Here is a 132,859-nt window from a genome sequence, read left to right on the forward strand (position 1 = left end):
ATGTATAAAATCCAAGTTTACGTAATCCGTTCCAACATGCAGTTGGAACTGCACGAATGCTTTTTGTGGTGTTAATGTAGCATTAATGAAGCAGGGGATTTCCGTTCCCAGCATGCTTTGCGTTGAACTGGATGAAGACATAATTTTTTTTATGCATTTTTGAGCAAGATGAGAATAGGAATATATTTGTTAATGTTTAATGTTCTGTTATATTGGTCTTAAAAAAATAGTTTTTGTTGTGCTGAAGTTTTGGGGGTTATCACTGTGGTGAAGAATGGGGCTTGTGCTTAGCATGAGGATAGACTTCCCTTTTAAGTGATACTTGATTCAAATGTTGTAGAGTTCTATAAGCGGTTGTTAATACATTGACAGCGAGTGCAACGTTACACTTGCTCACCTGGCATATACTAAATATATACTCAAATAAATTAAGTAGGGCCTACTTAAGAAATTGTATTAAATATACCTTAGTTAAATGAGTTTGACAAACCTTAAGAAGCTGAGTTAAATCTACTATAGAACATTAATTTGATCTAATTGAAATAAATTATGTTGACTCGTGCAACTGACTTAATCTGAATGTTAGACATTAAATTATTTATATCAATTGTAGAAAGTTGCTACAAGTAAGGGTAATAACATTTCTGAGTGTTCTCTTATGCATGAGAGACATTATTAACTCATATACAGTATAAAAGTGAATCTCACAAACCTGTCAAAATATGACTAGGTCAATGAAATTATAATTTCTGGGGGGAAAAAATTGCCTAATTGCCATGAAAATATTGTGAAATGAAAAAATTGTCTTCAAAAATAGACTTCCTTTTCTTTATGCAAAATTTCTTCGTGAGATTCACCGATAATGTGTAATTTCATGCAAACCGAAGTTATAAAAGCTATAAGACAGACACAGTTACACATATTCACTGAAAACAGTAACCAATAAACAGAGTCTGGATGTGTTTCTAAGGTCACAGGAGTTCACTGATCTACTGCTACGTCTTCCCTACGTCCTTTCTCTCCTGAACTTGTTTGTGTGTTATCTCTCCTGACAGGACAAACACGCTCTTAACTCAGGCATTTTTTTCTGTTCTCCACTGTGTTTTATTACACATGTGCAAGGTTCAAAGATCATTTTGTCCATGCGTCGTGGTGGTGGGCCTACTAGTATAAAACAGAATGTAGGCGGTGGAGCACTATCACTCTTGACTAGATTGTCAACAACGAGACAAACTGCCTTAGAGCGCATCTAAAATGAATAGTGTGATGGATACACTGCATGGGTTTGGGGTGAGTAGCACCCAATACCTGCAAACCCATTACAAAGATGCTCAGGGGTGGTTCCTTTTTATCTCCTTTGCTGCAGACCTGAGAAATACCTTCTTCATCTTCTTTCCCATCTGGTTCCATTTAAAAGAATCAGTTGGCATCAAGCTTATCTGGGTGGCTGTGATTGGAGATTGGCTCAATCTGGTCTTCAAATGGTAAGCACAGGGACTAATACACCATAGGGATTTCACTATAAATAGAATTTAAAAGGTGTACCTGAAAAACTGACTGTTGATTTGTGCATTGAAGGATCTTGTTTGGAGAACGTCCATACTGGTGGGTCCATGAGACTTCCTACTACACAAACAGCTCTGCTCCACACATCGAGCAGTACCCCATGACCTGTGAGACTGGCCCAGGTGCGTCTTTCTCACTATAGTAGTATCGGATCACACTGTAGTAGACTTCAGAATTTTCTCATTATACATCAAATACCACTTTCATCACTTAGTCGTGTCTTCATGCAGGTAGCCCATCTGGTCATGCAATGGGTGCTGCTGGTGTCTACTATGCCTTGGTCACCTCCATCCTGGCCATAATGCTGAACAAGGAGAAGAAAACGTCATCCAAGAGCCTGTAAGTCAACTTTTAATCACATTTTAATTAAGCTACTGAATGCTTCCACAATAGCATGATCAATTAAATTGGGGTCCAAATGTCAAAATCATATTATCATAAAATCATATTATCACCATAACAATTTGCGTGAAAGGTTGAATTGGAAGACTTATATTTTTGATATTTGGTAAATTGACCATTTGCATATTGACATTGTATTATGGAGTTCAAATACTGTCAAAATTTTGCTTATTCGATTAGAGGCTTAGTAACAGTGCGGAAACGTATATATTTCTTATTTGTTAGATTAAAACATTTCTATGTTTTACATTTTCAAAATCCCCAAACTTTCTATTTGATTTTCTATCTAGTGGCGCGCTCAACCGCGCTTTTAATTTAGTTTGAATCTGTGTTACAGGGAGGCAATTTCAATGGAAGTGAATGGGGGCCAATCTGTAAATGTTAAAATACTGTTACAAAATTATAGCCACAAGATGTAAACATTATGGAAGGTAACATGGTTTTAGTGTGATAAAATTACTTACTAACCTTTTCTGTGTAAAGTTATATCCACTTTTACAACTTTGTTGTCATGACGCATACAAATGATGATTGAACCAACTTTACAGCTCAAATAATACACATGTTTTAACAGCAGAATAAATGTAAGTGCTTTTAGAAAGCTTCCAATTTCTGCCTTTAAACCCTCCAAATATTGACCACAATTCACTTCCAAAGTAATTGCCTCATTTTAACCTCGATTTTTTTTTCTTTAAGAAAAGAATGAGTTGAAATAATTTTTCGTGGTAATCAACATTATGCCACACATGCTGTCGATTAAGCCAAACTTATACTGAACCCTGAATATTCCTTTAAGAACATTTGTTTCAAAACAGATAAGTAATTTTAAAGTCAGTTATGAGAAAACTGCCATGCCTCTTCTGCAAAACAATCAATTTATGAAATCCTTTTTAATGAAATGTTTTTTTGACCAGGTACTTGCGTGGTTCATTCTGGACTCTCTTCTGGATGGTCCAGGTCTGCGTATGTCTCTCCAGAGTTTTCATTGCTGCCCATTTCCCCCATCAAGTTATCACCGGTGTTATTACAGGTCAGCATTGTCCACCTTAAAATGTTTACATTCATGCAATTGGCAGATGCTTAATCCAATATGACTTACAGCGCATTTAAGACTTACATTTTATCGAGCTGTGTGTTCCCTGGAAATCAAACCCATAGTCTTTGCACTGAAAGCACAAGACTCGAACATACGAGCAACAGAAGCACAAAATAAATCTTGAAAGTTTTGAGTTTGTTGAGTTTTTGAAATTAAATGATTTTTTCTTGTTTTTTCAGGCATGATTGTTGCAGAGGCGTTCAACAGACAAACGTGGATCTACAAAGCTAGTCTGAAAAATTACTTCAACATCACGTTATTCCTTCTCTCTTTTGCGGTGGGCTTCTACGTGCTCCTTAAAGCTCTGGGTGTGGATCTCCTGTGGACCCTTGAGAAAGCCCAGAAATGGTGCGTCAATCCAGCCTGGGTCCATATGGACAGCACCCCCTTCGCCAGCCTGTTGAGAAACATGGGCACCCTCTTCGGTTTGGGACTCGGCCTTCACTCCCCACTGTACACTGAGAGAAAGAAGAGCAACAGTGCTAGAGTCAGGATCACCTGTATTGTCGCCTCTCTCTTCCTGCTGCATCTCTTTGATTCCATCAAGCCTCCAACACACATGGCTGCTCTCTTCTATCTGCTGTCTTTCTGCAAGAGTGCCACCGTTCCCCTCGCCACGGTCAGTATCATCCCTTACTGCGTGTCTGGAGCTCTCGGATTACACAGCAAGAAGCAAATTTAAGCTGGAAAAGAACTCTACAAGACTGTAAGACAACTACGCAACAATTTACAGTATTTGTTAAACTAGTTAATTTCCACAATCCATCCCATCAGTCAAATGAACAATGCCAAAATGATCAACTTTAGACTTTTTGAAATGTGTTTTATAACTAAAGGGATGCAGATAACTAGAGTTTAAATTAAGCACTGTTATATTGCATGTATTGTTAAGGATTGTGTGTTTTGTTAGAAAAAATATGTATTTGTACTTTTTGCTAAAGGTTGTATAACTTATATCTTTGTGCTTTTGGATCTACAAGAAAAGGTCTGGTCAAACTTAAGTGTTTTTGCTTAAGGTTAAGTTCTTTTTTGAGAACTAAAATAATATATTTATATATAGGTGGACAAATTATGTTCTCCCTAAGAATTATATATTTTTTTAGATGTATTTTCTTTAATATTATATTTTTGGAAAATGTTTAGGTCATTTTTAATAAAACACTGAAAATGTACTTTGTCCCGTCCTCCTTTCTGTCACACAATTCAACCCTCAGAGACCAAAGTATATTTTTATTTTTTGTCCATCTGTGAATGTGGTTTAGGAAGCCATTAACAAAAAAAAAAAAAAAAAAAAAAAAAATCTTGATTTTTAAAAATGTATATTTGTATTGTTTTGGGGTGATTGTGTGACTTTAGCAAGCGGTTAATTTTATATTTATTTTTCATCCCAACATTTTTGTTGTGATACTGTTCAGGGTATCAGTTACTGTTATGTGAATTATATAAATGGGTTTTGTTTAACTGCTGTAAACAAACATTGCATTTTTGATGGGTCTCTAAGGGTTAAACATCTTACAAAGACATTTCCAATGAACACACACACACACACACACACACACATATATATTATATATGTGTGAAGTAATGCACTTGGAAAAATATCAATGTCAATAATTTGTAATAAATAAAATACATAGAACAGAGACCAGTAAAACAAAACTAAAAGCAATCCCTGAGACCAATATAATGCAATTGGCCTAAAACTCTTGTTTTTTTAACTCTACCTTTGAAGAATACTCCACCCAAAATTGAAAATTCTTTCATTGTTTATTCACCCTCATATTATTCCAAACCTGTATGATTTCAGTTAATCTGTTTTGCAGCAGACTGATCTGACTGTGAAGTCAGAAATATTAGGTTGACTGTTCTTTAGCTAAAATTGGTCAGTTATTCCCAAATTGTGAAAAACTGCACCCTTTGACCAAAGCGTTAAGTGTTGTCAGGTGTATGGGCACGTGTAAGCTCCACTTTCCATGTGTAATATCCAGAGAGTGGTACTAAAAGAGAGTTGTGAAGCGAGTTGATTTCAGCTGTACAGGCTGTAATACAGTGAAGAGGACTGTATATTTATTCAACTCTACCCCCCAACCCAAATAACAGACCTAACAATCAATGGAGTAAAAATGTTGTATTAGAGGGAAAAATGCAACCTCCAAATCTTGCTTGTCAGTGTTTATATGAACGCAATTACATCCTGGTTTCAGTGCGGGATCTCAACCCAGGTCTCTCACGCTGCTGACTTGACAGGGCAAGGTAAACACTTGGGCCAATGCAAAAATGTCTGATAGGATGACACTCATCTGTGAGTCGGCATAATGAGGCCAATCTTAGGGTACCGGAACTCTCTGAAACAACATGCCGACTTCCATTTGTGCTCATGTTGTTTGCAGAATATCCGAGCCATTGTTTTCTGTTCAATGAAAGTGCACGTTTATTTGTACTGCAAAACACCCTTTTATTTGAGGCATAATAATTAAAAAAAGTAATCAGAGTTTGACAGGTTTCTAATTTTTGGTTGACCTATGCCTTTAACTGCTTAGACACAAAGTACAATCCACAGACATCACACACAATTTCCAATTTATTCAAGCATTTTTACAAATTTATTTTTAATATCTGGAGCTGAAGTTGAGCTGCTGTATTGATTTCTCATTCAGCTGCTGTATTGATTTCTCATTCATATAATTTCAAATACATTGATTGGGGGGGGGTATAATTTAATTTAATTCTGACCCAAAAAAAAAAAGATTATGTTAAACTCATACACATAGCAATAAACCAATTTATAACCTCTCGTAACGAATAGCCTTATGATTTATCTTTGTCCTTTCCAATTAATCTACATTACTTCTCTCATACACTTAATTAACTCTACAGAGTCCACCGTTCAAGTAATGTTATCTCTGATCATTGTAGTTATCAGGCTTCAAGCACTGTGGAGTGGAATCACAATTTAGTAATTGTCTGCTTAAGTCTGGATCATCACTCGACCATTTGCTCAGCAGTCTCACTGCACCTGTGTGTGTCAGTCAGCGTTGGAAGTGTCAGGTCAGTTCTTTACTCCTCTCCTGCGGTGAGATTGCAGCTGTGCTCCTGCAGTAACACCTCTGCTTCTGCTCTCTTCGCCAGACTGTTGGCTTTACCCTGGTAACGTCCTGACTTTCCAGCTCCTTTACCCTGCAGCAGCTCTGACACCCTAAAAATGAGGACAAAAACTATTTTTTGGACCATTTGTTTAAGAGTGCCACCTACTGAAAGTATCATGACACTACATAATGCTGCATAGGGTGGAGGAGGGGGGGGGGGGGGTCAATACCCTGAAGGGTTGCTTACAGTATAATTTTCTCTTAACAAGAAATGGACTTAGCAAATGTTTTCAAGACATACTAATCTCAGCAGAAGCAACAAACAAGACAGTAAAGGCAAACAGTGTGGCTGGATTGTTTGTACATGTTCCTGGATAAACATCTTTGTTAGTCCTGGAACAACATTGCATGGGAACTCAATAAATACTGTAAAAAAACATCAAAGGATGCACCTCTTGTAGATAGTTGAGAATGACCAGAGTGTGCAGAGCTGTAATCTTAACAAAGGGTGGCTAGTTGAAAGAAGATATAATATTAGTTTTGATTTGTTTATAGGGGATTGTCACGAAACATGTCAAGAAAACATCCTGCTCATATTTAACCCCAAATCAATAAAACAAGAGAGATTTAGAAAGTCTACATTTAGCACCATTACGTTTTTTGCATTGTGACATTAAACACTTAAGCACAGTTTCAGTTTCTCATTACTAACCTATAACATTTTACTTTTACTGTTTCCATTGTTTTCAATTATGATTCTTATTACAGTATTTTTATTTTTAAATGTATTAATGATTTTTAAAATTAAAATCAATTAAAATAAAATGCAGAAGCAAGAGAACTACTATGAAGTATAAATTATTTAAACTTTAAATGATATTGTAACAGGTTCGTTCGGTCATGTAAAGAAGAAATGGGAGCCGGGTGAACACTCCAACATCAAACTTTTATTAACAGAAAAGATCGCTTTTCAGCTATTAGCACCAACACAAATATTTTCTTTTCAGCACAAATGCACAGCTTCAAGCTCAGCCCTCTCTCGGCCTTGCACTCCACAGAAGCCAATCAGCCACGCCCCCATCACGACATACCCCATCGCCTGACTCAGGCCTGTGGACCACCTTGAACTTGAATGGCTGGAGAGCCAGATACCAAGCAAGGAAGCGTTGGCATCCTTCATGCGATGGAGCCAGGCGTGTTCCAAACAGAGGGTGAAAGCACATCCCAACAAGACAGTACTGGAGGGTGAGGACCACCCAATTGATTTTGCTGTACTTAGTCTCTCTCATAGAGAGCTTGCGACTAATATACAGCACAGGGCGTTCCTCCCCCTCCACATCTGGGACAGTTCCGCTCCCAACCCCCTGTCCGATGCGTCCGTCTGCAAAATAAAATGGAGAGAGAAGTCAGGAAAGTGCAATAAAGGCTCAAAGGCACAAACCTACTGTACGATAATAGCCAGCCAACCCCAGGAACTGTCTCACCTATTTTTTGGTCTTAGGTTTTGGGCAGGTGGGAATCCTTGCGGTCTTATCAATTTGGGGCTGCTCCTGTCCATGATCCAAGGGGAAGCCCAGAGACCATACTTCCACCTGTCAAAATGCACAATTCATTGGGTTTGCCTTGAGTCCCGCCCAACTCAAATACTTCAGGACAGCTCAGATCCTGCAGGTGCTGCTGCCAATCATTACTATAAACTGTCACCAGATAGGCAGCCTCCACGGAGTTCTCCCCATTTGAATTACTGCACGAGCGTCGAGCGTGCAATCTCAATCTCCTAAAACCATGGAGTGAAGCGCCCCACATGATCTTGGCAACGGTGGTTCCGGAGAGGGAGGAGCTCAGACCTGAGATCAACTTAAAAGCAAGCGATCGAGTCACCCCTGTCACTTGCGGAGACCACGTCTCACCCTCACAAGTCATGGAGGTTGCCAGGTTGCAAAGTGAATTCTCTGATGTGGTCTCTTCTCTTCCCAGTCTTACGAATCTCATAGAGCACCATATGGAAATGACCCAAGGGGTAGTGGTACGCAGTCTGATCCGTTTTAATCCACAAAAATGTGTACAGTTCGCATAGTGTGTGTGACATAAACATAGAGCCTTGATCAGTGAAGATTTCTTTCAGAATCCCCACTTGGGAGATGAGGTCCATACCAATTTGTTCGAAGGGGACCTCAATCAATGGAAGGGGTCACAATGGCGCTCTTGGGGTGGCTGGCAGATTCCCCAGCTGACATTCACGGCATGCAGGACACCATCTGCGAACATCCCCATGAATGCCCGGCCAATAAAAATGGGCCATTGGACGGTTCAGTGGCCTGCCATCAGCTTTTGATGAGCCACCTTGAATAGCATTTACCAACGGCTTTTCAGGATTAATAATTGGGTTGTATCTTCCTTTGTCTGAGCATCCTGTGTCACTCGATACAACTGATCCTTGATAACTGAAAAATACGGATATGCGAGTGCAATGTCTGGCTGGAGGCATTGACCTTCAATCACTTTCACTTCAACAAAGACGTGTCTAAGGGTCTCATATTGCAGTTGCTCCAGAGGGAAATCCCCTGCAGGGAATCCTCTAAGGGCTGGGAAATCACCCTGACACAGAGCTGAAATAGATGGCCTGGCTCTGCCTCCCCAGCCACTGAATTGCAAACCACACATGAGATACTTTGTTACAGGGCCCATTCCCACATATTTTCCACAATAAAGTGACAAATGCCAGAGAATTCAGACCCAAGATTAGGGGATGGTGAGGCGGGGACTAACCATAGCCTCGACACTATGCTTTTGTCCCCGAAATTGAATGATGACCGTCACTAGTGGGCAATCATGCACACACACCTTACCTTCAACCGCTGGCTTGTATCCAAAGCCTCGGATTGAACCAAGCTTTGGTGAATGGAGGTTTAATTACAACCTGAATCCAGAAAGGCTTGATATGTTCCCCCCTTTATACTCACAGGTATCTGGTATGCTCCTGCTCGATCGGGGGTGGACTGTGGTGTGTGGGGGACCCAGACCAATGTCTCCACTTCAATCGTGGGGCATCGGTTCTGGAACTGCCCAAGTTCCCCACAGCTCCAACAGACCGGCCACAACCGTGGCAGTGGATTAATCTGCTTGTGGGGGAGAGTAAAGAGGGTTAGGGGAATGGCCCATGGGACCGGGAAGAGAGAGAGAAGGGAGCTCTCCAAGCCCCTGGGTATGCTGCTAAATGGTCCTCCAGCAACGCAGGACGGTGGCACTGGACCCACTCCGCCATTCCCTTCGGCAGCTGAGACAAACTGACGTCATCAGTTTCGCCCTCCTCCTCAACCAGCAACCACTGCTGGAAGGCGTCGCGGAGCTGTTGTGCGAAAACAAATGGGCAGCCAACCTCGCTCAGCATCAGTGTGTGTAAATACTGGCAGTGCTATTCCAGGCTGCGGCCGACCCATTGCAGGATGGCTTTCTTCAAATCTTCAAGAAGTTGGCAACCGGGAGTTGTTAAGCCACGAGTTGGTCTTCCCCCTAAAGCAGCTTTAGCAAATGGACCACCCCATGCGAGCATGGCCACTGCAGGGCTCTGGCCGTGTGCTCGAATAGCTCCAGGAAGGCCTCCGAGTTGTCACATAGGGTCCTGCTGCTGGCTTGCGGCTGAAGCCCCCTCCTGTGGCAGCAAGCTCCGCAACACCCGCCGGTCCTCTGCTTGGGCCTGGAGGAGCACTTCAAAATGCTTCTACTGCTATTTCCGCAGCTCAATGAGGGCCTGGTGTTGTGCCTAGTGTATACTGAAGAGAGACTTAAAGACTTATTCCAGTGGCGAGGACGTCATGGCAGCATATCCCTCCTCTTCCCGGGCACCAGTGTAACAGGTTTGTTTGGTCATGTAAAGAGAACACGGGAGCAGGGTGAACACAGAAAATATTTATTTTCAGCACGCATGCACAGCTTCAAGCTCGGCTCTCTCTCTGCCTTGCTCTCCACAGATGTCGCTCAGCCACATTACCATAAATCTATAATTTCTTTCACATTGCGGTAATGAGAATATCAAAAGACCATCTTTTCTTCACACTGCGGTAATAAAAGCATCAAAATTACCATCTCTTTTCGCTATGCCGTAATGAGAATATCAAAATAACCATATTTGTTTGCACTGCGGTAATGAGAATTGCAGGGGAAAATGTGCAACACGGCCATGAAAATAATGTCACAACATAAAATAAAACCTTAGTAGCCCTAAAAATATAGTCTTTAGTTTTTATATGAAAACTATAATTATTTATTTGTTTCTTTTGATTTTGAAGTACTATAGGACCAGGACTTTGTTCTTTCTTTCTTTCTTTTAAGTTTCATGAGAATCACCCCAACACTTTTTAGTAAATACCTATAACACCTTTATTTTAACATGCACAAAACTGTAAAGAATGAGTAGGTGTGTCCAAACTGTATGTGTGAACATTTGTGAGAGATAATAATTAATGATGTACACAAATTAGAAAATTAAATTAACATATTTTTCACAGAAAATGTTGTAATATCCATTGAGAAGGCTGTCAGTAGATTTCAAAACTAAAAATGTCAAGGTACTCACCAATTCTGCTAACTGGAAAAGCGGGCACAGCTATAGGACAATGCTTATAATAAACTGATTACTTAACCTGACGGACTTATCGCTTTATTAATTAATGGCTAGGGTAAGGCCAATAATTGTTTGATAGGAATGTTGTTAAAGGACCAACGAAGTATGCTGATCAAGGAACATAAATCCCAATTTTCCACAATGCAAAAAAAAAAAAAAAAAAAAATCAGCATTCTTCTTACCGAGGTCCAAATTCAGTTACAAAATTCTCAGGGCCTGCAAGAAGGAACAGTCCTGCACCCTTCTCCTCACCCACTGTCAGGAAGATCACTGTGTCCTACAGAATCAAGGCATAAAGCACATAAAACAGCTTTATAATAATCTGGGATAGGAGAAAGTATTTTACCATTAAAAGTAAAAACTAAATCTCAGATATACTGTGATATAATTCACCTGAAATCCGATTTCATTTGCAATGATGTTCATGAACTCATTATCACCATCTTTGCTGTACAAAAAAAATTATCAAAAGACAAGACGCCAAAGTGTTTGACCATTACTTGCTAAAATACATATTTCTTCATTCATGAAATTAAACTTAAGGCTATAATGGCAGAATTTAGGCACACACTTGTGTAAGCTGAAGAATTTTCCTCTGTCCAGTTTGCTTTTGAAGTTCTGTGCAATCATAACAGCCATTTCCCTCAGGATACTAAGATTACACTGCCAGAGGAACACACAGGGTAATGATTTATTGCTGAAGTACTGTAAAAGAGTAATCCTTGTTTGCTGCTACTAAACAAGCAATATGTCTCTATAGTTGGTTTTAAAGTAGCTTACTTTCTGAAGTCGTTTTACCGTCTTCTGTAGTTTGTCCACTGCATCGACATGTTCATCTGCCCCTGTTCTGATAGACCACACAGTCAAATGTTAGTGCAAAACTACAGGAGAAACAGAGATATCACCTCACTCTAGAATTACGTGAACTACACTCACTTAAGAAGGGACGTCAGAGATTTTTCAATGTTGTAACTCTTCTCAGCATGCTTTAGCACCCTGTTGCCCACTAAGAAAATCAGGTTGGTTTTATTCTTTTTTCCTTTTTCAGTTCCCAGAATCTTAATAACCTATAAAGCATGTAAACACGGATATGTTTGAGTGAGTACACAGCAGAACAGCTCCGAATAATATTCCAAGATCACGGTCCACAGGTTAAATTGGAAGCTGAACTAAATTGTAGTTGCAAACTGGGACACGAGTACTGACCTGCAGGTGACTGAGGTTGGACACATGAGTCCCACAGCACATGTTGGCATCTACACCCTCAATGTCAATGATCCTGATGGGTCCAGCGTGATCGTCAGGAAGACCACGACTTCTCACCTGGTTACATGAATCAGAAAAGTTTGCTGGTCAACACTTTTTATCAGCTATTTTATTGGAAAGCTGGATATTTACTGATACACAAGTTTCACCTTTACAATTTCACTACATTGTTAACAATTGCATTAATTTATCAGTCAAGAAGGTAACATTAAATTGATGGGAAATTTGATTCCATCCGTCCGTCTGTTCATCTATCTATCTCTGTCTGTCTCTGTCTGTCTGTCTGTCATGGCACTTTGCTAGTCAGTTTATTAATGTTTTTGTTGAGTAAAGTATATCTCTTTTTATTAATTTAATAAATAACAACTATTTAATATAAAATAAATAAAAATAAACTAAAAATAGAAAATATGCATGCATTGGTGTGTATATATTCTAGTCTAATGATTGTATGAAAGGTGCACACACACCTTCTCTACAGCAGGATCATCAATGGACAGCAGGTGAACAGCGACTGGAACGTGTGCACGAATCTTCTCATTCACTGCTGCCTCTAAAGCCTCCATCTCTATAGGCTTCACTGTGGCTGTGTCCAGCTCTATACTGCTACGCTGACGGCCCAACTCCCTGTATCATTTCACAACCAGGCATGATGGATTAACCTTTCAAATTCAAATTGACTTGTAAATTGTTTAGGTAGAAGATAGAAAGGTACAGCAGATCCCATTCTGGACAGGTGCTCTTACCAAGAGGTAGTTTTGTATCCAAACATTGCATCAGCTAAAGCTGTGATCAAGTGTTGTCCTTCAAAAAAATTACAATAACACAATAAGCCAATGATAAAATCACTTTGAGCTAAAATATTATTTAAAGGAATATTTCAACCCAAAATGACAATTTTGTCATAATTTACTCTTTCAGCCTATTACAAAAAAAAAAAAAAAAAAAAAAAAGGGAGAAAGAAAACCTATCATATGGCTTCAAAAGACTTGCAAAAATCTTATGGGCTGCTTTTACTGACAGCACCTGCTCACTGTGTGCTTTCTTAGTTTGACGCTTAAAGAGAAGCTTGGACATTCTGTCTAAAATCTCTTTTTTTGTTTCACAGGATAAAACAACATATGGGTTTAGAATGGCTCCAGGGTGAGTAATTAATGACAAAATGATCTTTTTTTTGGTGAACTATTACTTAAATAAAAAGTACAACAGCACCTCACCTGAATGCTGCTGCATGTGGTCAAACCGTCGCTCCCAGTCCAGCTTGATGTGGACCTCCTGTCCCTCCTCTAGAGCAGAGCTGATGAAGTGCACTGCCTCAGGACCCTGTCTCATTACACGCAGCACAGAGACACCTCCGATCGTCCCATGATCATCAGGCTGGACGTGACACAAGACAGGTCAAACTCAGATCAAGTTTATACAATGAAGAACATATCCAACAACAATGCAAAACAAAATAGATTACAGTACAGAACAGATTTGTAGTATCAGATTAAAGTGGGTAAATTCACCTGTCCTCCTCCCTCTGGAAACAGAATGGTGTCTTTTAGTTTCACTTTAAAACCTTTCACTTTTTCTTTCTTCCCGTTGTTCTCTAATTTTAATTCCGCAGGTACGCAAGACACGACAGATGTGTCAAACTGTAAAAAGGTAGATTAGAAATAACATGAACATGATTTTAATCATTATCAAGGTTATAGCTTAAAGGAGTCATGACATGAGGAATAAAAATGTCCTTAATCTTTTGACATGTAAGAGGTCATTGCACTACAAAAACAAACTGTGAATTTCACAACTCAAATCTTCCTCCTCACTGCAAAAAGAGCATTTGTTTAAACCAATCTGCCAAAACGACTTGTTATCTACTTCCACACTGTGATGTCACAATGTGGTAGACATTAGCATCCGACCACCTCCTCCACAACAACATATCAATGCCCTCTTTATCTTTTTACTTCCGTAGCCCCGCCCAGTAGTGTGGAGCAGTGAGATGGCAAGGAGAGAGCAGGTCATTCAAGAGCAGAGAGCCAATCAGAACAGTGGGTGTTTACTGTCAAGTCTTAAAGGAGAAGCAGCACCAAAACTGAGTGTTTCTGACAGAGGGTCAGAATGAGGGTGGAATATTATCATGATTTACAAATATATGACAGTTTTTTGTGCTAGAAAACTTTACTAATATTATAAATGAACCTCAAGGAACATATCAGGATAATAAAAAAAAAAGGCATGTCATGACCCCTTTAAAATGTATATATAATGAATAAGTAATGGCTGTCAACCTTTTCTGACCCAGTAGACCACTAACTACATGAATACAAATTCATTTTAACAATACAAAATCATTTTAATTAATAACAGTAATGTTAGAAATGTTTAGAACATTTAAAATTATACAGATTTATTATATATATATATATATATATATCCAGTTGGAAACCGTGGGTATCTATTGCTGTAATATGTTTTCTTTATAATTTGTATAATGCAGTTCACTTTAAAATAAACAATTGTCCTGTGGAGTGACAAATACATTTTTAAAAGTACAAATACTTTGTGTTGTCTCTCAATTAAGAAAAAGCCATATAATAATTGTAAAACAAAATAATAATAATTATATAGTTTTATATGTATAGCATGCAACAGTGAAGAACAGCTAACAATAACAGTAAAACAAAATAGTAATTTTAATAACAATATACATAGTGTGTGTGTGTGTGTATATATATATATATATATATATATATATATATATATATATATATATATATACTGTATATATATATATATATACTGTATATATATATATACTGTATATATATATATATATATATATATATATATATATATATATATATATATATATATATACACACATACAGTATCTCACAAAAGTGAGTACACCCCTCACATTTTTGTAAATATATTATTATATCTTTTCATGTGACAACACTGAAGAAATGACACTTTGCTACAATGTAAAGTAGTGAGTGTACAGCTTGTATAAGAGTGTAAATTTGCTGTCCCTCAAAATACCTCAACACACAGCCATTAAGGTCTAAACCGCTGGCAACAAAAGTGAGTACACCCCTAAGTGAAAATGTCCAAATTGGGCCCAATTAGCCATTTTCCCTCTCCGGTGTTATGTGACTCGTTAGTGTTACAAGTTCTCAGGTGTGAATGGGGAGCAGGTGTGTTACATTTGGTGTAATTGCTCTCACACTCCCTCAAACTGGTCACTGGAAGTTCAACATGTCACCTCATGGCAAAGAACTCTCTGAGGATCTGAAAAAAAGAATTTTTGCTCTACATAAAGATGGCCTAGGCTATAAGAAGATTGCCAAGACTCTGACACTGAGCTGCAGCACAGTGGCCAAGACCATACAGCGGTTTAACAGGACAGGTTCCACTCAGAACAGGCCTCGCCATGGTCGACCAAAGACGTTTAGTGCACGTGCTCAGCGTCATATCCAGAGGTTGTCTTTGGGAAATAGACGTATGAGTGCTGCTGCATTGCTGCAGAGGTTGAAGGGGTGGGGGGGTCAGCCTGTCAGTGCTCAGACCATACGCTGCACACTGCATCAAATTGGTCTGCATGGCTGTCGTCCCAGAAGGAAGCCTCTTCTAAAGATGATGCACAAGAAAGCCCGCAAACAGTTTGCTGAAGAGAAGCAGACTAAGGACATGGATTACTGGAACATGTCCTGTGGTCTGAGACCAAGATAAACTTATTTGGTTCAGATGGTGTCAAGAGTGTGTGGCGGAAACCAGGTGAGGAGTACAAAGACAAGTGTGTCTTGCCTACAGTCAAGCATGGTGGTGGGAGTGTCATGGTCTGGGGCTGCATGAGTGCTGCCGGCACTGGGGAGCTACAATTCATTGAGGGAACCATGAATGCCAACATGTACTGTGACATACTGAAGCGGAGCATGATCCCCTCCCTTCGGAGACTGGGCTGCAGGGCAGTATTCCAGCATGTTAACGACCCCAAACACACCTCCAAGACGACCACTGCCTTGCTAAAGAAGCTGAGGGTGAAGGTGATGGACTGGCCAAGCATGTCTCCAGACCTAAACCCTATTGAGCATCTGTGGGGCATCCTCAAATGCAAGGTGAAGGAGCACAAGGTCTCTAACATCCACCAGCTCTGTGATGTCATCATGGAGGAGTGTAAGAGGACTCCAGTGGCAATCTGTGAAGCTCTGGTGAACTCCATGCCCAAGAGGGTTAAAGCAGTGCTCGAAAATAATGGTGGCCACACAAAATATTGACACTTTGGCCCCAATTTAGACATCTTCACTTAGGGGTGTACTCACTTTTGTTGCCAGAGGTTTAGACATTAATGGCTGTGTGTTGAGTTATTTTGAGGGGACAGCAAATTTACACTGTTATACAAGCTGTACACTCACTACTTTACATTGTAGCAAAGTGTCATTTCTTCAGTGTTGTCACATGAAAAGATATAATCAAATATTTACAAAAATGTGAAGGTGTACTCACTTTTGTGAGATACTGTGTGTGTGTGTGTGTGTGTGTGTGTGTGTGTGTGTATATATATATATATATATATATATATATATATATATATTACACATGCTTTCATTCAAGTAGTAGCTTACAGTGCTTTAAAAAATAAATGAAAACGATATTTAAATAAATGAAAACGCAACAGCACCGCAATAAACCAAATGAGACAGAATGAAAGAAACGCTAAATATATTTTAAAACCTCGACCCATTTTGTCTTTTCAAAGTAAAGAAATGTTGTGAACTCAAAACAAAAAGCATCTGAAAAGCACTATAATGAAAAACTGAAATCACTTTGTAAACACTGCTAAAGATAAGACCACTGAATCAGTTACATCGATACAGTGTTATTGAAAACAGTTGTTCATTCATTTTGGTCACCAAACATCGCTCTAGCATATATTTACATCTTATAAAGTCTGAAAGGTTCACATACCTCCTGCATATAACTGTCTTTCTGACACCAAAAAGCCATGTTTTAAAACGACAATTCATGTGGTTCCTACCAATAAGCAGGTCATTCCTGTAAACTGAACCGAAAATAAAAAATGGCCACGATTTTCAAACTAAAAGTCTCTTAACAATAGTGAATTTTACTAGCATAAATAAAGAGAGAGCTGAGTTTGTTTTTATTTTACTTTATTTGTGAGTATATGTTAAATATGTTATATATGTAATTATTGTATGTAATGCTTTGATGCGTGTAATGCCAATAAATCTACTTCTGATCTCCTGAATCTGATCTATAGAGAGCATGTTGTTTAAACATAAATAAATAAATACAAATTCCACTTGAACCTTATTTTAAAAACATGTAACAAAACAATACTCAAACAAAAATAGTGATGGGTGATATGCTACTGTACATGGTTAAATGTATGTGTTGAACAGATTCTTCACAGCGACATATCATTTTTCCAGTATGTACAATTTAATTTAAGAGATGTTGGGCAATATATGCAGTCTAGACTCCTTAGTGTTAGTTTTCCTTTCTTTCTTTCTTTCTTTCTTTCTTTCTTTCTTTCTTTCTTTCTTTCTTTCTTTCTTTCTTTCTTTCTTTCTTTCTTTCTTTCTTTCTTTCTTGTTTTTTCGTGAGGGTGCTTCTCATTCTTGACCAATAGGCGGCGCAACTGACCAAAAATAAAAATGTATTGCGTATTATATAAAAAATGTAAGCATGTTTTAACATAAAAACATAAAATTGATCAGAGCGCATATACAAACACGCACACGCACGCACGCACGCACGCACGCACGCACGCACGCACACACACACACACACACACACATATAATAGGAATCATACTAACAATAATTTTAAGATTTATGCATTCAAATTTCATAACAAAATTCTATCAAATTTAATTGAATAATCGTGCATAAAAACGATAATAAAAAAAAAATACAGTTTTAAAGTAAATAAGTACAGATGTAATTTTGTTGTGGAATTTTGTAATAAAAATTAAGTGCGTAAATTAAAAAAATAGGCTAATATATATACACAAATTTAACACACATATGGATGAGGTACACACACACACAATATATCTATCTATCTATCTATCTATCTATCTATCTATCTATCTATCTATCATATATATATATATATATATATATATATATATATAGGCCTTTATATATTGTGTGTGTACGTCATCCAGACGTGTGTTTGGCAACTGGCACGTGTACAGATTTAATACATTTATGTTAGTCTTTTACATTATATCACCAACACAGTTCTAGCAATAAAATGATGATCAATAATTATTATTATTTAATCAGACAAAACCACTACACTAGAGGACACAGTATGGCAGTAAATTATCTCGCTGAACTGAAGACAACTGTTCATAATCTGTGAAATGAATGAGGCATCACGTTTATTTGCCATCCATATCCGTACACCCCTCCTACACGCACTCAAAACAGGAGGTCTCGCCCCGCCTTGAATGTAGTCACCAGTGATGGTGACAAAACCTAGAAACCTCCTTACGTGCTTCTGTTACCAATTATCCATCAACTTCACAAACTGAGATTTCCAATCCGTTCAACTATGAATTGCTTAAGCAGAGACTCTTACAGAGTGAGTTACTCAAAGATAAATCAATGCACATCCATTATGTGGGTTCCTGCAGAGGAGAGCTCATGGTAGGTATACTATACAATGTTTTATAAATGTATTCGTTATATTCGCGATGCGCCTTTAAATGTACCCGTCTGCATTCAAACGTTCCAGTGTTACGATCTAACGAGAGCAGCGATTCCAGTGGATACAGTGTATCATCTGTTGATCATCGCAACTTTCTGTAGATCTTTTCTGTTGTCTTTGCTTTGATGCATGCAAAAGGTTATGCTTTAATTCTCTTGGTTTCCATGTTGTGATTAAATTATGCCATGGCATTGGTGTGAACATGCTGAATGTTGTTATCGAATGATAACAGGACGAGACGGTAATTTAAAAGGATGTTCAGATCTCTCATAATGCCAAAAGTTAGCCTAGCATCGAAGCAAACATCATTTACATTTGTACAACTTTGAGGCATTTAGAGGTTAAAAAGGGAAAAGTAAATGGTACAGAGACACGCCTTCTCTACTGATATGTAACAACTCGGTTCCATAATGAAATCATAGAAAGGTAACTGGAAATGTAAGTCACTGGTCGCAGGTTTCTGGACTATACTTGGCTGTTGTAGATAAAAGTTGTCCATTTATAATTTAAGTAAAAATCAGTGTTTGGTCAGTGCAGATTTACAAATGAAATTGGTGGAGACTGGGGCTAGTTGTCACATTTTTAGTTCTAGTGAATAATTCTCAGTTTTTGAAATTTCTCGGCTACAAAAGTTGTGGCTACAAAAAAACCTATTGATTTTTCACCATTTTTGCCCAGTTATAAGGTTACAGTTCAGTCAGACTGATCTCACAGTGAAATTGGAAACAGTAGGTTGACTTTTCTTTAGCTAAAATCGATGTGTGCTTACCAAAATGTGCAACAGTGCCCCCAGTGGCCGAAGCGGTAAGTGTTGTTAGACATATGCAAGTATGGGCACGTGTGAACGTCCGTGACGAAATGTCCACAGAAAGTAGCCAAAAGTGAGTTGTGGAGCCAGTTTTTTAGCTGTACTGGCTGTAATAGAGTGAAGAGGAATGCATATTTTATAAAAATGTACCCCAAAACTAAACCTAACATCAGTGGTGCAAAAATAGATTGTCAGAAGGGAAAATACAACTATTGCTAGCTCTCGTCCTGGATTATGCAAACACGATTTCTCTTATTTTTAACGTGGGATCCGAACCAAAGTCTCCTATGTTGCTGACATGATGTGCATCCGGTCACACTACTGTTACATTTGGAGACAAGTCGACTTCTGGTGTGATCATGCTGCTTCAATGAACAAATGTTGACCTTATGGGGTAAGTTGTCATAATGGGAGCTTGCCACTGAACGGGCTTTTTAGCCAAATGCAAACAGAAACAATTCATGAAACAGCAAAAATAAAATAATTTAAATATCTAACCACTTTTTGAAAAAACAGAAATGGTCAATATTCATTTATTTATAACGGCAATAAAAAAAACACATGTGGCAACTTGCCCCGACCTGATCTTTATGATAAATAACCTTTTCATACAAACACTGTTCCACCTTTCAATTAAAATCTACTTTCATTATATTCTTGACCTTTGCTTTATTGTATTCCACTGAAGTTTTAAATCACTTTTGTAATGGGTGTTTGCAACCAACATACAAAACCACTGCAAGAGTAAACAAGCATTTGTGATATATTGGACATTTGTAGCCCTTGTGACAACTTTCCTTGGTCTCCCCTATTCTTAAACAGAAATGCTATATATAGATATGCAATTTGTTTACTGATATATGGCATCAAATAAACCTTATGCTTAATCCAGAAGACGAGTCTAAATTTCTGATTTTGTAGGTAGACGTGTTTTTCTAGGTTGTTTCCGTGCAGGCGTGGTCTCCGAGGACTAATGACTAAATGCAATTAGGATTGTGTAGGAGACATTTATTAGCTGATTGGAAGTCTGGAACCTGCTGTGGTAATCTCTAGGTAATTGTCTGTCTCTCAGGTGTGTGTGTGTGTGTGTGTGTGTGTGTGTGTGTGTGTGTGTGTGTGTGTGTGTGTGTGTGTGTGTGTGTGTGTGTGCGCGTGCTGTAGTCACTGGGAACACAAGGCAAGCAGCTGGGCTCCAGTCCCAATGAGTTCAGCTACAGACTCGATTGAACATTAAAAATGGTCTTTGTTTACTGTTACTCATGCTGCTCCGAACCCATATGGCATGGTTTCTTCTGTTCTAACACAAAATGAAATATTATTCATAATTGTAGCTGCAGTCATCATTCGCTTTCATTGCATCTTATTTTTATTTATTTATTTAGTTTTTCATACAACGACAGAGAATGGGTTTATTCTGATTGATGTATAAGTATCCATATTGTTTTATTACACTGATTAGAAACTGGGTTGACAGAGTATGGTATCCATTTTAGTGTAATAAACAACATCCAGTTTGTGGCTTTTTACACACACTTTGTGTGTGTGTGTGTGTGTGTGTGTGTGTGTGTGTGTGTGTGTGTTCTGCATGCAGTGCCCTGCTGTGGCTGTTGACACTCATAACCATGAGGTCCAGGATGTTTATGGAAAATATGAGACATGTACACAGTGTGGAGACCCATGCTCCTAATATAGACTTTTACTGTGTAAAGTATGGTGCTGTTGTGTTTGCCTGTGGATAGTGTGATGTTGACATACTGCAGTTGAAGGACAAGCTGTATCTGCTGTGTTGCAGAAACTTGCTTAATAGGTATTCATTTTAAGACATTGTAATTTAAGACTGTGTTGTTTGTTCATTGATTTGATAAGTGTAGCTCAGGCGTCCCCAAACTACGTCCCGCTGCCCGAATATGGCCCTCTGAAATGTCTTGAGTGGCTCGCAGAACCATTCCTGTTCCATGTTTTGACCAGCCCACACTGAAAGCTGAATTATTAGAGAGCTGGGGCAAATTTACCTACATAAAACTCAGCAAAAAAAGAAATATCCCTTTTTCAGTATACTGTATTTTAAAGATAATTTTGTAAAAATCCAAATAACTTAACAGATCTTTATTGTAAAGGGTTTAAACAATGTTTTCCATGCTTGTTCAATGAACCATAAACAATTAATGAACATGAACCTGTGGAACGGGCATTAAGAAACTAACAGCTAACAGACGGTAGGCAATTAAGGTCACAGTTATAAAAACTTAGGACACTAAAGAGACCTTTATACTGCCTCTGAAAATCTGCTCATCTGCGTGAATGTGCCTTAGGCATGCTGCATGTAGGCATGTGGACTGCAGATGTGGCCTGGACAAGAAATTGCAGTGCTACAGGGAGACAGGAAGGACAGCTGATTGTCCTCACAGTGGCAGACCACGTGTAACAACATCTGCACAGAATCGGTACATCTGAATATCACACCTGCGGGACAGGTACACGATGGCAACGATAACTGACCAAATTACACCAGTAATGCACAATCCCTCAATCAGTACTCAGACTGAAAGAAGCTAGACTGAGGGCTTGTAGGCCTGTTGTAAGGCAGGTCCTTACCAGATATCACCAGAAACAATGTCGCCTATGGACACAATCCCACCTTCGTTGGACCAGACAGAACTGGCAAAAAGTGCTCTTCACTGACGAGTCACGGTTTTGTCTCACCAGGGGTGGTTTTCGGACTCGTGTATATCATCGAAGGAATGAGCTTTACACAAGGCCTGTACTCTGGAGCGGGATCGATTTGGAGGTGGAGGGTCTCTCGTGGTCTGGGGCGGTGTGTGACAGCATCATCGGACTGAGATTGTTGGCATTGCAGGGAATCTCAATGCTGTGCGTTACAGGGAAGACATCCTCAATCATGTGATATCCTTCTAAAGGATCATCCTGACATGATCCTCCAGCATGACAATGTCACCAGCCATACTGCTCGTTCTGTGCATGATTTCCTGCAAGACAGGAAAGTCAGTGTTCTGCCATGGCCAGCAAAGAGCCCGGATCTCAATCCCATTGAGCACATCTGGGACCTGTTGGATCGGAGGGTGAGGGCTAGGACCATTCCCCCAAGAAATGTCCAGGAATTTGCAAGTGCCTTGGTGGAAGAGTGGGGTAACGTCTCGCAGCAAGAACTGGCAAATCTGTCGCAGATTTGCCAGGTCCATGAGGAGATGCACTGCAGTACTTAATGCAGCTGATGGCCACACCAGATACTGACAGTTACTTTTGTCTGTGAAACTTGTTTAGTTTATGTCTTAGTTGTTGAATCTTTTATGCTTATACAAATATTTACACATGTTAAGTTTGCTGATAATAAAAGCATTTGAAAGTGAGAGGACGTTTCCTCAAATGTGAAAGGATGTGAGTTCATGTATAATCATTCACGTAGAGAGATTTTACAAGAATATTACATGCGATTTTGTTTATTTAATCTACAAAATAAATAAAATCTACTCAAATACTCTCAAGTGCCCATTCATCTGCAGTGAAAGCCATTCATATGTCTGGCTAAAGTAAGACATGCCTGTCTTATCATAACCTCCCCATTAACAGTACACCCACTTTGCAGTAGTATCATAATACATTACAATAACAGAGTGTAATTGGAACATATTATGGCCACGTATAGCTTGGTGTTAGCTAAATAGCTCCATGAATTCAGTATCAAAACATCAAACGCATATACAATATATTGCTTTAAATCATCATCGAGTGGTTAAAACAGTTGCATTTACTGACCTCATGTGAATTCTACTCATAAAATGAGGCATAAAGTCATTGATTAACAAAATGTATTGTCACATTAGTTAAGGTTTTACATGTCTTGAGTGTCCTCATATTTAAATGTAAAGGTGTGGTGGGTGTCTGATTCCTGAAAGCATACCGTTGCTCGGCTGTTTCGAACTTTTTTTACCCATGAACGAAGAACGAATAAGAACTTCTACAGAAGTATATTGAGGCCTTTCCATCCCGAAGGGCTCATCCCTATGCCCTAATATCTTTTGTAGGATTTTCCCTCCAGAGTGAGAGCTTCGGAGGGTTGAAGGGTGTAGGGCTCACAAATATCAGTAATTCATAACGCTCTTCTGTGTCATCTATCCAAGCCAAAGGAGCCGCTGATGTCGCACACAGACTGACACTAATAACGATCACCTGCACCTAATCAGAAATGTTTCCACTTGATTTTTCTTTACTATAAAATGAATAGTTCACCCAAAAATGAAAATCCTCTTGTAATTTACTCACCCTTCTGGCATTCCAGATGTGTATGACATTCTTTCTATTTCAGAACATAAATTAAGGTTTTTAGAAGACTCATCTTGGCTCTGTTGTTCCCTACAATGCAAGTGAATGTGTGCCAAAATTTTACATTTCCAAAATCCACATAAAAGGAGCATGACATTAATCCATATTACTCCAGTGGTTAAATCCATGTGTTCAGACATTATATGATAGGTGTGGTTATTATAAATTCTCCTCCCTGCCCAGTAGGGGGGCGATATGTACGAAGAATGTGAATCACCAAATACAGAAGAAGGTGAAAATGAAGGACTTAAGGACTTAAATAGTCTCACCCACACCTATCATATCACTTCAGAAGATATGGATTTAACCACCAGAGTCGTCTGGAGTACATTTATGTTTCCCTTATGTGGATTTTGGCACCCATTCACTTGCATTGTATAGACCTGAAGAGCTGAGATATTCTTCTAAGGATATGATATAAGGAGTAAATAATGAGAATTTTCATTTTTTGGGCAAACTATTCTAATTATTTTCAGAATGCAAACCAAAAAGAAATGCTTTAAAACTTTTAGACATTTGGAAATTCAAGCTTTGTATACTTTTTTTCTTTTCATTTATTTAAGAAATATGAACCAAAAAATGAACCACAAACGTACAGTATACAGTATTTCCTTATGCAAATGTTTAATAGTATTATTTTTCTTAACAAATCAATGCATTTTTAAATACATTGTGGTTAAGGTAGAGTGTAATTACATTTAATAATTTAATTCAAATTGTTTTAACACCAATTATGAAAAGAGCCGGAATGCCCATTGTTAATCTGAAAAGAGATAGTGTAGCGAAACATCTCATGGTGGCATATCCAGTGCTCTGGATGAGACAGGAGAAACCATCAGGCTCTGTGTCAGCAGCCTTGAGGAGGCAAGTGCTGCAGTCTGAGGAGGAGAAGAGGAAGCAGCTGAAAATAAAGATAAACATTGCATACTTCATTGTGAAAGAAGAAGAACCTTTCGTAAAATTTGGGCCGCTTATCAGACTCCACCACAAAAACTGAGTTTACATTAATCCCACATACGACAATGTTTGGAGATGATCGGTCAAATTGCTGACATGTGAGATCGCTGGCTGACCTCTAAGTATGCCAGACTGTCAACATACAAAAGCAGCTGGACAACTGATGTCCTTTGATTTTAGTAGGCATGGGTCATTTGTGATTTGGGAGGTATGTGCTGTCCCTTAGTACACGCGCACACACTCATACACGCAGTATAAATATGTATGTAATAAATTGTTTGTTAATAAACTCTGTATTTAATTTTCACTGTGCTCCTAAAAATTTTTTCATTTAGGAGCGCATGTACTCCTTGGGAAAAAAGTTAGCGTAGAGCCCTGCAGAGTGCAGTCACACAAGCCAGCCTGTCCCATTCCATCATGTAGCCAAAGTAGGCCACTCACTGCACTATCCAATGCCGTCTTTATGGGGCTGCACTCTGCAGAACTTGGGACCAAACCCACACTTGGCTAGAAAGGAGTAAAAGATCCCAGTCCTCTAGCTATCACTGTTCCTGGGGGTGGGTGACAAAAATCAACTCATTTGTAATAAGCATGTGCATGCAACTATAAAGCCTTGCGTGATGTAGAGTACAGTTGATTATCCATTAAGTAGAAGATAAGCATATATATATATAATGCTTAACAAAACACTAGTAAAAGTAACATAGTAATATTCATCCTTCATTGCCAGAGGAACTCGCAGACAATTCCGGTAGCCTGGAGCGTTATCTGGTGGTGTGTTGGAGCAGACAGCGGGTTTTTAAACCACCAGTTGAGTCTATTTGCTCTTGCAGCCAAGCACTGAGGTGCTCGTCGCTCCTTTCTTCAAATGTCTCCCTCACATGTCTTCTCTTGGCAATTATTTCACATGTATATTTTTCTTAAACATAATCATGAGCAACACTATTTCTACTTGATTAGGTACATTGTCATAAAGATATACATTGAGAGTAAAAGGGGAATATGCCAAAAATAACAAACAAAACGCCCTCTAGCTTCTTGAGTTGCTATCTATTCTGTTATGTAAAATTAAAGTACAATAGACATGCTATCTCCCTTACTATCAAAAACATGAGAAAAGTGTTCAAAAATAAAATTCCCCTTAAATTCCAGTGTTGTTTCTGGATTGATTCTCAGTAAATCTCATCAAGTTCATCCAATCCTGGCCCAATGGTACAGTACCTAGTTTCTATCCCTGTTCCCGGTGGTAGCATTGAAACAGTTACCATTTGTTTAGCCACTGTTCTAGTCATTATTGATCTCAGAATGGGTATAATACAACAAAACAATAAACCAAATAAGGTCAGTCCTATAAGTATTATTATACCTATTTTCATTAGCCCCATCTTCCATGAACCAAAAAGATCATCCAACCATGTCCCAACAAGCTGATCTCTACCGGCATTAGATTTAACTTCCTTTCGCAGGTCATGCAGTTTCTTCATTGCCTGGGTAAAAGCTCCTTCTGGAGATGTATTACTTGGTATGTATGTACAGCAATCTGCTCCAAACATAACACATACTCCTCCTTTATCTGCTAATAACCAATTCAGTGCTTGACGATTTTGCCATGCCATTTTACTAGTGGCTGCTAATTGGTCTCCTAATGCCTCCAGTGCCTCGTCAGTATAGTTTATAAATCTCTGTTGGTTATAGAAAATATAATTAATCCATTCTAAATTTTTGTTAGGTGTTACCCATATGAACATTGACTCAAAGCCTGATTCAATCTCATCTCTAGCTTTAAACTTTTGAGGTATTCCTCTTGGTTGGCCAATTGCATCCAGGTAGACATCAGGATCTGGGGTGTATGCTCTTTTCACCCTTGCTTTGTTGTGTACTAAAGGTTTTGGTGCAGTTTGGATTTCAGAGGGGTCCCATTCCACCATAGTTACTTCTTGTATTAGCCTTACTCTAGCGCACAGTCCTTTCCAGCTTTTAGGTAGTGCGGGTTTCAATTGACCTCTCCCACATAACCAAAAATAGTCCGCTATAGTTTCCGTTTGTTCCTCATGGATTTTTATCGCAGGCGATACTAGAGTTTGATTTTCACATCCTGTAAGGCAATGACCGACAACTACACCTAGACATCCTGGAGTCATGTTCGCAGTAAAATTCTGCCCTAATGTCGCTGTTGCATATTGCGGTCCAATAAACCTAATCACATTATCATTAAAAAACATTTCATCATCTAAATGCCATATTACGCAATTGCCCTTAAATTGTCCTACATTCGTTTTTCCTTTTAGTTTTGTTAAAACATTCATAGTCCAGTTGTCGATTTATTGTATATGATAATGGGCTTTCTTTTTTCTCATTATCCACACGTACGTCTAATTTTCTGCATTCATCTCCCCACCATATCATCTTATAATGTTTATCATATTCCGGATGACCCAAGAATGCCAAACATTCTGCTGGGCAGAACATTGTTCTCCCTGTTTTACCCCAATTTTTGGCATAATACTCAGCGCAATGCTTATAATCATACTGATTCGGGACTACTACCAATTTTTTCAATGGAGTGGGCGAGCACATTACACAGTTTGTCATTTTTGCTTGCTTAGCTGTATATCTGGCCCATTTATACCAGTCATTTTGATTTGCCTGTTCTAATAATTCCTCTGTTCCTGCTGACTCTATGGGTTTCATATCATTTTCTAAATGTATTGGCTTTTTCAGTCTTTGGCTGATTATTTTGTCAGGTGTCTTTTTAGGCGGATTATTCGGTTTGTTCTGCTTGGCCAAATTGCTTATCCAGATTCTTTGCTTTTCGGGTTCACCTTTGTTTAATGATCCAGGTGTTTGCTTCTTTCTAATTTCTTGTGCTATGTTATCTAGTCTCTTCTCATTCAGGGAAATAATATTGAAGGTCTGAGATGTCAATTGTAGGAAATTCATCATACCATGGTCGTTGTGACGGTCCTTCGCCTGGGGAGTCTGGGCCTTCCTGGATCTCCTCTCCGGTAGTCCCTATATGGGAGGCAATACCTGTCCCAAATATGTTAGTAACAGCATCATCCACACTAATACCTCCTTGAGCTTCCGTCTTTCCTCCATGTCCCACAACGCTTCATCGAAGGTCTGCGCTTGTTGGCCTGTTTCATTTCCTTCAGTTGCTTCTGTATCTGTTTCAGCAGGATGATCACTTTCTTCTTGTCTTTCTCCTTCTTCCCCTTCTTGGTCCTGTTCCTCTGTGACATGTACTTCCAGCTCACTTTCTATACTTTCCTGCTCTACTGCGGCACTTACTTCAATCCCTCTTTCTGCCGAAGCGTGCTCTTCCCCTACGTGCGTTTGTCCTTCTTCTCCTTCCTCTTTTCTTTCCTCAGATTCTGTAGCCGGTTCCTGCTGATCATCTTCTTCCTCGGGTTCTTGGTTTTGTGCTTACTCCTCTTCTTCGTCTGAAACTTGCCTCGTATTCATTGTTGGGAAGTCCAAATTCATAGATACTTCAATACAGTCCGTCAAGTGCTCTGTACTTTCTGAATTCACTTTCTGGAGTATTTCGTTTTAGGTCAACTTCATTGGAAAGGCCAACCAAGATCCCCAAGGCTGATTGTAGGGAACCCGCTCTGCAGTGTGCTTTCATAGAATTGTTCATCTGGGGATCCTGGTCCTTCTTGGGACGTTTCTCTGGTAGGCCCTGTATTGGGGGCAACACTTGTCCCAAGTATGTCAGTAATAACATCCATATTAATATGTCTTTCTTATTCATTGGTATTGTAGGCCGCAATTGTTTTCCACCTTCTCTCCTTCAGCGGGTCATCCTGTCCTAACTTGCTTCAATGATGGCAACAGCATGACTATTTCATTTTATATGCATAAAGAACACCGTAACCACCTCATATGGTTTCATGTTTTATATTAACTAACAATCATTACTTTCTACATTCATTTGATTAATATATTAATTAATTTTCCTGCAAGCTAAGCTGTTTTTCATAGTTTCAGACTACATCAGAGTAATTCAGAGTATTAAATCAATAAAAGAATGATCAAATATATAACATATCATTGGAGGAATCAATTTCCTCCCAGTTTGGTCTTTCTGTTGCATTGGACCATTTACATTGATCAGTACTTCATCTGTTTTTTGTTTATTTAATCAATGGTAACACACAATATAATATTATTCCCCTCTCAAGAATGTTGTTTCAATTATTATATTATACCAACTTTGCCATACGTTTGTGATATTTACTCTTCAAATCAATAAATCAGTGGTTAGCTGCTGGATTTAAATTTAGACCCTCAGAACAATTTAGACACGGGTATTGAACCCCATTGATGGCATTCTGGAAAATCATAAAGTGATCGTATAAGACTGAAATCAACTTTTTCCAGATAAATTTTAATCCACATTATAAATGGCAAATCAATAATGATTACCAGCAGAAATGAGCGCAGGAGGATATATCAGCTCAATCACATCATTTTCAGTCATCTTTGTCTCCGGATTTCCTCCTGCAGCATTAGTAACTTCTATAAAATCATCTTTCTCAGCCATCTGCAATGGTGAGAAACTAGTTCCAGAATGAGTTAGTGAAACAACATACACATGATGACAAAAGAAACACAGAATAGACACATGAATATGAAGTTATTAACATTCACATTTGAGGAAGTGATGATGTTCAATTTAATCTTAACCTTTCTCCATGGGCTTCACCTGCCCCAAAGACCAATTTTTAAATGATCCAAATCATTCTTAAATTTATTTTCCATTAATTTTAGTCTCAAATGCAGCTTCTCAGTGTACCCACGATCAACCAAGACCTATTCTGTGTATACCAAACAAAAAATAAATAAAATATCTATCTATCTGCTATCTATCTTTTTCTAAAGTCGGGGCCCCTTTCTGTCTGTCTGAAGACATGAAGAGAGGCCTGTTTCCCCTCAAAGCCATCCTCAATGCCTTCATCAGACAGTCCCTAACAAAAATAAAAAATCTCTGCCTATCTTTTGTTGGTTGATCAAGTATACACCGACAATGCTGCACTCACATTTAAATTGTTCTCCAGACATTTTTAGAATCAAAAACAACTTTCTAGTGTTTAATTTAATAATGTTAAAATAATATTATCTTATATTCTTACTCATCACTTTGATATAAAAGGAGTTATGATCTGACACATGTCCATTCAACAGCTGCTCCCTCTCAGTTTAGTTAATCTTACATCAGGCTTCCTTCATGACATGAAAAGAACAGCCCAATAATAAACATTGTCCAGTCCGCTAAGAGTTAACCTTTTGATTTCATGCACATTTTTGTTTTACAGCTATTTTTTGTTTATACATGCATATGCATATACACACATATATATATATATATAACAAACATACATACACACACACACACACACACACACACACACACACACACACACACACACACATTTACACAGACATACAAATATATATTTTTTATAATTGGTTTTAATTCTACAACCAGAATATTTATTAAGTGCCCTCTTTGTTTTTAATCATCAGATCTCTTCTAAATAGATTTTTTTTTTTTTATGTAAATTGCATACATACTCCTCATTAGTTACGCAGCAAAGGATCAACCTCTCTATCTTGATGGATATTTATAGGGCTCATATAACACTTCCATACGCAATCACACTTCAGTCATACTTCCCATACTTTCAAACACAGACACAGATACTCTCACAAACCCAGAACCTTTCACACTTTTTACAAACACAAGGCCTTTATAACCACAGAGCTCTCAAAAAATATTATACTAAAACAAACCTATTACTTCTGCCCTAAAGACTTATTATTATTTGTCACAGTCTGGAGCGCTGTCAATTACTATGTACTGTGCTGTATATTGAAAATAGATATGATGTGCATTTAAGATTATATACATATACTATATATTAAGATAAATATATATCATATATTTTTATATTATATATTTTATTAATATATAATTAATATTACTATATTATTGTTATTATTTATTTTACATATAAAAGTTGACTGATTTACAAGGCAGACAAAATATCTGTATACATCCTAGAGAGATGGAGATGAGAGATGTAACAGGTGTTTAAGCGTTTTTCTTCGCGAGTAGTTCTGGTGGCATTACACACATAATTTTTGCTATTTTTTGCATTTCATGTCAAAGTTGCTGTATTATGAGGGAGCACCGCAATTTCACAAAGCAAAACTAGATTGCACCAACGATGCGTACTTGCGATGGAGACAGCCTCGTTGATTATAAACAGGAGTGACAATTCTTATGCATTGCTAGATTACAGAGATGCGGTTTAATGTCATTTGCACGTCAAATTAAAAGGTTTATGAATATACATCTGTAACATTTTGAGCTCAGTAAATATGCACTTTCTCACTGTGCACACTCACACTTTAGTCAACAAGCGTTCTGTAAGATTCTGGAATTACGGTTTGATTCAGAGACAAAATTATTGATTTGATTTGTTCATCTGAATGTAATGATTTACTTACTGTCAGCTACATGTTGAAGTAAATAAAAGTGTATGGGTATTACTATTACCTGCATTATAAATGTAGAACATGCAGGAAATATGAAAATGTTGCGCAATCTGACTCAAAATTTTAGGCCCTACAGGGTGAATAGAATTTACAAATCGCTTTTTTTAATTACTATTTCCCGTACTGTGCCACAGTGCAAACATTTTCAGTACTGGGGTTGCATATTTAAGAAATGATTTATTTAAAAGTCTGTTCATTGATATATGCCATGTCCCCCCATGGGGACACAGCAGAGGTGGGGACAAGTCACACATGGTCAAGTCCAAGCAAGTCTCAAGTCTTAACCATCAAGTCTCGAGTCAAGCCTCAAGTCGCAGTTCAGATAAATCAAGCAAGTCAAGTCAAGTCAAGGGTTCACCCTAAGCAAGTCAAGTCAAGTCCTGATAAGTTTCAAGTAAAGTCAAGTCACACTACTAAAATAAATAGTGGTAAATGTTTTCGATACATATTTATTTTTGCACAGAAAAGATGAACTTGTATACATATATTATGTATCTTATTTATTATACATTTGCATATTAATCATATGCATATCTGTGCTACATTAATATCTGAAAATAAAATTGTGTTGTTTACACAAAACGTTCAGACATTAACATTACCTGTAAACATTAAAACAAATTTATTTTCGTATGCACAAACATTATTTACATTTTTAAAAATAATGTAATTTAAGGAAAATCAATTTGCAAAACCACATTTATGTGACCAAGTGTAAATGGAATCGTTTTGATAAATCAGAATCAGCTATCCGATCTGAGAAAACGCATGAATTGGCCAGGTGTAACGTTAAACATAGGGTTTCCAACCACAACAGTTTTCTGTAGCCTTGTGCTGAACTTATTCAATAGAATTAGACTTCTAGAATGTTCTTTCAAGTGCAAAAAATATATTTTTTTAATTTAGTAGTTTTTCTTATCATAGCCAACAAATGTCTTCGGAAACTCCTTTTCCTCGATTTACTGAAACCTATATGTAAAACGCGTTTGCAGCTGCACAGCCGTGTATATATCTATGCCATTTGGCTCGCTCATAGGCTGTGCTGCAGCAACTGCACATCCAATGGCGCGAGCGCGGGTCAGAGCCCGCCAAGGGGGCGCCAAGTCCCCGAATTTTGCATTAAAGCAGGTCTTCGTTCATTCATAGTCTGTCTGACATATATATTAGAATAGAAGCTATGTGTCAGTCATGGATTTGCACTGAATTGATACTCAAAAATACGGAACAAAGAGCGTTCCGTATCAGTTCAATACGGAACAAGACTTTTATGTGTCAAATACGGAACGATTCCGTATTATACGGAACGGTTGGCAACCCTAGTTAAACAGCCCCTTAGAAATGTTTAGGTGCGTGCTAGTGATCACATCGGCGCCTCCATGTTAGCCTGTCATGCAGTAACGTTATGCGCAATGCTTTATAGTTTCCACACGCAGTCCACAAACTTGAAAATGCGCACATTTAATACATACATTATAACCTACATGTAATATTGAGCTGCCCGCTCATTTTAAGATGCCAATCAACATTAAAAAATTCAGGCTACGCCACTGTTATAGTCAAATTCCCCAATAAGTTACATCTATTTACTGAGACGTAACAGTATAATGATAATGCCATGGTCACATTTCTAATAAGAAAAAACATAATATGCCATCAAGGCCAAATTATGACAAACAGAAATGATTAATTCATTACATTAGTAATCGTTATAACGTAGATCTTAGTGAAACTGACTATAAAGAGATTACTTTCTTACCTTTCCTTGTGGTTCTTCTTGATATGTCGAACGAAATTTGACGTTGTGGTTGTCGTGTCGGATATTCGTGCCTTGCATATTTTGCAACTGGCAAATCTTTTTTATAGGCACGGTCCAGTTCAAAGTCTGTATAGCCAAACGAGACAATTTGTGGAGCTCGACTACTGTCTGCCATGTTTGGCGCGGTTTGAATTGAGCAGCGTTAAAGGCACATATGCCGATAGTGATGCTGACGTCACAATATATATATTTTTTAATTAATTGTATTGCTGTTTGTTTATTATAAGTTCAAGTCATTGTCGAGTCTTCCACTTCAAGTCAAGTCAAGTCTCAAGTAACTTGTTCTCAAGTCAAAGTCAAGTCAAGTCATTTTCGTACTTTAATCAAGCAAGTCACAAGTCCTGAAAATTGTGACTCGAGTCAGACTCGAGTCAAGTCATGTGACTCGAGTCCCCCACCTCTGGGACACAGTATAGAATAGGTCCTGCGGACCCCCTTGCTGATCGTAAGGGGCGACAAATGGGACAACTTGTTTGCTATAGTTGCATCCTGTGACTGTGGAAGAGGTCTTGGTACTTGACGAATGTGGGTTGCTGCGTCTACCTCAGGTCAAACACAGTGCTTTGGATTTGTCTTCACATAGACAGGAGCTTGGAAATAGTGGTCGACCGATCATATAAGATCAAGTCATTTGTAACTCTGATAAGTGCAGTCTCAGTACTATGATGGGGCCTAAATCCTGACTGAAATACTTTGTATATACTATTTCTGTGTAAAAATAAACATAGTTGGGAGGACACTGCCTTTTCTAGTATTTTTTGACATAAATGGGAGATTTGAAATCAGTCTATAATTAGCCAATTCTCCTGGATCAAGCTGGGGTTTCTTGATAAGCGGTTCGATAACTGCCAGTTTAAAGTTTCTTGGGACATGCCTTAAGGATATTGATGAGTTAATAATATTAAGAAGAGGTTCTAAGATTACAGAAAACACCTCTTTTAGGAGTTTAGTTGGTATTGGGTCTAACATATATGTTGTTGGTTTTGATCATTTTTGTTAGCTATTCCTGACTTATAACATCGAAGGATTGAAGTTGCTTGTATGGAATAATTTTAGTCTTCTGGGGTGCTGTGGCAGACAGATGCGTAATTTCAATTTTGTTTCTGATGATTTCCATTTTATCAGTAAAGAAATGTACATTAATACTATGCATGGCAAAATATGTCTAATTTTGTATTCTTCCACTTACGCTCCATTTTATGACCTGCTCTCTTGAGAGCATGAGTGTGATCATTGTACCATGGTGAGAGATTGTTCTCTTTAACTTTAATCAAAAGGGGGCAACGCTGTCTAGAGTGCTAGAGAAGACTGTATCTATATTTTCTGTGACAACATCAAGTTTTTCAGAATTTTTGGTGTACTGAGTATTTAAGACAAATCTGGAAGATAATTAATGAAGCTATCTTTAGTAGTTGAAAGAATAATTCTACCTCAAAAATAACGTTATGTAGATTGAGTGGCCTTTGCTAAGCACAGCATACAAGAGACAAGGTAATTATCTGAGATATCATCGAAATTTCTATATTATTATTAACATCAATTCCATATGACACATTTAGATGTATGATTTTGGCAGTGGGTTGGATCTGTTGGATCTAACCCCAACAGAGTAATGAATATCAATAAATGCTAATCCCAGTGCATCATTTTCATTATCTATGTGGATGTTGATGTCACCGACGATTAAAGCTCTTTCCACAGCAACCATTAGATCTGATATAAAATTAGCACATTTTTGATGGTATTCAGAAAATGGCCTGGTGGTCTATATACTGTTGCAAGAAAAAAGACAACAAAGATTTTTTTATTTATATCTGACAATGTCACATTAAGCATTATCAGCTCAAAATAATTTAACTTCTATCCAGACCTTTGAATAACACTGTAAATTGTAGCAACACCTCCTCCTCGACCTTTTAGATGAGGCTCATGTTTATAACAATAACTTGAGGAAGTAGATTTTTTTTTTTTTTTTTTTAAAGGTTTCAGTGAAACGGAGCATATCTAAACTATGATCCCTAATAATTTCATTTACAATTAGTCATTTGGATGAACGCAATCTAATGTTTAGTAGCCCTAACTTTATTTTATGTTTATCTTCATTTTTGTTTTATTTTCAAGTTTGACATCAATCATTTTCAAATGTAGAAGCAAAGAGCATGCATTCATTTTACCTACTTGATAATAACCAATTACGATTCTATTCATACAATTATTTTATTAGATGCGTTTTAAAAAGGTAAAGGTTGTATGTGTTTAATAAGTATAATTTATGTTGGAATGTTGGAAGACATTTTTGTTTGTTTGTAATATTCTCTTTAATCTACTTTGATCTTGCCATGAAAAGAGCCAATGATGCTGATAATACAAGACAAGCATAATTAATAAATATACCTGTGGCAAAATCATTGTTCTTGTAGCAGACATGCGATGAAGGCTCTCGGTGTTAAGAAGGGTGGACACTGCCTCTCCCCAAAGACTCTAATCCAGTCAATGAGAACCAGTCGAGAAACCTTACACCAGCACTAAAGGATTGGATAATGGAAAATCCCTTTAGTGTTCTATAAGATTAGAATACAGAGTCATCGAACCAGATAGACATTGTAGTTTCATCAGTAATGCTCATTAGAAGAACCAACACAGAGATGAAACATAATCCATACGCATTTGCTTCAGGAAGTAGTCTCTTGTAGATGGGTGTTTGTTTAACTATGTCCACTTATTATGTCCCAGGGGTAGATTGTATGAAAACTAACAGATTTAATTTATTTTTGTTAAATGAAGTTCATATTAAAACTGTATTGAAATATGTGACCTCAGTGCACTCCAGACTGATTTGTTGGTCTGTGTTTCATTTTCAAAGCCAAGCATAGCCCAGATTCAGTAGTTTCTATTTTGCACTCGTGTTTGTCAGTGTGAACCGGGGTTGTGCCGGTTATGCTAATTATGTTCAAGTTTATGGAATGTGTGTGTTGAGGAGTTTGAGGAGGACAGAGAGTGATTCAGACACTCAATGGGTCTATTGTGGCCTGTCTTCCCCATCAGCTGTGCTGTTGGCAGTCTTGTTCTGACCTGGAGCAGGGATGTGATTTTTCCGGATGAATCCGGAATTCCGTTTTTCTGGCCTAAAAATGTGACCTGCGTGAATTTTGTAAAGCCGTGAAGGCGGGGGGTGACAATATCCTGCCTGCTGCATTCTCTAGATGCAAATTTAGCCAAACAAATGTCATTCAACCTTCCCTCGGAACAACTTCACTTACTCAAACTTCACTGCTGCTTCTGTGACGCGATTCCTGATGTTCGCCAACAAGACAGTATTCAAGTATGGCAGGTTTATTTTAATTTCATCAAAACTAATACAATTGTTGGGTATTACATGGGTTTGCTGACAGGTTAAAAATCACCATTGTTCAGGGGCAATTCCAGCATTACTGACGTGATATTAGTAGTGAAATCGTGAAATGTATCGTCACAGATAAAGTGTTCATTGCCACTATATCAAACCATTTGTATGTATAATCATAAAACCCTGCAAATAGAGTCCAGACCACTGATCTATCCAGACATTAGAAGATGTTCAGTCTAGACAAGTTTGTTTTTCCCCCGTTTAGGTCAGAAAATGAACTTGGGTTGCAGATAAAAAAAAAAAATGGGCATGAGTTTTCCAGAAATTATTTTGCAACTCGATGAAGAGGGGTCGGCACTCCTAAGAACATGTAATATTACATTTTTATTAATTGTCACATTCATACATGTTCACATTATTGTGGAAAAACCAGCATGACAACTATAAAAGTAGCACTTACTGTTCATGTTGACGGAAAACATTGACATCTGAGATATTGGTATGATATCTGTTAATGGAGCACCAATCATTACTAAACTATGCTGATCATAACGGGATTTAGTTTTGTAGTGGTGTGACTCAAGTGATAACAATTAACTTTTATGTATAGGGGCAATATACCTGAATTTGACTTTCAGGGTAATTTTTTACCTTTTATGAGGGCATATTTTTTCCAACCATTTAAAACATAAGCTGTCTCATCCTTTCATGTCAAAAACATACATTTTATCAATTCAAGATTGTGAATGTATTACTTCTAACTTCTTAAGAATTTGTTGTTGCAACATCAGCTTATACAGTATTTATGTCATAATATGTATTACTAGGTCTTTAATAATATTAGAATGTTATAAAACTACATTGCAAGGGCATTTGTTGCATCCACGTTATAATTCCGTGGGCATTTTTGCCCTGAGCCCGGTGTAATTTCACACCCTGTATGATAACGTATGATAATTCCCAATACCATTTTTTTGAAGAACGAGTACCGATATCTGTTTTCTTGAGTAAATGAGTTAATCGAATGAAAATGGACCAATTAATTTTCAACATAAATCAACATAAATACAGTATGTATATCAAATTATGTGCTTTTATACAGAACCTCACAATATGATTCAAAATACAACATTGGAGTTATTATTTCCAAATAAATTGCTGCACAACAGAGCATCATAGATGTAAGATAATATTTTAAATATAATATTAGTAGCAGTTAGTAGTAGTATTACAGTGAATATTACATAACTAAAAAGTAGTGATATATTTCTGTATTTAATTTTTTTTTTTTTACATTTAAAGTGAGCTTTTATTTTGGTGAAAGCTTTTATTTTGGAGTGAGGCCATTTCAGTTTCTGTGTTTTTTTTTTGTTTTTTTTTTTTTCTCTTTCATAGCAGTTAGCTATGTGACTCGGGGTGCATTCAATTCAGAAGTGATCATCTCTAAGCTCTATTCCCTTTGGAGTGTCTCTTTTGTAAACTTGACTTCAAGCTTTTAAAGTAATTATTCAAGACCCAGCAACTAAATGGAGAACAGAGTAACGATGCTTTAAGTTTTCATTAACAGTAGCACTTAATTTTTTTTTATATAGACACTGATACATTATGATCTCTTACAGGTTAAGCAAATAACATTGATCATCTCCTAACAAGGCTAAATGTCAAGGTCTTGGTTGATGGCAAGCAAAAAATAATTTCTAGTAGTCTACATGTTGAATGCAGGAGAAATGGGCAGGAGTAAATACCGGAGTGACTTTGACAAGGACCAAATTGTTATGGCTAGACAACTGGGTCAGAGCATGTCTGAAACGGCAAGGCTTGTGGGGTGCTCCTGTTCAGCAGTGCTGAGTACCTACCAACAGTGGTCCGAGGAGGAACAAACCACAAACCGGCAAAAGGGTATTGGGCGCCCAAAGCTCATCGATGTGTGAGGGCAACAAAGGCTATGCCGTCTGGTCCAAACAGACAGAAGGTCTACTGTGGCACAAGTCATAAACCAATTTGTAATGATGGTTACAGGAGGAATGTGTCACAACACACAGTGCATCAAACACTGCTGCGAATCGGGCTGTGTAGCCGCAGACCGGTCAGAGTGTCCATGATGACCCCTGTCTACTGTTCCTACAATTGGCACACAAGCATTAGAACTGGACCTTGGAGCAGTGGAAGAAGGTCACCTGGTCCAATGAGTCCCGTTTTCTTTTACATCGCTTGGACGGCAGTGTACGTGTGTACCATTTACCTCGTGAAGTGATGACACCAGGATGCACTATGGGAAGACGACATGCTGGTGGAGGGAGTGTGATGCTCTGGGCAATGTTTTGCTGGTAAACCCTGGGCCCGGCCATTCATGTGGATGTCAATTTAACACATGCCACCTACCTAAACACTGTTGCAGACCAGGTACACCCCTTCATGGCAATGGTATACCCTGATGGCAGTGGCCTCATTCAGCAGGATAATTCACCCTACCACACTGCACACATTGTTTGGAATGTTTTGAGAAACATGGTGAATAGTTCAAGGTTCCCCAGATCTCAATCCGATTGAGCATCTGTGGTGTATGCTGGACCAACAAGTCTGATACAAGGTGGCTTAACCTGGGTTTGCGTGTAATTTATGTGAAACTAACAGAGCACTTGTTTGATGCCACCACAGAGCCAAAGTATTTACACCTTTTGGAGAAATCAGCCAACGAATAGTAGTCTTTGCACATTAAGCTGGGATGAGAGAAAGTAGGCTGTTTAACAACCAAAAACTTTCTCTCTCTTTCTCTCTGTCTTTTTTTCAAATTCAATTGCATCCCCTTTAAAATCACCATGGGACAGAAAAGTTTTCCTAATTGAAGAATCACCCACATATGAAGTCAAATTATCCTGATTCAGCACACTATACACTTTTTTAAAATCCCTCTGGGCTAATTGCATGGAAATCTGATACAGAGGACCATGTGCTGTAGAGGAGTGGAGGGTATTCCCAGATTCTGGAATCTGAACTGAATCTATTGGCTTGGCAGCAGCTGTTGGAAGTGTATGGTCCACCCCTGGCCCACTAATGTAAATAATGTTAATGCCATTGCATGAACATGTCAAATATACATTGGTGATTCATTGAAATGTCAAAGCACATAAAATGCTGTATGTGAGTCAGTGGAAAAGTGGATTGCGCAAGATCCTTGAAGTGCTTAAAGTGCCTGAATTAAGCATTTATTCCAGTAATTACTGGAATACTTGGGAAATGGCCATATTTTGTTGAAAAGTGCTTGAAATGGCTTCCGTGTGTCCCTTAAAGATGAAAAGTCAAGTCCGAGTCTTTAAACAATCAAGTCGATTCCGAGTCCAAAAGGGGCCCGAGTTGGACTCGAGACCGAGTCAGAGTCTGAATTAATCTCTACTTTAAGCTTATTTTAACCTTCACAACTATGAAAAACAATTTGTCAGTATAAATGTTAAAAACAAATGATTAGTATCCTGCTGAACAAATTTCAAAGTGGTTTCAGAATGTGCTTTAATGGCACTTTTCCACTGCACGTTACAGTTCGCCTCGCCTCAACTCTACTCTGTGTACTTTTCTGAGCTGGTATTTCCACTGCAGTTTAGTGCTGCATCAACATGGGTGGAATTATAGGCTGATCGTCATAGTTGCGCCGCCTCCACTGCCGTGACATCATCTTAAACACGACACAAACTGACCAAAAAAAAACGATTTTACACAAGTGTAACAATTAAATTGGCCTGGTTGTTTTAGAGGCATGCTTCCAGTAGCTGGTCAACTAAATAAATTGATGCTTTCATGCAGAGTATAGAGTTAACGTAACAAAATGTACCATCCTCCATCATGGCTGTGTCCAGGGCACTCTCCCTCCCATTGCTCGCCGGTCTAGATTGTGTCCATTTGGTCAAACTACTTCCACATTTCCTTGATGGTTCTGTAGTCACTTTTATTTTATTTTTGTACTTTTCCCTACACTGTTGGTAGGTCCGGTGGTAGCCGTGTGTGGCCAACAGCTGTGACACTTCTTGAGACTTTTCCATTTCACTCATCTCTAACGAGTGGACCGTCTGCACCTCGTTTATTGACCACGGCGTGGTTTTGCGCACAGCCATTTCTTTTTTCACAATTGGAAAGTTGCGTGAACAAATGATACTGTTATCACTGTTGCTAACTTTAAAACTAGCAGGTTGTCACGTGTCGAAAATCCAGTGATGCCGGTAATGACGATTCTCCCTGACCAATCAGTGATCTGATGGGTTTTGACGTCACATTTACGTCTTGTGTATATGGTAGTGTGACAATAAAGTGATTTGATTTGATTTGAAATGTCCCTGATATGTAGTAAATTTGATTTTGTCTCAATATAATCAACATTTTCAGTTAGAAATGACTTTGTGTTGTAAGCGCAAGTCTGATAAAACATTTGTTCTATTTAATAATTTGCATAGTTGGGGAATGTACTTTTAAAAGTGTACTTTATTGATATTTCTGGATGAGAGTGGGAGAGCACATCTGGTGAATGGCGATCTCTTTCACACACGCATACAGCACGGGAGCGCGGGCGAGAGAGTTAAAAATTTACTTTGAAAGAGTGTACTCGGACTAGAGTACACCAACTCTAGTAAATTGTACAATTAATTTAAACATTGATAGCTCATATAATAATTGTATATACAACTTTATCATATTATTTCAATTGATAGAATGTATAATGATTATAGTCTTTTTAAATACACAAATATACACTTTCACATAGTTTCTCATGACAGTTTCTGTTCAGTTCTATTGCTTGTTCTGCACCTGATCAGCCTGAATTTAGCCCACTATTTTTTAAGGCTTATTTGTTTATTATATTTTCTTATAGGTATTTGAGAAAATCGTATTATTTAAACTTCGAGCATTTATATTTCGCATTTTCACCATTTTCAGTCATGCTTTGTCAAGTGTTATTGTATCAAATCGAGATTATATCAAACCGAATCATCAGATGACAATATTTTCCCATCCATAACTTTGATGCACTTATGATGACAGTTGTGGTCACTCTGAACCATCGTTGTATGGAAAACCGCTGCATAAAGATTCATGAAGATTTTATCCTTTTGTGTTCCACAGAAACAAATAATGGCATACGGATTTGGAACACCAAGAGTGAGTAACTGATGACAAAATTGTCTATTTTGAGTGAACTGTTACTTTAAGAACCATAGACTGAATTAATCGATTGTCCTGGGACAATATTATAGACAATTGAAGGCGAGTTTGCAGGCTGTAGAACAGTGAAGAGAAATGCATATTTCATAAACTGAACTTCCTGACCTAAAACCTAATCTTAACCATCAGTGGAGTAAAAATTTTATGTTAGATGGGGAAAATGCAACCTCTAAATAACGCTCATCACTGGGAATGTAAGCATGCTGGAGCCGATGTAAAAATGTCTGATAGGAGATGCAGCTTGTGATGGTTCGGCATAATGTGGCCAATCCTAGGGTACTGGAAATTTTGAAAACAACATTCTGACTTCCCATGTGATGATATTGGGAAAGAATGGCCATGGCTAATTCAACGGCTAGTCTGGTGGAAGTTCCAGAATGGCTAAAATTGCTTAAAACACCTTTAAGTTTGGAATGGAGCACTGAAACCTGTTGAAAAGTGCTGTATCGTTTTAATATTCTCCCCTTTTTGTAGTCGCAGTTGCAGTTATAATTATGTAACGGACAAGCCTCTCGTTCATCAGGAAAGGAGGAAGCGGAACTGGATTAACAATTAACAAGACTTTAATTCCAACATAAAACACTGAACTGAAACTTAACGACACACGTCAACACACTCACAGCTACGTGTTTTTTCTCTGGCATCCCTGGCTCCTCCTTTACCCCTCTCCCGCTGATTGGGCAACTCCGCGCCGGGTATGCAGCCTCTCGGCCCGGCCACACCCATCCTCCTTGTCACACATTATGTTCGGTAAAGAGTATTTCAAAACATTTTATATATGTGTGTAAACCTTGAGAAAGCAGGTGAAAGTGACAATACCAGTGGGAGAATGAGAGATGGCTGTTGTGTTCAGTCTCACACATTCTGTTTGCATTTCATTGTTGGAGAGGCTGGTCTGTAACTTAAAACCACCTCTATAAACAAAGGCAGTCGTAATTCTAAAGAACGGTTAAACAATCATCTGATCTACAGGTGTTTTGGTAGCTTATTTTTACAGAAAAATAGGCTTCATTTTACATGTTTTCTTCTTAGAAAAGGAAAGAATGAAGTATGCAAGGTTCTCAAATAAGTACCAAGTGGGATTTCTAAACTAAAATTCAGCAGTAGTCGTTGTATCTGCATTGCAAACACACGGCATGAGTTAGTTCATATTAAAAGGTTTCACTTATTAATTTCTGCCCTTTTGGGTGTTTTGTGTAACCAAGCAACTAGATAACCGCTTCCTTGAGTGTTAAACCGCTTCCTTGAGCTTACAATTTTGGACTTACATGAATAATTTTATGTTCCTCTTGAACTTCAGTGCTTGAAATTAGGCACAGTATGTTTGAAAAACAAATTAAGAATATCTGGTAACACTTTACAATAAGGTTCCTTTTGTTAACATTAGTTAATGCATAAGATATCATGAACAAACGATTAACAATATACTTTTTGCAGCATATATTATTCTTTGTTAATGTTGTTTAATAAATATATAATTGTTCATTTTTAGTTCATGTTAGTTCATAGTGCAATAACTAATGGTAAGAAATTTTTTTGATTTAAAAAATGTATTGGGAGATGCTGAAATTAAAGGAATATTCCGGGTTCAGTACAAGTTAAGCTCAATTGACAGCATTTGTGGCAAAATGTTGATTTACCCTAAACATTATTTTGACTCGTCCCTCATTTTCTCAAAAAAAAAAAAAAAGAGAAAATCAAGGTTACAGTGAGGCATTTACAATGGAAGTGAATGGGGGCCAATTTTTGGAAAGCACTTGCATTGAAAAGCACTTAAATAAATTCATCAGTTGAAATGTGTGTATTATTTAAGCTGTAAAGTTGTTTAAATTTACATTTTTACAGTCATTTTTGGGTTTGTTGACATTACATCATCATGGCAACAGAGTTGTAAAATCGACTATAACTTTGCACAGAAAAGGTTAGAAAGTGATTTTATCCCACTAAAATAATGTTAACATGCATATTGTTTATGTCCTGTGGCTATTTTTCTATTTTAAATGACTTAATTTACCCATTAACTTCCATTGTATGTACCTCGCTGTAACCCATATATCGCTTTTTTTAAAGGAGGAACGAGTCGAAAATAAATTGTCAATCAACATTATGCTACAAATGAGGTCGATTGAGCTCAGCTTGTGTTGAACCCGGAATATTCTTGTAACATTAACTAAGATTAATAAATGTTTAATAAGTATTGTTAATTCATGTTAACTAATGTTGTTAGCTAATGTAAACAAATAGAACCGCATTTTTTAAGAAAGTATTATTTTAGTTTTGTATTTATTTTTATGGATGAGTTGGAGTGGATAGTGAATGAAACACAAATTTGAAACTGTATATTTTCATATGAAAGGGACCCAGAGCAATATACAATCAGGGGTCTGAGAATTCCTCGCTATGGCCCTGGATAGTCTATTGTATACTGTCGCAATAAACACTTGGGCAATGGCAGTCCAGTGAAGAATGTGACATGAGAGGAAGCAGGGGAGAAATGAGAAAGGTCTTTTCTGTGACCACAGAGTGTGCGCTTGTGGATGGGAGGAGCTAAACTGAAAGTTTAGATGTTAAAAATGATCAAACATTTACAGTTTGCTGTTACAGCAAGACGAGAGTGAATAGGACCGAGGTAAGGTTAAAACTAAAAATAAATAATGATTGTATGCGTTTGTGTGCGGATGTGTAAGTGAATGCTCATATTTGGTATTTCTCACAGTATTTGAATAAGGACAGATAGATTATAAGGTCAACAGTCTTCTTTTTAAAATGAATTGATCTTACTGGTTGAGTTCATAGATTGCCATGTAAACAAACTGTGAGTTCATAAACAGTTTTTTTTTTTTTGGACACTGTATGATTATTGTTTGACAGTTATTATAGTCTTTGAACAGCTGAGCAGTTATTCTCCGTAAAATCCAATGCCTGGAGTTAATGTATAGCTTGACTCAAATTAGTTAATGTTGCATGGAAGCACATGGGGTAGTATAACTGAGCAGATGACCTTCTACAATGTGATGAATGTTTTGGAAATGATATGTGATCAGATTTTCCATTCTCTAACAGAGTTTCACGTCTGAATTTAGGCTATAGTTGCTGTCGCACATTAGGTCAAAATGTTCACACAGGAAGTCTGAGTGTTGCTTCCTAATGTTCCAGTATCCTGATATTGGCCTGTTATGCCGAGGAGCTGACAAGCACTATCTCCTCCTCCTTTCTTTTGTGGAACTCTAAAAAGAAGTCTTTTGAGGGTTTATGTGCCATACTGTTAGCGAATAGTGACTCTGGTCTGCCAAGTATTCGATACGATTCATGCACTATATTTTACAATCACTTTGTGCGATGAACTGAATGAAATGAAGTTGATATTAACTCTCAAATCAAATCATATGATTACTGGCTGACCGAAATGGGTTTTTCAATTGATAATACCAATAAGTAGAGAGCACGATAGCCGATGGTTGATATAAATGTCGATAAACGTAATATAATTCAACAACAGCAAATGAGATATGTACAAAATTTCAAAAGTGAAACCAAATTATAATTTTTTTTTATGCAATATTTACTTTTAGTACATTTCGGAACTTTCATAAGAGAAAGCACTTCTGTTATTAAATGGCTTGGCTGATATACCGGTCTATGATACCTCTATGATGAATTAAATACTTAAATATAATTAGGTGGCTTTTATCACATCTTATATCTGAGATGTCCATTGCACTATAATTATCTATTTCAAGGGCAATAAGGAACTGAAATGCTCTTAGCTATCCTTCCGAAAAACTATAAAATCCAGTCTCATCAAACCATATATGTTAACATTTTTATTTGTTTTTCTCTTTTGCAACATGTACTGAAATTGCTGTGGTTTGCCTTGCATTTTTAGTGATCATGATCATCCTTGGGTTTTGACCACATTGCTGGTTTAAATGGATTACTCATTCAAAGTCGTGTCTGAAGGCACTAAATCTACCCATAATAATCTTACCACAGTTACTAGTTTGCTCATATCTCTGAGAAATTGCGTAGTAGTCATTGAAACATGCATTGGATCTAATGATATGCCATATAACATGACTCTAAGGAGGCAGACTAAATCAGCCTTGAGCACTTTATTAAGTCATTAGTCACAAGTTACCACTGGCGCTTGACTTTAACTGTCACAATCTCGGCCTGGTTTTCTTGAGCTGCGTGGAAGAATGGCTTCTGTACACATGCCGCTTGAAACACCACCTGAATACAAAGTGTTGTGTTTTTATTATGGCGCTCAATCAATATTATTATTGTTATTATTATTGTTATTATTATTATTATTATTATAAAAATGATTTTATTATTAATAAAAAAAATAATTGTAGTTAACATGTTAACGCATTAAGTAAAAACAAGCAATTTTTTTTTATAATAATAGGATTGTGTGTAATTTATTATTTTTATTTTTTTCATTTTTGTTGATGAAACTTAGCTGGTGTTTCTATGATTTACTATTTTGCTTGCGGAGTCACTTGAGCTGTGTATTGATTTGAGCTGATGACCTGAGATTTTTTAAATCTAGGGCGATTAGTTTGTTTATATATATGCGCTTTGGATAAAAGCGTCTGCCAAATGCATAAATGTAAATATATATATATATATGCACATATACACACTGGTGGCCAAATGTTTGGAATAATGTATAGATTTTGCTTTTTCGGAATGAAATTGGTACTTTAATTCACCAAAATGGCATTCAGCTGATCACAAAGTATAGGGAGGACATGACTGATGTAAAAAAAACATCATCATAACTATGTTTATCAAATCTAGACAGCAGCCATCACTCCAACACCTTATCCTTGAGTAATCATGCTAATTTGGTACTAGACAATCAGTTGCCATTATATCAAACACAGATGAATGCTATTTGGTTTGTTAAATGAAGCTTAACATTGTCTTTGTGTTTGTCTTTGAGTTGCCAGAGTATGCAATAGACTTGCATGTCTTGAGGTCAATATTAGATCAAAAAACTGCTTTCTGTAGAAACTCGTCAGTCAATCATTGCTTTGAGGAAAGAAGGCTGTAACAATGCTTGAATTTGGCAAAAAAAAAACAACTGAAGATTTCATAGAAAGTGTGTACACTACAGTCTTCAAAGTCAAAGGACAACTGGCTCTAACAAGAACAGAAAGAGATGTGGAAGGCCAGATGTACAACTAAACAAGAGGATAAGTACATCAGAGTCTCTAGTTTGAGAAATAGATGCCTCACATGTCCTCAGCTGACAGCTTCATTGAATTCTACCCACTCAACACAAGTTTCATGTACAACAGTAAAGAGAAGACTCAGAGGTGCAGGTCTTTATATCTCAAATGCAGTTATATTTAATGCGTTATAGCTTTATTAAAGTTCACATAATACAGAAGCAGATCATGTAAATAACTATATACTCCGAAACTGGATTTCTCTGTACGGTCAACGCCTCTTCCATGAGTTGCGCAAATGTCCCGAACAAAGGGGGAGAGAATGAAACTGCATCCGACTGATACACACTCTGTCGCGGGGATGCTCGTCCCTCAAGCACTGCTAGATTAGAACGAGATGGCTCACGACTTATTGAATCATAATATATGTCACTGTGCATTTCTTATCGTGGGAGTTGTTTTTTTTGTGAGTTAATGATGGATTGAAGTGAACAGAAAGGTGAAAGAGAGGGTAGTCTTCACCCCCACTAAACACCGCAACAAAATACGTTTTTGATTTGTTTTTGTTTTGGCTTGTTTTCCAATAGAAATATCTAAAAGGCTTTAAAACAACCTGTATTTACTTTAACAGCTATAATGCAGAAAAAAAATATTCTTAGAATGTTATATTAAATATGAAAATATTTTAAAATATCTACAAATCCTTAAAAAAAGATGCAATCACCTGAGAAGCAGCATATACAATATTTAGACTTGCTTTTAGAGAATAGATCTCGAATATAAGTATATTTTGTCTTAACTGCACTCACAGAAGTATAACAAAGTGAAAAAATACACTTATATACAAAATACATGAATATTTAAGATAAATTATCTCAAAGCAAGTCTAAATATCTGATATGTTGCTTCTCAGTTAAATGTATCTTTGTTTTAAGGATTCTTAGACAATTGTAAATGAAAAAACAAGACAAAAACACTTGATAACAATATAAATTTTTGCAGTAAATTTCTTTAAGAATTAAACTTAATAAAATGTTTTTGTTCCCCTTTATTTCAGTGAATGTCATTTAGAAGAGTATTTTTAAAAGATGATTTTGTCCTCTTTATTGTTAGTAAGCACGTTTAATCCAATATTTTAAGTCGGGACACAAGCTGAATAATCGGTTAAGAATTAATGATTAATCGGTGCAATAATCGGCGAATAGTTGAATAATCGTTCTATAATCATTAGATTAATCGGTTATCAAAATAATCGTTAGTTGCTGCCCTACTGCATGTGGAGGATTTTCTTTTTTATGAGAACTCTGAAGTAGTTTAAGAAGTTCTGAACATTTCTTTTTCAAATTGTAATTTTCACATTATTAATGTCCTGACTATACATTGTGAATAAAAGTTGAATAAAAGTACCAATGTCTTTCCATAAAGGCAAAATCTGTACATTATTCCAAACTTCATCCACAGCCCTCTACATTGCAAGTAAATCACTCGTATACGTGACTAAATTTCACACTATGCGACTAAAATGTGTCCGTTATTAGCCACTGGGTTGTAAATGTTCCGATTTTACTCTCCAGAGATTGAGTTGTTTAGTGGCAAAGAAGAACTTAAGCAATACAATCCTTTTACTGAATATAAAGTTGTTGATTAAGAAGCTGGATTCAGCCTGATCTTGTACTGCGTGTTTTGTCTCTTGAGCTCTCTGAAGGAAATTGACCTTATTTGGCTGCAGTGGGTCTGAATCTGTCATGAGCGTGCAGTTACCATCCCTTAAGTGGAGCCATGAAATCTCATTGACATTGCATTTAACGATGCCAACTCTGAATTTGATTTAACTTTTCTCCGGACTGTTTTCACAGCATTCTATATTGTACAGCATGGCTAGAAACCAGTAAGGCACCTGTTGGACGTCTGTTTGAAGGTAAAATTGTTGCAAAACTCGAGAGCGTGTAGATTTGAATTTGAGAACTTGTACAAATAATATTTGTACACTCAAGTCAATACACATAATACAAGTCAAGTTTCCTTTTGGTTCGTTCCATGTTCTGTTTGTCCAAAGATGAGATCCATACATTCGTTTCATGTCTCTTTTAATATCCTTTCTGTACAGTCAGTTGCTGGTAAAAAAAGTTAAAACATAAAAATAAAAAAAAAACATTCTAATCATACATAGCATGGAAAAGGGAAAAACTACTGTGCGACTTCTCTCTCGTTAAATTGCTCGGCACTCATTCAACCGAAAATAGTGGCTTGTGGAGCTGCCGTTCACTAAAAGAGACAGTAAAAATTTAGTGCTTGTTATACAGTACATAGCAAAGTAAACTCAATGTAAATCTCACACGTGCATATAAACAAACATGTAACGACATGTAGTAAATTTAATAAATGTGTAAATACATAAAAGGCACAATCATACATTATGAAATATTTTAATTTCAAACGTCACTGTAAATATTAAAGAATGTAACAAATAGGCTAGTGCCACATCTATACAGTGCTTTTGTCATTATTTTTTTTTTTAAAGTACCACATTAATTATTATTTTATATGTAATTTTTTTCATTAGGTTCCAACTGGTGAATATTTATACAACATACAACAGCTTGTTGCAACAGCTTTTATGATAATTACCAATGCAATTTCATGACAGCATATACATTGATAGAATGTGAAATGCACATGCTGAAGTGTGATTTAGAATGATCAAAACCAAAATATGAAAAGAAAATGTACAATATTCTGTACCATGTTGCGTGAAGTCACACTCACCTAAAGGATTATTAGGAACACCTGTTCAATTTCTCATTAATGCAATTATCTAATCAACCAATCACATGGCAGTTGCTTCAATGCATTTAGGGGTGTGGTCCTGGTCAAGACAATCTCCTGAACTCCAAACTGAATGTCAGAATGGGAAAGAAAGGTGATTTAAGCAATTTTTAGCGTGGCATGGTTGTTGGTGCCAGACGGGCCGGTCTGAGTATTTCACAATCTGCTCAGTTACTGGGATTTTCACGCACAACCATTTCTAGGGTTTACAAAGAATGGTGTGAAAAGGGAAAAACATCCAGTATGCGGCAGTCCTGTGGGCTGAAAATGCCTTGTTAATGCTAGAGGTCAGAGGAGAATGGGCCGACTGATTCAAGCTGATAGAAGAGCAACTTTGCCTGAAATAACCACTCGTTACAACCGAGGTATGCAGCAAAGCATTTGTGAAGCCACAACACGCACAACCTTGAGGCGGATGGGCTACAACAGCAGAAGACCCCACCGGGTACCACTCATCTCCACTACAAATAGGAAAAAGAGGCTACAATTTGCAAGAGCTCACCAAAATTGGACAGTTGAAGACTGGAAAAATGTTGCCTGGTCTGATGAGTCTCAATTTCTGTTGAGACATTCAGATGGTAGAGTCAGAATTTGGTGTAAACAGAATGAGAACATGGATCCATCATGCCTTGTTACCACTGTGCAGGCTGGTGGTGGTGGTGTAATGGTGTGGGGGATGTTTTCTTGGCACACTTTAGGCCACTTAGTGCCAATTGGGCATCGTTTAAATGCCACGGCCTACCTGAGCATTGTTTCTGACCATGTCCATCCCTTTATGGCCACCATGTACCCATCCTCTGATGCTACTTCCAGCAGGATAATGCACCATGTCACAAAGCTCGAATCATTTCAAATTGGTTTCTTGAACATGACAATGAGTTCACTGTACTAAAATGGCCCCCACAGTCACCAGATCTCAACCCAATAGAGCATCTTTGGGATGTGGTGGAACGGGAGCTCGTGCCCTGGATGTGCATCCCACAAATCTCCATCAACTGCAAGATGCTATCCTATCAATATGGGCCAACATTTCTAAAGAATGCTTTCAGCACCTTGTTGAATCAATGCCACGTAGAATTAAGGCAGTTCTGAAGGCGAAAGGGGGTCAATCACAGTATTAATATGATGTTCCTAATAATCCTTTAGGTGAGTGTGTGTGTGATTTTTTTTATGTATATATATATATATATATATATATATATATATATATATATATATCTCATACACAGTATCTCACAAAAGTGAGTACACCATTCACATTTGTGTAAATATTTGATATCATCTTTTCCTGTGACAACACTGAAGAAATACAGCTAGTGAGTATACAGCTTGTATAACAGTTTGAATTTGCTGTCCCCTCAAAATAACTCAACACACAGCCATTAATGTCTAAACCGCTGGTTAAACCTAGTTCAAATCCTAGTTATTGTTTCAGTAAATTGGCCAATTTTTGTCATTGTGTGATCCGTACTGGTCAACTGGTTAGATATTTTTTCACCATGGCAGTCAACCCTGGAAATGTTTGTCATGGACAAATTTCATTTTTATTCAACTTTTTTGTTGACACTGACTGCTTAATGTACTATACAAGAATTACAGTTTTGTCTAGCTGAATGTTAATGTGTATCACACTGAGTTTTTAGATATTGATTTTAACAGTATGTAAAAGTTTACTGGGAAAGGTCAATACTGTACAATACTGTAGTACACATAAAAAGGATATTCACTTCTGTATACATTTATTTTTGCAGCAATGTATTACATGTAAGAAATGTGTAAAAATGGACATGCAAATGTGTTTTACGTGTAAATGTGTTTTACATGTAAAGTCGTATATAGTAAACAGAAAATTGCCACAAAAAAATAAACAAACCCTGCAACAATTCCATCATTGTGTACATGTCATAGATATTTATGGAATATATATGCATGTCTGACAGATTTTGATAATTGAATGGATCATTTTGCATGTGATGGTTCACATGATGTAAGAATGTTTAGAAGTTGTGAAGAGTGCGACAGTTTCACTGAGAATCAACTCCATGTGCACTTAGTTATTGTGCAAATTGTAGCCGATTGTGCAAATTGTAGCCGATTGTACATTCTCTTTTGCACACATGCCAAAACACGTGCCATTTGCTTAAATGAATAAGAAATTCAAATCTGGTGTGAACAAGAAACTAATTGTTCAGAGATGTGAACTAAATGTTTTGAAGAAAAATAAATATTCACATTCGAGAACTGAGCCAAAGTGATTGAACTTTAATATTTATTCTGTTACATTATGATTGCCCAATAGACCTAACTGATTTGCTGGTAAGTCTATGCAAAATCAGGCTCGGGTCATGAATATTAAATAGATGTAATGTTGAATGTATCTAGAAGGTCACCAAGCAACACAAACTTTTAACAAAGATTGAAACAAGATTGAAATCCTAATCTTAAGTATAAAACTTTTGGTTCGAAGCTTATCCCTCACCGTTGTGATGAAAATTTTCCTTAGACTTACATTGAAGGAGGGATTTTAGCCATACCTAAGGACCAGAAAATTATAATATTGGGCCAGAAAGTTAAGCTTACCAAGCACATAGCAATGCCCTGGTAACCACCCACAACACTGTAACAGTGTACCAGTTTTGGAGTCTCCAATCTAGATAAATATCTAATTTATTATTCAATAAAATGTATAAAACGGATCTTGTTTTATTAGTTTTGGTGAAAATAGTTGTGGTGAAAAGTTTTTCATTTGGGTCAAAATGATCTTACTGCAGGGCAACCAATGAGATCCTGGCAGATGCCTTCACTAATGCAAGCCAGATGTTGTCCATGATAGATAGTTCCCTTCCCCCTACTGTACATATGTAAACAGTTCTGCCACACCCTTAGAAACACAGTTGAGAGCTCCAGGAATTCTTGCAGTTAGACGATGCATGTGGTCTTGATTAGTGTTCCTCTGCTATAGCTCTCTAGCCTTTCAAAGAAGTAACTGCTCTGCTTTTGGTAAATAGAGGAGGATTACAAATAGCAGGCTGTCATACAAGTTCATGTTTGCTGTGTGGACTGTGTAGCTCCGATTTCAAGCAGTTTGGAATTTGTTTTTGTTTTTTGTTAATTTAAATTATGCTGAAAGGGAAGTGAAACTCGTGAGTACAGTTACACGTGATTTGAAAATGACTATCTTGTTTTCCTATATTACATAGTAAGTTTTGTTTCTGTGTTTAACATCTTTGTAAGTGTTAGAAAATGTGAGAAATTTCATGATGGAAAGCAAATGTTCAAGATACATTTGTATTTGACTGCAATGATCATGATAAAAGCAACAGCAAAAACACCATTTGATCTAAAAATGAATGCTTAAATACTTGAAATGAGTTTTGTAGGCAAATCTAAAATGTGCGTACATGCATAATTCTTTACAAAAATATATATTTTTCTTTCTTTTTTTTTATCACATCCTGACAGTGAAGGAAAAGCTTACAGCTCTCTAGATTACGGCTCTGCACATTTTGGTCATTTTCTCAAACAAGCTAAAATGTAAGATCGCTTTGATTTGGAATTTTTTTTATCACTAAATAATTCCCTTTTGGGATGTCAAAAGTACCAGTACTTCGGTACCTAGTTGGTACTAAAATAAAAAAGATGTCACAATACCAGTGTTTCTGGTAGTACAGAGCACCGCCTCAATTCGATACCAGCACACAGTCGTGACATACCAAATTCCCATATTTCCATTTGTGTTATTTTTAGTTTTCATGACTTAAGCATTATTATTAAATGTGAACATAATAGTAATAATAAAGAGTTGATGTGTGCAACCTTTTATCTGTCAGTACAAGTTGAAGTTAATTAGAAAATGTGGCACCGAAAAACATGGGCCAAAGTCCAATAAGCCCAAAGTAGATTGCTCTCAAAATAGGCTAATTCTGCTTTTGTCTTCTCTTTCACAGAACATACATTTATAAGGTGGCAGCAAGGCAAAATCGCACATCATATTTGGATTAAACATCTGGAACTTGTGAGCCAGCCCTTCCCAACCCTTTACAAGTAATAAGCAGCATGGTTGAAGAAGAACTCTGTGTTTTATAGCACAATATGGCTATGTCTATTCTCCATCAAGTTTCTACAGTCGCAACGGCTGATATGAATAAAGTCGTGTTGTGGTCGCGGGAGGAAGTTTCTCTCTGGCTTAAGGATCAGGGGTTGCAGGAGTACTTGGAACCTTTGCAGAACTGCGATGGACCAACTTTGTTAAATCTCACTACAGACGACTTCAAGAGGCCACCCCTTTCCAGGGTCACATCAGATGGTGGCAGGCAGCTCTTGGACAAGATTGATACTCTTAAAATCGTGCATCACATTGACATGCACAAGAATGGACATGCTAACGGGCACATGGTCTTGAATCATGATGGGAATGCCGGGAGCGCCAGCAAGGCTCAACGGAATGGCATGGTGAATGGCTTCCATAAGGAACTGGTGCAGATTCCCATACCAGAACCAGCCTCTCCACCGTTTCCTACGGAATGGGGAAAGACGGCTGTTGCCCTTGTCTATGCCTTATGCTGCTTCGTCTTTACCACCATCATTATATCTGTGGTCCATGAACGTGTGCCTCCTAAGGAGGCAACTCCACCACTTCCGGACAAGTTCTTTGACTTTTTTGACCGAGTGGAGTGGGCTTTCTCTGTATGTGAGATTAATGGAATGATTCTCATGGTTCTGTGGATTATACAGTGGAGTCTCTTAAAACACAAGTGAGTGGTTACTGAATATCATGTATGTATGTGTATTACTGGATGTTCAGGAAAAAAAAAAATAATTAATTTGACATTTAAGCCACTCTTAAATGTGTATGAAACCTTTGCACTCTGCTAGGACACCTGTGTGAACTTGAGGAGTACTGTCTTCATACAGCCACTACAAAGCACTTAAATGTGTTGGTTGCAAAAATGGTTCAGAAAAGTGGAATCAGTTTTGAGACTAGGTCAAGCATCTTTAGCATAAAAAGTGTTTATATTTTGTTACCTGATGCGATGGCATTCTTACTTTTGTGTGACTTAATGCTGAAGTGTGTAACGTTTTCAATATTAAAGGGTTAGTTCACCCAAAAAATGACAATTCTCTAATTATTTACTCACCCTCATGATATGCCAGCTGTGTATGACTTTCTTTCTTCACCAGAACACATTTGGAGAAAGTGTGAAAAATATCTCAGCTTAGTAGGTCCTTAAAATGCAAGTGGATGGTGATCCGATATTTGAAGCTCCAAAAATCACAGACAGTCGGCGTAAACGTCATCTGTATAACTACAGCTGTTAAATGAATGTCTTCTACACTTCTACACAATCACTTTTGGTGTGAAAAAGATAAATATTTAAAGCTGCAGTATGTAAGATTCACAAATCCTTGTTATTAATGACACTTGTGGCCGTTAAGTGAACTGCAGCCAGCTTCCTGTTGCTCGTGCACACACTCCATAGGGACACAAGTGAGCGAGCGTCGGCCAAAACAATGACGTAACGTACAAAGAAACTGAACGTAATCTGACAGATGAGGTAGCATAATTAAAATTACACCTTATGATTGTTTTACTACAAACTTTAAGACTAAACTAAAACTACTTATCAGCTAACATAGCACAGTGATAGACACATACAGCTACATACTACCGAACTATACCAGACAGTTTACTGTTGCATTGCACTGTTATGTTGCACTATTGTATGTTTTGTATGTCTCTTTAAAATGCTTTCTTCTATCACCGCTTATAATTCAGACCCAACTTGTCACGGTCTTGTCACTCTGTCAGTCTGGACCGTGACATCATTGTTGTCTGTCTTGTGTTTCGTTTTCTGTCTTTGTGTGTCAGGATCCCGACACCAACCGAAACCGAACCAGACAGGGAAGTCAGGATCCAGACACCATGCTCCGAACATGAAACATGAGACCAACCGAGGAGCGCCTGTCAGGGAAATCACAACCGAATCTATGCATCGTGTGGTGTTTGCCTCACAATGTATGCTCGGGCTAGTGTGAGAATGCACGCCATTGCTTTGTTAGTGTTGGCATGCATTCTCTCATAGTATCTGTCGGTTGGCATGAGTGCATGTGGCCTGTTGTCTTGGCAATATGCACTCATGCCATTGGGGTGTCTGTGTCTTGTGAGAGCACGTGACTTTGTTTTGATTCTGTATTGCCACATGTCTCTCAGTCTTGCGTCTTACCCCGAGCCTCGTTTGCTTAGTATTAGTTAATTAGTCTCACCTGCCCTGCTTGTTAACCTGTTCGATTTCTCTCAATTTAGTCGCCTTTTGTGTGCTGTCCAGTGCCAGTTTGTCTTGTTCTTGTGTTGTGTCGGTCCTGTTCGTTATCTCTTCTGTCGGTTCCGGTTGGTCCTGTCCCCTTTTGGTGTGCGCTGGAGTTTGTACCCATGGGGTTGTTTGTTTGTTTGTTTTGCCTTTTTGGTTGTATAAATAAATCCTTTTGTTTTTAACTCTGTGCTTGGGTCCTGCCTCTGCTGACACAACTATTATGAAGCTACTTCACTAACTTCAGAATCGTGCCAGAAATCTGGATATTCATCTGGGTATTTCTTGAGTACTGTTTTATAAATAATGAAGATTTTGACATACTACCCCATTGGCAAACGGTTTTAGAAATACTATATAGTAGGGTAGTATGAATATTTGGATGGTGCTAATGCTTATTTTTGCAATTCGTTTCTGTTCGGTGGTGCAGAAATTACACACTTCAGCTTTAAGTGTCCAAAAGTGTACTTTTTGGGGGCCACTGCATGGCTTGAGATTCCACTGCTAATGTTTCAATGTGTTTGTAGCAATACAATAAACCTCAATATATTCCTTTCACAGATCTATTATTATTCGACGGTTCTTTTTCATAGTCGGGACACTGTACCTCTACAGATGCATTACAATGTATGTCACTACTCTTCCAGTGCCTGGCATGCACTTCAAATGCTCTCCCAAGGTAAAAAACACCGTATTCTTAACACTTTTTTGACTATTCTTAGGACAAATTATTGTTAGTTCATGTTGATTGCAGTCAGTTCTGTCAGTGCAACTCTCTGAAATGTTTTTTAAAGTGCTGTGTGACAGGGCAGAGGGCGGGGCCGGTCCGTGATGCTGCACACCGGCCCCGTATCAGGCCGATAAAGCCCGAGAGGGATAAAGACGGTTCTCGTCTCCTCCTTTCCCTTATAACCCCTTTACATTGGTGACGCAACCCGGGAAGGAAGAGGCGAAGACCGGCTTGACAATATAAATAAAGTTTAATGATAAACTTAAACAAAAACACACAAACATAAACACATACAGGGCAGCTGCCTGTTCTCTCTTTCTTGAGCTGCCGCCTCCGGACACCTTTATCCATCTCGGGCTTGAACAGCCTGATTAGGGGCCGGGTGGGCAGCATCACGGCCTGGCCCCGCTCTCTGCCTTGCCACATGCTGTCATGGATATTAAAAGTTAGTTGTTTTGGCCTTGGCAGACTAGACCTGTTGCTGCTGGTGCTGCAGCAACAGTACAAAAATGTTATACTGCTAAAAACATACACAGGCATGCTGTGTGGGGCATGTTAGACATTCTGCTACTGCACAAATAATCTTGCTGCTTGCGTTCAGTGCTCAAGCGCTTTGCTAACAATGAAATTTACGTCTAGCATCCTATACACCGACACATAGCGTTTGTGTCTGACTGAAATATACTTTGGGCTTTAGATGCACATGCCCTGAAGCAGATCTAGACAAGTAGAGCTGAGGAGGAGGAGGGTTTCATTGAGGCCAGCCTACCAGCAAATACTATACAAATAGAGAATTGAGGAAGTTGATTTGTTAACTTATTACATGTCAAAGGACCTATCTGCTGGCGCCATATACAGTTTCATGACTGAACCAAAAATCATTTGAATTTCGGGTTCTGACAGAACGATTCTCACAATTAAATGTCTGGGTCATATTTAAATTTACATTTATGCATTTGGCAGATGCTTTTTTCCAAAGCAACTTACAGTGCACTTATTACAGAGACAATCCCCCCAGAGCAACTTGGATTAAGTGTCTTGCTCAAGGACACAATGGTGGTGGCTGTGGGGGTCGAACCAGCAACCTTCTGATTACCAGTGATGTGCTTTAGTCCACTACACCACCACTCATATTTTACCCAAAAAAGAAAATGAATCCTTTTTTTTTTAAGCTTGTTAAGATTTGTTGAATTGTGGCATAACTATAGTGACAATGAAGTATGCTATTTTGTTTTTCATCTGTTTTTCCTTCTATATAACATGGTAACCAATTAAAATTGAGGAAGACAGTTTCATGGAAGAAATGGTTTTGAAGATGATAGGCTTATTTGTACCTTAACTATATTTCTCTGAACATTTATGGGATTTTTTCTTATTGTTACTTGAATAAATACTGTGAATGCGATGATAGCAGGTCTTTATGGACAACATCAAATAATCCTATACTGGGGGAGTGGTTTAGCATGGGGAAAACAAATACCATAGTTACTGTTTCCTTTCTAGGAGTAAATTAAGCTAAATGTTCTGTTCAATTGCTGTTTAAGAAAGACTAAAAATCTAGATCTGATTTTAGCAGTTGCTATTTTTCTTTTAATTTATTTAAATATTATTATTATTATTGTTGTATTTATATTTATTACGTTTTATAATTTTTTTGTGCAAAGACAAGAAAATTAGCTTTTTTTCCCTTTTCAAGGGGAAATAACATTCCACAGGTGTCTCTTATAGTCTTTTTGCTAAATTGCTTGTGTTCACTACATTTATTTTTTTTGATAGCTTATTTTATTTAGTTGGCTGGCGAAATGTTTGCTTTTATTTGAAGCACAAAAATTTCGCATACATTTTGTACTGTTTTTCTTCCACAAAATAGCCGTGTCTTTTGGATTTAATATTATTATTTTATTTTAATTTCAAATAGAATGAATGTGTAACTATGGTAACCAAGATTTGTTTTGGGGCCTCCATGCTGATAGTATCTTTGCTATAGTAAACACTGCACCCACTGGAAGAATGACTCATTTTATTATGATTTTAAGGGATTGTTTAGCATGTATCTGCCATTTGTTGCCATATTACAAGACCACTATGATACAAGACCACTATGCAACTGTGTCTGTGTGTGGGTGTTTGTGTGTGACTCAATTGGGCGAATGGGAGACGATGAGCACACACAAGCTGTACAAGGCAGGAAATGTGCACCACATGACATGTGAGAAACATTTATTATCTAACCCAGCAACTTTTTCACTCTTGTTAGAACCTGCTTTCCTGTTGAATGCAGTTGCTGACAGAAAGTGCAGACATAAAGAGAGAACTTTATTTTCTAGAAGCCAGACAATGTTGTTGTGTTGTGCCTCAAAGGGATTTTATTTTCTCAGCCTCGACATACGTTTAGAGAACCAAAATGCAACAATTAAACAAACTGTATGAAAGGAATTAAAGGGAGAGTTCACTTATAGGGTTAGTTCTCCCAAAAATGAAAATTCTCTGATCATTTACTCCATCATGACATCACAGATGTGCATGACTTCCTTTCTTATGCAAAACACAAATTAAGATTTTTAGAAGAATTTTTCAGCTCCATGTAATTCAATTGAATGGTGGCCAGAACTCTGAAGGTCGAAATATCACATGAAGGCATAGTAAAAGTAATCCATATGACTCCAGTGGTTATGTAATGTCTTTTGAAGCAATCCAAAACATAACACCTTTTTTACTATAAATCTTAACGGCAGTCTCCTTGGCGAACGTGATTTCAAGCTCGATTACACTTCTTGAAATTGTAATCATGCCTAGAGACTGCAATGCAAGATGTACGGTGAAGGAGTTATCTTTTGGTTTGTTCTCGCCCAAAACCGATTGGGTCAATTCAGAAGACATTGATTAAACCACTGAAGTCTTATGGATTACTTTTTAATGCCTTTATGTGATATCTGGACCTTCAGAATTTGGGGCACCATTCACTTGCATTGTAATGACCAGCAGAGCTGAAATATGCTTGTAAAAAATCTTAATTTGTGTTCCACAGAAGAAAGTCATTCACATCTGGGATGGCATGAGGGTGAGTAAACGATAAGAGAATGTACATATTTGTGTGAACTATACTTTTTTTTTTAAATATGTCTTTTTTATTTTTTTCCATGGAACACAAAGGAGATATTTTTTTTTAAAGGATATTCACACAGCTCTTTCGTTGTTATATACTATAAATAAGTGCACTCAATTAAAATAAGGCACTATGAAAGGTAACTGTTGTTGAATAAAAAGCTATATAAACATTCTTAAAAATATATATCCTTTTGTGTTCCTTGGAAACAACTATTAGCACACAGATGAGGGAAAAAAAAGTGTTATTTTTGGGTGAACTGTTCCTTTAAGAAATTAAAGGAGAATGTCATATATGCTGATATATGTCTTTGTTGTCTTGGCAGCTGCATGGTGACTGGGAATCTCAGATACGGAGGGTGATGAAATTGATCGCAGGAGGCGGTTTAACCATCACTGGCTCTCATAACATGTGTGGAGACTACCTGTACAGCGGCCACACAGTCATGCTCACCATTATGTATCTCTTCATGAAAGAGTGTGAGTGAATGCTGCTGTAAGCAACACTGCCCCCTAGTGGATGATAATGGCACATGCTTTGATTATTCAGTCGCCCTGAAAAGTATTCGAACAATTAAGCCCCACTTAAATTACAAATAAATAAATGTAAATAATAGGATATCAATGTGGCATTTCAAAGTGGCTTGTTTCTCACAGATTCTCCTAGAAGGTTCTGGTGGTACCACTGGGGCTGCTGGGTTCTCTGTGCAATAGGACTCTTCTGCATTCTACTTGCTCATGACCACTACACCATTGATGTTGCTGTGGCCTACTTCATCACTACACGCCTCTTCTGGTGGTACCACACTATGGCCAACCAACAAGTATGTCTGTTTATGAATTTGTATCCAGACAGAGCCCTGTCAATAAACACTCAAAAATGGACTCTTGCTGCTTGTTAAAGGGACACTACAGAGAATATCTCTTGTAACTTGTAACCATTATTGAACCATTATTGAGCCATTACGTAAAAAACATAAATTCAATATTGTAAGCCTACAATACTGATTTTGACATTCAGAGATGCTGGGCTAGATTTGGCTGGAAATTTAACAATTATTAGGCAACTGAATTACAAAAATAATTTCTCCCAACTCAATTGTTTATTCTTAATTTTTAGAGTAAGTGCAACAAATAAGTAACACAAAATGACAATTAAATAAAATTTTTGGCCTTTCAAAAATATTCAGTGACCAATATAGCCACCCATCTTTTCAATAACTGCCATGAGCCTTCCATCCATGGAGTCTGTCAGTTTCTTGATCTGTTCACGAGCAACTTTAGCTGAAGCAGCAACCACAGCCTCTCAAATGCTGTTCAAAGAGGTGTTTTGTCTTCCCTCACTGTAAATCTCACGTTTGATAAGGGACCACAAGTTCTCAGTAGGATTTAACTCAGGTGAGGAAGGGGGCAAGTCACTGTTTGGGCATCTTTGAGGCTCTTGCTGGCTAGCCAAGCAGTGGAGTGCTTGGATGCATGTGATGGAGCATTTTCCTGCATAAAGATCATGGCCTTCTTGAATGCTGAGGACTTCTTCCTGTACCACTGCTTGAAGAAAGTACTTTCCAGAAACTGGCAGTAGGTTTGAGAGTTGAGTTTCAGTCCATCTTCAACTTCAAAAGGTCCAGTACCCCTCCTCCACCTTGCTGGCACCTGTCTCGAAGTGGTGCCCTGTCTCCATTAGTGATCCTGCCACGGACCCTTTCATCTGGTCCATCAAGAGTCACTCTCGTTTCAATCTGTCTTTATGTATTTCTTTGCCCAATCTTGACGCTTCAGCTTGTGAATATATTCAGTGGTGGTCATGTGGTGTTCATGTTTCAGCCTTCTTGACCTTGGCCATGTCTCTGAGCACATGACTTTTCTTCTCCACGTGTTTTTGCACCCCAGTTGACTATTCGCAACAAAACGTTTGATTGTAATGAAATGCACACTGCTTCCCACAGTTCGTTTCTGTGCTAGGATGTGCAGTCATATGTCGAGCGTGTACCTCCTGAAAGTGTATATGTCAAGTAGCCATAGAAAGTGGGGTAAAACATTAGTGAAGTTTCGCCCTTTGTTCAAAGGTTACAAGCAGGCAACCGATGCCCTAACCCTGTTCCTAACCATATTGAGCCAGTAAGGCTGAGTATCCTACCATGAACAAATTTTGCTGTTTCGGAAGGAAATTTGTTCTGTAATTCACCAAAGTGGCATTCAACTGATCACAAAGTATAGTCAGGACATTGCTGATGTAAAAAAACAGCACCATCACTATTTGAAAAAAGTTATTTTTTATCAAATCTAGACAGCAGCCATCACTCCAACACCTTATCCTGGAGTAATCATGCTAAATTGCTAATTTGATACTAGAAAATCCCATGCCATTATATAAACACTGCTGAAAGCTGTTTGGTTCGTTAAATGCAGCTTAACATTGTCTTTGTGTTTGTTTTTGAGTTGCCACATTATGCAATAGACTGGCTTGTCTTAAAGTCGATATTAGGTAAAAAATGGCAAAAAAGAAACCGCTTTCTCTAGAAACACATCAGTCAATCATTGTTTTGAGGAATGAAGGCTGCACAAGGCTTGAAACTGCCAACAAACTGAAGATTTCATACAAAGTGGACATTAAAGTCTTCAAAGTGAAAGGACAACTGGCTCTAACAAGAACAGAAAGAGATGTGGAAGATCAGATGTACAAATAAACAAGAGGATAAGAACATCAGAGTGTCTAGTTTGAGAAATAGATGCATCACATGTCCTCAGCTGACAGCTTCATTGAATTCTACCCGCTCAACACCAGTTTCATGTACAACAGTAAAGAGAAGACTCAGTGGTTTCAGGCCTTATGGGAAGAATTGCAAAGAAAAAGCCACTTTTGAAACGGAAAAACTAAAGGAAAAGGTTTGAGTGGGCAAAGAAACAGACATTGGACAACAGATAATTGGAAAAGAGTGTTATGGATCTTAACCCCATTGAGCTTTTGTGGGATCAGTTAGACTGTAAGGTGCATGATAAGTGCCTGACAAAACAGCCACATCTATGGGAAGTGCTACAGGAAGTGTGGGGTGAAATGTCACCTGAGTATCTGGACAAACTGACAGCTAGAATGCCAAGAATCTGCAAAGCTGTCATTGCTGCACATGGAGGATTTTTAAATGAGAACTCGCAAAGTATAGTCAGGACATTAATAATGTGAAAAAGTTACTATTACAATTCGAAAATACATTTCAGAACTTCTTAAACTTTGAAGTAGTTTAAGAAGTTCAGAACATTATTTGCAAATTGTAATAGTAATTGTTCATGTTATTAAGGTCCTGACTATATTTTGCGAGTTCTCATTTAAAAATTGTAAAAGATAAATTTTAAGTTAATTGATAATTCAAAATTATTCATTGCATTATTTTTATCTGTTTTGGTGATTTTGCTTACAAATGTTGCACAGTAAGGTGTGTGTGCGTGCGCGTGTGTGCGTTTATATAATTATTTATTTTTAAAAAGGCTTTATTTAATTGTGTGGTAAAGTTTTCCGTACATTTTAATTAAACTCATTTGAAATGTATTGAAATTTGAGTGAATTTGTTCAATGTATTACTAACCCTCTTCATCTTAATTTTCTAGGCACTAAAAGAGACATCCCAGACCAACTTTTTCACCCGTGTTTGGTGGTACAGATTTTTCCTGTACCTGGAAATGAACGTTTCCACCATCGTCCCTCGTAGCTATCAGAGGCCCTTTTCATGGCGATCGCTGCAGTGGAGTCATGTGAAGTACACACGGATAGACTCCGAATGACTGGGGACATGTCCATATGGACATTGGTCTCAGAAACATGCACCCAAAGTGACGGAACACAAAAACCTGAAGATGGCCTGAAATTGTAGCTAAACCCATTAACACTCCGCTATGAGTCTCAGTCTAACAAAATGATCATCCAAAGCTTCTCTTTCCTCACAGGACTGATTTTAGGATCTTGGATGTAAAGCTTACAATATACAGTTTGTATGGGGTTAAGGTTATAGGAATGGTTCTTACAAAACTATATTTGTGCCATTTAATCATGTTTTTCTAAACCTTGATGACTTAATTTCTTCAGTGGAATAGCCTGGTCGCTCTTTTTAGTGCAGTTGCTATAAATGGCAATTGAGGCTTTCAAGCTTCAAAAAGGACACAAAAAGCTCCATAAAAGTTGCCCTATCTTTGCCAAAGCTATCATATGGCTTCATTATACTTGGAATATATCATACAAATTGTATGGACCACTTTTATGATATTTTTATGCTACTTTTTCCCATTCTGGCTTTCAAAGAGCAGCCTGGATATTCTTTAAAAATTCACCTTTTGTGTTCCATGAAAGAGAGTCATATGGTTTGGCATGACAATGTGAATAACTTGACAATGTGTAGCCTAATTATGTTTGCCCCTGTTTACTGGCAGTAAGCCATCTTTTCCCAAAAAAAATTGTTAGCCCAAATTGAAGCAATGTATTTTCAAATGGGTTTTGTAAAGCATTTCATTTTCTAGTCATTTGCCTAATACGTGCCGTCAGAGTAGGTTTCTATGAATCTGATTTTTATTTTTCAAACTACTGCTTTATTTTTTGTACTTAAAAAAAGCTACAGAAGGCAAATATATGTTCGGATAATCTAACACTCCTCAGTGCCTTAATTGTTTGTATTGATCAGTGTTCTGGCGGTCATCTGTAATAATGTATTTATGTTTGTTGACAATGTCAGTGTTTTGGACTTGATCTGTTATATTCATGGTGGTTGTAACCACCATCTGCTGATCTCTAGTACTACAAGCTTGAAATATTCTCATTGTCACCTGAATGTAACAGTCTGGTTACTTTTCAAAGTGTCTTTCCATGACAGTGTCCTCAAAGCTAATTCAGATGCCCTTAACCAATTCTCTGTTGTAAATTTATTTATTTATGTTTTTGTTGTGTTTATTATTTCACACAGTGGAATATGGAATTATGTTTTGTCAGGTTGTTTCATTCAGACAGTCAGTGCTTTTGACTCTGAGCTCCTGGTCTCTGAGGAGGGGTGTGCTGGTTTGACTGTATGCACAGAGATTCATTTGGAGGGGCTTTATAACTGTTCTTGTTTTGCTGTGTCTTGAATGACAAGAACAATGTGACCCAACCTAAACTCTTCATGAGCCAGATAATCTGTCATAGTGACCACCCAATTCAACAAGCTGCTAATTGTGATTTACTGGTGGGAGGTGTACAGTGTGTCCACTAACAAACAAATAAATTACAATTATTAGCACAAAATGTCTTTGTTTCAGTTTTGTGTGTGTGTGTGTGTGTTTTGTTTTTTGTGTGTGTGCATGTGCGCGTTCATGCATGCTTGTTTGTGTTGTTTTGTTTTGTTACAATGTCCACATGTACACTTGCAGTCAAAGGATTGGACAACAACAAATATTAGCACAACATTGATTTGTTTGTTTTGTGTTTCATATGTTTGTGTTTGTTTTGTTTTGTTTTGTTAGAATGTCCAGTGTAAATTACCTGTCAAATGTTTGTACAACAAAGAAATTACAAATATTAGAACAAAATGGCTTTGTTTCAGTTTTGTTTGTTTTGTTTTATAGGTTTTCTATTTTGTTTTGGGTTTGTTTTGTTACAATGTCCACATGTACACTAACAGTAAAACATTTGGACACACCGATTCATTCTTTAATGCGATTTTTGACCAACAAAAATTCCAGCTCCAACTTTTTTAACAGGAGTTTCCATTGTGTAAATGGTAGTCAGCTGGTAGGAAGCTATGTAGTGAGTAAACCTCACTCCCCTGGCCTTAAGAGGCGCACTAGCGACTGACACTATAGGCTGTAGCTTTTAGCCTCCTCGTTTGCATGCCCGCTTCCATGGATTGAGGAAGGGGAAAGAAGCATCTTGAGCATTGTCATCTTGAAAAAAAGAAGGCAGGAGAGACCTTCAATTAAAACATTATTGATTAATGGCAATGTTGTTACAGATCGAACTCTTATTGCTAAGGAAGCCGTCTCTTTCTATAAAAAATTATATTCCTCAGCCTTTTGCTCGGGTGATGCTGAATCCTTCTTCAGCCAAATTAAAGATCTAATTCCCTTTATAGATTATGAGTGTGTGTTGTTATGATGAGCTGGATAAAGCTTTAGACAATTTATCATTAAACAAATCTCCAGGTAGCAGACAATTTCTATAAACACATTTGGGACTTATTAAAAGACCCTTTCTCACTTATGTTAAAAGAAGCAACAGATTTCCCCTGTCAATGACATTTCCCCCCTACTATGAAACAAGGTGTAATAACCTTAATCCCTAAACCAGATAAGGACCCCAAAATTTTAGATAACTTTAGACCCATTACCTTATTAAACACTGATTACAAAATTGTAACTATTATCTATGCTAGCAGATTGAAACAAATCCTACAAAAATTATAAGCGACTCTCAATCTGGTTTTATGAAATGAAGATCCATCTACAATAATGTCCGTTTAGTGCTTGATATTTTAGATTATAGTAATGTTATAGACGATGATGGTTTTATTTTATTTCTCGATTTCTTTAAGGCATTTCATTCAATTGAACACCAATTTATTTTCCATTGTTTAAGTTTATTTGGTTTTGGAGAGATATTTATAAGCAATACAGAATCTCTTTATGAAAATTCAAATAGTTGCTGCTTTCTATCTTTATTAAAAAATTCCAACATAGATCCATTAGAGGCTTTTGGGCAACCAGTAATCATCAGCCAGATAGATGACGATACTTCTATTTTTATGAAGCAGCCGTCAGAAGTTCCCAAAATTCTACAAATGATTCACACCTTTTCTAAAGCCTCTGGTTTAAAATTAAATCTGAACAAGTGTGAGTTAATGCCAATTCATCAATGTCAATTAACTGAGAACTTCAACATCCCTATAAAATCCACAGTGAAATATTTAGTAATATATGTTTCCAAAGACTCAATTGAACATGAAAATATGAATCTGTGGAAAGTTGTTGATATGTGCCAAACTAAAGAAATAGTAGTTTATTGGGAAGAATATTTTTAACTCAAATGGAAAGTTTATCAAGGTGCATCTATCCTGCATACTCATTGGCAATTCCAAACAAAGTGATTAAAAAAATGTATTAGATTAATTTTGATTATATCTGGAGAAAGAAAGTCCATTACATTATAAGAGCAAAGTTGACTAAGGATTTCAAGGAGGGAGGTCTACAAGCCATTGACTTTGATTTCATAAATGGTACCCTGAAAATTGACTGGTTAAAATCTTTTCTAAATAACAACAACCTTTGGTGTCGTATTCCCAAAGAAATATAATTTTTACATAGATGTGATTTCACTCCCCAACGTCTCCCTATCAAACTATCCCAGTTTCACCAGCAAATCTTGTTGTACTGGAAAATTGTATACAATCATAATTTCACGCCACATAAGTCCCCAATATGGAATAATAGATCAATAAACAAATCACTGTATATTAAGGACAGGATGGAGAAAGGTATCTGGTCAGTGCTTCAATTAGTCAATAGAAGAGGATGTTTTATTTCATATGATACATTTTGTCTTAAATATGATATAACCTGTAATCGGAGCACATTTAATTCTATAATCAAAGCTATCCCCAACACTATTATATATCTAATCAAAGGATTCCTTTAAAACCTCTAATCCCACCACCCTGTGTCTCCCATCACTTTTAATTGGAGGTTACGATTTCAAAAGAAACTACATTTCCAAACAAATCTATCAGAAATATGTTTGATAACATTTTATTCCCTTTTGTAGTTTATAGAAACTTGATTTCACAGTTTTTCTCAAAAGAAACAATTTACAGGTTATGAACAAATTATTTAAAATTCCATTTAAGTCCCAAAGATAAGGAAATCCATTACAAAATTTAAAACTATGTTTATCCTTCCAGTGAATTTGTAAGACAAAGATTTGGAATTGAAACTAGTAATTGTGTATTTTGTGATGAGATTGAAACTACCTATCATTTTATTTTCCATTGTATGCATGTAGATGCTTTGTGGCTTGATATTCATGAGTGGCTTTACAGAAGGGTTCTCTTCTTGAAGCCTTCTCTCATCAGGACATTGTCTTTGGACTTGTTATGAACGGCAACAATGACGATTTTCTGGTTAATAACATCCTTATTTTTGGGAAATTTTATATACACAAATCTAAATATTTGAAAGTGAAACCCAGGTTTTCTGTATTTCACAATGCGTTTCTTTCTTATACAAATGCCCTTATAATGATGAAAAGTAAAAATGCACAAAACCTTTTTGATATAATAGAAGAATATGATTTGAAAAACAAACCTTTTTGGTTTCATTTATTTATTTTTATTTGATCTTTTCCTGCAATGCATTTTGCACCTGATTTCATTGTTATATTGCAATGAATTGTTGCCATGCCGTTTGTACATGATATTGTTTATTATCTTTATTATCCAATCAAATTCAACCATTAAAAAATATATATATGTAAATTCTAGTTTTATAAAGAAATTCATATGTGATCACAATTTATATTTATCTATGAAGCTAACTTTATTATTTATTACTAACTTTATAACTTAATTTTAATTAAGGCTATTATTGATTTAAATCAAATGTTTTTAAGATCCTGAGAAACTGACATGCACAGAAGGGGGCAGCAGGGGCGCGAGCCCCTACCACTTTCATTCACATATCTAAAAGGTGCCCTTTTGGTCGTCCAGAAAAGGTGAAAATGTGTAATAATTAAATTACAATATTTTAACACACTCACATACTTCTGCACACAAGGATACTTCATGTATTTAGTAAAAAATTCAAATATATCCAAACTATTTGTGTTTTCTGTTAATCGTGCCATATCTTATCAGAAAATGTTGCGTAAATGAAGACACAATGAAGTACGTCTAAAATATGAAAAACAAACTTCCAAAGGGGTTCATAAACTCAGTTTAATTCAATCACTATATGTAATTTACCAAAATGTAGATTGCTCAACAAATGATTAATATTCCCTTGCTCCAGAGTTATAGGTTAATTATCTGATGAACATTTATTTTATTCTTGTGTATTGCTCTTTTTTTCCCCTTCTCTTTTTTGTCCTATTGTATAAGACAATCTAAAAATTGGCAAATTACATATATGGTAATTTAATTTATGTAATTCATAAATTACATCGGTTAAATTCATAAACGAGTAAAACTATAGAAATTCTCTTTAGACCGGGGGATGTAAAAACCTCTACTGGGGCACTGCACTGTATAAAACATTGTAAACAAGAATGTTTATCAAAGTTATTCTTTCTACATTTTAGATTTCGTCATCATAAAGTGCAGCTAGACTGCAGACAAGCAGCACATTTTCACTGCTGCTACTGCACGTCAACATTAATCAGAAGGGATGCTCAGATTAAACATATGACAAGTTGCAAAAATACATGATCTAGACCGCCTCTACCCACAGCAGCAGCACCATCTCCATCTCCAGCAGCAGCACCATCTCCAGCAGCAGCACCATCTCCATCTCCAGCAGCAGCACCATATCCATCTCCATCTCCAGCAGCAGCACCATCTCCAGCAGCAGCACCATCTCCATCTCCAGCAGCAGCACCATCTCCATCTCCAGCAGCAGCACCATATCCATCTCCATCTCCAGCAGCAGCACCATCTCCAGCAGCAGCACCATCTCCTTCTCCAGCAGCAGCACCATCTCCATCTCCAGCAGCAGCACCATCTCCTTCTCCAGCAGCAGCACCACCTCCTTCTCCAGCAGCAGCACCACCTCCTTCTCCAGCAGCACCATCATCAGTAGTAGGATTATGCGTCCGGCAGCAAGTCAGGGTGACTTGCACACACTGTGGCATTCAAATCAATAAAAGGAACTTGCTGGTTCACATTAACAGAAAACGCAGGCAAAGGGTAACTGAAATTTCAGCTGAACGGCACCTGTCATGCCAATGCATTGATGCCAAAAATGGCATCTTTGCTGTTGATAAATCATTCTTTAAGCCTTGCTCTCCTATACATATTCAGAAAAAAACATAGGGTGCAATTCAAAACCTAATCTGTGAACTGGATGATTGCAAGACAAATGCTGAATTTGCAGTCAGAAGTGGAATTCTTCCTTATGAGTGCATGCATCTAAAGTCTTTGCTCTTCTGCTCTCGAATGGACACCGCATTCATCCTTTTCGAGGAGGAGGTTCTGCCAGAAATGGATACTGCGATGATATTTGGGGACATAATGAAGCAAAATTGCTTAAAATATATCACACCACAGCAGACTGAGGTTAACAGAAATAAAATAAATACAGCAACACTTTAGGGCAGTGAAGTATGTGACTAATAAATTGTACTACAGAGGTTGGTTCACTCTCCGTCTCTGTTGCGGATATAACCCGATCCTTCCGACGGGTGAACATCCATAAGCCACGGGTCCAGACGGCATTCCGGGCCGCGTCATCAGAGCGTGCACGAACCAACTGGCTGGTGTTTTTACGGACATTTTCAACCTGTCCCTCTCCCTGTCTGTAGTCCCCACATGCTTCAAATGTCCACCATTGTGCCTGTACAAAAGCAATCAAAAATCACTTGCCTAAATGTCTGGCGTCCTGTTGCTCTGACTCCCATCATCAGCAAATGCTTTGAGACGCTAATCAGAGATCACATCTGCTCTGTGCTGCCCACCTCTCTGGACCCATTGCAGTTTGCCTACCGCAACAACTGCTCCACTGATGATGCCATTGCATCTACACTACACACTGCTCTCTCCCACCTGGAAAAAAAGAACACATATGTGAGAATACTGTTTGTAGACTACAGTTCAGCATTCAATACCATAGTGCCCTCCAAGCTTGATGTGAAACTCCGGGCTCTGGGCTTAAACAGCTCGCTGTGCAGCTGGATCCTGGACGTCCTGTCAGGCAGATGTCAGAATGGGCAGCAACGTCTCCTCATCACTGACACTCAACACTGGAGCCCGCAGGGCTGTGTTCTCAGCCCACTCCTGTATTCACTGTACACACATGACTCTGTTGCAACACATAGCTCCAATGCCATCATTAAGTTTGCTGACAATACGACGATGGTAGGTCTGATCACTGACAATGATGAAACAGCCTACAGAGAGGAGGTGCACACTCTGACACGCTGGTGTCAGGAGCACAACCTCAACGTCAGCAAGACCAAGACCAAGGAGCTTGTAGTGGACTTCAGAAGGAAAGACAAAGTACACAGCCCCATCACCATTAATGGAGCACTGGTGGAGAGAGTCAGCAGCTTCAAGTTCCTCGGTGTCCACATTACTGAGGAACTCACATGGTCCGTCCACACAGAGGCTGTTGTGAAGAAGGATCACCAGCGCCTCTTCTTCCTGAGATGGCTGAGGAAGTTTGGAATGAACCACCACATCCTATGACAATAGCACCGCCCACAACTGCAAAGCCCTGCAAAGGGAGGTGCGAACTGCCAGACACTTCATCGAAGGTGAGCTTCCCTCCCTCCAGGACTTATATAACAGGCGGTTTGTGAAAAAAGCTTGGAGGATCATCAGAGACTCCACCCACCCGAGTCATGTGCTGCTCTCACTGCTACCATCAGGCAGGTGGTCTCGCAGCATCAGGACCCGCACCAGCTTCTTCCCCCAAGCAATCAGACTTTAGAACACTTGATCTCTCACAATCAATATACATCAGCACTGCACTTTATTAATCTTATATCCATAATTATATTCTCCACAATACACCTACTGTATATATTATAGTTCCTAGAATATCAAAAATCCACAAAAGGAGGAAGATCCTTTTCATTTTTTTAAACTATGGAATAGTCTCCCTAACACTGTTCGAGATGCAGACACACTCTTTCAGTTTAAGTCTAGACTAAAGACTCATCTATTTAGCCAGGCATACACATAATTTATCCTCCAACCCACAATTAGGCTGCTTTATTTTAGTCTGCTGGAACCAGAAACCAGAAACATTGATCGTGATATATAACTCTGTAATAAATTGAATGGCATCTATGCTTATATTATTTTATTTGTTTCCCTGTCTCAACCTCGGGACTCCTATCCTGAGTTCACCAGAACCGGCTGGATCCAGCACCATTCCTGCTTCATGTTGGTCTCCACTGCAACGTGTTGCTGAATGATGATGACTAAATGCAGCCGGTGCCAGCCAAACATCACTTCAGTCTATTATGATGGACTTCAGAGGATAAACTGATGCCAACTCCAACCATAAGAAATGGGATACTTCATATGCCATTGACTGAACCTTGGGTTTAGGATGGACCACACTGAACCTCACCGAAATTACCAGCCAGTTTGAACTGCGTTTCACATCCCTGATCTCTGCCTGCATCACCTTGGTCTATTGATGGATTACGATCTTGAAATGGAATGCATAGACTATCAATTGCCAACAAAAACCTTCATCAGCCAATTAACAAGGACAATTGCATCTATGTGAACTTCTGCAGTTAATCCAGGATGGACTTCAAAGACATTGGTCATTAATCTTACAGTTCAAACAAAATCGATGTTTAAACACTGACCCTTAACCCTTACTTAGTTTAATAATTTTAAACCATGACTTTAACTATACATAAGTAATATTTACATTATATTCATGATGTTAGTCAGAGGGGAACTGGCCCCTACAGTGATTCACAAGGTTATTTTTCTCCATTAATCAACATCTTATGGAGTTTTGTGTTGCTTGCCACAGTCGCTTTCAGCTTGCTCACTAGGGTTATTAATACAATTATTATTTAATTACTTATTTTTAAACATGATTAACAATCATATTTTATCTAATTACACAATGATGATTCATCAACATTATAGACATTACAGTTTTATTGTCTGTTAATGCTGATCTTCTGTAAAGCTGCTTTGAAATGATGTGTGTTGTGAAAGGTGCTATACAAATAAAATTGACTTGACTATATGTTTTTTATATACTCTTTATTTATTGTTTTATTGTATGTGTATTCTATATTGTGTGTATTGTTTACTGTACATTGTATATTATTATTGTGTTGTGTAATTATGTGTACATTTGATATGTAAATTGTGTTGTGTAAATATGTTGTTTATTGTAATTGGTTTATGTCTCATCGCTGTCATGACTGTTATGTTGCTCGGAACTGCACAGAAGACTTTCACCTACTGTTGCACTTGTGTACATGGTCATGTGACAATAAAGTGATTTGATTTGATATAATTTCTTACTAACCTTTTCTGTGTAAAATTACAACAACTAACAACTTTACAGCTCAAACAATACACAAGTTTTAACAGAAGAATGAATGTAAGTGCTTTTATCAAATTATAGGCTTCCCATTTCTGCCATTAATTCCTTAAAATTGACCCCATTCACTTTGTAAGTGCCTCTCTAAAACCTCGATTTTTGCTCTTTTTGTTTTTAAAGAAAAGGAGGGACAAGTTGAAAATATTTTTGTGGTAATCAACAAAATTGAGCATAACTTCCGTTGAACCTGGAGATTTCACTTTACCTGTATTCAGGCTATATAAATAGGCTAAATTAATTTGTTACTATAAACATTTTATTATAGACCAGACTTAAAATAGAAAGTGTAAATGAGGAGGATGTTTTGTTGTGAACAGATCAGCTTAAAAGCACCATAATGTAGCTAGTATGATAGCATGAATGTTATATCGTCAGTAGTGCATTGAAAAGCAGTGCAAAAGACTCAAATGTGTGCTGTAAAATGACGATGCACAGTTTATGTTCAAAACTACTGGGTGATCAAATCCTTGACAAACCTTTATGAATGACCAGCTATCACATCCTCTGATACAAAGATACAAAGTAAAACATTCAAGCATGACTGGAATGAGACAACTTGCATTCATTAATGAATACATTCATAAATAATTGCACACAGAATTTGTTTTCAGATTTATTTTTTTGGTTGCTCACAGATACATTTTTTTCTCTCAAAGAGAATGTTCTTTTTATGGCCCTGCAGGTTCTTCTCGGAAAGGTCTTTATTCCGTTCTTCTTTGTTTTTGGAGGAATATTGTAGTTTTAATTTATTTGGGAGGTTTTTTTTCGTTGCTCACAGATCTTTTTTTTTTCTCAAAGAGAATGTGTGTATGCATGTTTGAGAACTGAGAATGCACAAGAAATGCATTCAGAGTTCGGGGGAAACTTTGTGTCGACGGCAGCAGGTAAATGTTCTTTTTATGGCCCTCCAGGTTCTTCTCAGAAAGGTTTTTATTCCTTTCTTCTTCTTTGTTATTGGAGGAATATTGGAGTTTTCCACTGTTTCTTCGGGCTCATCTTCTGCAGTCTGCAGGATATGGCAGAGGGTGCTGCTGATTATGTCTTTCATTGTGTCTTTATGCACCACAGCAATAACTTCAGGTGAGGTGCAGGATATGGGGCTGGAAGACTCCATGTGTCTCCGCATATCTGTTATTATATCCTGCATGAGGTCTTGGTCCTCTGGTGAGATTCCTCTCTCGATATCAAGATTCCCACTGGCGATTTTACTCTGGATCCCCAGTAGTAATTTGCTAGTGACTCTTTTGGCTTGTTGTGATATTATCTCCCAAGAATCCACACTTGAGCATTGACTCACACTTGCACAGTCTGAGGGCAAAATACCCTCACTGCTCAAAGCAGAGACAACTTCACTCAAGATCTCTTCTACGAGTTCTTTTGCAACGGATGTCACTCGTGGAGTGGTGATGTATATTTCTTTCACCTCATCTGTTGGTGCCATATCAGGAATGCTCTGGATATCAGGACCTGGACATTCTCTCACACGATTGAGCGTCTCTTCAACAATCTTCATCGCCTCCATTTCAATTTCAGACATTGTAGATGCCATCTGAAAAATGTTAAATAGTTCTAATGGTTAATATGGATAATATATGTTTCGTTAGTCTTCAGTAGCCTAATGCAAACGGGGCCTTTTAAAATATTAGAATACTTAAAGCTTTACCGAAATGACTGTCTGATGAACGGACTTGGCAAAGCAGTTCGATTGTACATTTCGTGCATTATTTTACTACAGGTTCAAATTAAATATAAATATGGCCTTTTCCCATTATTCCATATAATCTGATTATATTACCGTATATGTTGTGAAAATTAGCTGCGGTAAAACTATATAAATGTACTCACCTTTGCGAAAAGCATGCGATCAGTAAACTGCAAATAAGAGTTCTGTAGCTCGCGCTGGTTTGTTGGTGGGTGATGGAACTTCGTCTTTATGACGTAACAATTCCAATAGGCTGGCGGCCTGACAACAGAACAAACTCTCATCGCATTGTAACGCAATGATTGCTGATATACAAACTGTTTTCTTGAAGGTCCGGTGTGTTTTCTCAATAAAGTTTTGGCGCAAAAATAAAATGAATGCATATAACTCAGGCTTAAGTCCAATTTCTTTGATTTATCATTAAACAGAGTTGTTATAAAATTATTATTTATTGTTTCTACTTCTAATTTTACTAAATGTACTACTATAAACTAATAATAAAGTTGAATATATTGCTTTAATTTTAAATAAGAAATTATTATTTCAATATTAGATCATTTAACCCTTACATTTATGCTAATTTTCCCAAACACTCTTTCATATTCGGGTCTTTAGAGACATATATCTATTACAAATTGATGTAAATGCCAAGATAGTTCCACATTTTACAAATTTTTTCAAGACAATTAGAAAACAATACAATGAAATATATTTTGATGTTTTATTTTTTATAAATTATAGAGATAATGCATCAAATCAGAACAAATAAAGAACAGGATTCATTATTTTCACACTGAAATTTCATGAGATGCAACCGGCTCACAAACATAGTGAATTACACATTACACATAATCTACACATGTGTAATGTACTGTGTAGCTTATGTGTATCTTATATGTATTATCTCAGGCACTTGTTGAGTCTAAATAGATTTACAATTGACATAATTTCAGTAGTAAACCCAAATGTCAATAGTCATATCATACTTTTCATGTGCTGTACTTGCTATAAGTTTCCTTCAGTGGGGTTACTTCATGAAATTGCAATGTCAAATGTAAATCAAGTCAATTACTGAAATATCAGTGCCACCTTGAGAAAGAAATTACATGGATATTATATTATGTGTACACGCATATACCATAAAATACTGATAATTCATCATTGTTTACAGTTCATTGTTACTCAGTTTTTATTTATATGAATATAGTACTTGTTTCTCTTGTAAAACACAAATAAATACACATAAACTTAAATATATATGAAATAATAATTGTTAAAATGTATAATTTATAGAATTTATAGAAAAAAGAAACAGAACACTCTTAAATACCTCGGGTCTCTAGACCCATACACTTCTGGTACTTAAACCATTATAATATATATATATATATAATTTATTTACTTTTTATATTTTTTTGCAATTTTGCCATTATTTTGTGTCACACTATAAGAGATAGATTGATGAATACTAAAGATGTGTGGGCACAACTCCAAAAAATTAATGAGGTACAGGTTGTGGAAGGAGGTTCAGGGTCTCCAAAGACCCGGAAAAGGGTTAACTGTTCAACATAATGTTCATTCTCAAATGCAAAATTTGGAGACTGAACGAATGGATCAACATTCAGAGAACTGTGATTTTATGGGGTGATTTTTATGGGGCGATGTTGCACTATCACAACAAAAGTCAAATAAAACTTTAAATCTCTTATGATGTAAGATCTTGATTATACTGTATGACCACAGCTATCCTTCTGTTCTGGGTGAGAAAATTATTCTTGTACATGCAGTGAAGAACAGAATTTGGAACAACACAAACAAACCAAAAATCCTGACAAGACAATATTTGTATACATTTCCCAAGCTCAAGTGTTTGGAAAAAGAACGTCTAGGTTACTATTGTAACCCCCGTTCCCTGATGGAGGGAACGAGACTTTGTGTCGAATGAAACGACACTAGTGGTCTTTCTTGAAGGCCTCGGTTGCCTCTGAACTTGAAAAAAGGCCAATGAGAAATTGACAGACAGAATTTGCATGTCCCTCCCCCTAGGGGTACGTATTCAGGTTTTGCACTGAGGAGCCGAGAATGAGGTACGGCCATTACAGTGGCTCGGTACAGCGTCGTGGCTGGGGGGACACGACATCTCATTCACTCCATCAGGGAACAGGGGTTATATAAGGAACCTAAGACATTCCCCATCTGTCGCTCTCATGACGTTGTGTCGAATGAAGCAACACTAGGGGTTCCCTATTCAATCACGCCATGTGCAGAACCGTGTATGTGAACTGCTGATGAAGCTCTTTCTTTGATGTAGCAGACAGTGGAAAGGGGCGCTGTCTCCAACAGAGGATTCTCATAAAGAGGGCTAGGGAGGAAAGACATTTAGGGAGCGCGGGCCTAGTGGACTCTCCTGGGAGAAAGAATGCACATGATTGCCTTGAGTTGAGGGAAAGGGCGCTGTGTGCAAGCGGAACACCCGGTCAGCCATTCCGCATTACCGAGATCTATGTTCTCGGACCTGAGAAAATATGAGATGAGACCGACTCAACCCTGAGATTGTAGAATCTCGTAAATGTATTGGGTGTTGCCCAGCCCGCCGCTCTGCAGATGCCTTCTAGGGAGGTGCCATTGGACAGTGCCCACGAGCTCGTAGAGTGTGCTCGAACCTGCAAGGGGGCGGACTCGGCCTGGGTCTGATGGCGTTGACGACCCAGTGGGCAACCTCTGTTGGAGACAGCGCCCCTTTCCGCTGTCTGCTACAGCAAACAAAGAGCTGCTCAGTACATCTGAAGCGCTGCGTGCGGTTCACATAGGTATGGACACAGCAACAATAAGGCTGGGTTTGCCTCCTCCTGGGGCAGCTTCGCTTGCAGGTACACTACCTCTGAGGTCTTAGGATGACATGAGCATCTGCCGGACCTGACTCCAGGCAAGTGAACGCTCGCAGGTCCCCAACACTCTTGATGGAAGCGAGCGCAATCAGGAGGGCCGTCTTCAAGGAAAGCTCGAATAACTCTAGCGGCTCGAAGGGGGGTCTCTGAAGGCCCGAAAGGACCACGGAGAGACCCCATGTGGGGAACAGCCATGGCCTGGGAGGGTTCAGCCTCCAGGCACCTCTAAGGAACCTGATGATCAGGTCGTACTTCCCTAAGGACTTCCTGTTGCTGACGGCACGCTTCACAAGTGTTTGTTTGTATCCTGCTTAGGCTGCTTAGCATTGCTTATTCTTAATCTCAAACGTTCATCGTTATATTCATCGTTCATCGTTCAGTTTACCTTGTTTCAGGTTTTTTTGCCTTTCTACTGTTTCATCTGTGTGTATTTTTTTACCTAATCCTTAACATCTGCCATTTTTAAGCACGTATCGGGTTTTCCCTTGTATTATTCTCTTATCTCGATTCAAATGCGCGCATATTCCACTTGCACCTGCGTTCTATTTTTATTTCCGATTAAACTGCATGCATTTTTCAGTGTGCACCCGTTTTTTCTTCTCTGCGGAACACAGATTATTGCATCGATCTCAAAGCACCGCTTATCAAGAACAACCAACATCAACAAACAATTGCGTAATGGATTCACATCAATCTGAAACCCTCACCCCTCAGGAATGACCAACAACAACAAAAAATGTGCGGTATGTCATGGTGTCATGTTCACTGTTGTCTTTTGTTTTGTGCTTTTATGTTGAAGTTTAGTTTAGTTCCTGTTTCCTGTTTTGGTTTTTGTAGTCCTTTGTAGTTTCTTGTTATGATTGGTGTTCCCCTGATTGCTTCTCCTTTCCTGATTATTTCCCCCAGGTGTCCCTCATTCCCTTGTTTGTTCCTTTTGTATTTAAACCCTGGTTCTTTGTTCAGTCCTTGTCGATCATTGTTATATGTAGATGTTATGTCTGTTCCTATATGTGTTTTGACCCTGTGCCTCATTTGTGTTCATGTTTACTCTTGTTTAGATTTTTGTTTCCCATCGTGGATGTTTGTTTTGTTCCAGTGTCTACCTGTCATTTGCGTTCATTTATGGTTTCATTAAAATACTAGCCGCACGTGGATCCAGCCCTCTTGTCTTCCCTTTCTTCAATCGTAACACATGGCATCCGCTCATGTTATTTCTTCCTGCATTGTATGTCACAGGTTTACAATAGCCTCCTCCATCAGCAGTGAGGGATTCACATGTGATAAATGTAAGGAATTAGTCAGGCTGACAGAGAAGGTTAATGAGTTAGAGACTTGCATCCGAACGCTAGTGGAGGTCAGTGAGAAAGAGAAGCCGGTAGATACTATTTCGGATGCGAGAAGTACAGAGAGCAACATACACACTTTGCTTTCGACTGTAGAGCCCGTACAGCAGGGCATTTTTTTGATGTCTCGGCGGCATACTCGTTCAGCAAAGAGACACTACTCCCCCGTTCCTGTTAGGGTTTCCAATCGATTCTCCCAACTCAGTGATACACCTCATAGGCGGAAATCGCGGGGGGGGGGGTCGGAGGGGTCAGGACCCCCCCATCTGAGGGTTGTTCCCCCCTAAAATATCATTAAAATATGTGTATTGTAAATAATATAATGATATAGTCTTAAAATAATGTTTATTGTCCCCCCCAACATTTTGATGAAATTTTCACCCCTGCACCCACTGAGAATCATGTTCAAAGAGCCCTTGTTATTTGCGATTCTATTGTAAGGAACGTGGAAATAGAGACTCCAGCCACTATTGTTAACTGCATTTCGGCAATGCTAAACATAGATCTAAAATTGTTATCCATGTCGGCACTAACGATGTCCGGCTTCGCCAGTCGAATATCACTAAAGATAATGTTAAAGAGGTGTGTGAATTTGCAAAAATGATGTCAGACACTGTAATATGCTCTGGTCCCCTCCCTGCTCGTTGTGGTGACGAGGTTTATAGTAGATTAGTATCACTGAATGGCTGGATGTCTGAGTGGTGTCTGAAGAATAAAATAGGATTTATAGACAATTGGAAGAGTTTTTGGGGTAGACCTGACCTGCTAAAGAGAGACGGACTCCATCCCTCCAGGGAAGGTGCCACTCTCCTCTCTAGTAATTGGGCTCATAGTCTTAATAATGATAGTATTTGACTAACTGGGGCCCAGGTCAGGAAGCAGACAAACTGGTATATCCGAACGTCTGATAGCTGCCTTGAGACGTCACACAGGTCACATAAACTACAACACATAGAGACAGTATCTCCTAGATATCTCATAGAGACTGTGTCTGTTCCCCGAACTACCAACCACAAAACCCTCATTAAATAATTTAGAAAAATTTGATTAAGGTCAAGCTTGAACAAAACATATAAATAAAAAATACACATCATATAAAAATAGGGCTACTAAACATTAGATCTCTTTCTAACAAAGTACTAATTGTTAATGAAATGATTCCAGATCATAAATTTGATATGCTCTGTTTGACTGAAACCTGGCTTAAACCGGATGAATATATTAGTTTAAATGAATCTACTCCCCCAGGTTATTGTTATAAACACGAGCCTCGTCTGAAGGGTCGAGGAGGAGGTGTTGTTACAATTTACAGTGAAGTTTTTGGTGTTACTCAGAGGACAGGATATACATTTAAGTATTTTGTACTAATAATGCTTAGTGTGACACCGTCAGATATAAATAAATAATCTCTGTCTTCTTTTGTCCTTGCTACAATGTATAGATCACCCGGGCCTTATTCTGATTTCCTTGGTGAATTTGCTAATTTTTTATCAGATCTTGTAGTTACTGTAGATAAAGCTTTCACTGTTGGTGACTTCAACATTCACATAGATCAGGGGTTTTTAACCGGTGGTCCGCGGCCCCCTGGTGGTCCGCGGCGGCATTGCATGTGGTCCGTGACATGCATCCTAGCCTACGTAATTTCACTATTAAAATCACTTTTTTCCATATTTTATTTGCGCATTGGTGTGAATACTAAATTTAATGAAAATATCTAAAATAATATAGAGGAGTTGAGATTCAAACTGACACAGGATAGGCTATCTTTGCACCTATCAGGTCCAGTGGTGGACAGTAACGAAGTAAATGTAATTCGTTACTGTACTTAAGTAGTTTTTTTGCATATCTGTACTTTACTCAAGTATTTAAATTTTGGGAGACTTTTACTTTAACTCCACTACATTTTCAAAATCAGTCGTTCCTTTTTATTTATGAGTGGATAAAAACTTAACTGGTAAAACGAGCCACCAATCACAGTACAGCGCGCACTTTGTTTTGAACTTGTTTTGTTTTGCCCCTGTTGGCGCCTTGGCACTGGCAGTAATGTTGTCTACTTAGCGCGAACATATACGATTCAACGTGACATCGCATCAGATTCAGTGCAACTGCAACAGCATAACATTTTGAGTGCCAGTGTCTTTATAAATGATGGAAGAAACTACTGAATCTAACTTGCCACAACACCCATGGCCTTATTTACGTGATTTTTTTGAAGTTGTTGAAAAGAAGAACGAGTCTTTCATTTTTAAGTGCCTTCTCTGCCTGCCTCGGCCCTGTACAATCTCTTCTTACAAGAATTCTCCTTCCAATTTAAAGAAACATATAGAGGTAAGCAATTTTCATTTCACTCATTTAATAATAATAAAAAAAAAGATAAATCTAACAGTAGCTTGCAGAAAACTGTTTCACTGTGCAAATGTTGGTTAAAATATAGATTGTGACATTACCATGAACACTGTATACGTCGTCAACTAAGTTAGCTGTTTCACCGTATTTCATAGTTCATAGTATTTGTATTTGAAACTTTTCAAGCTGAGTGCTCTGATATTGTGAAATGGCAATCAATCGATTTTAACATTTTATGTTGGAATATAAATTAATTCTATTTTGACTAGTACATGCAGCGAATTTATATTCACATTTATTTATATTAGCGTTTTTCACAATACATATAGTTTCAAAGCAGCTTTACAGAATGTGTCTACATTACAATTTAGAGTGATCTGTTATCAGAGGTGACTGTGTCTAACGTTATCTAAATGTATGTACAGTTCTAAGATAATACAAATCATGCTGTTATTAGCTAACATAATGTATTAATTTAAAGAAGGAAACAATGAGCTAATTAAAGTAATTATTACAAGTTGGGAACATAATGATTACATTATAAGAAAATTTAGCATTGGTGCATGTATGATGCTAAAACAGTTGACTGGTGGAGTGCTCCTTATTAACAGAGATTGTTATTTTCAAAAGCTTCCAAAGACTGATCTAACTAAGCCTATGCTGAAAATAATATGCTCTGTAGCCTACATCTAGGCTATGACATGCTAAAAGCACATAACATAATGCTTATTTTATTTAATCAAAGAGAGGAGACTGATCTCTGGTATGTAGTTATTGTTTTGAATGTTTCCTTTTTGCAGAGAAAACATGGTAGCCACATGCAGAGATATATTGCCCTAACAGCACCAAGGAAAAGAAAAATGGAGAGCGAGGAGGATCCTTCAACCTCCAGACAGTTGAAGTTGGGAGAAACCAAGCTAGTCACACAGAAGAAGGTTGATCATGCAGTGTTGAATTTTGTGACCCAGAGTCTACAACCCTTTAGTGTGGTGGACCAGCCATCATTTCAAGCTTTCTTGCATGAACTTCAGCCTAACGCCTCTCTCATGTCAAGGACCACTTTGCGACGTAAGGTGGATGTGGCAGCACTTGAAATGAAGAACAATATGAAAAAAGCAATGTCGGGGATCGATTTCATAGCAACGACGACAGATTGTTGGAGTTCAAGGAGAAGAGGTTTCATCGGTGTCACTGGCCACTGGGTTGATCCTAACAGTCTGGAGAGGTGCTCTGTAGCACTGGCATGCAGACAGCTCAAAGGTCCACACACTTTTGATGTTTTGGCTTGCACACTAAATTACATACATTCTGAATTCGGCATACAGAACAAGGTTGTTCGAACTACTACGGACAATGGGTCAAATTTTTTAAAGGCATTTCGTATATATGGAAAGCAAGATGAGAACAACAACTCTGCTTCAGGCGAGGCTGAAGATGATGAGATCAATAACAAGATGTGTGGTGATAATGATGAGGATGTGGATGGTGTTGAGGTGGACTTTGTAGAGGTCACATCTGTTTTAGATGAAGATGATGGCTTACAATTCCAACTTCCGAAACATCATCGATGTGCCTGCCACTTATTAAACTTGGTTTCCACAGTGGACGCAGCAAAAGCCTGTTCAAATGAAGCCTACAAGAAGCTGTCCCGATCAGCATTCTCTAAGTGTCATGCACTATGGAATAAGTGTGGCAGATCTGCTGCTGCTGCAGAGATTATAGAAGACATTTGCAAAATTCAGCTGATCCGCCCCAACGCAACAAGGTGGAATTCCTTATTTCTCGCCATTGAGAGAATGCTTCGAATAATTAAAGATCAGGGAGAGGGGGCTATCAGAACCGTCTGCTCTTCACTCAAGTTGCCAATGTAAGTGCTGTTGATGTTTTTTTTCTTTTAATTTCTTTAAATTCATGTTCCAGTAATGTTAATGGTAAAACTGCTTTTTTTAAATGCATTACTTTGAATAGTTGCTTGACTACTCCATGCTCAGTAAGGATCAGATAGGAGTAGATACAGGGAGAAATACAAGAATTTATCTCCTGAGGGCCTAGTAATTCCACTGTTTGTAAAATGACACACACACACTTAAACTTGTAATGACATGAAATTATTAATTGTTGTTGTTTCAATGTGTGATAGGTTGAGAACAGTTGAAATTGCCTTTCTGGAGGAGTATGCCAGAACCATGAGCCCTGTTGCCAAAGCTCTCAACATTCTTCAGGCTGAAATCGATGTTCAGATGGGATGGCTTCTGCCTACTCTGACCCTCCTCATCTCGAAACTTGACCGAATTGGCATTACCTCCAGGTACTGCAAACCTCTGGTTGATGCCCTCCAAAAAGGCCTGCAGCAGCGCTTTGGAAACATGCTGGTAGAGCCAGAGTTTATTGCGGCTGCAATCCTTGTCCCGAAATTTAAAACATCCTGGACATCGGATGAAAACATTGTCAAACTAGGTAAGATTATTTTATTTTTATTTTTGAAAAGTGTCATTAGTTAAAGAATCAGAGAAACTAAGCCGAATGATTTTTTTTTAAGATATCCAACTAAAATTGTTTCTTGACATTCTCAATTTGTTTAGGTTAGTTTTAAATGCACCTTGGAAATACATGGGGCAATACTGTTCTTTTGATATTTTAATCTGGAGAAATGTATGATTACAGTGAAGTTTTGATTCTAAGCATCTATGGAAATGTCCATTTCAGGCCTGGACTACATCAAGGACCATCTGGAGGAAGAGACTTTGAAACAGCTCCCAGTTGATGGTTCCAGTGGCTCTGAGGAAGAGGACTTCTTTGCGAGCATGAAGCGTACTCATGGTCAGGAAGGTATCAAGCAGTTAGATGGCTACCTTGCCTGCAAAGCTGATGACAAAGACATTCTCAAGTCCTTCCCATCAGTCTGTAAGTTGTCTTTGAAGCTCAATACTGCTTTACCCGCCTCTGCAGCTTGTGAACGTCTTTTCAGCACAGCAGGGCTTATTTTCAGTCCCAGGAGGGCAAGAATGGACTCAAACAACTTTGAGAATCAGCTCCTTCTCAAGCTGAATAAAAGATATTGCAACTTTAGTTAGATCATTTAGATCATCAGTGCCATACTGTACTAGCATGCTCACCAAAAGCACAATTAATGGAATGTTGATTAATGATGTTTACTGCCACAACTATTGTTCATTGCCATTTGAAGCTTGCTATTTTAGTACGTCCCTTGTGATGACAGGTTATGTAATGTGTTTTGAGATGTGTTTTGTTTTGAGTGTCTCTTAAAGCATCTTATACATTCAAATACCCACACAATGTTCTGTGTTTTAGCTAAACAGAGCTTACAGTTGCCACCTATTATAATTCCACTGACTAACTTACAGCTCTTAAAACTGTCTCATTTATCAGGAATGAAGATGGGCTAGATACTTACATAACCAACAGTCTGCTTTCAAGAATTAAAGTTGGAGATGAAGAAATATCTCATTACTTAGCGAGAATGTGCTGTAATACGGTTCAGTGAATCCACCTTAGATTAGTACATATTTGTTTTTATGATCCTTTTGTTTCATTGCAAGTTTAAATAAAAACTTGGATTACTGTTACAAATAAATGTTAAACCGAAACTGCCTGCTCTCAAGTCCTGTTATTTAATTTGGTTCTAAAGGAAATTGTTTGGCTTCAAGGTTTTGGGCTTATGAAAATTTTAATAGACATCAGTGTCTGTCTGACTAATTAATGTAATTTTATTAATAGATTGGTGTGCCAAGAGTGACATAAGACTCTTCACGTATACTGAGTTAAGCAAGAGTCTTGTGACAAAAATGATAATAAGACATTATAGCCATAAAAAAATCATAGTACTTGGATACTTGAGTACATTTGAAGGCAAATACTTTTGTACTTTTACTCAAGTGAAAGTTTAAAGGCAGCACTTCTACTTTTACTTGAGTAATATTTTACCTTGGGTATCTCTACTTTTACTCAAGTACATGGTTTGTGTACTTTGTCCACCACTGATCAGGTCTATCCTATTTATTTGCTAACGTTGTGTTTTGCGTCCCCAACGTCATACGTACACATTTATCTTGTGTGCGAAATAGCCCAGCATCTCGGAGTTAAGTAAATACATTATTGAGGTATCATTGAAAAGACGCTTAATATTGGTGAATTTAAATTTGGAGTGGAGTGGAGCTGTTAGCTAACGTTTCTAACTAAGGCCAAGTTTGCTAGTCAGCACCAGCATGGATCGCTTTTTAGTGAGGAAAGTGACAGATGTCAGGACAGATGGACAGGCTTCTGCTGCATGCTCTTCAGACAAAGCTACAACTTCGGAGGAAACAGGGAAACGTAGTGGGAAACGAAAAAGAAAATACAGTGAAGATTATGTTAAATATGGATTTACAGTTACGACTGACAAAACAGGAGAGGAGGTACCGCTGTATGTTCAACGTTGCTTTCAAATGAAACCGTCGAAACTTTCTCGTCATATGGAGACACATCACAGCTTCTTGAAGGCCAAGCCTATTGAGTATATGCAACAGATGTTGCGTGATTTCAAAGGACAGCAGACGCTCATGAGAAAGAGTGCAAAAGTCAGTGAAAATGCACTGAAAGCCTCATCTGGTGGCTCTCAGGGTTGCACAATGCAAAAAGCCTCATACAATAGCAGAGCAGCTGATTTTGCCAGCAGCTATAGACATAACCATGATGAACGAAGAATGTGCTAATAAATTAAAAACTATTCCTTTGTTAGATAGCACAGTCGGACGTCGAATTGAGGAAATGGCAAATGATGTGAAAGAGCAGCTGATAGAGAAACTTCGATCAGTTCAGGGAATTTCCATTCAGTTAGACGAGACGACAGATATAACAAATGACGCACAACTTTTGGCATTTGTGCGATACGAGGATAATAGTGCGATGTGCGAGGAATTTCTCTTTTGCAAACCACTGCCAGGGCGAACTACAGGTGCCGAGATCTTTTCAGCCCTTGATGACTTTTTCAAAGAACACAATATTTCGTGGCAGAAGTGTGTGGCGCTATGTAGCGATGGAGCCAGAGTAATGAGTGGCAGCCAGACTGGATTGATTGGGCACGTAAAGAAAGTAGCACCGGCGATTATTTGGACACACTGCATGATTCATAGAGAAGCTCTGGCCGCCAAAGATCTCAGTGTTGAGTTCAGCGAGGTGTTTGATGCTGTTGTTAAAACTGTAAACCTGATAAAACGAAAAGCATTAAATACACGCCTGTTTGCATCCCTATGTCAAGGCTTAGGAAGTGAACACACCCCTCTCCTTTACCATTCAGAGGTGAGATGGCTGTCTCGCGGCGCGGTGCTCGCCCGTGTGTTTGAACTACGTGACGCTATCTATACTTTCTTGTGTGAGAAGGAGTGCACTGAACTGGCTTAGGCCTACATGTTCAAGGACAGCCACTGGTTAACTAAGCTGGCGTATCTCACCGATGTTTTTACAGAGCTTAACAAGTTGAACACTTCAATGCAGGGAGAGATTCAAACGTCCTGCAGCTCTACGAAAAACTAGAGGCATTTGTTAAAAAAATGTCAAGATGGATAGAAGAGTGGAGAGTGGTAACTTGGCTATGTTCCCTTCAGTTGAGGAATATTCTGACAGCACTGACATTAAAGACATTGTGTGTGAGCATTTGAGGAAGCTTGTGCTTCATTTCCGAAAGTACTTCAATGATTCTGATGAGTGGTGCTGTGACAGCAAATGGATCCTGCTCCCATTCAGTGATGATGCAGCAGCAGGGTCAAGCTTAACTACTGTAGAAGAGGATCAGCTCATAGAGATGTCCACAGACTCTGTCAGGAGGCATATGTATGATACACAACCCCTTGTGAAGTTCTGGATAAGTTGCCAGACAAAATTTCCAGTGAGGTGTCTTTTACCCTTTCCAACTACATACCTCTGTGAGAGCGGTTTTTCCACACTGGCATATCTAAAGAACAAGTGCAGGGCAAGGCTGGAACCAGAGAATGATATGAGGCTGTCACTATGTACCACTATATCACCACGAATAGACAGACTGTGTGGAAGTCACCATGCCCAGAAATCCCACTAACAGATAAGGAGTACCCCCACCCCCCACCCACACACACACACACACACACACACACACACACACACACACAATAGTGGGCCGCCGATTACTTGTTAGTCAGAATGGTGGTCCCTGGCACAGAACCAGTTGAAAACCCCTGATTTAACCCTTAAATTTATGCTAATTTTCCCAAACACTCTTTCATATTCGGGTCTTTAGAGACTTATATCTATTACAAATTGATGTACAAAATGCCCAGATAGTTCCACATTTTACAAATTTTTTCAAGACAATTAGAAAACAATAAAGTGAAATATATTTTGATGTTTTATTTTTCATAAATTATAGAGATAATGCATCAAATCAGAACAAATAAAGAACAGGATTCATTATTTTCACACTGAAATTTCATGAGATGCAACCGGCTCACAAACACATAGTGAACTACACATTACACATAATCTACACATGTGTAATGTACTGTGTAGCTTATGTGTATCTTATATGTATTATCTCAGGCACTTGTTGAGTCTAAATAGATTTACAATTGACATGATAGTCATATCATACTTTTCATGTACTGTACTTGCTATAAGTTTCCTTCAGTGGGGTTACTTCATGAAATTGCAATGTCAAATGTAAATCAAGTCAATTACTGAAATATCAGTGCCACCTTGAGAAAGAAATTACATGGATATTATATTATGTGTACACGCATATACCATAAAATACTGATAATTCATCATTGTTTACAGTTCATTGTTACTCAGTTTTTATTTATATGAATATAGTACTTGTTTCTCTTGTAAAACACAAATAAATAGATATCCTGTGATAGTAAACTTAAATATATATGAAATAATAATTGTTAAAATGTATAATAACACTCTTAAATACCTCGGGTCTCTAGACCCTATACATTTCTGGTACTTAAACCATTATAATATATATATAATTGATTTACTTTTTATATTTTTTTGCAATTTTGCCATAATTTGTGTCACACTATAAGAGAGAGATTGATGAATACTAAAGATGTGTGGGCACAACTCCAAAAAAATTAATGAGGTACAGGTTGTGGAAGGAGGTTTAGGGTCTCCAAAGACCCGGAAAGGGTTAAACTTTCAACATAATGTTCATTCTCAAATGCAAAATTTGGAGATTGAAAGAATGGATCTACATTCAGAGAACTGTGATTTTTATGGGGCGATGTTGCACTATCACAACAAAAGTCAAATAAAACTTTAAATCTCTTTAAAAAATGTAAGATCTTGATAACACTGTATGACCACAGCTAACCTTCTGTTCTGGGTGAGAAAATTCTTCTTGTACATGCAGTGAAGAACAGAATTTGGAACAACACAAACAAACCAAAAATCCTGACAAGACAATATACATTTCCCAAGCTCAAGTGTTTGGAAAAAGAACATCTAGGTTACTATTGTAACCCACAGGGAACGAGACTTTGTGTCGAATGAAGCGACACTAGTGGTCTTACTTGAAGGCCTCGGTTGCCTCTGAACTTGAAAAAAGGCCAATGAGAACTTGGTAGACAGAATTTGCATGTCCCTCCCCTGGACATAGGGTTACGTCTGTCTATTCAGGTTTTGCACTAAGGAGCTGAGAATGAGGTACGGCCATTACAGTGGCTCGGTACAGCGTCGTGGCTGGGGGGACCCGACATCTCATTCACTCCATCAGGGAACAGGGGTTACATAAGGAACCTAGACATTCCCCATCTGTCGCTCTCATGACGTTGTGTCGAAGCAACACTAGGGGTTCCCTATTCAATCACGCCATGTGCTGAACCATGTATGTGAACTGCTGATGAAGCTCTTTGTTTGATGTAGCAGACAGTGGAAAGGGGCGCTGTCTCCAACAGAGGATTCTCATAAAGAGGGCTAGGGAGGAAAGACATCCAGGGAGCACGAGCCTAGTGGACTCTCCTGGGAGATAGAATGTACGTGATTGCCTTGAGTTGAGGGAAAGGGTGCTGTGTGCAAGAGGAACACCCGGTCAGCCATTCTGCATTACCGAGTTCTATGTTCTCGGACCTGAGAAAATATGAGACAAGACCGACTCAACCCTGAGATTGTAGAATCTCGTAAAGGTACTGGGTGTTGCCCAGCCCGCCGCTCTGCAGATGCCTTCTAGGGAGGTGCCATTGGACAGTGCCCATGAGCTCGTAGAGTGTGCTCAAACCTGCAAGGGGGCGGACACAGCCTGGGTCTGATAGGCCAACTATGGCGTTGACGACCCAGTGGGCAACCTCTGTTGGAGACAGCGCCACTTTCAGCTGTCTGCTACAGAAAAGAGAGCTGCTCAGAACATCTGAAGCGTGTGGTTCACATAGGTATGGACACAGCAATAATAAGGCTGGGTTTGCCTCCTCCTGGGGCAGCTTCGCTTGCAGGTTCACTACCTCTGAGGTCTTAGGATGACGTGAGCATCTGCCAGACCTGACTCCAGGCAAGTGAACGCTCGCAGGTCCCCAACACTCTTGATGGAAGTGAGCGCAATCAGGAGGGCCGTCTTCAAGGAAAGCTCGAATAACTCTAGCGGCTCGAAGGGGGGTCTCTGAAGGCCCAAAAGGACCACGGAGAGACCCCATGAGGGGAACAGCCATGGCCTGGGAGGGTTCAGCCTCCGGGCACCTCTAAGGAACCTGATGATCAGGTCGCGCTTCCCTAAGGACTTCCTGTTGCTGACGGCACGCTTCACAAGTGTTTGTTTGTATCCTGCTTAGGCTGCTTAGCATTGCTTATTCTTATTCTCAAACGTTCATCATTATATTCATCGTTCATCGTTATATCCTTTGTCAGTTTACCTTGTTTGCCTTTCTACTGTTTCATCTGTGTATTTTTTTACCTAATTCTTAACATCTGCCATTTTTAAGCACGTATCGGGTTTTCCCTTGTATTATTCTCTTATCTCGATTCAAATGCGCGCATATTCCACTTGCACCTGCGTTCTATTTTTATTCTGATTAAACTGCATGCATTTTAAAGCTTGCACCCGTTTTTTCTTCTCTGCGGAACACAGATTATTGCATTGATCTCAAAGCACCGCTTATCAAGAACAACCAACATCAACAAACAATTGCGTAATGGATTCACATCAATCTGAAACCCTCACCCCTCAGGAACGACCAACAACAACAAAAAATTAGCGGTACGTCATGGCATCCGCTCATGTTATTTCTTCCTGCATTGTATGTCACAGGTTTACAATAGCCTCCTCCATCAGCAGTGAGGGATTCACATGTGATAAATGTAAGGAATTAGTCAGGCTGACGGAGAAGGTTAATGAGTTAGAGACTTGCATCCGAACGCTAGTGGAGGTCAGTGAGAAAGAGAAGCCGGTAGATACTGTTTCGGATGCGAGTAGTACAGAGAGCAACATACACACTTTGCTTTCGGCTGTAGAGCCCCTACAGCAGGGCATTTTTTTTATGTCTCGGCAGCATACTTGTTCAGCAAAGAGACACTACGCTCCCATTCCTGTTAGGGTTTCCAATTGATTCTCCCAACTCAGTGATACACCCACTGAGAATCATGTTCAAAGAGCCCTTGTTATTTGCGATTCTATTGTAAGGAACATGGAAATAGAGACTCCAGCCACTATTGTTAATTGCATTTCGGCAATGCTAAACATAGATCTAAAATTGTTATCCATGTCGGCACTAACGATGTCCGGCTTCGCCAGTCGAATATCACTAAAGATAATGTTTAAGAGGTGTGTGAATTTGCAAAAACAATGTCAGGCACTGTAATATGCTCTGGTCCCCTCCCTGCTCGTTGTGGTGACGAGGTTTATAGTAGATTAGTATCACTGAATGGCTGGATGTCTGAGTGGTGTGTGAAGAATAAAATAGGATTTATAGACAATTGGAAGCATTTTTGGGGTAGACCTGACCTGCTAAAGAGAGACGGACTCCATCCCTCCAGGGAAGGTGCCACTCTCCTCTCTAGTAATTTGGCTCATAGTCTTAATAATGATTGTATTTGACTAACTGGGGCCCAGGTCAGGAAGCAGACAAACTGGATAATCCGGACATCTGCTAGCTGCCTTGAGACTTCACACAGGTCACATAAACTATAACACATAGAGACAGTATCTCCTAGATATCTCATAGAGACTGTGTCTGTTCCCCGAACTACCAACCACAAAACCCTCATTAAATAATTTAGAAAATTTGATTAAAGTCAAACTTGAACAAAACATATAAATAAAAAATACACATCATATAAAAATAGGGCTACTAAACATTAGATCTCTTTCTATCAAAACACTAATTGTTAATGAAATGATTCCAGATCATAGATTGGATGCGCTCTGTTTGACTGAAACCTGGCTTAAACCGGATGAATATATTAGTTTAAATGAATCTACTCCCCCAGGTTATTGTTATAAACACGAGCCTCGTCTGAAAGGTCGAGGAGGAGGTGTTGCTGCAATTTACAGTGAAGTTTTTGGTGTTACTCAGAGGACAGGATATAAATTTAAGTCTTTTGAACTAATAATGCTTAATGTGACACTGTCAGATATAAATAAATAATCTCTGTCTTCTTTTGTCCTTGCTACAATGTATAGATCACCGGGCCTTATTCTGATTTCCTTGGTGAATTTGCAAATTTTTTATCAGATCTTGTAGTTACTGTAGATAAAGCTTTCACTGTTGGTGACTTCAACATTCAGATAGTCAATGAAAATGATACATTGGGATTTGCATTTATCGATATTCTCAACTCTCTTAGGGGGCTTTCACACTTGGTTCGATTGCTCCCCCCTCCCCCCTGCCCCCGATGGACTGTGTTCACATTATATATTTGTATCCGAACCGCGGTACGCTTGCGTCATCAAGCTGCAGCTGGTGCGTAATCGTGTTGCTTGATAACCGCGAAATGAAAAGGCATCAAAATTCAATGAATAGACTTGCTCGGTTCACATTTGTTCTTCTTTTTTAACCTTTGTTTTTGTTTTCAACATCAAGATACAGAAACACACTTGCGTCTGTCTGCCGCAAAAATACTGAAATCGTTCAAAAGACAGCGGGCTGTCCGCCGAAGACAATTTTTGCGAAGGCAAGCAGAAATCATCTCTCTGCTTGAAGAGCACGCACGCACGCACGAAAGTAAACCCTTTCCGCTCATTTTGAAAGTGACGCATGTGAGACTGACGACCACATTATACGTCATCAATAGCGGTTCACTTCCGCGGTTTGGTTCGATTGCCTTCATATCAGCAGCGAACCGTACTGGAGTTCACATGAACCGTACCCCAGACCACCTTTTTAAACGGACCCGAGTACGGTTCGCGGGTGCGCACCCGAGTTCGGAAGACAGCGTTCACATCATCCAAACGAACCGAACTCTAACGTCATTCAAACCTGGGTGCGCACCAAAAGTGCTAGTGTGAAAGCCCCCTTAGAGTCAGACGAAATGTAACAGGACCAACTCATCGACATAATCATACACTAGATTTAATGCTGTCATATGGAGTTGATGTTGATAATATAGAAATTCTGTTGCAGAGCAATGATATCTCGGATCATTACCTCGTCTCTTGTGTGCTGCAATCAGCTAATGTTACTCAATCTACACCATGCTATCGTTCAGGTAGAACTATTCTTTTGACCATTAAAGATAGCTTCACTAATAAACTTCCAGATCTATCTCATACACTCAATAAACCCCAAAGCCCAGAAGAACTTGATGAAATAACAAAAAATATAAATGCAGTCTTCTCTAGCACTCTTGATATTGTCGCCACACTTTGATTAAAGAAAAATAAAGAAATAAGCCCTGCACCATGGTACAATGATCACACTCATGTTCTCAAGAGAGCAGGTCGGAAAATGGATCGCATGTGGAAAAATACAAAAATAGAAGTATTTCATGGTGCATGGAAGGATAGTGTCTTTATCTACAGACAGGCACTAAAAGCTGCCAGGTCAGCATATTTTAGTGAACTCATAGAAAATAACCATAACAATCCTAGGTATTTATTTAGTATTGTGGCTAAATTGGTTAGGAATAAAGCCTCAACAGAACCAGATATTACGTTGCAGCACAAGAGTAATGACTTCATGAATTTCTTTACAGATAAAATTGAAATAATCAGAAATAAATTTGGAATTATGCAATCATCTGTCATAGCACCTAAGAAAACAGTGTAATAATTTTCCTCACGTGTAACTTCAATCCTTCTCTGTCATAGGTCATGAAGAGCTAACAAAACTTATCGAAACTTCAAAAGTCACAACATGTTTGTTAGATTTTATTCCAACTAAGCTCGTTAAAGAGTTATCTCCTGTAATTTCAGAACCTCTTCTTAATATTATTAACTCCTCGCTATGCTTATGACATGTCCCAAGAAACTTTAAAATGTCAGTTATCAAACCACTTATTAAGAAGCCACAACTTGATCCTGGAGAACTGGCTAATTATAGACCGATTTCAAATCTTCCGTTTATGTCAAAAATACTAGAAAAGGTAGTGTGCTCCCAAATATGTTCATTTCTACAGAGAAATAGTATATACTAAGAATTTCAGTCAGGATTTAGGCCTCATCACAGTACAGAGACAGCACTTATCAGAGTTACAAATGACTTGCTCTTATCATCTAATAGAAAGGTGGATATCTTTACCTGTCTCAATGATCGGCAGGATAAATAAACATAAACATGTTAAAATTAACATACTCCCTAAATTTCTCTATCTATTCCAGAATACCCCCTTGCCCCCTCCCTCGTCTTTGTTTACTAGAATTACGAAATTGTTTACCAACTTTATCTGGCAAAATAAACGTCCTAGACTGCATCTATCTTTATTATACCTACCATATGACAGAGGAGGCCTTAAATGCCCAGAGATCCAATGGTATTATTGGGCAGCTCAACTAAGATCTATCATGTTTTACTTTTTGGGTGAAAATCCTCCAGCTTGGGTGGATCTGGAATCCTGTGCTATTTCGCCGGGCTTGCCAGTGCACTTATATTTGTATTCAGCAGATCGCAAATACCTGAGGAAACATACAGACAACCCTATAGTACTAAATATGATTAATGTTTGAAAAACAAAAATAAAAAAATATTCCAAGGCACTCGAATTGTGTAGAATAAAGTTAAAAAGCCTTTATTAAATCATGGCTTTTAGCAGTAAAATTGGTGACAGATACACCTACGCGTTGCGGCTTAAGCCTTAGTCAGGGTGTGTGTTCGCGTAGGTGTATCTGTCACCAATTTTACTGCTAAAAGCCATGATTTAATAAAGGCTTTTTAACTTTTTTCTACACAAGAGTGCCTTGGAATATTTTTTTATTTTTGTTTTTGAGCTTAATTATCCCAAGCAACCAAAGAGTACCGAGATTTCACACCCTGTGCAGCACTTCTTTTGCATTCTTTGCTTTTATGATTAATGTTTGGTTTGACAGTTGTAAGTATTTCAATATCAACTCTTCCTGGTCATGCTTTAGTCCTATCTGGGGCAATGTACATTTTAAACCAGGAAAATGTGATCCAGGTTTTCGGATTTGGGCTGAAAAGGGGTTAAGGAAAGTGCAGGATATGTACAGGGAAGATGAAGCACTTATGTCCTTTGCAGAAATATCAACCAAATATGACATTCCAAAGAATCATTTTTTCAAATATCTTCAGCTTAGAAGCTTCATAGCTTCATCTCAAAACCAGTCATTAGATATGCCTGTAATTTCCTCATTAGAGTCGGCAATTATAAGAAACTGTTATGATAAAGGTTTAATTTCATCTTTGTATAACTTGTTTGTGTCTTGGTCCAATGAATCCTCCGAACACAAGCTAAGACAATGGAAGGAAGATATAGATGATGAAATACCATTAGAAGTCTGGAATGAGGGCTCAGAAACAAACAGTTAACAGTACATGCTCTTTGTTGCTTATGCCGAAAAATGAATTCATGCGATGTCCAGCAAGATCAATAAATAAACTTCAATTGGTTCAAAATGCAGCAGCCTGAGTGCTAACGAGAACCAAGAAATATGATCATATTAGCCCCATTTTATCATTGTTACATTGGCTACCTGTTAAATTCTGTATTCATTTTAAAATTCTGTTAACTACGTACAAAGCTTTGAATGGTCTAGCTCCACAGTGCTTAAGTTACCTTCTAACACGCTATATTCCATCACGTTCATTATGATCGCAAAATTCTGGCCAGTTAATAGTTTCTAGAATATCAAAATCCACAAAAGGCGGTAGATCCTTTTCATATTTGGCTCCTAAACTATTGAATAGTCTCCCTAACACTGTTTGAGATGCAGACACACTCCCTCAGTTTAAGTCTGGACTAAAGACTCATCTATTTAGCCAGGCATACACCTAATGTATCCTCCAACCCACAATTAGGCTGCTTTTGTTGGGTCTGCCAGAACCAGAAACCAGAAACATTGATCATGATATATAACTCTGCAATAAATTGAATGGCATCTATGCATATATTATTTTATTTGTTTCTGCTTAGGATGTCATATGCCCCAGGAGCCTCTGGAACTGCCCCATTGGAACCGCTGTGCCTTGTCTGAGAGAACTTAGGCAGTTCAGCACCGGCTGCGTGCGCTCGCTTGTGAGGCTCGCTGTCATTAAGAGACTAACTCCATGCCGAGAAAAGAGATGCTCTGAACCGGGAAGTGCTTGCTCTTTTCCAAGTTGACCTGAAGTCCTAGACGGCTGAGGTGCCTGAGCACCTGGTCCCTGTGGGTGCACAGTGACTTTCAAGAGTGAGCTAGAATTAGCCAGTCATTGAGGAAATCGAGTGCGCGGATGCCCACTTCCCTTAGTGGGGCAAGGGTGGTCTCTCTGACCTTTGTCAAGACGCGAGGAGACAGGGACGAGCCGAAGGGGAGGACCTGGTACTGGTACATCGGGCCGTCGGACACGAGCCATAGAAGTGAAAGTAGGAAATGTAATTAATGGATATGTCCATCGTCACTAATGGGACTATTTATAATATTAGGTTAATCAAAACTTTTGATTTACCAAAACTGTGTTACAGCTGTACCCATAAGAAACATGATAACAAATGATCCTTATATATTTTTATTAGCTTTTATTCAGTCAAAAAGATTAAATAAGTAAGCAAGACAAATACATGAATTGATAAATCCAAATAGACAGAAATACATTATAGATAGATAGACAGACGAAAGAGAGATAGACAGACAGATAGACAGTTAGATGATAGATAAATAGACAGACATACAAACAGAGATATAGACAGACAGACAGACAGAGAGACAAATAGATAGATAGATAGATAGATAGATAGATAGATAGATAGATAGATAGATAGATAGATAGATAGATAGATAGATAGATAGATAGATAGATAGATAGATAGATAGATAGATGTGATTTATTTTATCATTGGACATTAAAATACATCTCATGGGGCAAAATGTGCATGTTCTGGTCAATATTTGTGCTGAAGAGCAAAATAATGTTACAAATGTACTCAGCCTATTCTAATAAATAGTTATAAAATAAGAATAATCAAAAAGATAATGAAAAATAATAATATATTTTCCCCTTCTGTCGCTCTCTCTACGTTGTGTCAGAGAAGCGACACTAGGGGTCTCTCTTGAGCGCCGATATTCACCTCTGATCTATCAGAAAAGGCCAATGAGAAGTTGGCAGCCAGTATTTGCATATCCCGCCCCCGGACATACGGGTATTTAAGCAGGGCAAATACAGGAGTTAATTCAGAAAATTTCTTCGGAGCCAATGGTCGTGTCTGCAATTGCTGCATGTTACACACCGAGTTCCTGTCATTCCTCTGCTGCATGCTGTTGGATTCTACGGCGCACAACAGCGGCTTTCTCCTGTTTACACGGCTGTGCATTCCTGCCCCTGGGCGCTTCGACAGTTGCAGATTATAAAAGAACTCTCACGAGTCCTTTTTCATAAAAGAGTGATTTTATTTAAAAGCGTAATTTCCTCTAAAAGAGCAAAACACAGCGGCGTTGAATGTCCTTTTAAGGACGCGTCTTTATAAAGATGCCTTTCCGCCCCTGTGTTGTTCCTGGATGTGGTAGAGTGCTCTCCGCTTCAGACGGCCACAGGCGTTGTCTCGTGTGTCTGGGTAGCAATCACACCGAGGCTGCGTTTGTGGATGGTTCATGTTCTCACTGCGAGAACATGACCATGACAACCGTAAGCAAGCCACACCAGCCGCCCCCCGCATTGCTCCTTCTTCCCACGGGATTGAGGACAATGCGGATGGCGATGGAGGCGGCAGCGGGTGCAGCTCTGCCGGGTACGCCCCCTCGGACCACCCGCACCCCGGCACGCTCGTTGACTCCCGTCTGTGCTCGAGGCAACGGCGACTCGCCTTACAGCCAGTCCGCCTACCCTCCTGCGATCGAAGCAGTTGAGCTCGCCGCGGCATCGGAGGGCGCGGTATCTGATGCTGAGGACTCTCCTGGGCTGCCGCTTTCGGGCCTGCATGCCCAGGCTGAGGCCGACGCACAAATGACCGACATGCTTTCCCGGGCAGCCAACAGCGTGGGCTTGGATTGGAACCCTCCATCCTCCCCACAGCCATCACGGCTGGACGACTGGTTCCTGAGGTCTGGGCGCCGCTCACAGCCTCGCCCCCCCCGGTCCCGTTTTTCCCGGAGGTGCATGATGAGCTGACGTCTTCGTGGAGAGCACCCCTCTCCACTCGTCACACTGCCACCTGCTCATCCGATCTCGCCACCCTCGATGGCGGAGTGCGCCATAGGTACACAGCGATTCCCCAGGTGGATAGGACAGCTGCGCTCCATCTATGCCCCGGAAGCCCTACCACCAGGTGGGGCCGCCCTGTACTCCCTTCCCAGACCTGTACAGCAACATCCTCGCTGACCGCGAAGGCCTACAGCGCCACCGGACGCGCCGCTTCCGCCCTGCATGCCATGGCTCTCCTGCAGGTCCACCAAGCCAAGGCACTGCGAAACATGCACGGGGGTGGCCCTGACCTCGACACGATGCAGGATCTGCGCTCAGCGACCGACCTCGCCCTGAGAGCGTTGAAGGTCACAGCGCAGGCGCTCGGGCAGGCGATGGCCACGCTGGTGGTCCAGGAACGTCAGCAATGGCTGAACATGGTCGAGATGCGTGAAGCTGACAAGACTTCCTCAACGCCCCTGTCTCCCAGTTTGGCCTCTTCGGCGACACCGTCGAGTACTTCGCCCAGTAGTTCTCCACAGTGAAGAAACAGACGGAGGCCATTTCTCACTTCATGACTCGCCGCAAGCCTGCCGCCACGGCCCGTGCCCCGTCTGCTCGCCGAGGGCATCCTCCCGTGGCCAGAAGACCTTCTGCGCCACCTCAACCCGGGCCCAGCTCTCAGCCCCAGCGTCGAGCAAACCGCAGGAAGCGCACGCCCCCATCTCACGGACCCCCTCGAGGACCCGGAAGGCTCCCAGGTGCTCCTGAGACAACGCACCCAGAGTCTACGACGTTAGCTCTGGAGGTGGTAAGACCGCTCCGCCCCCCCGGTGGAGGGCCAGGAGGAGAATCCTGTGGTTTTTCATTTGCCGCACCCCCCAACAGGAGCTGTGGTACCCAAATTATCAATAAAAGAGCTATTTCCTTTGTCTCTGGGTCATGTGGCCCGCAAATGCCGTTCTCACGGCACTCTGCTTTCAGGCCTCAACAGTACCGGCTTCCCGGACGCGGTGTCCCCGCCCTCAGCCCCACGACTGTTCCCCGGCCGGCCAGTTCAGATGAGTCCAGAGGACGCCAGCATCAGACCTCCTCCTCAGTCACGAACCCGCCCCCTGCTGGGTGCGTGGAGCAAGGTAAGCGCTTTGAGTTTATTCTCAGCACCAGAGCCTCGGGATGCTACGTTGCCTCCCGATGCCGCGTTACCTGTTCCGCACTGCTGCGAAACCCCGCCAGGTACGTCCAAGATACTCGTCCCCTTGGTGCCCCTAGCACGGTGCTTAGAGGCGTGGCTTTCACTGCCCAGCCCATCATGCTGGCTGCACCGGACCATTCGACTCGGTTACGCAATTCAGTTTGCCAGGCCTCCGCCCCCCTTCGTGGCTGTTCATTTTTCCGCAGTGCACGACGAACATGCCCAGTCCCTGCGCGAAGAAATCGCCTCCCTTTTAGCCAAGGACGCGACAGAGCCTGTCCCTCCAACCGAAACGAAGAAGGGTTTCTACAGCCCTTACTTCATTGTACCCAAGAAAGGCGGCGACTTACGACCGATCTTGGACCTGCGAGTTTTCAATTGGACCTTGTCCAAACTCCCGTTCAAATTGCTCACCCAGAAACAAATTATATCTGGCGTCCGGCATCTAGATTGGTTCGCAGCGGTAGACCTGACGGACACGTACTTCCACGTCTCAATTCGCTCTCGACATCGACCCTTCCTACGGTTTGCGTTCGCCGGCCAGGCGTATCAGTACAAAGTTCTCCCCTTCGGCCTGTCTCTGTCCCCTCGCGTCTTCACGAAAGTCGCAGAGGCAGCTCTTGCCCCGCTCCGAAAAGCCGGCATACGCATACTCCATTACCTCAACGACTGGCTCATCCTGGCCCCCTCGCGAGAGTTACTATGCGCGCACAGAGACCAGTTGCTCAGGCACCTCAGCCGTTTGGGGCTTCAGGTCAACTGGGAAAAGAGCAAGCTCATCCCGGTCCAGAGCATCTCTTTTCTCGGTTTGGAGTTTGGAGTACCTGGGGCATATGGCATCCTCCGTGGTGGCCGCGCCGCTGGGGTTGATGCATATGAGACCACTTCAGTTGTGGCTCCAGACTCGAGTCCTGAGACGAGCATGGCGCCGCGGCACGCACAACGTGAAAGTTACCACTGCCTGCCGCCAAACCTTCAAACCCTGGACAGACCTCTGCTTTCTACGGGCAGGAGTACCCTTGCAGCAGGTGTCCCGACATGTTCTGGTTACAACCGACGCCTCCAAATTGGGTTGGGGCGCCGTGCGCAACGGGCACGCAGCCACAGGCCGGTGGAACCGAGGCCCGCTGCATTGGCACATCAACTGCCTAGAGCTGCTGGCTGTTTTACTTGCCCTGAGGAAGTTTCTCCCATTAATTCGGGGCAAGCACGTCCTAGTCAGGACAGACAGCACCACGGTGGTAGCCTACATAAATCGCCAAGGCGGAGTACGCTCCCTCCACGTCACAGCTCGCCCGTCGTCTCCTCCTTTGGAGTCAGCAGCGACTAAATTCACTGCACGCCACTCACATCCCCGGCAACCTCAATGTGATAGCGGACGTGCTATCAAGACGAAGCTTGCCCGGCGGAGAGTGGAGTCTCCACCCCCAGTCGGTCCAGCTGATTTGGGACCGGTTCGACAAGTCCCAGGTAGACCTGTTTGCCTCCCAAGAAACGTCCCACTGCCCGCTCTGGTTTGCCCGGACAGAGGCTCCCCTCGGGGCAGATGCTTTGGCACACAGCTTCCATTTTTATGCACGCATCAGGTTTTCCCATGTATTATTCTCTTATCTCGATTAAAATGCGCGCATATTCCACCTTCACCTGCGTTCTATTTTTATCGCGATTAAACTGAGTACATTTTTCAGCACGCACCCGTTTATACTCCTCTGCGGTACGCAGATTATTGCATCGATCTCAAAGCACCGCTTATCAAGAACAACCAACAACAACAAACAATTGCGTAATGGATTCACATCAATTTCAAACACTCACCGCTCAGGAACAACCAACAACAACAAACAATTTGTGGTAATTCATGGCATCCGCTCATGTTATTTCTTCCAGCATTGCATGTCACATGTTTACAATAGCCTCCTCCATCAGCAGTGAGGGATTCACATGTGATAAATGTAAGGAATTAGTCAGACTGACGGAGAAGATTAATGAGTTAGAGACTTGCATCCGAACGCTAGTGGAGGTCAGTGAGAAAGAGAAGCCGGTAGATACTATTTCGGATGCGAGTAGTACAGAGAGCAACATACACACTTTGGTTCCAGCTGTAGAGCCCCTGCAGCAGGACATTTGTGTGACGTCTCGGCGGCATACTCTCTCAGCAAAGAGACACCACTCTCCCATTCCTGTTAGGGTTTCCAATCGATTCTCCCTACTCAGTGATACACCCACTGAGAATCATGTTCAAAGAGCCCTTGTTATTGGCGATTCTATTGTAAGGAACTTGGAAATAGAGACTCCAGCCACTATTGTTAATTGCATTTCGGGTGCCGTCTGATATCAAATCAAGTACTGGCTAATGCTAAACATAGATTTTCTAAAATTGTTATCCATGTCGGCACTAACGATGTCTGGCTTCGCCATCACTAAAGATAATGTTAAAGAGGTGTGTGAATTTGCAAAAACGATGTCAGACACTGTAATATGCTCTGGTCCCCTCCCTACTCATAGTGGTGATGAGGTTTATAGTAGATTAGTGTCACTGAATGGCTGAATGTCTGAGTGGTGTCTGAAGAATTTATAGACAATTGGAAGAGTTTTTGGGGTAGACCTGACCTGCTAAAGAGAGACGGACTCCATCCCTCCAGGGAAGGTGCCACTCTCCTCTCTAGTAATTTGGCTCATAGTCTTAATAATGATAGTATTTGACTAACTGGGGCCCAGGTCAGGAAGCAGACAAACTGGTGAATCCAAATGTCTGCTAGCTGTCTTGAGACATCACACAGGTCACATAGACAATTATACAACACATAGAGACAGTATCTCCTAGATATCTCGTAGAGACTGTGTCTGTTCCCCGAACTACCAACCACAAAACCCTCACTAAATAATTTAGAAAAATTTGATTAAGGTCAAACTTGAACAAAACATACAAATTAAAAATACACATCATATAAAAATAGGGCTACTAAACATTAGATGTCTTTCTACCAAAGCACTAATCGTTAATGAAATGATTCCAGATCATAGATTGGATGCGCTCTGTTTGACTGAAACCTGGCTTAAACTGGATGAATATATTAGTTTAAATGAATCTACTTCCCCAGGTTATTGTTATAAACACGAGCCTCGTCTGAAGGGTTGAGTAGGAGGTGTTGCTACAATTTACAGTGAAGTTTTTGGTGTTACTCAGAGGACAGGATATAAATTTAAGTCTTTTGAACTAATAATGCTTAATGTGACACCGTCAGATATAAATAACAAATCTGTCATCTTTTGTGCTTGCTACAATGTATAGATCACCCGGGCCTTATTCTGATTTCCTTGGTGAATTTGCTAATTTTTTACCTGATCTTGTAGTTACTGTAGATAAAGCTTTAATTGTTGGTGACTTCAACATTCACATAGATAATGAAAATGATACATTGGGATTAGTATTTATCGATATTCTCAACTCTCTTGGAGTCAGATGAAATGTAACAGGACCAACTCATGGCCATAATCATACACTAGATTTAATTCTGTCATATGGAGTTGATGTTGATAATATAGTAATTCTGCTGCAGAGCAATGACATCTCGGATCATTACCTCGTCTCTTGTATGCTGCAATCAGCTAATGTTACTCAATCTACACCATGCTATCGTTCTTCCATTAAAGATAGCTTAACTAATAATCTTCCAGATCTATCTCATACACTCAATAAACCCCAAAGCCCAGAAGAACTTGATTAAATAACAGAAAATATAAATGCAGTTTTCTCTAGCACTCTTGATATTGTCACCCCACTTCGATTAAAGAAAATTAAAGAAATAAGCCCTGCACCATGGTACAATGATCACACTCATGCTCTCAAGAGAGCTGCTCGGAAAATGGAGCGCAAGTGGAAAAATACAAAATTAGAAGTATTTCATGGTACATGGAAGGATAGTGTCTTTATCTACAGACAGGCACTAAAAGCTGCCAGGTCAGCATATTTTAGTGAACTCATATAAAATAACCACAACAATCCTAGGTATTTATTTAGTACTGTGGCTAAATTGGTTAGGAATAAAGCCTCAACAGATCCAGATATTATGTCGCAGCACAAGAGTAATGACTTCATGAATTTCTTTACAGATAAAATTGAAATAATCAGAAATAAAATTGGAATTATGCAATCATCTGTCATAGCACATAAGAAAACAGTGTCTAATAATTTTCCTCACGTGCAACTTTAATCCTTCTCTGTCATAGGTCATGAAGAGCTAACAAAACTTATCGAAACATCAAAAGCCACAACATGTTTGTTCGATTTTATACCAACTAAGCTCTTAAAAGAGTTATCTCCTGTCATTTCAGAACCTCTTCTTAATATTATTAACTCATCGCTATGCTTAGGACATGTCCCAAGAAACTTTAAAATGGCAGTTATCAAACCACTTATTAAGAAGCCACAACTTGATCCTGGCTAATATAGACTGATTTCAAATCTCCCGTTTATGTCAAAAATACTAGAAAAGGTAGTATCCTCCCAAATATGTTCATTTCTACAGAGAAATCGTATATACGAAGAATTTCAGTCAAGATTTAGGCCTCATCACAGTACAGAGACTGCACTTATCAGAGTTACAAATTACTTGCTCTTATCATCTGATCACGGCTTTATTTCTCTTCTGGTGCTTTTAAATCTTAGTGCTGCATTCGACACGATAGATCACAACATTCTCTTGAATAGGCTGGAGAATTATGTTGGCCTTTGTGGAGTTACATTAGCATGGTTCAGGTCATATTTAGCAGACCACTACCACTTTGTCTATGTAAATGAGGAATTGTCAAACCAAACAAAAGTAAAATATGGGGTGCCACAGGGATCAGTTTTAGGGCCTCTGCTTTTCTCCTTGTATATGCTTCCCCTGGGAGATATTATCAGGAATCGTGGAATATGTTTCCACTGCTATGCCGATGGTACACAACTTTATATTTCTTCAAAACCTGATGAGATTTCACAATTCTCCAAATTAGCAAAGTGTATCAATGAAATAAAAGATTGGATGGCCAGAAATTTCCTTCTACTCAATTCTGACAAAACAGAGGTACTGGACCAAAAAACTCAAAAAATAAGCCACTACAGTATAATTTGACTCTCGATGGATATACTGTTACATCTTCTTCAACAGTGAAGAACATAGGTGTTATATTTGATACCAATCTGTCCTTTGAAAATCAAATGACCAATGTTTGTAGAACAGCATTCTTCCACCTAAGAAATATTGCTAAATTACAGCACATGCTCTCTGTTGCTGATGCCGAAAAACGAATTCATGCGTTCATGACCTCAAGACTAGATTATTGTAATGCATTACTGGGAGGATGTCCAACAAGATCAATAAATAAACTTCAATTGGTTCAAAATGCAGCAGCCAGATTGCTGACGAGAACCAAGAAATATGATCATATTAGCCCCATTTTATCATCGTTACATTGGCTACCTGTTAAATTCTGTATTAATTTTAAAATTCTGTTAACTACGTACAAAGCTTTGAATGGTCTAGCTCAACAGTACTTAAGTGACCTTCTACCACGCTATATTCCAACACATTCATTATGATCGCAAAATTCTGGCCTGTTTTTAGTTCCTAGAATATCAAAATCCACAAAAGGGAGTAGATCATTTTCATATTTGGCTCCTAAACTATGGAATAGTCTCCCTAACACTGTTCGAGATGCAGACACACTCCCTCAGTTTAAGTCTAGACTAAAGACTCATCTATTTAGCCAAGCATACACCTAATTTATCCTCCAACCCACAATTAGGCTGCTTTAGTTGCGTCTGCCGGAAACAGACACCAGAAACATTGATCGTGATATATAACTCTGTAATAAATTGAATGGCATCTATGCTTATATTATTTTATTTGTTTCCCTGTCTCAACCTCGGGACTCCTATCCTGAGGTCACCAGAACCAGCTGGATCCAGCACCGTTCCTGCTTTGTGTTGGTCTCCACTGCTACGTGTCGCTGAATGATGATGACTAAATGCAGCCGGTGCCAGCTAAACATCACTTCAGACTTCAGAGGATGAACTGATGCCAACTCCAACCATAAGAAATGGGATACTTCATATGCCATTGACTGAACCTTGGGTTTAGGATGGACCACACTGAACCTCATCGAAATTACCGGCCAGGTTGAACTGCGTTTCACATCCCTGATCTCTGCCTGCATCACCTCGGTCTATTGATGGATTACGATCTTGAAATGGAATGCATAGACTATCAATTGCCAACAAAAACCTTCATCAGCCAATTAACAAGGACAATTGCATCTATGTGAACTTCTGCAGTTAATCCAGGATCGACTTCAAAGACATTGGTCATTAATCTTACAGTTCAAACAAAATCGATGTTTAAACACTGACCCTTAACACTTACTTGGTTTAATAATTTTAAACCATGACTTTAACTATACATAAGTAATATTTACATTATATTCATGATGTTAGTCAGAGGGGAACTGGCCCCTACAGTGATTCACAAGGTTATTTTTCTCCATTAATCAACATCTTATGGAGTTTTGTGTTCCTTGCCATAGTCGCCTTCAGCTTGCTCAATGGGGTTATTAATACAATTATTATTAAATTACTTATTTTTAAACACGATTAACAATCATATTTTATCAAATTACACAATGATGATTCATCGACATTATAGACATTACAGTTTTATTGTCTGTTAATGCTGATCTTCTGTAAAGCTGCTTTGAAATGATGTGTGTTGTGAAAGGTGCTATACAAATAAAATTTGACTTGACTGTATATTTTTATATACTCTTTATTTATTTTTTTATTGTATGTGTATTCTATATTGTGTGTATTGTTTACTGTACATTGTATATTATTATTGTGTTGTGTAATTATGTGTACATTTGATATGTAAATTGTGTTGTGTAAATATGTTGTTTATTGTAATTGGTTTATGTCTCATCGCTGTCATGACTGTTATGTTGCTCGGAACTGCACAGAAGACTTTCACCTACTGTTGCACTTGTGTACATGGTCATGTGACAATAAAGTGATTTGATTTGATATAATTTCTTACTAACCTTTTCTGTGTAAAATTACAACAACTAACAACTTTACAGCTCAAACAATACACAAGTTTTAACAGAAGAATGAATGTAAGTGCTTTTATCAAATTATAGGCTTCCCATTTCTGCCATTAATTCCTTAAAATTGACCCCATTCACTTTGTAAGTGCCTCTCTAAAACCTCGATTTTGTTCTCTTTTTGTTTTTAAAGAAAAGGAGGGACAAGTTGAAAATATTTTTGTGGTAATCAACAAAATTGAGCATAACTTCCGTTGAACCTGGAGATTTCACTTTACCTGTATTCAGGCTATATAAATAGGCTAAATTAATTTGTTACTATAAACATTTTATTATAGACCAGACTTAAAATAGAAAGTGTAAATGAGGAGGATGTTTTGTTGTGAACAGATCAGCTTAAAAGCACCATAATGTAGCTAGTATGATAGCATGAATGTTATATCGTCAGTAGTGCATTGAAAAGCAGTGCAAAAGACTCAAATGTGTGCTGTAAAATGATGATGCACAGTTTATGATCAAAACTACTGGGTGATCAAATCCTTGACAAACCTTTATGAATGACCAGCTATCACATCCTCTGATACAAAGTAAAACATTCAAGCATGACTGGAATGAGACAACTTGCATTTACTAATGAATACATTCATAAATAATTGCACACAGAATTTGTTTTCAGATTTATTTTTTTGGTTGCTCACAGATACATTTTTTTCTCTCAAAGAGAATGTTCTTTTTATGGCACTGCAGGTTCTTCTCGGAAAGGTCTTTATTCCGTTCTTCTTTGTTTTTGGAGGAATATTGTAGTTTTAATTTATTTGGGAGGTTTTTTTTCGTTGCTCACAGATCTTTTTTTTTTTCTCAAAGAGAATGTGTGTATGCATGTTTGAGAACTGAGAATGCACAAGAAATGCATTCAGAGTTCGGGGGAAACTTTGTTTCGACGGCAGCAGGTAAATGTTGTTTTTATGGACCTCCAGGTTCTTCTCAGAAAGGTTTTTATTCCTTTCTTCTTCTTTGTTATTGGAGGAATATTGGAGTTTTCCACTGTTTCTTCGGGCTCATCTTCTGGAGTCCGATTCTCATAGCTCTCTTTTTTTGACTCTTTTGCAACGGATGTCACTCGTGGAGTGGTGATGTATATTTCTTTCACCTCATCTGTTGGTATCGAGTCCTCACTATACTTGGGCCAAGCCTCAATGATGGAGAGCCAATCTGCCATATCAGGAATGCTCTGGATATCAGGACCTGGACATTCTCTCACACGATTGAGCGTCTCTTCAACAATCTTCATCACCTCCATTTCCATTTCAGACATTGTAGATGTCATCTGAAAAATTTTAAATATTTCTAATGGTTAATAACAGAACTGAGAGAGATAATACTATTGTTGTCCCTTTTCTTTTTAACTATTACACTCTTTTAGCCTATACATTTCAATTTCATAATACATTTGCATCAAATTGAAATGAGTAATCTTTAACTAAATAATTGTAACAAATTATATTACATTTTTTATTAATTTCATTTTTTTTTTTAGATTAGGCTACAAAATGCAATTGAAAAGAAATGTAATGAATGGATACGTCCATCATCACTAATGGGACTATTTATAATATTAGGTTAATCAAAACTTTTGATTTACCAAAACTGTGTGATACATGGTAACACATGATCCTTATAGATTTTTATTAGCTTTTATTCAGTCAAAAAGATTAAATAAGTAAGCAAGACAAAGACATGAATTGATAAATCCAAATAGACATACAGACAGACAGATAGATAGATAGATAGATAGATAGATAGACAGACAGACAGACAGACAGACAGACAGACAGACAGACAGACAGACAGACAGATAGATAGATGTGATTTATTTTATCATTGGACATTAAAATACATCTCATGGGGCAAAATGTGCATGTTTATTCTGGTCAATATTTGTGCTGAATAGCAAAATAATGTTACAACTGTACTCAGCCTATTCTAATAAATAGTTATAAAATAAGAATAATCAAAAAGATAATGAAAAATAATAATGAATATGTTTCGTTAGTCTTCAGTAGCCTAATGCAAACGGGGCCTTTTAAAATATTAGAATACTTAAAGCTTTACCGAAATGACTGTTTGATGAACGGACTTGGCAAAGCAGTTCGATTGTACATTTCGTGCATTATTTTACTACAGGTTGAAATTAAATATAAATATGGCCTTTTCCCATTATTCCATATAATCTGATTATATTACCGTATATGTTGTGAAAATTAGCTGCGGTAAAACTATATAAATGTACTCACCTTTGCGAAAAGCATGCGATCAGTAAACTGCAAATAAGAGTTCTGTAGCTCGCGCTGGTTTGTTGGTGGGTGATGGAACTTCGTCTTTATGACGTAACAATTCCAATAGGCTGGCGGCCTGACAACAGAACAAACTCTCATCGCATTGTAACGCAATGATTGCTGATATACAAACTGTTTTCTTGAAGGTCCGGTGTGTTTTCTCAATAAAGTTTTGGCGCAAAAATAAAATGAATGCATCTAACTCAGGCTTAAGTCCAATTTCTTTGATTTATCATTAAACAGAGTTGTTATAAAATTATTATTTATTGTTTCTACTTCTAATTTTACTAAATGTACTACTATAAACTAATAATAAAGTTGAATATATTGCTTTAATTTTAAATAAGAAATTATTATTTCAATATTAGATCATTTAACCCTTACATTTATTGTAATTTTCCCAAATACTCTTTCACAAATATTTTCAAGACAATTAGAAAACAATACAATGAAATATATTTTGATGTTTTATTTTTCATAAATTATAGAGATAATGTATCAAATCAGAACAAATAAAGAACAGGATTCATTATTTTCACACTGAAATTTCATGAGATGCAACCGGCTCACAAACACATAGTGAACTTACACATTACACATAATCTACACATGTGTAATGTACTGTGTAGCTTATGTGTATCTTATATGTATTATCTCAGGCACTTGTTGAGTCTAAATAGATTTACAATTGACATAATTTCAGTAGTAAACCCAAATGTCAATAGTCATATCATACTTTTCATGTGCTGTACTTGCTATAAGTTTTCTTCAGTGGGGTTACTTCATGAAATTGCAATGTCAAATGTAAATCAAGTCAATCACTGAAATATCAGTGCCACCTTGAGAAAGAAATTACATGTATATTATATTATGTGTACACGCATATACCGTAAAATACTGATAATTCATCATTGTTTACAGTTACTCAGTTTTTATTTATATGAATATAGTACTTGTTTCTCTTGTAAAACACAAATAAATAGATATCCTGTGATAGTAAACTTAAATATATATGGAATAATAATTGTTAAAATGTATAATTTATAGAAATGCAAAAAAAAAAAGAAGAAAAAAAAAGAAACAGAACACTCTTAAATACCTCGGGTCTCTAGACCCTATACACTTCTGGTACTTGAACCATTATAATATATATATATATATATATATATATATATATATATATATATATATATATATATATATATATATATATATATATATATATATTTACTTTTTATATTTTTTTGCAATTTTGCCCAAATTTTGTGTCACACTATAAGAGATAGATTGATGAATACTAAAGATGTGTGGGCACAACTCCAAAAAATTAATGAGGTACAGGTTGTGGAAGGAGGTTCAGGGTCTCCAAAGACCCGGAAAGGGTTAAACTTTCAACATAATGTTCATTCTCAAATGCAATATTTTGAGATTGAAAGAATGGATCTACATTCAGAGAACTGTGATTTTATGGGGTGATTTTTTATGGGGCGATGTTGCACTATCACAACAAAAGTCAAATAAAACTTTAAATCTCTTATGATGTAAGATCTTGATAATACTGTATGACCACAGCTATCCTTCTGTTCTGGGTGAGAAAATTATTCTTGTACATGCAGTGAAGAACAGAATTTGGAACAACACAAACAAACCAAAACTCCTGACAAGACAATATTTATATACATTTCCCAAGCTCAAGTGTTTGGAAAAAGAACGTCTAGGTTACTATTGTAACCCCCGTTCCCTGATGGAGGGAACGAGACTTTGTGTCGAATGAAGTGACACTAGTGGTCTTTCTTGAAGGTCTCGGTTGCCTCTGAACTTGAAAAAAGGCCAATGAGAACTTGGCAGACAGAATTTGCATGTCCCTCCCCTGGACATAGGGGTACGTCTGTCTATTCAGGTTTTGCACTGAGGAGCCGAGAATGAGGTACGACCATTACAGTGGTTCGGTACAGCGTCGTGGCTGGGGGGACCCGACATCTCATTCACTCCATCAGGGAACAGGGGTTACATAAGGAACCTAGACATTCCCCATCTGTCGCTCTCATGACGTTGTGTCGAATGAAGCAACGCTAGGGCTCTCAACGAAGGCGGTCGCGTTTTCTCACCCTCTCCCTACCCTTATCTTCCCTGCTTTGCTCCTCTCGTCATATCTAGTCTACTGTCTTGTACTTTGAGAGACTCTCTCAGCACTGCTCTTCAAACTAAGACATCATGGATTTGATCAACTGGTCTCTCAATGCAATTGACACCATCTTCTCGACGAGAAGCTTGTGTTCGGGGAAACCTGTCTGCCCTGACGGAACGTTCGCAGCTGGCAACACGATGGACACGTGGGAGAGGTGGCGGGTCGTGTGTCTGGCGGCTCTTTCCGTGGAGGACGTTGAAGATATCTACCTATTCGGTACCATGATAACAGGTCTTATGCTGATTGGATTAGGCATTGCCCTGGTTTATCGAGGAGTTAAGAAGACGGTGACAGCTGTCCAAAGCCTCACAAGGCTGCCCGTCATGATTGAAACAGTGGGCAGAGCTGTCTGCACTCAGACTGGGTCTATGAACCAAAATACGGATAACATCATGGAGAAGCTCAAAGCTTTGCAAAGGCAAATGGATCGTTTCAGAGACCAAAATGGACCAGGAGAATAGCCGTGTAAATTAGAATGCGGCTACTCTCCTTAAGACCAAACAATCCCAATCTTATCTGTTTCGGCCGCCCTCAACCAGCACTGGCCTTGGCCAAGGCCGCTGTTGGAACAACAACTCCCCTGGAAGAGCACTGCAGTGAGCCACTCTGGCGTTCCTTCCCCGACTCCCCAGACACCTGGTGATTGTTGACTATGTCTGGGACCTGATCAAGGTTGTCTCCATGGCAACTTACTGTGCATCGCTATGACAACCCTGCGGACTGAGGCACCTTGATTAGATGCTGGCATAGCGACTCTCCAGGCCTACACACACATGAACTCTTACACATATATACAGATATGCAATCATCCGCCCGATACCCTATCCCTCGCCTTCGCCGCTTTGTACCCCCAGTCTGACAGGCGGGTCTGTGACCAGCGCCGAACATGGCTGCAGGTCCGGATGGCTGCTTGCCTGTGCTGGGCCACCTCCACCCCCCAATCCCCTCCCCTGTTGCAAGTCTTGTTCATGTAGTAGAGTGTACTGATTATGTGCTAATGTTGCTGAGGTGTTTTTTTTTTTTCCTGTTCCCACACTGTACTTCTTAAGGAGCATAGTCTGGGGGCTGCCTTTTTTTTCTCCTCACCTCTCCTCATGTCATGCTGTATTTCTTTCTAATTCCCTGTCTTCCTGTCCTGTCTACCCCCTTGTCATATGTATGTTTGTATGGACAGGTCGATGGCCAATTTCACTGGTTTACTATGTGACAATAAAGGACTACTACTACTACTACTAGGGGTTCCCTATTCAATCACGCCATGTGCTGAACCATGTATGTGAACTGCTGATGAAGCTCTTTGTTTGATGTAGCAGACAGTGGAAAGGGGCGCTGTCTCCAACAGAGGATTCTCATAAAGAGGGCTAGGGAGGAAAGACATCCAGGGAGCGCAAGCTTAGTGGACTCTCCTGGGAGAAAGAATGCACGTGATTGCCTTGAGTTGAGGGAAAGGGTGCTGTGTGCAAGCGGAACACCCGGTCAGCCATTCCGCATTACCGAGTTCTATGTTCTCGGACCTGAGAAAATATGAGACGAGACCGACTCAACCCTGAGATTGTAGAATCTCGTAAAGGTATTGGGTGTTGCCCAGCCCGCCGCTCTGCAGATGCCTTCTAGGGAGGTGCCATTGGACAGTGCCCACGAGCTCGTAGAGTGTGCTCAAACCTGCAAGGGGGCGGACACGGCCTGGGTCTGATAGGCCATCTATGGCGTTGACGACCCAGTGGGCAACCTCTGTTGGAGACAGCTCCCTTTCAGCTGTCTGCTACAGAAAACAGAGCTGCTCAGAACATCTGAAGCGCTGCATGCGGTTCACATAGGTATGGACAGCAACAATAAGGCTGGGTTTGCCTCCTCCTGGGGCAGCTTCGCTTGCATGTTCACTACCTCGAAGGGGGGTCTCTGAAGGCCCGAAAGGACCACGGAGAGACCCCATGAGGGGAACAGCAATGCCCTGGGAGGGTTCAGCCTCTGGGCACCTCTAAGGAACCTGATGATCAGGTCGTGCTTCCCTAAGGACTTCCTGTTGCTGACGGCACGCTTCACAAGTGTTTGTTTGTATCCTGCTTAGGCTGCTTAGCATTGCTTATTCTTATTCTCAAACGTTCATCGTTATATTCATCGTTCATCATTATATCCTTTGTCAGTTTACCTTGTTTCAGGTTTTTTTGCCTTTCTACTGTTTCATCTGTGTGTATTTTTTTACCTAATTCTTAACATCTGCCATTTTTAAGCACGTATCAGGTTTTCCCTTTTATTATTCTCTTATCTCGATTCAAATGCGGGCATATTCCACTTGCACCTGCGTTCTATATTTATTCAGATTAAACTGCATGCATTTTTCAGCTTGCACCCGTTTTTTCTTCTCTGCGGAACACAGATTATTGCACTGATCTCAAAGCTCCGCTTATCTAGAACAACCAACATCAACAAACAATTGCGTAATGGATTCACATCAATCTCAAACCCTCACTGCTCAGGAACAACCAACAACAACAAAAAATTAGCGGTAAGTCATGGAATCCGCTCATGTTATTTCTTCCTGCATTGTATGTCACAGGTTTACAATAGCCTCCTCCATCAGCAGTGAGGGATTCACATGTGATAAATGTAAGGAATTAGTCAGGCTGACGGAGAAGGTTAATGAGTTAGAGACTCGCATCCGAACGCTAGTGGAGGTCAGTGAGAAAGAGAAGCCGGTAGATACTGTTTCGGTTGCGAGTAGTACAGAGAGCAACATAAACACTTTGGTTTCGACTGTAGAGCCCCTACAGCAGGGCATTTTTTTTATGTCTCGGTAGCATACTCGTTCAGCAAAGAGACACCACGCTCCCGTTCCTGTTAGTGTTTCCAATCGATTCTCCCAACTCAGTGATACACCCACTGAGAATCATTTTCAAAGAGCCCTTGTTATTTGCGATTCTATTGTAAGGAACATGGAAATAGAGACTCCAGCCACTATTGTTAATTGCATTTCAGCAATGCTAAACATAGATCTAAAATTGTTATCCATGTCGGCACTAACGATGTCCGGCTTCGCCAGTCGAATATCACTAAAGATAATGTTAAAGAGGTGTGTGAATTTGCAAAAACGATGTCAGACACTGTAATATGCTCTGGTCCCCTCCCTGCTCGTTGTGGTGACAAGGTTTATAGTAGATTAGTATCACTGAATTCGCTCTGTGCACAGGGTGACGCGACGAACGTTCGAAATCTGTGTGGTGGGCGGGGGGACTTCCGGTTTAGGTTACTACCGGTATTTCCGATGTAGATGTTGAAGAGTGGCAAGCTATCAGTGAGTACCATATGTAAAATGTTATCAGTAAATAAGAAACGTCTTACATATCAGTATCAAATTGGCAACTCTATATTACATTGTAGTGTTCCGATGTGCCGTTTCATCGAGGTATAATTCTGAAGTAAGTTTTCATCGTTTTCCGCATCATCCTGAGGTACGAGCTCAGTGGCTAGTCAAGATAAGACGCGAGAACTTCATTCCTACCGATAACACCCGGGTCTGCAGTCGACATTTTAAGCTAGAAGATTTCATCATAACAACCACAGGACGCCGAAAACTTGTTCAAGGAGCTGTGCCATGTCTTTTTGAGTGGAACAATTTTTGTTTACCAGCGCCAAGGACTGTATTTTTCTCTATGAGCTTCCATATACTACTTATATATTTTGTAATTTACTATGCTGTTTGTTTTTTGGTATCTTGTGATATACCTTTCATAAAATTGTCTGAAATATTGACAATGTTTACATTTGTCATTTATTGTCTTTTACACTGCCAGGAGGAACACAAATACATTAGTTAATTCAGACATTTATTATACAAAGACACAAGCTGTCATACTACACTCAACAATAACATGGCTCCTATAATTGTAACATTGTATAGATTTGTAATGATGAACTATGTAAATAAACATTGTGGTGCAACGTTTGACATTTTGTATGAGTTATGAGTTTGTAGATAACTAGTCCACATAAGTTCACATAATACAGTACTCAACAGTACTTAATGCTTCTTTGCACTTCTGGTTGGATGTCAACTGCATTTCATTGGCTCTGTACCTGTACTCTGCTAAATGACAATAAAATGTAATGTAATCTAATAACTACTAACACTGAATTCATAATAACAAAGGTACCTTGTATAGGTTTGTTGTTTATGTACATACATGTGCATTTCTTAAAGAGAACTATTTACATTAACATTGATTTTCACACAAACACATGTTTTGTACAGTCTGATACAGTAATGCAACATTATGATTGCATAAGGCTCTGCCAGCCACACAGGAGCACTCGACCTCATAGAGTGGAGTCTTCAAGGACAATCTTTTAAAAAACAAAAAAGTGTGTTATAATCAGCAGAGATCACAAACTGATCAGATATCTCAAAGTCAAAGGTGCATTTTGCATTATTTTTCAAGTTAGCTACTATGAGTTAGAGCCCAGCTGCCCCCCTCACTAGACCCACTGCAGTTTGCGTATCGTTCAAACCGTTCAACGGACGATGCCATCACCACAACCCTCCATCTGGCCCTCACCCACCTAGACAATAAGGACTCATACGTTCGAATGCTGTTCATAGATTTCAGCTCAGCATTCAACACAATCATTCCCCAGCACCTGATTGGAAAGCTGAACCTGCTGGGCCTGGACACCTCCCTCTGCAACTGGATCCTGGACTTCCTGACTGGGAGACCTCAGTCAGTCCGGATCGGGAACAGCATCTCCACCACCACCACACTGAGCACTGGGGCCCCCAGGGCTGTGTGCTCAGTCCACTGCTGTTCACTCTGCTGACTCACGACTGTGCAGCAATGCACAGCTCGAATCACATCGTCAAGTTCGCCGATGACACGACCGTGGTGGGTCTCATCGGCAAGAACGACGAGTCAGCATACAGAGAGGAGGTGCAGCGGCTGACGAACTGGTGTAGAGCCAACAACCTGTCCCTGAATGTCGACAAAACAAAAGAGATGGTTGTTGACTTTAGGAGAGCACAAGGTGAACACACTCCGCTGAACATCGACGGCTCCTCTGTGGAGATCGTCAAGAGCACCAAATTCCTTGGTGTTCACCTGGCGGAGAACCTCACCTGGTCCCTCAACACCAGCTCTATCACCAAGAAAGCCCAGCAGCGTCTCTACTTTCTTCGAAGGCTGAGGAAAGCACATCTCCCAACCCCCATCCTCACTACATTCTATAGAGGGACTATTGAGAGCATCCTGAGCAGCTGCATCACTGCCTGGTTTGGGACTTGCACCGCTTCGGACCGCAAAGCCCTGCAGAGGATAGTGAGGACAGCTGAGAAGATCATTGGGGTCTCTCTTCCCTCCATCAAAGACATTTACAAAAAACACTGTATCCAAGAAGCAACCAGCATTGTGGACTGACCCCACACACCCCTCACACAAACTCTTTACCCTCCTCCCGCCTGGCAAGAGGTACCGAAGCATTCGGGCCCTCACGGCCAGACTGTGTAACAGCTTCTTCCCCAAGCCATCAGACTTCTCAATACTCAGAGACTGGTTTGACACACACGTGTCCTGAGTTGCACTTTAATAACTGTCACTTTATAACTGTCTGCTACCTCAATAACTGCTATGTGCATAGAACATTATCTCATAGTATGTTATGTTTACATTTTAGAAACTGTCATCTTTTTGCACTACTGAGTACTGGTCGGCGCTGCACTGTCTATTGTCCTGTTCATTGTCAGTAATTTGTTGTACTGTCCTGTACTTTTTGCACATGTTTGCACGTGCACTTTATATAGGTATATATAGGTAGTTTATATAGGTATTATTTCGTTGTGTAGTCTCATGTGGTCCTATGTTGGTCCTTTGTTGTTTTTATGTAGCACCATGGTCCTGGAGGAACGTTGTCTCGTTTTGCTGTGTACTGTACTAACTGTATATGGTTGAAACGACAATAAAAACCACTTGACTTGACTTGACTTGAGAATGAGGTTACTTTAGGGTTAGTAAGAAAGTAAGTAAGTTAAACACAACACAATATAAACAGCAAAGCAACTGTCTCAACAACCAGCTTCTGGGGTTTCATATAGGAATGGTATCTACTAGAACACTAATAGGGCAGGAAAGTGTCATCATAGTGTTACCTACTTCAAGCTTTTGGCTAGCTAGATAGTTGTCTAAGATGTTCAACTTGTTTAGGCAATTATACATTTGTTTGCCAGTTTAACCCATCATTGCCAAATTGAAGCCCCAGAACATAACTGGAACATAACTGGTTGGATCAGACGAACAACTGAACTGTCTTTCATCCTACTCTGATGGTGTGAGGTTTCTCATGTTTCCTCAAAGATCTATGACAGGTAGCACGGATGCTGACTCTCCCTGTCTGTCTTTACTTGATACTGGGGATAACCAAATACTGTCAATACATGTAACTGAACAACACAAGTCATTAGTATATGGGTGATTCTTAGACTATGGGCACTTTTATGTACTTTGTAACCATAAATGTCATTTTTAAAAATATGACCAAAGTACAATTGATATGGATTGCAAGAGTAGATTTGTGTAATACTTTTTATATTATAATATTATAATAAATTACAATACTTTTTATATTTAGATTATAATATTCTTTTTATTTCTAAATTATACTTTTATATTAATTGATTTCATTTAGATGAATGAAAATTCAATTTTGTTGCATCATTTATTGCTTATATTTTTGCCTTGCCATCAGTTGTGTCAGTTATTTACAGTATGCACTGTAACCGTTCATCTGTGAGACAAATCAGTTGTATACATCAAACTCAGCACTACAATAAAAACAGTTGTGGTTATGTTTAATGGCTTTGTGAATTGAGTTTACCGAGTGTGATGAGTTTAATTGTTTTTCTAATAAACATCTCCACTGTTTCTCTACATTCACGTTAATTCATTGTCATTTCCACCACCACCCTGTCATTTCCATCACCACACACATTTTTTAAAAATATTTAAAAAGTTCTCATCACACATTAAAAATGTATCCACAATTTACGAGATCATGCTCTACTTAATATAAAAATGCAAGTCATTTATTTTCTAATAAGCTCTTGCCCAAACCAATATTAAATTTCAGAGTGTGACAGGTGTACAGTTCACCGTTTGGTCCTTAGGGCAGTTAATTTATCTCATTGACAAATGTATAATTATTGTACATTGTGGAAAAACTGATAAAACTAGTTACAAAAATGATCTTAGACAATTCTTGACTGACATAAGTTATTCTGTTTTTAAATAACAGCATTGAGATGTGGTGGAAATGACATTTCAATGCTGTTATTTAAAAACAGAATAACTCATAACTTCTTAGTTATGAGACTAACACAGTCTCATAACTTCTCTTGTAATCTAAGTTTGTCCTCTTACAGACCTTAAAACTAGACAAATTATTTAAACTTATGAGACTGTGTTACGTGACTTTTGAACAAGTTTTTTTATTCAACTTCACAAGCCTAAAAGTGCCCCTTGTTGAAGAAACGTCCATACATTTATTCAATGTCAGATAGTAAAATGAACATATAATAAACCACATGTGACCAACAACTAAAATTAATTGTTTAATAAGTATTTTGTAAAGGTTACTTTCTAGCCTAACGTCACCTAGAATTATCACTAACGTTAGGGCTACAGCTAGCTAAAGACATAGCATAACTTACCTTCATAATTGTCAATGAATGAAGAGACGTATATCTTGAAACCCTTTTCCCTCTTGCTCTTGGGAGCCGATGATGACGCTTGAATTATTAAGTGTATGTCGTTTATCGTTATCCTTGGCAGATGTTGAAGGGATCTGGTGTAGAAAGCCATGTTTATCTGGTCCTAGTCTTACCTGACAGTTACCGGCGTCGTCGATGAAGCTAACGTAACGTTAGACCGGAAATACCATCGCCCACCAGTGACGTCTGACAATCATGGAACGTTCGTAAAATCAACTAGCCAATGGCTGGATGTCTGAGTGGTTTCTGAAGAATAAAATAGGATTTATAGACAATTGGAAGAGTTTTTGGGGTAGACCTGACCTGCTAAAGAGAGACGGACTCCATCCCTCCAGGGAAGGTGCCACTCTCCTCTCTAGTAATTTGGCTCATAGTCTTAATAATGATAGTATTTGACTAACTGGGGCCCAGGTCAGGAAGCAGACAAACTGGTGAATCCAAATGTCTGCTAGCTGTCTTGAGACGTCACACAGGTCATATAGACAATTATACAACACATAGAGACAGTATCTCCTAGATATCTCATAGAGACTGTGTCTGTTCCCCGAACTACCAACCAAAAAACCCTCACTAAATCATTTAGAAAAATTTGATTAAGGTCAAACTTGAACAAAACATACAAATTAAAAATACACATATAAAAATAGGGCTACTAAACATTAGATCTCTTTCTACCAAAGCACTAATTGTTAATGAAATGATTCCAGATCATAGATTGGATGCGCTCTGTTTGACTGAAACCTGGCTTAAACTGGATGAATATATTAGTTTAAATGAATCTACTTCCCCAGGTTATTGTTATAAACACGAGCCTCGTCTGAAGGGTCGAGGAGGAGGTGTTGCTACAATTTACAGTGAAGTTTTTGGTGTTACTCAAAGGACAGGATATAAATTTAAGTCTTTTGAACTAATAATGCTTAATGTGACACCGTCAGATATAAATAAATAATCTCTGTCTTCTTTTGTCCTTGCTACAATGTATAGATCACCCGGGCCTTATTCTGATTTCCTTGGTGAATTTGCAAATTTTTTATCAGATCTTGTAGTTACTGTAGATAAAGCTTTCACTGTTGGTGACTTCAACATTCAGATAGACAATGAAAATGATACATTGGGATTTGCATTTATCGATATTCTCAACTCTCTTAGAGTCAGACGAAATGTAACAGGACCAACTCATCGACATAATCATACACTAGATTTAATTCTGTCATATGGAGTTGATGTTGATAATATAGAAATTATGTTGCAGAGCAATGACATCTCGGATCATTACCTCGTCTCTTGTGTGCTGCAATCAGCTAATGTTGCTCAATCTACACCATGCTATCGTTCAGGATTCTTCCATTAAAGATAGCTTCACTAATAAACTTCCAGATCTATCTCATACACTCAATAAACCCCAAAGCCCAGAAGAACTTGATGAAATAACAAAAAATATAAATGCAGTCTTCTCTAGCACTCTTGATATTGTCGCCCCACTTCGATTAAAGAAAATTAAAGAAATAAGCCCTGCACCATGGTACAATGATCACACTCATGTTCTCAAGAGAGCAGGTCGGAAAATGGATCGCAAGTGGAAAAATACAAAATTAGAAGTATTTCATGGTGCATGGAAGGATAGTGTCTTTATCTGCAGACAGGCACTAAAAGCTGCCAGGTCAGCATATTTTAGTGAACTCATAGAAAATAACCATAACAATCCTAGGTGTTTATTTAGTATTGTGGCTAAATTGGTTAGGAATAAATCCTCAACAGAACCAGATATTACGTTGCAGCACAAGAGTAATGACATGAATTTCTTTACAGATAAAATTGAAATAATCAGAAATAAAATTGGAATTATGCAATCATCTGTCATAGCACCTAAGATTTCACACCCTGTGCAGCACTTCTTTTGCATTATTTGCTGTTATGATTAATGTTTGGTTTGACAGTTGTAAGTATTTCAATATCAACTCTTCCTGGTCATGCTTTAGTCCTATCTGGGGCAATGTAAATTTTAAACCAGGAAAAAGTGATCCAGGTTTTCGGATTTGGGCTGAAAAGGGGTTAAGGAAAGTGCAGGATATGTACAGGGAAGATGAAGCACTTATGTACTTTGCAGAAATATCAACCAAATATGACATTCCAAAGAATCATTTTTTCAAATATCTTCAGCTTAGAAGCTTCATAGCTTCATCTCAAAACCAGTCATTAGATATGCCTGTAATTTCCTCATTAGAGTCGGCAATTATAAGAAACTGTTATGATAAAGGTTTAATTTCATCTTTGTATTGTTTGTGTCTTGGTCCAATGAATCCTCCGAACCCAAGCTAAGACAATGGAAGGAAGATATAGATGATGAAATACCATTAGAAGTCTGGAATGAGGGCTCAGAGACAAACAGTTAACAGCACATGCTCTTTGTTGAAAATTCTGTATTCATTTTAAAATGCTGTTAACTATGTTCAAAGCTTTGAATGGTCTAGCTCCACAGTACTTAAGTTACCTTCTAACACGCTATATTCCATCACGATCGCAAAATTCTGGCCAGTTAATAGTTTCTAGAATATCAAAATCCACAAAAGGCGGTAGATCCTTTTCATATTTGGCTCCTAAACTATTGAATAGTCTCCCTAACACTGTTCGAGATGCAGACACACTCCCTCAGTTTAAGTCTGGACTAAAGACTCATCTATTTAGCCAGGCATACACCTAATGTATCCTCCAACCCACAATTAGGCTGCTTTAGTTGGGTCTGCCAGAACCAGAAACCAGAAACATTGATCATGATATATAACTCTGCAATAAATTGAATGGCATCTATGCATATATTATTTTATTTGTTTCTGCTTAGGATGTCATATGCCCCAGGAGCCTCTGGAACTGCCCCATTGGAACCGCTGTGCCTTGTCTGAGAGAACTTAGGCAGTTCAGCACCGGCTGCGTGCGCTCGCTTGTGAGGCTCGCTGTCATTAAGAGTCTAACTCTATGCCGAGAAAAGAGATGCTCTGAACCGGGAAGTGCTTGCTCTTTTCCCAGTTGACCTGAAGTCCTAGACGGCTGAGGTGCCTGAGCACCTGGTCCCTGTGGGTACACAGTGACTTTCAAGAGTGAGCTAGAATTAGCCAGTCATTGAGGAAATCGAGTACGCGGATGCCCACTTCCCTTAGTGGGGCAAGGGCGGTCTCTGTGACCTTCGTCAAGAAGGGAGGAGACAGGGATGAGCCGAAGGGGAGGACCTGGTACTGGTACATCGGGCCGTCGGACACGAGCCATAGAAGTGAAAGTATGCGTCCTTCAGGTCTACCACTGTAAACCAATCTAGATGCTAGACACGTTAATATAAGTTTTTCGCGTGTGCACCTTTGAACGGGAGTCTGTGTGGGGACTGGTTTAGGACTCGTAGGTCCAAGATTGGCCACCACGCACCGCCTGTCTTGGGTACAATTAAATGAGGGCCTTAGAACCCTGGCTTCATCTCGGCTGGAGGTACAGCTCTATCGCATCCCTGTGGAGCGAGTGCCTGGCAAACTAAATCAAGTAGCTGAGTCGGATGGTCCCAGCTAGCTAGCGCAACGGATTGGAAACATAAGCTATGCATCCAAGCTCCGAGCAGGTGGCACTAAGGGGACGATCATGTATGACATACCTGGTGGGGCTTCAAAGAAGGAGGAGCAGGTAATATTATGTTGGGGAGCAAAATTGCATCCCAAAACAGTTCAAAGCACTTACCTTGCTCCACGTACCCGGCTGAGGGTGGGGAAGTGACTGAGGAGGAGGTCCTATAGAGGCGAGGTGTGGTGTGGCAAGAGATTTCCCTCCCGGCCCTCCACCGGGGGATGGAGTGGTCCAGATACCAGCTCCGTAGGGGCCATCACGCTCCTTGGTTTAATCGTCTCAGGAACGCATGGGAGCCTTCTGGTTCCCGGTGGTAGATCATGAAACGAGACGTCAGCTTCCTGCGGCGAGCTCTACGCTGGGGCTGAGAGTTGGGCCCAGGTTGAAGCGGAGCTGCCTGTTGTTTAGAAGCCACAGGGGGAGGCCCTCGGCAAGCAGACGGAGCATGGCTCGTGCTGGAACGGTGTGAGTTATGATGTGGGAGGTGGCCTCCTTCTGCTTCCTCACTACCGAAGACTGCTGGGCAAAGTCTTCAACGGTCTCACCGAATAAGCCGAACTGGGAGACAGGGGCGTTGAGAAAGCGGGCTTTGTCGGGGTCCCGCATCTCGACCAGGTTCAGCCACAAATGTCATTCCTGGACCACGAGTGTGGGCGTCGCCTGTCCGAGTGCCGGCTCTGTGACCTTCGTGGCCCGGGGGGGCGTGGCCAGTCGTCGAGCCCATTTCCTGCTGCACATCAGGATCAGGACTACCCAAGTGCAGATCTTTAAATGCCTTGGCCTGGTGGACTTGCAGGAGGGCCATGGTATGCAGGGCAGAGATAGCGTGGGGGGCCACTCTGCTGTCGAGGGTAGTGAGAGCGGAGGATTGAGGAAGACAGTTTCGGCCAGTAAAAGGTGCCCTCTACACCTCTAAGAAAGACCAGTAGTGCAGCTTCATTCGACACAACGTCGAGTGAGCGGCAGACAGGAAACAAGCTGGATCAAATGGTCCAATTGCAATTTTAGAAATGACAATAAATAAATAAACAAACATCTTTACACATTTCTCATATGAACTTTGCCATATATAACTTTTTACACTTTAAAGTGAACACACAACAAAGTCACAGAATAGGCCAAATTTAAGAAAGCAAATAGATGAAGACACAACACAGCACACACATAAATTACTGCATGAATGCATTGTTTTAAATGTGACGTAACTGGAATTTAATCCTGTCTAGTCACTTCATTGGGTAGCTAAGCATTAAAGGGTCTATGCAAGATGCTATCTAACAGATTAGAGTTTACATTGATACCAAGTTTGCTTTGTTTAATTAACTTTCATGTGAAATCTTACCTTTGTTACTCTTTAAATAACTTTTTGCAATATCTTCTAAGGCTTTTGAATCTTTTTTTTCTTTATACTCAGTAATGATATCGCAATTAATAAATTAAGGTTCATCATATCAGTTTGTGTGGAAACCCTTAAACCATGTGTGTTACAACTATAGCCCACTTATGTTTGTGCCCCGCTTGCACTCTCTCTCTCTCTCTCTTTTTAAAAAAAAGAAATTTGAATGGTATACAATTTAGTAAAATCTAATTAATTACATAATATTGATTAAAGTCAGTAAAAATTTCAGTTAATCGGGTTAAGTAAATTTTACTTACAGTACTGATTTACATGGTACTTAAATGTAGTTTTATTGGACCATTTAATTTTTTACATTCCTTGTAAACACATTTTTAATCATGTATCAAATTACATATGACAGCTTTTCACAGGGAAGCTTAATGCATGCTATTTAGTCTAGATAGAATCAAGATAATGTTGTGCACGCAGACATCAACACTGATGGTAATAATACAAATATTTTTTTTTTATCATGAAAAGGTAATTTTGAGTAGACAATGATCTTCAGACATATATATAGGTCCATAAAAAGTGAATGGTGGCCAGAATTTTGAAAAAGCAGATAAATGAAGCAAAAAGTAATCCATACAACTCCAGTGGTTAAATCCATGTCTTCAGAAGTGATATGATAGCTTTGGTAAGAAACATATCAATATTTAAGTCCTTTATAAAATATAAATTAAAGATTTAGAGTAAAAAAGGGACTTAAATATTGACTTAAAAGTATCGCCACATGACGTAAACAAAGTGCATGTTAAGTAACGTGATTGTAAATGGTCTGCACTTATATAGTGCCTTTTTAACCTTAATGGCTTTACACTGTGACTCATTAACGCACACATTCATACCCCAATGGTGGCAGAGCTGCCATGCAAGGTGCTAGCATGCCATTGGGAGCAACTAGGGGTTCAGTGTCTTGCCCAAGGACACTTGGCATGTGGAGTCGTGTGGGCCTGGATTCTAACTACCAACCCTGTGATTTGTGGCCGACCCGTTCTACCAACTGAGCACAGCCGCCCCTATTTTACCTGATTGTAGTGTAATATAATTGCTTACTAACCTTTTCTGAGTGAAATTATATTCAATTTTATATAATATCTGAATCTTGTAATCCTGATAAACAACTTTACAGCTCAAATAATACACAAGTTTTAACAGAAGCATTAATGTTAATGCTTATATAAAATTATAGGCTTCACATTTCTGCCTTAAAATTGTCCCCATTCACTTACATTTTAAGTGCCTCTCTATAACATAGTTTTGTTTTGTTTTTTGATTTTTGATTTTAAAGAAACCTGTAATCAGGCTATATAAATAGACTACATTAATTTGTTACTATATACACATTTTATTATAGACCAGGCTTAAAATAGAAAGTGTAAATGAGGAGGATGTTTTGTTGTGAACAGATCAGCTTAAAAGCACCATAATGTAGCTAGTATGATAGCATGAATGTTAAATCGTCAGTAGTGCATTGAAAAGCAGTGCAAAAGACTCAAATGTGTGCTGTAAAATGATGATGCACAGTTTATGATCAAAACTACTGGGTGATCACATCCTTGACAAACCTTTATGAATGACCAGCTATTACATCCTCTGATACAAAGTAAAAAATTCAAGCATGATTGGAATGAGACAACTTTGTAACAGTCACTGCCTGTCACATGTTTATTTGTTTTCATTTTCAGTGCTATGTTCATCCCATCCACTAGGGGGCACCAGTAGCACCTCTACCTTATAGATAAAAGAGGAAGTAGGAGAGTAAGAGGTAGATTCAGTTTGAGTAACCACATGGTATCTGCTGTTCTTAATGGTAATCCTGGTCTGAGAAACGTTAAGTTTGCTGCTCAACCGTGAGTTTGTAGTTCTTATTTCATCTTGTGTATGCTTTGGTAAAAGAACTTGTAAAGATGTTAATGAGTTGGTTTCTGTTATAGAGGATTTTTGTATTACCTGTGACTTACAAAGCCCTTGAGTGCTGGATTGGGAGTTTGCTTGGGTGCATGAGGGCAACTGCCCAAGGACTTTATTCAAAGAATCTCGGGCTGCAACCAGAAGGACAAATACTTCATTTCATCAGTTACTACCATTCCCAGATAAGACTGTTAATTCTAAAGACTGCTCACTTCATCAACCTCATTAGCCATCAACATCTTTTATGGGGCATTTTACATTCATCCACTCCCACCAGGACTTTTCTTCTGTGATATTTTGTTTGTTTGGGTGTATGATGAAGTGTTTTGTGTAAAATTCAATATGTTTGAAGAGAGAAGATTTTCATTTAGTTGTCTTTTGTTGATTCATGTTTACCCTGAACACAGTATCTGATGCAAGACTGATTTCCCCCTCATTCTACTGTAGCAGGCCTGGTTTAAAATAGCCGGGACAGTTATAGAGTGGCACCCTAACAGGGTCTGTTTGCATATCAAGTGTTCAGGGTCTATGCTTTTCTGTTTGTTTATCATTTGTTTTCTGTTGTGTTTCAGTAAATGTCAGTTACATCGCAAAATGCAGAGGATGAGTACAAACCCAATCCTGATTTCACTGTTGGTCCTTTGTCACCAGAAGAGACCCACAACCTGTTCAAGAACTCATTCATACTTTCAGTGACTTGTATCTTAACTCTGATGAAGATATTGATTCCAACATTCATCTTGATGAACTTCCTCCACCACCACCTCCTGATGAGGTTGTTCCTGAAATTCACCTATCAACACAAATTATGGATTCATTGACCAACCGTACAACAGATTTGGAAGGTGAAGTGCAAGCCTGCACCCAAAAAGTGAGTCAATGTTGTTCACATTCTGAGTTTAAGGACCAGTGGCGGATGTTGGAGGAAAAGTTGAATTACAGGGAAAGTTGATTTGGGAAAGTCTATGGTGGATTGTTTGAAGAGGAGAGATGTGCAAATCGACACTAAGCTTATGTCATATGCTCATGTCATGGCTACTCCAGGTTCTCTTCCTTTGCTCACCCCAGCCTTGCCAAAAGACTCTTATAGATCACGTACTGAGCAGTTTCATCACCGTACTCACAACCTACCTGATAACACGTCAATTGCTCCATATCTACCTCCGGTAAAGGTTGAATTCCCGCAATTTGGTGCAGATGAAGACAATGATCCGATTTCCTTTGTTGAACGTTGTGAAGAATATTTTGCACTCAGACCACTCACTGACTCAGAAATACTAGCTTCGCTCACTTCAGTGTTAAAGGGGACAGCTAAGGACTGGTGGCTAGTAGGGATGTAACGATATCAAAATCTCACGGTACGATACAATTTCGATATTGACCTCACGGTACGATATTTATTGCGATATTGTGGAAAAGCTCACGGTATTTTTAAATACCTCACGCTAGTGTTTGTGATGATAATAGCGAAAAAATACTGACATTTATTCTGCTTTTGCCAGTCAACAGGCAATTTATTGTTGTATTTATGGATCATGACAACATAAAACGCTGATCACATAGTGCTTTTAAAGTGCAAGTTGTAGCAAGTTGTAGAACATCAATATTCTGTATAGTAATATTTGGTTGCATAACTGATTCTTCTGTGCAATGTTCAAGTTAAGAAGCAACTAGAACAATTGTAAACAATAGGGAATTCCCTTTAAGTGCAAACAAAGATCAAGTTAAGTCAGGTTTATGCGCAAGGCAAATAAAAGCAGCCTTTTAAAACTGGTATTTAGGAACATAACTTAAATAAAATAGTCAGTCAAAAAGCCTTTTAAAAAAACTCTGACCTATCATTTAGCTTATGTTCATGTTTTTCATCAGAAAGATCAAAATATCTACATTGCAAGGGAGAAGAAAAATAAAACATTAAAAAAAAGATCCTTAAACAGTCTGGCAAAAAGCCTTCTGAAAAACACTGAACTATCCTTTAGCTAATGTTCAAGGGTTTTTTTGACAGGACTTGATTTGTGAGAGAATCTGCAAACTTTTCGGGATGATGGGTCGTCAGATGACTTCACATGTTGCTTGTGTTTCCCGTGTTGTATCGCAGTTTACTGTGGCAGTGCTTGCACATAGTCCATTGTCTGTCCACCACCTTCTCTCCTTTTGCGTTTTTTGACACGGCGAAACCAAAATGTTTCCAGCCATCTGATTTAAAAGCTGCAGGGGCTGGCACAATCTCAACTTCGGGGTTGTTGTTTTCATCCTTACAAGTATCGCTGTCGGCCATGCTGGCTTGCTGTGAGCTTGTGTGGACAGCGTGCAGCGTGCAATCCTATTGGCTTAACAACGGTTGTTGTGACGACGCAGCGCAAAGGATCATGGTCTATGTAGTTAACAATGATTTGTTCCGCGGGACTGTTTAATCCTCTTGGTTTTTGACGGACACCTGTTCTTTTAATAATGTAACACAACCACGACGATATCGAGACACGCTTACCACCGCGATAGCGCGATATCGTTACATCCCTAGTGGCTAGCAGAGAGAAGACACATTTTCACTTGGGACCAGATTTCTTGCAGGTTTTCTTGACTGATGACTACGAAGCGGAATCTGTCAAACGTTTACTGGAGAGGAAACAAGGTCCAAAAGAACCAATTAGAGACTTTGCATACCATTATCGTGCCTTATGTTTAAGATGGAAGGAGATGTCTGAGAAGGAGATTGTACAGTCCATTTTGAGGAATTGCAATCCACGACTCGCAAGTTTGTTAAGGGGCACTGTGAAAGAGGTGAGTGAATTAGTAAGAGTGGGCATGCAAATTGAGAGAGATTTTGAGGAAGCCAAGAGATTTTGGAGTCAGGCCAACACTGAAATGCAGAAGCACAAGAACCAAACTGACAGAGATGCCCATCACAAATCCAATCCCTCGCATGCACGTATTCTGCAGTCCATTCCTAATGCCAACATGTTGAACTTCAAGTTCCTCACCCTGCCAATGTTGATCTGAGGAAGATATTTTCAAGCTATGATGGAGACGGGTAGTTCCCTGACTCTAATACAAGAATCCTGTTGGAGGCAGTTGAGTCGCAAAGAACAGCTGAATTCTAGTCATGGTCAGACCTTCAAACAAGCTAATGGCCAAGTGTTATCATCTTTGGGGATGTGGAACTGTGAATGTGAAGTGCACGGAAGGAGGTATGATTTGAATTTGTATGTAATGAAGGACGAAGATCTGACTGTACCTGTCATCTTGGGAATGGATTCTCTGATGACTATGGGAATCAACTTGAATTTCCATAAAGCTCAATATACCTTACCTACCTCAAACTACTGCCAAGAAGAGACATTCCCATTCATGTCATCCAATTCCCCCAATGCATTGCTGTCTTTCTACCTTGCCTTAACCCTACCAGAAGAGTCACCTGAAACGCAAACATTTATCCATCAACTTGTTACCAGTGCAGATACATCTCCAGAATACAGGTCACAACTCAAGCATCTGATGAGAGTATGGCCTACTGTTTGTACCAACGAAATAGGGCACACAGATGTAGTCAAACATCGCATTATTACCACCAGTGAAGTACCTATCCTTAAGAGACCTTACAGAGTATCACCTGAGAAACAACAATTCATCGAACAAGAAATCAAGGTAATGCTGGAGAAAAACATCATTAGGCCTTCACTTTCTCCATGGGCTGCACCGGTGGTCCTTGTACCGAAGAAGGGAGGTGGTCAGAGATTTTAGAGGTTTGAATTCAAAGACGTACTTGGACGGTTACCCCATGCCACAGACATATGAAATCCTTGAGTCTCTGCATGGAGCAGATATTTTTAGTACCCTCGACCTCAAAAGCGGATATTGGCAAGTTGAGATGGAGCCAGAGAGTATCCCTAAAACTGCTTTTACTACAGCATCAGGATTGTATGAATTTCTTCGTTTACCTTTTGGCCTGAGAAATGCTGCTGCCACATTTCAGCGACTTATGGAGTTTGTGTTGAAAGACGTGAAGGGGAAGAGTTGTTTCGTATATATCGACGATGTCGTGGTTTACTCAAAGTCAGAGGAAGAATATCTAGCCCATCTAAGAGAAATCTTCCAGTGTCTGAGTCGGGCAGGTCTCACTCTAAACCTCAAAGTGCAATGTAATGCAGAAATCCTTGAAGTTTTTGGGACATGTGATTTCAGTAGAAGGAATTAAAACTGACCCTGCTAAAGTTGAAGCTGTAGCCTCATTTCCTGTCCCCAAGTCACTGAAAGAGGTGCAATGTTTCTTAGGCCTAGCAGGATGGTACCATAGATTCATCCCTCAATTTTCTGAGAAAGCTGCCCCACTGCATTCCTTGAAAAGGAAAGGAGCAACTTGGATTTGGACAGAAGAGTGTAAGCGTTCTTTTGAATTGATCAAGCATGAACTGACCAGTGCCCCAGTTTTAATTTCCCCAGATTTGTCAAAGCCTTTTAGAGTCCAGGGCCCGTATGTATAAAACTTCTAAGAAATGCTCTTAAGAATAGTCTTAAGCTTTGACTTAGGTGTCAGAAAATACTTGGTAAAGAGTAGGACTTTTCTAAGAGTAGGAGACTTTTATAAAGCAGCTAAAAGCAACTTTCAGTAAAGTATAAGACTGATTCTTAAGTGCTGACTGAAGTGGGACTTAAGTGCTGTGAACTAAGGACTACAATGATGTGAACCCAAAATGTCCGCCCTGAACCTCTGAATCAGCCAATAGTGAGCCTGCAAGTGTGAGGTCACAGCAGCATGACACATTTAATTCATTAATTAAGACATACAATTATTTGAATGTTTCAATTTATTTAGAATAGTTCGTTTTTGCTTTGTGCAAAAATATTACAAATAAGGACATGCATTTATTTCACACAATTTTAATAGAATTTCAACACATTAATTAAATGGACAAATGTGATTCTATTGAAGTAATTAAGCTGATGAATCACATACTGGTAATTAAAAATTGCACTCACAGCTGTATATAAAGGAAAGACAAAAGTTGCAAATTGGTATAAAATGGATGCAAAAAGAAAACCAAACTGGTCCAAGGAAGAAAATCTTCTCTAGTGCAGTCAGTCCTTAAATGGAAGGACGTGATAAGAGGAAAATTCAGTCCGACTTTAACAAGCAAAGAAAAGAAAAACGCATGGCAACATATTGTACTGACAGTAAATGCAGCATTTCCTCGGACAAGACGTTCAGCAGAGGATTGTGAGAAAAGGTGGTACAGTGTGTTGGCAACAACACGCAAGGAAATTGCAGCATATAAAGAAAGCATGCGAGCCACAGGTACATTTTATTTTCGCTTATTAAACCATTTTATATGAAATGATTGTCTCCATGTGGTCAGCAGAGTTCTTGTCAAACAGGTGGGGGCCCTCCATGTAAACCTCTGTCTGAGATTGGCGAAATAGTAGAGGAGATACGTTGTACGGCCAGTCCCTCTATTTGTGGCATTCCAGATGCCCCAGACCCTGCACTTCTCAAATTGAAGGAGTTACAAATATGGTAAGAAGAAAATTATGCATGTAATAATGTATGCATGTAATGTGCCTTTTTAATAAATTGATAGAATTTCAATCACCACATTGAATTGAATAAACATGTTTGCACTGTTTAATATTTTTTTCATGTGAATGTGGATAATTCTGGAGCCGGTACATCAGATGCATCTTCTCCTGTATCATCTCAAGACATCTCCCTGTGTCCTCCAGATGAGCCTTCTGCCTCACAAGACACTGGATTTGCACAGGGCGCAGCCACTGAGGATGACATTGAGTCCCTTAAAAGAAAAAAGCTCAAATTGCAAATTAAGTTGCTGGAAATTCAAAATGAATATTACTCACTAAAACTGAAAAGAATTAAGAATACTCAATGATTGTACATATGCTTTGTGTAATAAAATTGTGTAAGGAAAAATTAGTTTGTTGTTACTTATTGTCTACAAGTTTGCTTACCCAAAATGTGAGTTAGCAAAGCAGTCCCTGAATGATGCTCTCCCCAAAATGCTTTGTAATGTGTGTTCGGTGGATTTGTCATCATTCTCATCATGATCACTGTCATCATCACCATGATCGTCATTTTCATCGTCGCCATCATCATCAAGCAATGGGAGGTTACGAGCTTTGCAAATATTGTGCAAAATGCCACAAGCCATAATAATGCGACAAGCACGCTCAGGTGAATGTCGAATCCCTCCATGAAGGACATGGAATCTTCTTTTCAGCTGTCCAATTCCTCTCTCCACCACGGCTCTTGTTACTTTGTGTGCTCTTCATGACTCAAAAACAATAAAAGGACATAGGAAAAGATAAGTCAAGAATGCACTCATTGAACAAAATTGGTATCTTGTCTACAGTTCAGTACCTGTTATAATTGAGCTGCTGTTCTCCTTGAGGTCTTCTGTAAGGGGTGAGAAGCCAGTGTTTTAAAGGGTAACCTGAGTCTCCCAGCAGATGACATCCAGGGCGAACATAATTTTGTTCGAATAACCCAGTGAGGCCACTCTGGGAAAGAACCCGAGCATCATGTGTTGACCCTGGCCATTTTGGCACAAGATCGAGGATCTTGTAATTGGCATCAAATACGACTTGAACATTGATGCTGTGGAATCCTTTTCGATTGATGTATGTCTCCTCATTTATACTTGGAGCAATGATGCGTACATGGGTGCCATCGATGGTTCCAACAACTCCAGGGAAACCCGCAATCCTCAAAATCTGCTTGCTTTTGCCGTATAGTTTGAAGGTCAGTTGGGAAGTCAATGAAAAGTCATTATAACTTTCATTTCTGCAGTTAAGGCATTGTTTCTTACAGTGGGAGAAGTTATTGAATTTCTGACTAGGTCAGTAACAAAAATAATACCCTGACGATCAAGCCTGTATCGGTTGATCAACTCTCTGTCATCATATAATTCCAACACATTCTTACGTTGTTGGAAACTGCGCGGCCTCCTCCTCTCTGCTTCCATCTTGTTACTCCTAACTGGTTAGGAGACCTCTCCAGCTCTCTTAAATAATTTAGGAGCTGAGACCTAGTCTTAACACTTAGGAACCTTTATGAATCACACTTATTCTTAAGAATAAGAGTAAAATGACATCATTCTTAGAATT

At 39.0% G+C, this 132,859-nt stretch overlaps 3 protein-coding genes across 6 annotated transcripts; 2 read left to right on the forward strand and 1 right to left on the reverse strand.

Moving 5' to 3' along the window:
• The first annotated feature begins 1,210 nt into the window (after window positions 1-1,210).
• LOC127633804 (glucose-6-phosphatase catalytic subunit 1-like) lies at window positions 1,211-4,289 on the forward strand. Its single transcript, XM_052113123.1, has 5 exons — window positions 1,211-1,484; window positions 1,579-1,688; window positions 1,797-1,905; window positions 2,883-2,998; window positions 3,244-4,289. The coding sequence occupies exons 1-5, from the start codon at window positions 1,255-1,257 to the stop codon at window positions 3,744-3,746; spliced, it is 1,068 nt and encodes a 355-aa protein (XP_051969083.1). The 5' UTR covers window positions 1,211-1,254; the 3' UTR covers window positions 3,747-4,289.
• A 910-nt stretch (window positions 4,290-5,199) lies between these two features.
• aarsd1 (alanyl-tRNA synthetase domain containing 1) lies at window positions 5,200-17,111 on the reverse strand. Its single transcript, XM_052113122.1, has 12 exons — window positions 17,000-17,111; window positions 13,552-13,680; window positions 13,258-13,417; window positions 12,787-12,844; window positions 12,511-12,667; window positions 11,981-12,097; window positions 11,711-11,841; window positions 11,555-11,621; window positions 11,346-11,437; window positions 11,168-11,222; window positions 10,957-11,051; window positions 5,200-6,260 (listed from the first exon to the last, which is right to left on the reverse strand). Exons 1-12 carry the CDS (start codon window positions 17,036-17,038, stop codon window positions 6,122-6,124), a joined length of 1,239 nt encoding a protein of 412 aa, XP_051969082.1. The 5' UTR covers window positions 17,039-17,111; the 3' UTR covers window positions 5,200-6,121.
• Window positions 17,112-18,534: 1,423 nt separating this feature from the next.
• sgms1b (sphingomyelin synthase 1b) lies at window positions 18,535-65,349 on the forward strand. 4 transcript variants are annotated; one of them, XM_052113136.1, is made up of 6 exons: window positions 18,535-18,711; window positions 53,769-54,575; window positions 56,691-56,808; window positions 60,291-60,444; window positions 60,622-60,788; window positions 63,568-65,348. In XM_052113136.1, exons 2-6 carry the CDS (start codon window positions 53,914-53,916, stop codon window positions 63,739-63,741), a joined length of 1,275 nt encoding a protein of 424 aa, XP_051969096.1. In that variant the 5' UTR covers window positions 18,535-18,711; window positions 53,769-53,913; the 3' UTR covers window positions 63,742-65,348. The 4 variants fall into 4 exon arrangements, with proteins under 4 accessions (XP_051969096.1, XP_051969100.1, XP_051969097.1 ...); XM_052113140.1 differs by lacking the exon at window positions 18,535-18,711 and adding an exon at window positions 44,382-44,444 and having other exon boundaries at window positions 63,568-65,349; XM_052113137.1 differs by lacking the exon at window positions 18,535-18,711 and adding an exon at window positions 52,758-53,020 and having other exon boundaries at window positions 63,568-65,349.
• Window positions 65,350-132,859: the final 67,510 nt, after the last annotated feature.

This window comes from Xyrauchen texanus, chromosome 40, assembly GCF_025860055.1.
Source record: "Xyrauchen texanus isolate HMW12.3.18 chromosome 40, RBS_HiC_50CHRs, whole genome shotgun sequence".
Lineage (NCBI taxonomy): Eukaryota > Metazoa > Chordata > Actinopteri > Cypriniformes > Catostomidae > Xyrauchen > Xyrauchen texanus.

Bases quoted from the DNA above. Each gene is read 5' to 3' on its own strand.
- LOC127633804 (XM_052113123.1), top strand. From the start codon at position 1,255: ATGAATAGTGTGATGGATACACTGCATGGGTTTGGGGTGAGTAGCACC. The intron at 1,689-1,796 runs GTGCGTCTTTCT...GTCTTCATGCAG, and splicing joins GACCTGTGAGACTGGCCCAG to GTAGCCCATCTGGTCATGCA. The intron at 1,906-2,882 runs GTAAGTCAACTT...TTTTTTGACCAG, and splicing joins AAAACGTCATCCAAGAGCCT to GTACTTGCGTGGTTCATTCT.
- aarsd1 (XM_052113122.1), bottom strand. From the start codon at position 17,038: ATGGCTTTTTGGTGTCAGAAAGACAGTTATATGCAGGAG. The intron at 12,668-12,786 runs GTAAGAGCACCT...GAAATGATACAG, and splicing joins GGATACAAAACTACCTCTTG to GGAGTTGGGCCGTCAGCGTA. The intron at 12,098-12,510 runs GTGTGTGTGCAC...TCATGTAACCAG, and splicing joins ATGATCCTGCTGTAGAGAAG to GTGAGAAGTCGTGGTCTTCC.
- sgms1b (XM_052113136.1), top strand. From the start codon at position 53,914: ATGGCTATGTCTATTCTCCATCAAGTTTCTACAGTCGCAACGGCTGAT. The intron at 54,576-56,690 runs GTGAGTGGTTAC...TTCCTTTCACAG, and splicing joins TGGAGTCTCTTAAAACACAA to ATCTATTATTATTCGACGGT. The intron at 56,809-60,290 runs GTAAAAAACACC...TTGTCTTGGCAG, and splicing joins ACTTCAAATGCTCTCCCAAG to CTGCATGGTGACTGGGAATC.